Source organism: Mustela nigripes, chromosome 1 (genome assembly GCF_022355385.1).
Source record: "Mustela nigripes isolate SB6536 chromosome 1, MUSNIG.SB6536, whole genome shotgun sequence".
Classification (NCBI taxonomy): Eukaryota; Metazoa; Chordata; class Mammalia; order Carnivora; family Mustelidae; genus Mustela; species Mustela nigripes.
In genome coordinates, this window is record NC_081557.1 from 241,539,055 (window position 1) to 241,679,874 (window position 140,820).

Here is a 140,820-nt window from a genome sequence, read left to right on the forward strand (position 1 = left end):
TCCTGGGTATTTACCCCAAAGATACAGATGTCGTGAAAAGAAGGGCCATCTGTACCCCAATGTTTATAGCAGCAATGGCCACGGTCACCAAACTGTGGAAGGAGCCAAGATGTCCTTCAACGGACGAATGGATAAGGAAAATGTGGTTCATATACACTATGGAATATCATGCCTCCATCAGAAAGAATAAATACCCAACTTTTGTAGCAACATGGAAGGGACTGGAAGAGATTATGCTAAGTGAAACAAGTCAAGCAGAGAGAGTCAATTATCATATGGTTTCACTTATTTGTGGAGCATAACAAATATCATGGAGGACAAAGGGTGTTAGAGAGGAGAAGGGAGTTGGGGTAAATTGAAAGGGGAGGTGAACCACGAGAGACTATGGACTCTGAAAAACAATCTGAGGGGTTTGAAGTGGCGGGGGGGTGGGAGGTTGGGGTACCAGGTGGTGGGTATTATAGAGGGCATGGATTGCATGGAGCACTGGGTGTGGTGAAAAATTAATGAATACTGTTATGCTGAAAATAAATTAATTAATTTTTTTAAAAAGGAAAAAAAAAAAAAAAAAAAGAAGAACCACAAGGGCCAGTGAAGCCAAAACCCTGGTTATTGCTAGGCTGTAACTGGCATACATCACCACTTAATTCGACACTGCTATTTCTTCAGCTTCCCTAACTATACTGGCTATGTTTTCTGTTCTCATCTCTCTGTTTTCCTAACTCTCTTTGAGCTATTTCTCTAAAATCTACTCTTTAGACTTATAACCCAGAAGGTTTACTCACTCTAGTAACAGCTATCATCTTTAGACTGATGAATTCTAAACCTTTATCTCGTAACTAGAATTCCAGTAATACATGTTCAATGTCTATATAGAGATTTTCTTCTTCTGGATATAGTCACTGGCCAACACCCAAATATGCATAAAAAATAATTTGTTGCCTTCCTTTCCAAATTTATATTCTTTTTTTTTTCCAAATCCCGAAGCTACCTCTAAATTACCTATTTCTTCCATTCATAAATTAAGTCTAGAAAAACTGTTGATCCTTCTTTCTAATTCTCTGTTTCAAAGGCCAAAATTAAATTATATGTTCTCATCATTAATTGCTTAGGTTATTCCTGTATTTCCCTAATTGGTCTTCCTGACACAAATCTCTTTCCATTCAATTTACCAATGACCAAATTTTCCTAAAATACTGTTGCTCATTCTTCTGCTTTCCTGTTTAAAAACTGTCATGATTCTACATTGCCCATAGCATATTATCTTAAACTCTTTGTTCTAACCTGATAGGTTCATTGCTGGTGGCATATCTCCTGTTCCCTAATTACAGACATAACTAATGAATCACAGTGTACTTTAAAATTATCCTATAGAATCATGAAGAAGGGTTGTTCCATTGCTTCTTGTTGATTGATGTATGGCACTAGAAGAAAAAAGTTAACATGTATTCAAGAAACAACCTTAATTCATGTTAGTCTCCATACCTGATACATTATCTTCTTTACTTCATATAAAAAGGTCCAACTCATGTACCGTATCCTCCACTAAATATTATCAATACTTCAACCTATACTGATCCTTCTTTTTCAACTACTACAGAGCCACAACATTCTACATTGTATTTTATCTGAAGTAGCTTTGTCTTTCCAGATATTATAGTACCATATTTGAAAAACCATCATAGTTTTAAACAGAAATTTAAAGGAATCTGAATCCTTACAAATAGAATCTAAAAGATGAGTTACAAAAGGCAGCAAATAAGTTATCTCCCAACTACTAGGTTTAGCTATTAGTAGAGAATGAAGTCTATATGCCAAGATGTAGAGGAAGTCTAAGAGACTTCCTCTAAGAGGAAGAGACTTAGAGGAAATCCATTTTTATAAAGCTCTGGAGATTTAGAGGAAATCCATTTTTATAAAGCTCTGGAGAAAACAGAAACCCAAAGCATATACGTATATGTAATATATGTACATATACGTATGCGTGTTGGGGAGTACTCTTTTACCAAGGAAGGTAAATAATTTGTGAGCTAAATAGCCTTCCATGAGGAAAATGCAGACTCCTCTCTGCAGATTTCAAGACTCATGACAGACACCATCCAACCTAAATCTTAGAAACAGATTCATTTCAAAAGTGAAATAAATAAATATAAAAGTAATTTCCATTTTATTCTTTCTGTAACATGGATACAGGCATTTTTAATATCTTAAAATAATAAGCATGATTATTATTACAATAAGGATCATTTGTGGAGTATTTTCTATTCCCCAGATATAGTATTAATGTTTTATTCAGCAGAAATTATAAAAATTATATCTCAGTGGGTTAAAGCCTCTGCCTTCGGCTCAGGTCATGATCTCGGGGTCCTGGGGATCGAGCCCCACATCGGACGCTCTGCTCAGCAGGGAGCCTGCTTCCCCCTCTATCTCTGCCTGTGTCTCTGCCTACTTGGGATCTCTGTCTGTCAAATAAATAAATAAAACCTTTAAAAAAATAAAAAAAAAATTATATCATCTATGTGTAGGAAAATGTAACATTCCTGGATTTTGTATTGTTCCTATCAAAAGTCCAAGCCTCCTGCAACATGAAAATGTATTTAAAGTTACCTAGAAAATATTTTCATACATTACAGGAATAAATCTGTAGCCATTTCTTCCCCAAACTAGAGTGCTAGCTGCTCTAATCCAAAAGGATAATAAAACTTAACTTCCCCAAAGACAAAAGGCTACCTTTGGGGATAGGTACCTTGGTTCTGGGTTAAAGTACTGGGTAGACTATTTCTAGGTATTTACATTTCAGGAAGGAATGAGACCCAGAACTTAAGAGACATCTCTAGATGTAAGACATACAGAGCTATCAGACTTCTGGGGAGATACAACTTACAGACCAAAGTGTTATAGTTAGGAATCAGGCCCATAATGTTCCAAAGAGACTTTTTCAGGAAGGGAGAAAGACAGCTGCCTCACTAACCATAATAAGCAGAGAAAAATTATTTTTTCACATTCTTCACCTAGTGAGTAGAACAACTGATCTAGCTCTCATTGTGTCACCACAAAGGTAAGGCCAGAGGTAAGGGAGGTGGTGCTTCTATTATTAAAGAAAATCTGTCAGTGATACAAAGCACCTCATGTGTGCATTCAAAATAAAATAAATATGAAGATATCTAACAGAAATAAAACACTAAAAGCTCCCTAGAAAATGGGCAAAGAACATGAAAGCCAATTCACATAAAAAGACATTCAAATAGCCCTTCAACAAATAAAAAGATATTCAACTAATAAGATGAATATCTTATTAGTAAATAATAAACAAAAATTAAAACAACACTAAAAAAACATTTTTCATCTATCAGACTAGCAAAAACCTAAACATTTCTGTTTTTGAGGCTATGATGAAGAAGAATGAGAAATGGGAAGACTTATGGAATTTGGCAATATAGAAACAATACTACATATGCATTCATATCTTTGATTCAGCAGTTCAACTTCTAAGAATTTATACTACAGATACACCTGCCAAGAATGACAAGTATATATATGTTTATTACCACAATATTTCTAACTGCAGAAAAATGGAAGTCACCCAAGTGTCCACCAACAGGAGACTGTTTAAGTTAACTGTGACACATTCACATAACACTATTAATACCATGCAGCTGTCAAAAAGAATGAGAAGCTCTCTATATACTGGTATGAAAATATGTCCAGAATATGCAGTTAGATAAAAAAAACACAACACAACAAAACAGACTAACCAAGGTGCAGACAGTGTATAAAGTTTGCTTTCTTTTGTAGAGAAATGGAAAAAATTAAGAAAATATATTCATATTTGCATTCATTTGCATTTTATTTTTTTTTAATTTTTTATTTTTTATAAACATATATAAAAAATGGCACAAGAGGCATATATAGTATAGGACCTACTAAATCATTTATGTAACTAGTCTAACTTGAGCCAGACTGCCTGGGTCTGGTCTCTGCCACTTACAAATCAATTAACCTCTTTGGGCCTGTCTATAAAATGGGTATTATAGGAATTATTACATAATAGGTCTGATACTGAAAATAAATGAGTTATCATTTGCATAATACATAGGACAGTACTGGGCGATTATTAAGTACTACAAAATAAGTAAAATTTGTTAAACGTGAAGTAGACAGAAGATTTGTCAATGTACAGTTTTTTTTAATATCACTTCAGTTTTTGAACTATTAGTTCTTGAGTTTTGGATCTATGGTTCAAAAACAATAGTAAATGAATATACAAACTTAACAAAATTGGCCCCACACCCACAAAGTTTAAATAAAAGCCATTCTCAGATCTTAGATTAGTTATTCCCCAAAACCCTGTTCTTAGAAACCAGAATTGAATGGTATCTAAAAGAATAAAGGACCTCGAAATACTGTTAGTTTCAGCTTCACTAGGATGCTTGTCAGTTTGAGTAGCAGACTCCAGAAAATTTCTATTAAAACATTAATTCTGACACTATAGATTCATCATATCTAGGAACGAAATGCACTTAGCATACTGCTGCTTCTCTCACAGAATGACATTTGAAACATCCCTGCCTTCCAGAAAAGTTTAAAAACATACAACCAGAATCACCAAATTTTATGTGGAGTACAATATTTTCCTCTGCAACATATTTTAAAAACCTCTGCATCTCCATTCCCTCCTTTAACCCCCCGTTTCTGGCACTCTGGTGCTGCTGAAGAAGACTCTATCTTGTGATATAGAGGCTACTGTCTTCTGGAAGCAGATATTCTCAATCCTATATCACGAGTGGCTCTTTCCACCACCTCTTGTTATGGAATTGCAAAGCTAGTGAAGCCTGCATCTTAAGAGAGGGTTTCTCTCTTATCCCATTTGTCTCGGCTGGAAAATCACTCTCAGTTCAGATTCCTGAACTGAAGCTGCAATTGATGTTTCTTGAAGCCCGAGCCCCTAGAGGCCTAATAAGAACTAATACCTCTTCCATGTGCTCCTCCAGGCACTGTCTTTCATCACTGAATTGTTCAGACCTTGAATAGCATTTTTTTCTGCTATCTATTTTTCTGTAGCAATGAACCCTGCCTCTAGTTTTTATTTTCTTCTCTTCTACACTTTTCAGCAAGTTCTAATTTTTTAACGATTTAATCTGGTTAGAAAGTTAAATAGGTTAAGTCTAACTGATTAACTTATTATTAATTTGGTCTCTTCTCCAAAACACAGAGGATTATTGTTGATTGCTAGAACTGAGTACTTGCCTTCCTTTTTTATCTCTTTTGGACATTAGGGGTTTTTTTTTCCTAAAATATTCCTCTATTTCTTAAATTCCAGAATCATCTCTATCAATAATAATGAAATCACTTGATTATGAGTTTACTTAAAGCATCTACTACTTAAAAAAAAAAAAAAAATTGTTTTTCTCCTCTATTCCCCTGGGATGCATAATTCCACACAGGAAATTTTCTCCCATCAGACAAGCATCAAGCCCATCCAAGCTTGACCCAAGTTATCCTTTTGCCTGGCTCCTTTCCGTATGCCCAATTTTGCTGAGTCTTGACTTGAGTCCAAATTCTAGGGCATGTTCCTTCTAAGCACAAACTATACTTCTATATACAAACCTACAGTTACTGTATTACCTCAAAAGTCAACTAGTGAGGGCCTCAGGGATGGCTGACTCAGGTAAGCACCCAACTCCTCTAATTTCAGGTCAGGTCATGATCTCAGGGTCATGGAATCAAGCCCCTGGGTTCGGCTCCATGCTCTGCCAGGAGTCTGCTTGAGGATTCTATCCCTCTCCCTTGGCCCCCACCCCAACACACTGGCATGCAAGCACCCTCTCTCTCTAAAATAAATAAATGAACATTTTTTTAAAAAATCACCTAATAATACTTTGTGTATTCTACAGATCTTTAGTCTTTCCCAATTTCTAAGATGCTCTTCTAATGCCTTTTATATCACCCCTTATCTGTGACCTCTCATTAGTTTCTGAAGGAATCATTCCATTTGAGATCTTACCTCCTCTTTTTAATTAATTTTAGACCTAGGCCCTTCTGTCAATGTAATAACTGAACACCTATCCCTTTTCCAATACTCTGTTAAAGAGAATTTAGATCCCCTTGAATTCTCATTTCTCTCTCACAGATGTCTACCTGAACTTCGAATTATTTTCTGTCACCTTTGTCAAGTTCGTCCCCTAGTTTCTCTAGCTCTTTTCTAAAACAGTTTTATTGCCTCCAGCAATTTTTTTTTCCTTTTGTTTCCAGGCTTCCGTAACTCTGTATGAACCTGAAGCACAAGTTTTAAACTACCCTAACACCTTAAACTTCAAAGCAAGATCAATGATTAGAGCCAGAGCATTCCAAGAACAAGCCTTTTTTGTTTGTTTGTTTGTTTTCTAAGCCACTGGTTTTGCAATATTTTATTAACTTGTTTTCATTCTCAATTTATGAAGGTATATGCTCTTTACAGAAAGGGCCCCAATCCTTCTTTAATTTAATATCCATCAACCTCCTACTATGAGTTTGAATCTCAGCAATCAAAAATCACTGGCAGACCATACAGAATTATCAAATTCAGAGCCACCTGACATCAAAAATTAAGAGCAACTTTTAAACCTATAGACAAGTCATATGACCCCTAGATCTGTCCTTCCCACACTCCTTCCCTTGACTCTGAAGGGGAAAGGGGGGAAAACCAACAACGTAACAGTGGATCGACAAAGAAATTTCTAGGCCACCAGCCTAGGCCTGGCACTCAATATTTCCAGCAGGCAGGGCTGGATATAGTAGAAACGATGATGCCTCAAAAAAGGTAAACCTGGTGATTCACAGACCTGTACCCCTGGGGATAAAAATATATGTTTATAAGAAATAAAAAATTAAAAAAAAAAAAAAGGCTGGTACTTGAAAACACTTGCTTTATAACCGAAACTTTGTCTCGGACAAGGCTACTTAGAAAAAAACTGTGTGTTCAGAATTGAACGTCAAGCAGTAGCAACTGTTTGACGAGGACTCTTTCATAAGGATGTCTCAGCACTGCTAGTCTGAGTCCCCCAAAGGCTGCGTGTCTTTGCTTACTGCCGAAATCATGCGCACTTGCCTCCGTACAAAAGGCTTCTAAAGGTTATAAAACCGGCCACCCTCCCGTGGAAAAACGGCCGTAGGCTGTAACAATCCACCACTACCGAAAATAACGTGGTTAGTGCCTCGCCCAACATCATCCAACTCAACATCTCCCACTAAAGCCATGCCAGGAGCATGCCCACATGGAGCCTTCTCCACACTCCACAACACAGAATTCCTCTTTCTCACTTTTTCTTTACTCCCACCCTATCCCCCGGGTGTTGGGATGTGAGGAGAGTCCGACTCATAACATCTTTTACCCTGAGAGAAATAAGAGCGAAGCGGCACGCAAACCAAAACATCCCTATATCACTGCTAAAGAAAATACTGAAGATCGTGGCTTACCTCAGCCTTAGACTGACCGACGACGCCACAGATGGCACCCAACGGACGACCGCGCACAGGAGAATCCGTCCCAGCAACGTACAGCTTGGAGGGGCGGAGCTAAGTGGGCACGTCCTCTGGGCAACTCTTCCCTAAGAGAAAAGGAAGGGGCGGGTCACAAAGCCAACGCTCGCTTTCCAAATCAACCAATCACATCACTGATTGCCACCACCACCGGAAGAAGAGACAGAATCATTAGGAGCGTTCTTCTTGTCTATGTCACTCCATAGTGGAGGAAACGGTTTGGGGAGTTAGGTGTTCCCACCCCTCAATGTAATGTGATCTCTCATGTAGAGATCTTTAACTTCCAGGTCACAGCAATCTTTTGGCAAGCTCACTGGCTAGTCGCATCTTCATCACAGTTGGTCACAACGGGACTTGAGTTGCATGTAAACCCAAAGCAATCTACAATTCTATTGTGTATCTCACCTCCTCAAGATGCCAACCGTATGTGTGGACAATACATTACATGGTAACCATAGAATACATTGTCCAAACTAGGCAACTAGGAGAAAATAAAATGAATTAAAGTTATAAATTTTGTATTGGTGGACTTAGAGCACAATTCAAAAATCATTTCGTAAAATTAGATTACTTCTAAAAATTAAAAAATAAGTACATTGAAGCAAAAACTTTAAAAATGCCTTTGTATTAATATGAAAATAATGGAATGATAATTCTTGGCACATATTAATGTACTTTAGAGTTTCAACTTTAATTATCTATAATACTGGGTCACTAATATTTTTCTGAAGACTACATTTTTAATATGGCATTGTTGTTTTTCATTTTTTATTGTTTTTTCAAATAAGTACTTTATGTTTGATACATGGGAAATTTTGACACCTTCAATTTGCTCTTCTCTGTAGATTCTATTTTATATTAATAAAATAAGCTAAGAAATTAAACAGAAAATATCACTTCTACTTTTTCATACTGATGTATAAATTTCTCAGCCCAAATATTTTCACAAGTACTGTCATTTTTGCCTCTATTCAGAGCACCAGTCTTCAGCAAATATTTGACACAAGCTTCATCAAATAAGTTTTCTGTTATTTATGATTCTTTTGATGGTTTTGTCAAATTTAGGTGATGCAAATTAGGAGTTTTTAAATTTAATTTTATTTCTCTATAAATGTAAATTTATTCAATTACATTGGGAGATACATCAAAAAATTTTTGTATGGGTTAAAATAGTATAAGGTATAATTTCAGAATTTCAAGGTTAAATCTTACATTAATTATCTAAAGTCCAACTGAATTTGTTAAGGTTGTTCCTTGATTTTGTAGGGGTAAATTTAAGTGTCTTTCTGTGTTGCACATTTTTTAAAATAACTATTTAATCTGCAAAAGCCTTGAAATCTGAATTTTATCAGCATAAAATTTTTTGAATTGTTTGATTAAAAATTTCTGAATGATTTTTAACACAATGAAACATTTTCTAAATTTTGTTTATAAAAAGTTCAGTACCTTTGTAGACCATTTAAATTTATTTACAAAGTGTATTTTTTTAAAAAATGCATACTTTCCCAATTCTACTTAGGAGCAATGAAGAGAGAAAACGCATGCTGTTATGTTTGAGAAGATTGTTTTGTTATTGTTGGTACTCAATCCTGGTTATATCACTAAAAAGTTGCATTTTGGGGGGCACCTGGGTGGCTCAGTGGGTTAAAGCCTCTGCCTTCAGCTTGGGTCATGATCCCAGGGTCCTCGGATCGAGCTCCACATCAGGCTCTCTGCTCTGCAGAGGGCCTGCTTCCTCCTCTCTCTCTCTGCCTGACTCTCTGCCTACCTGTGATCTCTGTCTGTCAAAGGAATAAATAAAATCTTTAAAAAAAAAAAGATTTTGATTTAGCAAACTGTTATATATAACAATATTTTTTATCAAACTGTTATATAGAACAATTTTATGAATTTTCATTATTTTTTAAATTTTGTTATAACATATAATGTATTATTAGCCCCAGGGGTACAGATCTGTGAATCACCAGGTTTACACACTTCACAACACTCACCATAGCACATACCCTCCCCAATGTCCATAACCCCACCACCCTCTCCCGACCCTTCTCCCCCCAGCAACCCTGTTTGTTTTGTGAGATTAAGAGTCTCTTATGGTTTGTCTCCCTCCTGATCCCATCTTGTTTCATTTTGAATTTTCATTACTATAGATTCTACATCAATTGCAGTTGGTTGCATTTATGAATTATATATACAACACAGCCAATTTCAAGGATATAGTTATTCCATAGTTTCTTAATTAAATAAGAATTTTTTTTTATTTTTTACTATGACCTTAGACTCTATCCAATTTAAATTCCTGTTAAACTGTGAATAGTTTTATTTTAAATATAATCCTTTAAGTGCTAATGAATAATATTCACAGTAATAGCAGATATTTTACTTTTGAAAAATGAATTTCCAAATCTCACAAAACAAACTGAGGGTTGCTGGGGGGAGGGGGGGTTGGGAGAAGGGGGTGAGATTATGGACATTGGGGAGGGTATGTGCTTTGGTGAATGCTGTGAAGTCTGTAAACCTGGTGATTTGCAGACCTGTACCCCTGGGGATAAAAATATATGTTTATAAAAAATAAAAAATTAAAAAAAAATGAATTTCCAAGCTTCAATTTGATTCCATGAATTGAACACAAAAACATAAAAACATTGTAAGTTATTTAATTGATTTACTATGTGAAGTTTTAGATAACAATGATAGAAAGCTGGCCTTATGTAACAGCCATCATAACAGAATATACATGCACTGAAAAACTTGGGATTGAAATCAAGAAAAACTAATGAGATAAATATTAATTTATTCTAAAAGAAAACTTTCTGTTTCACAGTGTTATATATACATGCACTCTCTGCAGCCATGGATTAATTTCTTATCTCTCCACACAGTCCTCTTAAAATAACTAGTAATCTTTGCAATAGATGCTGATTATTCTTCTGCAGGTCTATGTCTTCTGGTTTTCATAGCTATATCACTAATGTTCTCATGGTGATAATAAATACTGACACTTTTTTATATATTATTTATCAATTTTCTTGAAAACAGAGATTTTGTACATAAAATCTCATTAACATTTTCCTTTTGGCATCTTAGGTCTATAGGCCCCTTGTATCTGAAAGGCCTGTATATGGACCAGACCACAATTGGATAGTACCCGAAGTCAACAGCAGGGGGACAGTAGCAGTGTTATGCCTATGGCCCTTCTAAGATCAAAAGTTATCTTTCCAAGCTATCCTGAGTTGCTAGTGATCCAGATCATCTTTGCCTTATTAGTAATTGCCTTGTGTAATATCCATAATAGAAAAACGCTGGTTAAGTTGGATCTGGAAATATCAGGACCAGAGATAACTACCATTAGTTGTCTTTCAGATAACATCAAAATTTTGTTTACTACACACTATTCCTGCATTTCTAAATGAGATCATGGCAGACGCCAGAAATAGGTGGTCAAGATCTTAGAAACTCATCCTGACATATTTTAATATAAACATAAAAACTAGTTTTTCAACAAAAATTAAATATCTGAGCTACTGCATTGGGCAAAATGCCAGGAAAGGGATATACATTATGTTGTCCGGCATGCTTCCATGAGCCTGACACCATCAGAACTCTCTAGATGATTGGAAGCAAGTTCCTTCTGAGACAATCTTCTGTAACCCAACTGCATTTGTTTTGGTTACTTCCCTCCCATTGTCGCTACATCTAACTACACATATCTTGTTTTGTTCATTCACAGAGCTTCATCTTAAAAGTGAGAAGGGGCACAGTGTGCTAAACTCTCTTCTTCTCTCATAATTCTTTCTTCTCTATCTCTGTATAGTGACCACTCCCCACAACTTCTTAGTTTAGATCTCACTCAGAAATCCAAGTTGGGGAGAAGGTAATATTGGAACCCTCTTAAGAAGACCTTGTCAGTTGTCAGATTAGTTCTTTTCTTAATAATGGAATATGATGAAAAATTGAACTTGAGAAAAAGAAAAGCAGTAAAAGTAAAAAATATGAGAGGTACATGGTACAGGGTTCAGAAAGACATTTATGAAGACTTTTGGAAGCAGGGATATGGAAGAAACAGTAGAACAGGGATATGGATATGGAAGAAACAGAACAGGGATATGGAAGTAACAGTGGAACATGGGTAAGGGGACAGGACATAGAAGGAAGAAGTGTTAAGAAGTGTTTGTATTATGGGGCATCTGGGTAGCTCAGTCAGTTAAGTGTCTGCATTCAGCTCAGATCATGATCCCAGGGTCTTGGGATCAAGTCCCACTTTGGGATCCCTGCTCAGTGGAGAGTTGCTTCTCCTTCTACCTTTCCCCCTGCTTGTGATCTCTCTCTCTCACACTCTCTCTCAAATAAATAAATAAAATCTTTTGAAAAAGAAGTGTTTATAGTACATGAATATATTTCATAGTTTTTAAATTAATTTTTCTACTTGGAGGTTGATTTTTCATTGCTTTTAGATGCTGACCACCATACTGTAACCCTATGATTTCAATAGGGTTAAAACAATCACCAGTGGAATTTAGGACAAAATTTCATAAAATTATATGCCCTGATCAAGAAATGGTTCAACTCTAAAATAATTATCTGACTGTATTAGCACTTATACAACATGTTCACTCTATGATACCAGACTCACACATCCCTACAACTTGACCAACTTCATGATTTTCTGAGAGGTTCTACTTTATGCTTCCTTGCAAATTTTTGGTTTTGTTTCCTTTTTAAACTAATGGTTTTGAGGGTATTTGACAGAACTGTCATCTCCATTTATTTCTAAGAACTTGTTCATATTGAATGTCTGAATTTGTGAAATTGTACCCCCCAAATTAAAATTTTTCTTGTTTCAATTTCCACTTAATTGGCTCAATGGCCAGCTTACTCTCAGGCCTGAAGTAAGTTAGCTAAATGAAGGGACAAAAAATGGGAGGGTGTAATATTAGCAGAAGACTACAATATCTTCATTGTCATAATCCCAAAGCTCAGAGTCCCATTACTTAATTGTGTTGCTATTTTTAGCTAAGCTTTAGGAAGAAGCTGGTCTATGCTGGCAATTCTTTTCCCTGGAACCTGAATGACCTCTAATTCTTACACCTTGCTGACAGAAACATACGTGACCCAGTTCTCTCAGAGTCTTGTTTTATGTGTTATAAATGTAAAGATATATATTCTCTAAGATTTTATTGAAGGATAAATGACTCTTCTCCTATACCATCTCTTCTGGATTGATGTTTGACTATTAGGTAGTAACAGTACACACAGCAACACACCAAATAGGTGAAAAGGACTAATAACTTGAACTATCTTTCATTAACTGAAAGCCTTTATTGATTATAATGCAAATTATGACAAGACCTTTTTTAATATCTCACTGTGGATAATCTAGGGCTGAAATAGCTAAATTCCATGGAGTTCAACTATTAAGAAGGCAAGAAATATTGACACTGACTAAATAGGGTCACTAGTAATGTTAATACAGGTGCAGATTAAAGATGGCTACAGTTCTTTGACATTCCTCCTATTGAGATGTTAAGTCTGTGCTACCTCTACCTGAATCTGAGAGACTCTGCAACTATTGTGACCCGTAGAATTTGGCCCAAGTGCCATAATTGTGCCCATTTGTAGGATGGGCATTGAAAGACTTTCTATTTTCCCTTCCTATCTCTTGAAACGTTTGCCCTGGGGAAAACCAGCTGCCCTGTAAGAAATCTGACTGATGAGACTTCATGCCATGAGAAATCCCAGGATAGCCGCATAAAGAAAACACATCCTGAGGTAGCCACCATGATTGCAGCTCTCTCAGTCCAGGCATCAGGCTCGTGAGTGAAAGCAATTCCTATGACTCCTCCTCACCTGCTATTTGACTGCAACTACATAAGAGACTCCAAGAAAGAGTCACTCAGATGAGCCAACAGAACAATGAAGTAAACAAAAAATTGTTGTTTTAATCCACCAAAACTTGAAGTTTATTAAACCCTATCAGACACATTTCCTCCCTCAAAAGAGAAAAATGAAGAAATATTAACTCTTAAATAAGATTCACCTTGTCAGAATCTCCTATCTATACAATATTACCGGCATACATCATGTAGTTTTAAGAGTAACATGGAAACATTAAAGATAAAAGAAAATACTAGATTACATGTAATCTGTTCCTGAAGTGTTTATTACCAGGAAAAGTTAGGAATTCCCAAAGAGAAGGCATGTTAATACAAGAGATACAAATTGGAAGTATTCATTTTGCTTTTATATGTTTTATATCTTCAGAGAATTTCTACCCTTCTTCTATTTTTACTTCCACAGTTTCTTTTCCATCTTTCAATTATTCTTACATAATAATATAAAGATCAATTGGTATTCAAAGGAAGTCATTTCTTGTCAATCAGTCATAAGGTAAGAGAAATTGTTTTAGTTTTGTATTTATATCCAGAAAACCAACAACCCTCCACAGAGGTAGCTATTTATGTACACAACACAATTTATATACATAATAGTATCTATGTTTCTGTGCAAACCATTCAGAAATAAGAACAACAAGCTTAAATATATATCACATATATTAATTGAAAAAGACTCACCATTCTGTCCTCTCCATTTTTTTCTGTGTTCCAAAGTTAACTTGGGGTTGTACAAATTTGAAAATTGATCTAGAAATAGTGGAATGGCATCCCTGTTTTGTAAAGTATTTCATTTCATAGTACTCCTTGCCAATTGTAAAAATCACTGTGGAACTTTGTTGGAAATACTTTTTACCTTTGTTTCATTTTTTTTCTCACCCTTTTATTTCCTTGATATCGTGTTTTTCTTCCTACTCTTACTATTGGTGGGAGTTTGGTCCAGCGTGCCATTAGCAGTGCACTACTATACTATTACTAAAAATAAGATTTTCACAGAACAACAATGTAATGTCAATTCTGAAACTAGTGGAATCAATTCTATCCCACAATTACTTATCTGAGCATTTATTTCAAAACAATCCATATGGTCTGAATAAGGCACATTTTGTAATTCAAAGCGTGATTATTGTCAAAGAATGACAAATTTATTTGAAGGCGTAATGACATTGGGCGTAAATGACAATAAATTTCTCAGGGGTATAAACAGGAGTTTTCAACCATACTATGCTGTGAAGCTGAACCTTTTTATTTTCTCTCTATATATTCTCTTATCAAGGGTATGTGAGGAAAAGAGTCGAGATCGGTAAAGTCATATTTATTATTTAATTAAATATATACAATCTTACAACAAATTTGAAATATATACATCTGAATCCCCTCCATTTCTATCAAGTAAATGACAAAAGTACAAGTTAGAGCCATAATAATACCTTCAGTTAAAAGCATTAAAAATGGTTGTTTTGGCCATAGTACACAATCTTAAATTCGAATTGTACAATGTTATTTGTTTTGCTACTCCTTTTAAACAATTAAATATCATTTTACCAAATGCAGAAATAAACTGCACATTATTGTTGGCATATCTGTCCTCTTTGGCACTCAAGTAAATTCAAATTACCCAATACACTTAACCTATATGTGATCTCAGTGTCATGATAACAAGCCCTGCATCAGGCTCTGTGCTGGGCATGGAGCCTGCTTAAGATTCTCTCTCCCCCTCTCTTTTTATCCCTCCCCTTCTCCCCTCTGTCCCTCTCTAAAATAAATAAATAAATAATAAAAGAAAATAAACCTGCAAATTGACAAGCATTACATTAGGAACTTCAGTTTGTTGTCAGACAATGCGCTTATTTATTTTAATTTTCTCAAATGTATAAGATGAAACTGTGAATTTTTTTAAAAGATAGATTTATTTATTTATTTATTTCTCAGAAAGAATGCAAGCAAGAGGAGTGGCAGGCAGAGGGACAAAGAAGCAGGCTCCCCACTGAGCAAGGAGCCTGACAGGGGATTCCATCCCAGGACCCTGAGATTATGACGTGAGCCGAAGACAGATATTTAACAGACTGAGATCCCAGGTGTCACAAAACTGTGAACTTGTGATCAAAGAGGATAGTCTATTCATTTTTGCCCAAATATATTCAACACATATTTTTATTTTTTTTACAAATAATAAAACAGATCTTTTACCGTAATTTCATATAAAAGATGCTACAGAAGAGTGATAGGAGAAATGGGAAATTGCCATGTATTAATTTTGTTAAGGGGGAGGGGGTTTGGGAGAAGGGGGTGGGATTATGGACATTGGGGAGGGTATGTGCTTGGGTGAGTGCTGTGAAGTGTGTAAACCTGGTGATTCACAGACCTGTACCCCTGGGGATAAAAATATATGTGAATAAAAAATAAAAAATTAATTTTGTTAAGGAATATCAGAGACGGCCTCAGTTAGTGGAAATATCAGTGCAATAATTTATAAGAAATCACAAAACAAGAATAGGAAAAAGGTAAGCGAGGCAAAGGATTTAGCTTGAAAAAGCACAAAGAGAATTTCAGAGAATATTCAGAGAATTTCATGTTCTTCTGGATGGCCAAATCATAAAATAGAAGGAAGGAGAGGATGAAGGTGACATTATAGTTGGGTTGTGTTAGGACCTGAATGTCATGGTAAGGAATTCCTTTTTTATCCCAGAAGTGTTGGAGAGCCAATAGAGATGCTAAGGCAAGTGTGAAATGCACAGAAATATTATGACATCCCCGTGTAGAATGGATGGGGCTGGAGAGATGAGACCAAGGAACTGGAAATAAGGCCACCACTTGAACAGAAATGAAAGGAGTAATTGTGTAATGGAAAATGAATTACATATCACTCCACTTTTATGAGTAATGCCAGCATTTTACATCTGTTCTTTGAGGAATGTATTTGAATAATTCAGTTAGCACAATCTCTACAGGGCATTTTCAATTATGTGTATGGTTTATTCTTAGAGTGGCCAGAGCTATTATTCTATTCACAATGCAACCTTTTCCAAAATAAAGAGTAATAGCTTTTTACCTAATATTTGCTTTTCTGCTAAAGGAAACACTAGACCTAGTCTTACGAGTAAAAAAAATATTGTTCTCATTTATGGAAAACTATCATATATTACATGATGTATTTGTTAGAAAATTATGTATGTGAAAATGTAAAAAATAAGAAATATATACAAAAATAGAATGATGCCTTTACCTTTTCCATTTTGCAGACAAGAGAGAAAGGGATTTGTGTTCTCTCTGTGGCACTGGTAAGGATACCATAAACTGTGAGGAAAGGAGTTTTGATACCATACAAGGACTAGTAGGCAAAATACAAGTAACTGAAGCCAAGGAAGAAATAAAAATGTATCAAAATTTTGGAGTAATGTGTCAGTTGAGATATCTTCCTCCAGTGCATGTATCAGCCTGTTTAGTTTTCAAATGATAAACCCACATAGGGCAACTTGACAATATTATTCCACAGAAGACATATGGTCCTTACTTAATAAATGATGCCACTAATTAGCATTTATCTTAACACTAATGATACAGATTCATGAATCCATTTGAGTAGAATACCAAGCTGAGGAATGTTACCCTGAAGAGTGTTCAAATGAGAACATTATCCAAATCAATGTTAACTAATGACATTATTTTACATTTTCCAGAATAAAAAGAGAGGGATACCGTTTAAGTACTCAAAGGATTGATGTATATTTGACTTTAAGAAAACATAGTCGAATATAATGGTAAGACTTACATGCAATTTTCCTTGTGAGAGAAATTAATTTTCAGAATGCACAGGGCATGATGATATAGGTTAGGTAACATTATAAATAAGTTCATGATTATTGAACCACCTCAGTGTTTTTCATAATCATTCAGCCAGCAGTGATCTCTGGCTTCCAATTAGTCAGAAAGAAAATTAACTTCTAACTATTCTACTTCAAAAATGAGCCATGCAGAAATTCTTCACCAGTGATTAAAACAAATGAAATTAGCATCATATAAAAAATTAAAGTAACCTAGTTTGGAAAGTCATATACCTCTACGTGTTCCAGTACCTTATTTTTCCTACTTTTTTATTGATACTTTTATTGGAAAATAGTTTTTTTTTTAAATTTTGACTTCCTCTTTCTCCTACATTATTCTAATTCTCTATTATCAATATTGAAAATAAAAGGCAGACACTTTCTATCTAGTATTCAGGAAACAGGATCTGGTCATTAGTGAGACCTATGGAACTTTAAAAAAAAAAAAAAAAAAAGGTGAGGGGGTTCCTGGGTGGCTCAGTCAGTTAAGCATCTTCCTTCAGCTTGGGTCATGATCTCAGAGTCCTGGGATCAGGCACTGAATCAGGATCCCTGTTTAATGTAGAGCCTGCTTCTCCCTTTACTTGCTGCTCCCCCTGCTTGTGCTCTCTCTCTCGCTCGCTCGCTCTCACTCTCGCTCTATCTCAAGTAAATAAATAAAATATTTTTAAAAGAAATTAAAAAAGCAGAAATCACTACACAACAAAGGTGCTATGCATTTTAAATATTAATATTTTAATAGAAATGCTCTCACAGGAGTAAGGAATTGGCTTTAGTTTGCCCTGCTATAACAGAATAGCATAGAGTAGGTGGTTTAAATGACAGAAATGCATTTATCACACTTCTGGAGACTTGGACGTCTTAGAGTGGAGTGCCAAGGTGGTCAGCTTCTCCCAGGTTGCAGACCATTAATTTCTCAGTGTATCTTCACTTGGCACAGAGCAGAGAGAGGAAGCAAGCTCTAGTGACTCTTAAAAGGGCACTAGTCCTCTTCACGAAGACTCCATCCTCATGACCTCATCGAATCCTAATTATCTCCCAAAGGCTCCATTTCTTCATACCATGATATGGGGGTAGGATTTCAACATACGCATGTTGGGGAAACACAAACATTGTCTATAAATGACCAAATACAGTTAAATATGGAAGGACTTAATTAATATGTCATAAAAGTGAACAACAACAAAAAGAATACTGCATGTACTATGTATTTTGTTAGTATGTATTTATACAAGAATGTCTGTGTCTATATGTGTGTGTTATGGAGAATCTGTGATCAACATTTTTTTTTTTTTTCTCTCAGGTACGTTCTCTTTTTTAAAAGGTACAAATCGCAAGCCTGAATTTTTCTTCAGAAAACAGTTGTTTCAGAACAAGAAGGGTTACATTCAAAACATTTTATGATACATTATAAAATATAAAAACAAAAACAAAACTTTAATTAAAGGTGTCAGAGTGTTCAAAACCCTTCATCTCAACAAAATAAATACAGCTACTATGCTGAACTGGATATTGAAAAGCATAAGATCACATATTTTTATAAGTTAACCTTATTGACTTTCTAAGACATTTACTTTGGTCTCACAAGTTAGAATTAAGTCATAGGTTGCTCTACTTTATCCATTTTGATGCATCAGAATAAAAAAAACATGTATATACATTTGATACCCCTTTGATCAAGCAAAATCACATATGTAACATTTTCATTGTACCACATCCAATATGATGGGTCCTATCACTCTTCTTCATCCATATCACCCACAGAGAATTTTCCCAGCCATGAAAACTTGGCAAAACTATAATCTAGATGAAGGTATTGGTCATGTGGGGAATGAGAGTAAGGAAAAACTATGAATACTAATGAATGAGGCAAGGCTTCAAAAGTGAAATACCACCGATGCCTGGGTGGCTCAGTAGGTTAAGCCTCTGATTCTTGGCTTCGGCTTGGGTCATGATCTCAAGACCATGAGATTGAGCCCCTTGTCTGGCTTCATGCTCAGTGGGGAATTGGCTTGAAATTCTCTCTCTACCCCCCATAAATAAATAAGTAAAACAGGTTTTTTTTAAATAAGTGAAATATCATGTCCAAACAATACTGTGATCAATTTGTTCTTTTATTTTATTTTATTTTTTAGTATTCCAAGCTTCATTGTGTATGAACCACACCCAGTGTGCCATTCAATATGTGCCCTCCTTAATACCCACCACCAGGTTCACCCATCCCCCACTCCCCTCCCCTCTAAAACCCTCAGTTTGTTTCTCAAAGTCCACAGTCAATAAGTAAGATTTTTTTTTTTTAAAGTGAAATATCATGTCCAAAACAATACTGTGACGAATTTAAAGGAACTATATTTACAAACAAAAAAGTTCTTCAACTAAAAAATTCCAAAGATATTTATGTTTATTGTTTTAAATTTAAATAGAAAAATATTCATTAAATACAATAGTTATATTTTAATAATTCTAGAGTTTAGCTACAACACATTAATCTTAAAATATAAGTATCTATGATAAAATTTTATAGAAATTTAAGTCCTTTTTATTTTAAATACTCATCCACAGAGGTGTCTGGGTGGCTCAGTTGTTAAGTATCTGCCTTTGGCTCAGATCATGATCCCAGAGTCCTGGGATTGAGCCCCACATCAGACTCCCTGCTCAGGGGGAAGCCTGGTTTTTCCTTCTCTCATTCCCCTACTGGTAATCCCTCTCTCGCTGTCTCTCTCTCTTTTTCTGTCAAATAAATAAAATATTTTTATAAATAAATAAATAATCATCCATTAATGAAGAACTGAAGCTTGAATACTCCAGAATGTTATGCTCATACACATACACACACATACGTAATTTTTTAAGAAGCAAAGGAAGTTTATTATCATAAATAGGTTTAGCTTTGAAAGCAAGAGAAGTTTGCTTTAAGGGCATTAAAAATCATTTTATGATAAATTATTTTAAAATACTAAACCAGTATTGGGATACCTGGGTGGCTCAGTGGGTTAAAGCCTCTGCCTTCGGCTCAGGTCATGATCCCAGGGTCCTGGAATCGAGGCCCGACATCCAGCTCTGCATCGGGCTCTCTGCTCAGTGAGGAGCCTGCTTCCCTTCCTCTCTCTCTGCCTGCCTGTCTGCCCACTTGTGATCTCTGTCAAACAAATAAATAAAATCGTTAAAAAAAAAATAAAATCAACTCCTAAACTTGTATTTCCCTCTTTTTTTTAAACAAATTGCAAAAACATGGGGATTAAAGAGTATACTGATCATGATGGAAAAGTAAATAAAATGAAAGTAAATAAAATGAAAAAACAAATTTGCAAAAAGAAAAGCATGACAGTGTTTTCTTTACTATAATATATTGTGACAATTATATTAAATAAAAAAATCATCATTCTCAGGGAATCAGATATGATTTGTATAAGCTCAGGAAGTGTCTACTTTGTAGGAAAACTGTCTTCCCATGAAATCAAAACACTTGTGTCTCCTCCAAATTTTATACTGTTTAAAATAAAGTGCTTTATTATTTGCTATTCTGATGGAGCAAGAATAATAAAGCTCAAAGGATAACAAATTTAATTTTCATGATATGATGAAATACGTATTAATATTTTTCTTTACTCCCATAATGAGGAATAGTTTTAATTGTGCAATTAAACAAAGAATTTAAAATTATTCAAAGAGCAGGCAGGTAAGTTTTTATTCCTCAGTTCGTGCAACATTACAATTGAAAAACCTAACAGAATACTTTATTCCTTCTTCAATTCTCAACATTTCTAGCATAAAATTGTTAAGGAGTTTTCATCATTAAAAAAGAAACCAGTGGAAAATTTAAGTTCTTATTTACTATGACCATTCAATGTCTTATAGCATAAAATATGGCTTTAGCTGAAAACTGGATTTTGATTCATTTTTGAATAAAACTCCCTTAGAATTATAAAACTCTACTTCATCAAAACCACAATCATTTTACATACCTAGAAAAATGAAAGTTCTGATTTATTGTGTATCTGAAGTAGGAAACGATATACATAATCAGTAAAATGATTACAAACATGCCCCACTCTATCAGCAAACATCTCCAAGGATGGAATAAACCATACCATTCACAAATACAAGAGTGAAAAAGGATATGTCAGTCAAAGGTTAATTGTAATAATATTTATTTCCTACTATTGTAATTTCTTTTTCTCCCCTTAAAGGGAAGTATATTCTATCAACTGTGTTGTCACAGATTTAATCCAGTTTTCTTCCCTGATTCCAGTAACACCTGATATACAAAAGGGAAAAACCACAGAGCTCTGCTGTTGGAAAAGATACTCTGGTCAACCCCCCAGCCAAACAGAAATACAAATGATAGATGGTGATTCAGTTTAAGATGGTGAAATAAAAACACTTACAATTCACTGTTTTTCTAGGAAATCCTTCCAAAAATAAATAATGAAGAATTGGGAAAAAAACAAAACAAAACAAAACAAAAAAACCACATCTGCAATTATAAGGAATTGGCAACAAACAGTGATAAATAGCTTTGAAACAGGGTCACATTTTGCCCTGATGGAAGAAAGGACATTCACTGGCACATATCTTGGATAAGATATAGATTTCACTCAGGGTCATGGTCCTCTGACATTCTTCAAAGACTGTTCGAAGCCACCATGAGATGGACAATGGACAGGCAAGAGAACAACAAAATCTGTCTTTATAGAATTCTAGTTACATAAACGCAAATGGTGGAATATGGGTATAAGGAAAAAGTTTGCTGATAGATTGTATTTGATAGCTGTAAAATAGCGTGCTGGGTAAAGCAGGTGACTAGCGTGAATGCAAGAGACAGGAAGAAGGGGAGAAAATCACTACAGTGCTAACAACACTGAGAAAGGAAAACTGGGAGTTTTACACCGTGAGCCACATGGAACACCAAATGTCAAAAATAGAGAAAAGTGTGGTCCCTGGGCAGAAGTTAAAATGGATTTGGGGAGGTGGGCTTGAAATCTGAAATTTAAATAGCTTCTGTGGGCTGCTCTGATTCATTCCCCGCCACTTCCCACATAGTGTTCAGTAAATAGCTAGCTTCATTCAGGGCTTAATAGAAAGAAATCAGCCTGAAACACAGGGAGAGGAAGCAGAAACACAATAAAAATGCAGGGGAAGTTCATACCAGAGAAAAAAATTTTTTTTCAGGAAACAGAGGAAAACTTTATATAAAGAGTTATTTGTAGTCTCAAATTATAGACATGATCTCATTAATCGGAGAATAGGAAGCTCAAAGAAAAGATAATGTTTTAATAGATCCTAAAAATAGTAGCAAGAAATGAAAATATGACATGGCACAGGCCAAGAAAGCAATGGAAAAGAATAAAACCATTATGTAGTTAAAAATTACATTAGAGGTTACAAACTAGAATGAACACAACTGAAAACTCACTTGGGTTATGGTTGACAAAAGTTGACAATGAATTTATAAATACAAAAGTGATTGTAAGAAATATAAATAGTTACAGAGGCAAAAGAGATTGAACATAATTAGCACTTACAAAGAAAAATTATTTAGACACACTATAGGAAAAAAGCTTTCCTGAAATAAAAACTGAAATGTGGAATAAAAACACACAGAGTCCCCAGAATCTCTTGCTTTATTCGACACTATCTAAATTTCAACAATCTCTCCAGCTTTACCCCAGTATTTTTAATCTTAACTTTAGATAAAGGTAGAGTCAATGTTCAAAAATTATTTAGCAACATTTATTTATGAACTATTTGGCTCCTAACTTTATAAAACTGTCTTTTAACCACTCACTCTACTCTTCTATATAACTATATTTATACAGAAGTATCTGGCCTGATATTCATGAAATATTAACCCTTTCTTGGAGGTAGGATTTTGAGATCGTTTTAAATTTCTGCAATGCCTATCTTCACTTTTAACAATTATGTATCATTTTCACAAATGACAATGAAGTCATTGGGACTCAAACAAAGAAATGAAATGCCAAGATTAACTGGAAGAGAAAAGAAAAATGAGACATCTCCATTCTTGAATGATCTCCAGATTCATGGCCCTCTGTTCCATAGCTCATACAGCAATCAAGTGAATTCTCTAAAACAGAAGCATAGCATATTCATTTTCATTTTATTATCTTGCAAGATTTTCAATAAATTGCCACTAGTCCAGAATCAAATCCAATTTCTTTCGTAATTTACACAAAACTCTCTAATCCAGCTCCAGCAGGTCTTTCCAACATCACCATCTTTCACTTCCCTGAATTCATCTTACCTCCTACCACTTCATATAATTTGTAGTAAGAGTTCTTCATGCTTCAGGAGGTGGTAAAAAATGTGCTCTTGTTGTTTGTTTTTTTCTCCGTTTGTTTGTTTGCAGAAGTCAGCAGAGGAGCTGGACCTCCAAATTATTTCACACAATTCCATTCAAAATCATCTCCGCGAAGCCTTCCCTGCCATGACTCTTTTCTCCTCCCCGTAAACAAAGTTATAAAATTACATGCATCCTTTTCCACCCTCTGGGTCAGGGCCAGGTTAAACAATAGTAAAGCTTGATGGAAAAGAAAAAAATATTAATACTAATCCAATATTTATTTCAAATTTGGGTATTTTGTTAATCATAAGTTTTTTTAATGAATTTTGATTTTTTTTGGAATATAAAACTATTTATTGACCACTGTTTACCAGTATTTACAATAAAGTAAACAATATACAGTTGGATAACATTGACTACAAAGTTACTGTTTTTCCTGGTTTCTGCTGAACCAGTAACTCAAATACTGAAAAGACTGAGCCTACATGTCAGGAATGAACTGGGGTAAAGAAAAAACATGCAGGTGAAGAATTTGGATTATGAATTTTGATTTTTAAAAGATATTATTTCAAAATATTATTTATCTTGATTATTAAGGTTTTTGATACCCCTCTATATTTTTTTTGTGTTTTAGGTGAGGGTTCACTTATACCACTCTAGTCTTAGCCTACTCAATACTACTGAAGTACTTATTTTACCCTATAGTTATTGCCTACACACCTATTATCACTACCAGACTGGGACCACATAAAAGGAAAGAAACCAGTTTTATTTCTCTGTATATACCTAAAAATGAGCATAATATATAATATGAAGCAGGAGTCTAATTAGTAAGGATGAATAAATACCCAGTAAAGAGAAACCCAAATTCTTTAAAGAATAAAATATTCCACAGGAAAGAAAATATCTAATCTAAATGGAGATGGATGTTTTGTTTGTTTGTTTGTTTTGGTTTTGTTTTCTTAGTTGGTCTGAGGGTCATGGGTTATTTTTAAGCTGGTTTTATTTTCTTAAGGTTAGGGAACATTAGTTTGAGTCAAGCCATGAGCTTATAAGTAATTAGGCAGTAAAACTAAAATCGGGATTTTTTCCCCAGAAACATCTGTTTGTGGCACAAAGTTTTGAGTGTATCTATTCTAAGAAATGCTTGTATTTAGTCTACTATGAGAATCAGAAAATATTAAAATTAAAAGAAAGCTTAGATAATATTTAATCCTCCCCTCCTCTTACAAATAAGGAATCAAGCCTAGCAAGGTTAAGCAACTCCTTTATTACATTTTTAAAGATTTTATTTGTTTATTTGACAGAAAGAGAGACAGCGAGAGAAGGAATACAAGCAGGGGGTCTGAGAGAGGGAGAAGCAGGCTTCCCACTGAGCAGGGAACCCGGCGTAGGATTTGATTCCAGGACCCTGGGTTCAAACCTGAACTGAAGGCAGATGCTTAGAGACTGAGCCACCCAGTGCCCCTAAGTGACTCCTTTAAAATCAAAATACAGTCAGAACCTGAAATGAGGTCATCCATGTCTTCACTTGGTGTTTTTCACTGCAGGTTATTCACAAATCTTGAAGAGGGGACAATTGGAAAACGGAGTGGGGATTTTTTTCTAGGTCAGGCAGAATTGACCAGTTCATGGGTAAAATAAACCACAAACAAATATTTTACTTATTGCTTGAAACATGGTTACTGTTAAGGTGAAGTGACTGAATAATGACCTTTCAAAGTTAATTCCAGTCCCTTGCTTTTGTCTTTGTCATCAGCCTCTCTATGATTCATTTCCATCAGTAGGTAAGAGAGTGGCTCTACTTTCTGCCAACTCTGATTCAAGATTTGTGGGGTCTGACTTAAAACATACATTGTCCAAATACTCTGTATATGAACAAATACAAGTCATGTTTAACTGCAGATTAACCATTTAAGTATGCTATTATACCTAGTCATGCCTGGAGTAAATTGGAAGTAATTATGTATAAGGTTCAACTTGGAGTGGAAAGCTAGGATATAGATACTGGTACTGAGTAAGACAGTTCTGAATTTCATCTTTAAAAGATAAGATATACAGAATTACCATTCTCAGCCAGACTTCTTCACAAATTGTCAAGACTTTGAGCTCTCCTAATGATTACTGTAAGATTTGCTATTGGTAAAAAGTGACTGGTTCTTCACAGAAGTGTTTTGTTTAACATAGCTCTGAGTTATTGGGAAGATAGGAATGATGACCCCCCCCCCCCAAAAAAAAAAAAAGTAGCCATGACTCGATATAATGAAATTCAATTAGAGAAAATAAACTATGCATTATTATTGCTATTATTATAAACATCATGTGCAAGTGAAATAATTCCTTTTTATTCTAATGATTAGACTTTCTGGTCAATTTACTCTTCACATTAACAATTAAGAATCCTTAATTAATTTTGCCCTTTCTCCTTATTTGGCTACCTGATTTATTTTAAAATCTTCTTCACATACAAAGAAGAAAAATTAGGTTCACCTGGATCCCTGGGCTGCAATTCTAACATCATTAATTTTTACCCATTTAAAATCTGTGGTATTTATAGGAGAAGAATTAAAAAAAAAATAAAGGAAGCCATAAGATATTTCTTAAGAATAGACCAATGGATAAGCAAGGAGTATATTCCTCACTAAAGAAATAAGGTCATTTCTTGGAATAATAAATAATCATAGCTTCCAATAATAATTTCAAGCATTGTCCTCAAGGCTAGAAATCTACTCACATTCATAAAATCACTTATGATAAGCTTTTGTACAAGTATTCTTTATTAAATATATACACATATACAAATTTTATTTGGCCTCATATTACTGGCATCAATTTATAAGTGAGGACTTGTATTGGATGATTTTTTAAAGCATCTTTCAGCCTTAAAATTGTTAGTGGTTCTAGGATATACCTAGAGTGATAACCAAAGAGGAATTCTCAGATTTGACTCACAATTAATATTTGGCATTTTCACAATTTACAGTTCTCATATACAACCATTCCAAGGCAATGCAACAACTTAAAAACCAATGGCAAATACTTAATATGATTTCTTTTCTAAAAACCAAGAGATTCTGTTTGGAAGGTAGCCATTTTTATCAAAGTGTTCCCCCAAGCATCCAGAACACATTCATTCACACAATCCTGATCAGGAAGAAAGAAATATAGAAGAAAAATCTGGAAGCAACACAACAAAATCTAGACATAGATTTAGTGTCATAAGACAGCTGCAAGAAATTCAATTAAGTTGTTAAGCCTACACAATTAAAAAGAAAAGTTAGTACGTGAAAATACTGATAAATTGCTTACCAGAGTCAGCAGAATCCTACCCCTTGGCTATGATTTTTATTCTCTACTCCATGCCTTTGCTTCTCTTTTAGTTTTAAAATACTCACCTTTGTTGTGAAACCATACAAAAACTGCCCTTCCCCAAAACATTCAACTTCCAGAGAAGTAGAAATACAAAACTACTGACACAAAAACTATCCTGACGATTAGCATTTCACCAGCCATATAGATCTATGTTGGGAAAAGCATCTAAAAGGCCTTGTATTGAGTTCCTAATTCTGATGAGTTTATGGTTCTGATCAAATTCTATCCTACTATTCTGATCAAATTTGAAACAAATAATTTATATGATCTTATAGTGCCCAGATTTCTACTCTTAGGTACACAGTGCTTCTCATTTAGAGAACAACCTGTACACATTTTCATTATATTTTGAAGTCAATTAGTGAAGCAGTTCTAATGTGTTACCCTCTGTAATATAGGAGAAACAAATATTTTCAATTTGCTCTCAGACTTTAAATAAATTTCTTCCATTAAAGAATGCAACATCTTCTGCTAATTTATGGTTCGTGAGCATGCACTGACTGTTCTACTATTCAAGTAATATTGTAGGTAAAGGTGAAAGAGCTTTCCTAGAGAGACAGTGTCTAGCATAGTGCCTGGAACACAGTAGGCTCTGAATAACTATATGTTTAAGAATACATAACTGAATAAACTACTGTAAAAAAGAATTCATACAATGAGTTAAACTTTGGCTCAAAGCACAGATTTTCAAGTCAAGGGTTAAGTCCTGTTTGGCCAACGTAAGACAGGGAACACATCTTCCCTGGTCTCTGTTTTTGTTTTAGATGCAGCAGAGGTTTCACTCATTGGTCAGTATTTGCTTTGCTCCATTTCCTTTTCAAAATGTTTCATTTAACAAGGAAAGTCCTTTTCTTGCAGGTACTAGCAGGATCTCCAAAGGTCACCTCATATGATATCCAATAAACAATTCTGATTAAGGGCAGTGCCACTGGGAAATTTAGGGTGGTTGATTGATATTCATAGTGTATATGAAAAGATGTCATAGTCTGTTTTCAAATTTCAATGCATAAGTATGTGCCATGTATCTCTAATAGCCCTATTTCTCTTGTCCCAAATTTCCAAGATGGTCTGCAATTCATGTAATTTGAATGCTGAATTGATTCTATTCAAATCATTTTTCTGCAACGAAAGATGGCTCACTCTCTCTTCACTGAGGAATGAATTAACTCTCCCAATAACTGGCTTGAATTTTTTAAATGTAAAAACTACATAGACTTTTTATTTTAATAAAGAACAATGGTTTATCTTTAAAAACATTTAAAAAGGCATTCTGCATTAAGTTCATCATCTTTTAGGAAACCATTCTAGCAACAAAATTACATTAGACTTTCTGATTTCTCCATAGTGTCCTTAGATAAATAAACAACCCAGTAGACCATGTTAAATGCCCCGAATGTTACTGGAAAGAGAATGCGGGCATATTTGTCTATTTTGCTTGTGCCAGATCCAGGTGGTGGTGGAGCAGGGGGAGGAGGAGTGGTGGCTGACAACTTCCCAGGAGCCCCTGTGGTATTAACGGTGGTCTTAATTCGCTCCAGTCTTGATCCAAACACACGGTGGGTGGAAGCCTTTTGGGACACATACCCAGTTCTGCCAGGAGTAGAAGGAGGAGCAGATAGAGGTGCTCTTGCTGCAGAAATCGTTTCAGCTGCATTTGGATGGCTGAAAGGGTTCGGGCTGGAAGCTAAGTAAGACTGCGATGTGGCTTCAGAAGATCCTTGAGTAACTGAGGAGGATTTGCTCGAATGGTTTCCCACCTCAGTTCTGTGGCCAGCATCCGATTCAGAGTGAACCGAGGCATTTGTTCTTTTTCTCATGTTCAGATTGGCATTTGTGTTCTGAAAAAGTATAATAAACATTATATTGATTATGTCATTTTAGGTAGATTTATACAAAATGTAAAGGGATCAAATAATTAAAATCAGTTGTTTCTATAAAAGAAACTGTTATTAACATGCTATAGCCACTCAGCTTCATGTAAATTTTAAAATGCCTAACTAAATAAGAACGTGAATGTATTGGAAACTCTCAATCAAAAATCTTCTATTTCAAAATATTGTCCACTTTCAGAAGTAATCAGAATTTAAATCTATAGAAAGATTTGGCTTTTAGAACTATGAACTACACTTAGGCTTGACTTTCGTTTAAGAGCTCATGATGATAGCTGTACAACTTCCCTGTTCAGTTTTTTTGTAAATGATATTTTGTGATGGGCTGTATACCCTTCAATGAGTTTTGTATGTTTGTATGTTTGTTTTATAAACAAGAAGAACTGTACTTACTCTTGTGCACAGAATAACACTAATAACCATATCCATACGTACAAGACATTCCTTAAAAAAAGGAAACTCCAAGGGCTCTGGGACATATAAATTGAAGTAGAATTGCTGGGCTGTAGAATATTTGCACCCTTGAAACTTATTCAACATTACATATGTTAAATAAATGTTTTAAATAAGCAGGAAAACTACTTAAACTTTACACCATGAGTGTATGCAAATGGTTTCTCGCCATCTCTCCATCACCCCTTGGTATCACCAGGCTATCTACACTGAGATAATGAAGTTATACTTATTCACATTTAGACCCTTAATTTATTTTTAAAAACATTTTATTTATTTATTTGACAGAGAGATAGATAAAGAATGAATGAGCATAGGAAGGAGCAGAGGCAGAGGGAGAAGCAGACTCCTTGCTGAGCAGGGAGCCTGATGTGGGACTTGATCCCAGGACCCAGGGAACATGATCTGGGCTGAAGGCAGACACTTAACTGACTCAGCCACCCAGGTGGCCCCCACCACTTTTAATTCATTTGACATTTGACATTTATTTCTTTTTGTATGGTGTGAATTAGGCTTCTGATTTTCACCTCCTGTGGACAGAGCTAATTTTCATAGCACCATTAACTGACTTGTGCAGTAGTTCTCAAATTATGACCAGAGGATCTCTGGGGAAGAGAAGTTCCTGAGGTTCTTTTATAGGGTCCGCAAGGTTAAAGCTATTCATAATATGAAGATGTTATTTGTCTTTTTCACTTTTACACTCATGAGTGAACAGTAGTTTCCCAAAGACTACAGTAACATGTGATGACATCATTGCTTTAACAGCTAATAAATTGTGTACTGTGGGGGGCGCCTGGGTGGCTCAGTGGGTTAAAGCCTCTGACTTTGGCTCAGGTCATGATCCTGTGGTTCTGGGATCGAGCCCCGCATCGGGCTCTCTGCTCAGCAGGGAGCCTGCTTCCCTCTCTCTCACTAACTACCTCTCTGCCTACTTGTGGTCTCTCTCTGTCAAATGAATAAATAAAATCTTTTAATTAATTAATTAATTAATTACATTCTGTGTATTGTACTTTCTAGGATTTTCTAAGGCAGTGAGTTTAGAGTATAAATACATACATTTAAAAAAATTTTTTAAAAAAGCTTAAATTTCCAAAACCCTGAAATTTATTTTCATAATCTTACATAGGCAATCATACACATTATTATAAAATCTGGAGACCTTAATGCACTTTACATTGTCACCACAATAATAAAAATACAAAGGCGCATTAATTTTAAATTACATTATATTATATTAGACCTATAAACAGCATCATCATACCATTGTGCAAATATCTGAACTCAAACTGTTTACCTGGAGAGGATGTTTAAATTAAAATGGAACTCTCTATTTTCCATCCAATTATTTTTGTAAGGTTTTTTATTTATTTGTTTATTTGATACACAGAGAGAGACAGAGCTCTAGCAGGGGAATGGCAGGCAGGCAGAGGGAGAGGGAGAAGCAGGCTCCCCACTGAGCAAGGAGCCCGATGTGGGTCTCCATCCTAGGACCCTGGGATCATGACTTGAGCTGAAGGCAGATGCTTAAATGACTGAACCACCCAGCCCCACCCCCCCAATCAAATTATTTTATGTGTAGGACAAGATTATACTTGAATACAGTTGCATGATAAAGATTAAAATTAATTCTCTTTATATTCTGGCAGGCACGATAAGTATAGCCAACTACAGATTGCCTATGCTAATGAAGGAAAACAATGCTCAAATGATTCTCAAACTAGTCACGTCTGTCTTTAGAACATACCATGATTTTTTTGTAAAAAATTTCTTCCTAATTATGTTTATTCTAAGATACATTAAGCGTATATTGCAATTGCCTTCTATACCCTCTCCCCTTACCATTCCATGAAATAGAAGGTAAATGAGGAGGTGAGGAAGGAGAGGAAGAAGACCAACTCACAAGTGGGTGGTTAGAAGCAGCCAGCCTACAGGAATATCGCAGATAAAATCATATACAATGAACTGACGGCTCATTTTACAGAGACATGTCTAATCTACAAATATAATCCTTTTTCAAAACCAGGCCCATCAAGTTGGCTGAAAGTATTTAATCCATATCTAATGTATTTGTAGATTATGACTTCAAATTTGTTAAGTAGAGAAAGAATAAAAGCCTCACAAAATATAGAGCCAAAGTAAGATCTGAGATGTTTAGAAAGTATTCTTCACATCAGTCTGGAGTAGTCTTCTAAGCAGGCTCAGCTGAACACATGAGAAATTGTAGTCTAACATATGGCACCGAATTCTGGTGGAGACAATTGAAAACAAAACTGACACCAACATAAAAGCTGAAGATACCATTATTTACCCTGAACTTTTCCTCTACAAAACACATTGTAAATGTCAATTAATCCTCAGATTTTGAGTCTCTTTTTACAGAATGGAATAATAGTTAATCAATTAACATTAATCTTGAAATGTCATATAACAGCGAATATAAAGAATATGGTAAATCCACATTTAGAGAGCTTACACTGTCATTGACAAGATGCATACCCATACACATGATGCAGCCAAAAATATAACAAAAGGTAAAATATAGTGAAGGTCAAACTGTAGCAAAATGCTGAATATATTAAGAGAAGGGAAGAGAGGAATGGCAGACCAATTAAACAAGCAGGAAAGAAACACATTTTCAAATATAATCTGAAATTTGCGTATTGCTTTCTTCCTCAGAAATTTACATTGCCCATAATCTTTAGAAACCTATATTTTTCCTAAAACTAAATTCTAAGAATCAAAGGCTTCCACTTCTGACCAGACTGGAGTAAAAGGGATTGAATTATTCTCCTGTATGAAATGACAAGAAAAATTAAAGCTGGACAACATATGTGAAGCAATTGTTTTTTGATGACACTGAGCATCTGACAATATAGAACTATAATCCTTGAGAAAGAAGAAACAAACTTGAAAGGGGTTCCACGCAGCAGAACAGGAAAGGAGAATCCAGGAGAAATATGCCAGATTCTCTGAATTGAGGACATGAGCTGAGAATCTGGGGAAGTCAAGGTAGCTAGAGTTCATAGGAAAAAGTAACAGAGAAGTATATGCTAAAAAAATTTAAAAAATAAACAAGTGAGTGAGAACTCCAAAACTCTGAGAGAGTCCCCACTGATTGACTATTCTGCTAAGCACAGATCAGTTTATGAGTAGGAAGTATTACCCAAGGCTGCAAAAAGAACCCCATCGGGGCACCTGGGTGGCTCAGTGGGTTAAGCCGCTGCCTTTGGCTCGGGTCATGATCTCGGGGTCCTGGGATCGAGTCCCGCATCGGGCTCTCTGCTCGGCAGGGAGCCTGCTTCCCTCTCTCTCTCTCTGCCTGCCTCTCTGCCTACTTGTGATCTCTGTCTGTCGAATAAATAAATTAAAATCTTTAAAAAAAAAAAAAAAAGAACCCCATAAAAGGATTTGAAGAAAGAGTACCTGAAACACACAAAACCAGGAATAATGCATGTTTGCACCAGCCAGACTGTAAAATCTCACCATTCGTGTAATGTTTGGTAGAGTACAAAGAATGACTTCGCTTCAGTAATATGAGATAACTAGCCCTAAACACAGCTCTAGTCCTACTGAACGAATTTTAACAATAAGACCTGAAAGGATGAAAATTAACTCTAAGTGACTTAGGTGGGCTCCAGAAGAACGCACAAGAATATTTACAGGAGTCTGTCTTCTTTCCCTCTAGGTCCACAACTTTTCACAACTTCCTGAAATCCCAACTGTGAATCATGAACTATATATCATTGATTAAATACAAAAATTGCAACAAATTTTCCTCCTTCTCCATATTCATGCCCCCCTTGTTATATGAATGTCCCACTCCTCCCCCATCAAGAGATGGAGTTTATTTCCCCACAAGCTTCCTTATAACTTCCTCAGGCCCACATGTGGTGAAAGTCATGGGTATGTCATTTTTCTTGGCCTTAAGAGTTCTTCCTCACTTCCACTCTCCTTCAAAACACTGCCATCAACACTACTAGAACAAGGTAGGTCTAAACTGGTAAAAAGATCTTTTGGAGCAGAGCCGGTCACCCCATTGAGGCTCTCCTACTAGGTCACCCAACAGCTAGCTGATCACTAGACACATGAATTTGTCCCAGCTAAGAGAGGATGACCTGCCCAGCCAATCTTAATCAAGATCAACAGAACTTCCCAATTAACCCATAGACTTGAAAGCAGAAGTAAATGTTTATTGTATGCCACTGAAACATTGTACTTGTTTGTTATGCAGTATTACTTTGACAGTAGATAACACTGGCCTGTAGAAGTCCAATTAAATCAAGGGTGTTAAGAAGGTGTTGCCAAACTTTTTGTGGGCAGGAAGTTCTCAAACTTTCCGGGAGAAGTAGAAGGCTGACCTGCCCAGAATTCATCAAAGACCATTAGGGGGCCCTGTTGCCTAACGCCACATACTAGTTAAAGGACTAAGATAGTTTGCCCTTTATAATTCCATTCTTAAAGAATAACAGTATTTTAAAACGGAGAGAAATTCTAAAATTCTAGTTCCTCATTTTAGGTGTAGAAGAAAGGAAGAACAGAGAGGTTATGACTGGCTTTAAGTCATACAGAGAGCTACTTACAGAGTGCTTTGCCACATTTTACAGCCTCTTGATAGACAAATGTGGAGGAGACATTAAAGAACTTAATAAACAACACCTATTATTTGAGAGAGTTAAGTATTTGTAACAGTCAGGTACATTGTTAGAAACTGACTAAAGACATGGAAATCAGAAAAGAATACAGAATGTCCTTTTAATGTCACAGTGGAGCATTGTTTAACAAGTCCACCAAGGATCATTAAGCTTGTAGGGGAACTTACTTGAATTTGATTCTACTGTTTAATATTGGATTTGAGTGCAAACACTTTGAAGTTATGTGTTAACTTGTATATTCCTGTCCAGCAGAAAAGACCACCAAAGGTTATGTTATGGTTTTGTTGCCCTGTAGGATAGTAATCACTTCTATACCAACCTAGTATTTACTGTAGTACTCCATTTCTTTAAATGGCTAATTATAATCATTAAAAAGATTTTGAACCAGTTTTACCATTTATGTGTTTCCCTCATTAATTAATAAGTCAGACAATACTTTGATATCCATTTTATATTTATATTAATTCTCTTTTTGATGGTTTGAAAATTATATTCAGACTGGATATACTATTACATTCTCACAACATCTACTATTAGACAAGCTATAAATAGCAAAGAAATTGAGTATAGACTTGAAGAATACACCTGGAGAAAGAAAGTGACCCCAAGCCAAAGAGGTAGGATCCATCCAAGGTGATTGGAAAAAAAGAGTCAAAGAAGCAAGAGACTTTATGGAAATGGAGGGAGGGATATGAAGTGTGCCACTAGGATTATCACTCTGAAGCAAAGATCAAATCTTCTTATTCTTGGTTAAAACTATTAGTAAGCTTCTAGAGTATAAAGACTATCTTCTTAATCACTGTAGGAGAATGCACACAACAGGTACTTACTTCATTTTTAATATATTTTCTTGAAACGGATGTATTTTGGAATCAAGATTCTTTTCAAATAAAAAAAAATTGAGGGGCACCTGGGTGGCTCAGTGGGTTAAAGCCCCTGCCTTCAGCTCGGGTCATGATCCAGGGTCCTGGGATCGAGCCCCACATCGGGCTCTCTGCTCGGCAGGGAGTCTGCTTCCTCTTCTCTCTCTGCCTGCCTCTCTGCCTACTTGTGATCTCTGTCTGTCAAATAAATAGGTAAAATCTTAAAAAAAAAAAAAATCCCCTTCTTCCTAGTTAAAAAAAAAAAAATTGAAAAGAAAGTGTCACAAATGTTCTATCTGGCCTCCAGATTACCCAACTTTTGTTGATGGGGCAGAGTTCTAGAATATTACAGGTAGCGCCCATGGTGTATGTTACCTTGATGCAATACCAAGTCTAAGAATGCTTTAGGAGTCTCAGTGCTCTATATATCAGCCCCCACACAAAGGAAAGCAGAATTAGAATGATTTGGGGCTTAAAACTTTACTTACTGTGAAGCAGCCAAATGATACTCAAGTTATTTGTACTGATGTCCAAGGACTACTATATAAAAAGTAGTTGTCATTTTCCATGGTGACATACCACAAATGGATTGAAAAATCTGCTGACTTAGCTCACACAAAATTGACTAGGAAAACTACTCACGAGGCCCCTGAATTTTGGAAATTTGGAATTTTGTGTCAGAGTGAGGCAATGTTGAGATTTGAGTGGCAACATCAGCATTCAGCAGACACTCAGTGATTACAGACAAGGAAAGCACCTAAGCTTCATTTGAATTCCGAAAAATGACTTAGTTTGAAATCATTTTGTCATTAGTCACAATAGCCCAAAGCAAGGAAACTGGTGGGGTAGAGGTGCGAGGAGGCAGACTCAAACATCCACAACAAATTAAAGCAACAACGGGCAAACAGGAGCACATCCAAGCAATTCGTCAATCAAGACTGTGATCTGACACAATTTCCAAAGAAGTGTTATTAACTGCAAAAAGAATATTCATCTCCACTTATTACTCTAGCAGCACTGAGATAAAGTGACTAAGACGAGCTTTGCAGAATACATGCCTCATTCATATTGCTTGCTTGAGAAGCTAATGAAGTTTAATAAAATGTAATTTAACCCTTCCAAATTAAAAACAAACAAGGCTAGTAATGAACAGGTTTATCTTCTAGAATATCAGTGAGTCACATATTTAAAAAATCCAATAACGTAAAGACATTTATTCCAGGCCATTCTGGCAGGACTTCAGACACATCTTATTTAATAAGGAAATAAACAAGTACGGTAGAGCAGCTGAAACTAAACTCCAAGGTAATGATTTACTGAGGACTATCAGTAGTGTTTTTAGAAAATGCTACCACATAGAAATGAAAAACATCCCCTCCAAATAAATATGCTAAATATTTCATAAATAGTTACCAGGGGACTCAATCACACATTGAACAATAAAATGTAGAAATGAAAATGCTCAGTTCTCTATTTATTGTATTTCATTTTCTCCCAATGTTAGCACTTAATTCGATGTTTGTATTTCCATAAGCTATGAAAACACTACTTTCGATATCAGGCACTGGGATAAAAAATTTATGTCTTCAATTTGAAATTACCACAGAACAAGGCCTTACAGAATTTATTCATTTTGTATTTACAGGTTTAGAAGCTGAAAGTTTAAAATATTAGGATTTCTTGAAGATATGCAATGTGGTGGTTAATTTTGTTTCATAGTGATTCCTAGTGCCTCTTTTTATTTGCCAATGCTTTGTATATTGAATCTATGGCTCTAGCAGAGGAAATCTCTTTGCCAGAACTTCCACTAGTCAGAGCAGAAGCTCTCAGTATGATCAAGTGGACTTGACCAGAATGTTACCTACAGTTGTTCCAGGAGTTGCACTCGCCAGTGCTCCCAACGTAACCCAGGAGAGAGTAGAGGGCAAAGGACACTCCACTCATTTTATCCAAATGCAAACACTAACTTGGATGAATCTCTTTTTGCTTACTTAATGAAAAGCAGAATTATAGTCATTCTAAGTGTTTATGAGAATGACCTGGGGTCGGGGGGGTTGCCTAGGTAAGCTCAGTTGGTTAAGAATCTGACTCTTGGTTTTGGCTCAGGTCATGATCACAGGGTCCTGAGACTGAGCCCCATGATAGGCTCTGTGCTCAGCAGGGAATCTGCTTGAGATTCTCTTCCTCTCCCTCTCTTTCTGTCCTTCGCCTGCTCATATGTGCACATGCTTTCTTGTTCTCTCTCAAATAAATCGATAAATCGTAACAATAAATAAATAAATAAATAAATAAATAAATAAAAATTACCTGGGAATTAGTTAAAAACTGCTTCAGTCCTATTTGCAGGAAGCCTTATTTATTGGCTATATTATTGCCAATCATCAGAGATCAGAAATTGGGAAACACTGGCTAATTAATTAGGATTACATGCCTCCAAATCAGAGAGACCATGACACGAGTACTGAATTTGTCTTTTACCAGCTATAGATATCTAGCAAGTTCTTGAACCTCTTAAAACCTCAAAATCCTTGCCAAAACAGGAATAATAATGGTACCTTCCTCATAATGAATCAATAAAATAATGCATGTAAGATACTTACATTGTCTAGCACACAGTAGGCATCAAACCAGCATTATATAGAAATAACCCAGCAGAAGGCAGATAATGAGATTCTGTCCCCAAAAGAAAGAGGTATATCACTCAAAAATAAATCCCACTATGGTAAATAAACTTTTACTTATTTTTTTTTAAAGATTTTATTTATTTGATAGAGAGAGAGAGATCACAAGTAGGCAGAGAGGCAGGCAGAGAGAGAGGGGAAACAGGCTTCCTGCAGAGCGGAGAGCCCAATGTGGGCCTTGCTCCTAGGACCCTGAGCTCATGACCTGAGCTGAAGGCAGAGACTTAACCCACTGAGCCACTCAGGCTCCCCAGTAAATAAACTTTTAGAAGATATTTTCTGGATTTCTATAAAAATATGGTCTTCATTTCTAATAACCAGAAAGGTGGAGGAACACTGAAGCAAGGGACAGTCTGTAGTATAAAAGGAAGCCAGCCATGAAAAACATGTTTTTGGCTGAAATGAGAAATAAATATGAGGAAATACAACATTAAAATGCATATTGAACACAGTAATGGGAGAATTAGCACTATAGTAAATCCTATAACTTGTGATATAAGAGAAACATAAAAATCACTTTTAGGAAAAAACAATAGTTAACTTTTGCTAAGTGGCTCTTCTGCAACTGTCACTCTGCTAACATGCTTTTAACTAATTAGCTGCCACAACCCTATGTCATGCTTCATGTAGGAAAAACTATAGCCACGAGTATTTCAATGTCCAAAAATGATATGGGTTACATGAAAAAGGAATCTCTTGTATTATATCAGATCACTGGTCTCTTTCAGGAACTTTCCAACTGTTAGTTAAGTCTAGAAACTAGTCATCAGGGAAAGAGCAAAGACTGGAGGAACTGATGCAATCCAATCTCGAGAACATTGACAGCACACTATGCCACGAAAAGACAGACGTAGAACATCGGCTCAGAATGAGAACATTGGCAACCTAGTTTGGCTGGCCCACTTTCTAAATATAATGGAATATTAAAAAGAATTGTATCTGTAGATATATTGTTCTGGCACTATAGTATCACTCTCTTTTACCTCATTTCAATTACAGAAGTCAAAAGGACTTTTTTCACACTTAAGTTGGATGCAGGAAATGGAGCAGTGAAAGCACTAGACTTGGGAATAGTAGAAGGCAACAAATGTCAAAGAAGGTAAAGTAATAAAAACATGAAGAGGTTTTAATCATTACTATAGATTGAACTGTGTCGTGCTTCAAATTCATGTATAAAAGCTCTAACCACCCACCGTCTGGTGTGAGGGTATTGGAGATAGGATCTTTAAGGAAGCGATTAAGGCTAAATTAGGTCATAATAATGGAGGCCTGATCAGATAAAACTGGTAACCTTATAAAGGAAGAAGAAACACCACAGAGCTCTTTCTCAGTGTTGAAAGTGGATAGCACCACAAGAAGGCAGCCATCTGCAAGCCAGAAAGAGAACTCTCACCATAAACCAACCCTGCAGAATCTTGATCTTGGATTTTCTAGCCTTAGAACCATGAGAGAACATATTTCTGTTGTGTAAGTCATCCAGTCCACGTTATTTTTGTTACAGCAGCCTGAGGTGACCAAAACAATTCTCTAACATCAATAAAATTAAATTGAAGGCACATTTAGTTTAAGACTTTTAAAATAGTGAATATTAACTAGGCTCAGAGGAAAAAAAATAAACAAAATCTAAACAAACTTGCAGCTCTCTCGTTTCAGATTTTGTTTGTTTGTTTGTTTCTAGTCTGTCCTCTTCTCTCTTCTCTACCGAGTAGGTATACCTTTCTGATACCCCCAAATCCTAGACAGAGTTAAGATACAAGACATGCAAAGAAATAGAGATGCCTTTGACAGGAATTAAGCACTGATCTCTTTGTTATTATTAGTTGTTCTCAATGAATAAAAATACTTTCTTATATACCAAGGAGCATCTACATTCTTTTTCCAAACTGTCCGGATTGTCTAGATAGAAGACTCCTTCAGGAGTCTTTTGAGCTCCTTTCATCTTTTCTTCACTCAAATCAGAGAAATTTGATTAACTGGGGCTTTTGTTTGCCCTTCTAGTTTGGACTTAGCTCCAGATCCTTCTTAACAACTGCATACTTTTCCCTAAATATTTTTGCCCCCTTTCCTCTAATGACTCTAATGTCTGACTCTTTCTCTCTCTTTCTGTGTGTGTGTGTGTGTGTGTGTGTGTGTGTGTGTGTGTGTGTGTTGTGAATTTCAGGGCATTTATTTATTTATATATTGGGAAAATGTCATTAATAACATAATTTATAACTTTTCTTTTCCACATTTTATATTAAGATTTTTTTTCATCCTTAAAAGTAGAGTTAATATATGTAGATATCTGATTCAACATTGCAAGGGAAATCTTACCAAGTTTTTAAATCCCTAACTTGGGTGTCCAAATGAATTTATTTTCAAGTCATGTACATCATCTTATGGAAATGATTTGCTTCAGCTTTAAAATATTCAGAAAATTACATTTGAACTTAGAAAACATTTATACTTTTTTTCTTACTTTAAGAAACTTTTAGGCTTTTTTTCTTATTATAGACTTGATACAATTTGATCATAATAAAATTGTGCTATGATAAATACCCACCCAGAAGGACTCAGGTTCCTGCCAAAAACACAGGAGGCTGGTATATCGAGTAGTCTGAGTAATAATTTTATCTGCATCAGCAAAGGCAACAGGAACACTAACCAAAAAGCAATAATTCATCAAGACCAGATTTGCAGTATACTTTTTCTGAAAGGAAACATTTCAAAGCTCAAACATTATCAGTCACATCCCTTTGTAAAATCATAGCTATGCAGTGTAAGAAAGACTTTGATGAGCCAAGAACCTTACCTAAAACAGGCTGAGTTTCTTTACAATATCAGACAATGTTTGCCTACTGAATCTAAACATTTATAATAGCTCCAATAGATTTATTTTTAGGAAAAAGAACTCAAGTGCCATGCTTCATCTCTTGTTGGAAGATCCACAATTAAGCTCATAAGCAATAAAAGACTTATTAAAGACACTGAGTCACCATATTATTAATTTATCCAACATACATGTATTGAGTGCCTAATTTTTCAAATTATTTTGCTGAATATTGAGAGTACAGAAGTGAAAAAAATACAGTCTTGGCAAATTCTCTCAGGAATTATAAAACATTATAATAACCAATAAATGCTATAAAGGAAAATGGAAGAAGTTAGGGAGTACATTATTTAGCCTGATTGCTGAGAAAGCCCCTTTGAGAAAGTGAGTGAAACCAGGGAGGAGTAAGGCTTAAACAAGGTAAAGGAGAGACTGTGGAAGAAAGGAAGTGCCTTATGGTAGTGGAGACAAATTCTCAAGATTTCTCTCAGTAGCATAAGGATAAGGAAGGCTGAGAACCTTCCTTGTTAGTTAAAATTTGAGATCCCTTGAAGATGCTCTAAAATCTTCCTTTTCTTTTCTTCCTCTTAAATCGTTTTGAAATGGGCAATTAAGGCAAGGCTTTATATTCAGGGCTACTCTCACATAATTAAAGTACTATACTAGCACTTGTCAGACAGAGACCATGAATCTCTACCAACATCTCTACAGTGTATTAAGTACTTACTACTACTACTACTACTAATAATAATAATAATAACAAGCACTACACTAAAAGGTTTTCACAAATAACCTCACATATCTCCTGCAACCACCTGGGAGCTAGTATTAACATTCCAATGAGGACACTAAAACCCAGTGCCAGAGGCCAAGGTCAGACAATTAAAATGGGTCCAGGTATGATTTGAATCCCAAACCCACACTGTTAACCACTTTAGGATTCTGCCTACAATAGCAAATACATATGTTAATGAGACTGAAAGAAAGCAGAAAAGAATTTACCTGAAATATGTCCCCCAAATCCAAACCAGTTGAGTAACAACTATAAATGGCTCAGCCCTTCAGAATTGATTTTATTTACATTTATTTGGTTTCTAGCATAAGCTAAACATATGTTTTGCCTCACAAAAAATCTTTCTCTGATTAATCCTTTCCAGTATATGCGAAAATTCTTCTCGAGTTTTAACATATTCCTCTTTCTCCCATTCTTCTTTATATTCTTACTACTCCTTTGGTACTCGGTTGTCATAACATGCTTATAGACATTACTTTATCTCAGCTATCCTGTACATTTTAAACTGTTCTAAAAATGAATCAACACTACCACTCAAAATCTGTATCTTCTATATGATGAAAATATTTTTATGATGATCTTCTGCGAGAGGGAAGCTGTGCCCCAACTTTCTTCCACAAACTTTCTCTTAAGTTAGAATATAGCACTTTCAAAAGATGTTCAAAAATTTACCATTCAAGTATAAGATATGGTAAAGCTGAAACATTTCTCACCCTGGTGCATAAAACACTGTAATTTCAACTTTAGTTGTAACCCAGAGAAGGTATCAATATAAGCAGTAGCTCTAGTTTCTGACTTGAGAATGATTCTTCAAACATGTAATTATCTACAAGTAATGAAAGTTAATGAAGTTCAGCAATCCATGTGCCAAATTATGTATAAAGTTAATGCATATACATATGTGTGTCTAGTAGAAGAGGACTCATTAAGCCACCTATTGTGTATGCTCTTGTATTTCCAAAACCAATCCCTTTCCCTAGTCTTTACGAATGGAAGCACAGCCAACTGGTCATAAAGCATATGTTGAATTATTCTTCTAACACAATTCATTACAAATCTACTCCATCTACAGTAAAACAGCGTATTAAGTCAGAACAAATTGATGGTCTACCATGACACCACTTCGTAGTTCTTACATTGTCAAACAGACAACCCTTCAAATGCTGAAGCCATTTCAATTTTCTCTAGGAAATAATTTGACTTGTCCTGAAGAGTAAGTACCATGCTATCAGCTATAGTTTTCAATGGGGCATTATCAAAACCATTCAACATTTAACAAGGCTCTCACGCTGAAACAGCTGTTCATCGAAAGTGAAAATTTTAAAACTGAGCCTAGATCATCTTACTTGAGCTAGAAAATAAGGTATTAGACTATTTTGCATGTTCTACCACTTTATGACAAGAAAGACAATTTTGCACTTCAGTAAAGGCAGATTGCAAATTTAGCATGAATTGAACCAGTAGCTGAGTTGCAATTTATGGTAAATGGCTCATCAGCACATTAATGAATACCACTAAGACAACCACTTTAGCCAAGCAGGCCAGAAACTAGATGGCCCCAAAATCTGGTAGGAAGCAAGAAAAATGTGCCCTCTACAAACATCTATAAAATGAATCTTAAAGCCAAAAGTTACCAAATATCTATCTTTATTATCATTCTTATTGGCAGGATATTAGGAGTTAAAAATCAAAATCAGAACCAGAGGTTCTGAAATCAGGTAGATTCAAGTTTCAAATTCTGCTAAATACTAGCTATATGACTTTGGGAGAAGTAATTTAGCCTCTCTGTTCCTTAGTCTTCTCTTGGGTAAAATAAGGACAATAACAATAGCACTTAGAGTTACTGATGGGGTAGTATCCATAAGACGCTTAACACCCTACTTAGAACACAGTAAGCCATCGGTACTTGTTAAATATTAATATTATATTGTTATCATTTCATATTATAAGGCAAAAATGTGGATAGTCCCTATGAGGTAAAATATTACAATATAAATTTCCATTATTTCTATCCTTAGATATTCACCGTATTTTTCAATAGAACTAAATGTTAAATGAATACTGTACACCCCAGAAAATGTTGGAAAGATATGAGAACTACATTCTGTGCTCTGCTCAAAATTCATCTTATTTCCTATTTCTAGATAGAGATAATCAGCTCCCTTCCTTGGAGCAATGCTAAGAACTAGCTAAAACCCAACTTGCCCAGATCTGTCAATTGCAGGAAGAGATAATTAAAGGCTCCTCTTTAAAAGGTTTCTTTCTGGGCTGATGGATGTTTGAAGGGAGACATAAAATCAGGAATCCTGTGATTTTGTTCTACTTAATTATATTAGCAATTTAAAAAAATAGTCACACTTTCTCAACATAAAACATGCTAAAATTTCTCTTAGATTTTAAAGAAGTAAATGAAAATATCAACTCCCTCAACTCCTAAAGCTTTTTACCACTTCCAGTCACTGTTCTTTCTATCATGGCAGGTTTAGGGAAAAATGTCTACATTTACTCTTCCTGATTCTTCACCTGTCATTTATTCTTCAACCCATTATTATTTTATATCTTCTCCTAGCTTTCTCTTAAAACTCTTTGTGTATTATTTCAAAAGGCATTTTTTTTAACAGAGAAAATGAATTTTATTATTTTTTTTATTTTTTTTTAATTTTTTTATTTTTTATAAACATATATTTTTATCCCCAGGGGTACAGGTCTGTGAATCACCAGGTTTACACACTTCACAGCACTCACCAAAGCACATACCCTCCCCAGTGTCCATAATCCCACCCCCTTTTCCCAAACCCCTCCCCCCACCAACCCTCAGTTTGTTTTGTGAGATTAAGAGTCACTCATGGTTTGTCTCCCTCCCAATCCCATCTTGTTTCTTTTATTCTTCTCCTACCCACTTAAGCCATGGGGGCTCAAAAGGCATTTTTTAAAATCTGTGTCTTACCTATTATCTTGGCAGCATCTAAAACTGTTGATCACTTCTTCCTTCTTTAAATTTTTCCCATAAACTCCACAGTTTAGTCCTGTTCCCCTTACCCTTCTCAGTCTCCGATGTGGAATGCTCTTCTTCTGCCGTATTCTAAAGTGCTATCTTTCCATAGGGTTCAACTCTCAGATAACTCAATTTTCTCAATCTTTGGGTAAATAAACCTGTCCAAATACTTGGATTACCATCTTTATATCAATATTATAAAATCAATGTCTACCTCCCAAATTTTTCTCCAACCTGAAGACCCATATATCCAGAAGGATATCATTCAAATACACTAGAAGGATACTAAAAATTTAATTCATTCATTCATACATCCACTCACTTATTCATCTAATTGTTCAACACATTATTGAGTGTTTATTTATATGTCAGGCACTATTCTTGGCTCTGGTGACACAAAAGTGGAGGGAAGGCCCCCAATTTCTTACCTTTGCAGAAATAACATTTTTGTCTAAAGTCAAATCTACATACAAATATATTATCTAATAAATCCAAGGTATTTATCCTTACAAATATATCCCCTCTGCTATATTCTAGATCTTAAAGACTGGTCCACCACTCAGCTAGCTATACAAGCCACAAATTCAACTATTCTTACCCACTTCTGCCTTACTCTTTTCTGTCTAACTTTCTCAATATTTTTCCAATATATCTATTCTTCTTCACAGCCTTCATAGAGGCTGTGAAGAAGAAATCAATATTTAACACTTGGCTACTGCACAGGCTATTAACATTCTTAGACCTAACATGATTATGAATCTTCCCTCTCTCTACTCTCCACTAAAATAATATTTATGCATTGTAAATCTGATCACATTACTTCCTTGCTTATATTCTTTCAGTTAGTTCTCTGTTCTTTTCAAGAAAAAAACTTAAAATACTTACATAACTTAACACTCTACAGGATCTGCACCCTGCGTCCCAGTCCAGTCTCATCTTCCGTATTATTCTCAAACCCTCCTCTTAACTACCCCAGCTTACCCTAGTGTAGCATATGCTATTAGTGCCTCATCTGTTTTTATTTGGTTTACCCAGGACATTACTCCAGACAAGATGATGGCTTACTGCCTTTCTCTGACTAAAGTGTACCCTGTCTATAGGAGTTTGATCTGGGGGAGAGTATTTGACCAAAAGTTCAAGAAGGTTAACCTCCCTTGAGTAATCCTAATTAATAAGAGACAAGAGTTGGTAAGTAAGTATCTCACTTCTTTGTCAACCAGTGGGTTGTGAGGTGTGTTCCATACATACTCTGAGAGAATCCCTAGATGATGGGTACACAGTAGGAAATTTGCTCATTAAACATACTTTACTGCATTTTCTTCCTTTCCATCTAATTCCCTCACAGAGCTTCTTGGGATCACCTCAAAAAACAAAGTGCTTACACATAAATCCTTGCAGCAGAGTTCTGCTTTTGGGGAAACCTCATTAAAACACCTGGATTATAGCAGAATGCCTTCAGTTAGTTCTACAAATATCAGTTGTATTGTCTTGCCTCTGGATCTTTGCACATACCACTCAACTGCCTTCTTTCCTCCATCTTCTTTGCCTCCCTTTGATCTTTTCAGAGGTAGTACTTAGCTATGGATTCCTTTGAGAAATTCAATGTGACATATCCACCACCACCATCAGAATACGCCACCGCAGAGATGCTAATCTGAACTGTTGTATCTTCACACAGCATTCTAGATTTTTTCCTGGCCTAGCATGTGGCATACTGGGTGAGTGCCCCTTCCAACTGTGGATTCCTTGAGGCGCCAGGGTTCTTGTGTTTTCCTTTTCCCACTAACTAGCACAGTACCAAGCACAAAGAGATAGTCAGTAAAAACAAGTCAAATGAATAATAAATAAATGATGAGCAAAGTGTATTGAAATAAATCAGCAACAAAATCATTCCCTCCTGTGCCCTCGGAAGAGCAAAAATGAGTCTCACACAATGTGTCTCAGGAGATAAGTAGTTGGCAAAGCTATATAGCCAAAAGCAGTGCATTTAAATCCACTTGGAAACCAGATGACAGTCATTTATTCTATCCAGATTATACTTCCTGGGCCACTACAGTAGTTAATGAACTGTTTAATGAGTCAATCCTGGAATATTAACTGATAACCAGAATTAAACGTCTTTCCTTTCCCATTTTATACATCTGCTTGTTTAAAAGTATGACTGGATGATTGCTATTGAGCAGAAGAGCATCCCCTCCTGGATCTACGTTCCCCTTCCCCTCCCCCTCTGCTGCTACACAGGAAAGGCATGAGGCACACAGGCACCAACTTGCTTCTGCAGGAGCAAAGCGATGGGAAACGTGAGTCTCTCCTTGAAACCAGTTGAAACATGTAGCCAAGGGCTGAAATAGCTTGTTTAACAAGGACTGGATTTTTCCTCTCAATCATAGTTCTAAAGCTATCAGTTATTGAAAAGCTGATTTTCAAAGCACACACTAGAACAGCTTTTCTGTACAGCTGCAATGCTATTTAAATCTTCCATGAATATATCCACAAACCCAAGAAAATTCTAAGCTGAAATACTGCTCTTAGAAAGGACATAGTAAAATAAGACCCTATGGGAGAAAAATCCAGGAAGTGAAATCTGGTCATTAATTTTAATATTCAAAAGATAAAATCAGGCATATGGCTTCTACTCTTCCAAGCTGGAAGAACACTTGAAATGACTATTTGGAAGGTCAGCTTAGAAGGTTCTTTTGTGAGACTCTTCAGTGGACAGTAGCATTCTGCCTCGCACTCATGCTTTAATACGCCTCACAATGTAGATAAATGTCCCACCTTCTGCTGTAGTGGGACTGGAAGAAGATGTAGAATAAGCAGTAAAGGCAATGGTTTGGAGACACTAAACCAGTCAATGGGAGGCAAGATCATGCTTGGAAATTACTGACTCCTAAACCCAAGTTCGTGTTCCACAGTAAATCTCAAGCCCTTCTCTGCCATGCCATTGTGAAAGAATTCTCAGTGCCCCACTGGTGAGCCTGGCAACACTGATACCACACTTTAATTTCACATTACCAACCATACCATTCTTCTGCTGTGGTCAATAAGCCCCACTGCAAGCATTCTGACTGCCTTTATAGCATTTTATAATGTTGATACCTCTTTGAATTTCATCATTAGTGGAAACTTGCAGACCACAGCCAGCTATGTTGCAATCTGAGGTTCCCTCACCGAAGACATTCAATTTCATCAAATTACCTACCAAAGGAAATTATATCGAGCACGAGTCACTATTAGAAATATTTTAGAGCCATTCGTTTGGAGGTTCTTGATGAAAACCAGCTGACACTATACATAAGAAAATTCACTGAAATCACCCACCAAAGAAAAGCCATGATGAGAATTGTTCTGTGTCCCAAAGAGTGTTGTGTGGCCCTGTGGCTCACATCTGCTATCTCTTAAATCCCAATATAATAGGATCTTCGGACCATGGCCAAAGGAATGCTTGCTAAATTATGGATTCACTTCAAGTAAGGAAATGCCATCCTATCCTCTGAATATGCCAGCATGATTATAAGACATAAGGCAAAGGGTGCAAGCCTCAACACCTAGCACGATTCCTGCACAAGCTAACACTTGACAATGATCCGTTGAATAAACAGATGAATGTATATGCATAAGCTGAGATCCTGATGTTTAAGAAAGACTTACGAAACACCAGTATATTGAAAGTTCCATACAAATGTCTTGAGTCATCATTTGGAAATAAAGCATGAATAAAAAGCTCAGCAGGGCCAAAGGAAATTTGGATCTAGTCCATATTCTAAAGCATTGTGGAATTAATAGATGAAAATTTATATTCATCAGGGATATTGGTCTGAAATTCTCCTTTTTGGTGGGGTCTTTGTCTGGTTCTCTTATACCATACACAAAGATAAACTCGAAATAGATAAAAGACCTCAATGTGAGGCAGGAATCTATCAAAATCACAGAGGAGAACATAGGCAGTAACCTCTTTGACTTTGGCCACAGCAACTTCTTTCAAGATATGTCCCCAAAGACAAAGGAAACAAAAGTGAAAATGAACTTTTGGGACTTCATCAAGATCAAAAGTTTCTGCGCAGCAAAGGAAATAGTCAACAAAACAAAGAGGCAATCCATGGAATGGGAGAAGATATTCGCAAATGACACTACAGACAGAGGGCTCATATCCAAGATCTATAAAGAACTCCTCAAATTCAACATACACAAAATAGATAATCCCATCAAAAAATAGGCAGAAAACATGAACAGACACTTCTCCAAAGTAGACATACAAATGGCTAACAAACACATGAAAATACGTTCATCATCACTAGCCATCAGGGAGATTCAAATCAAAATCACATTGACCACCTTATACCAGTTAGAATGGCCAAAATCAACACGACAGTAAACAAGTGTTGGAGAGGATGTGAAGAAAGGGGAACCCTCTTACACTGTTGGTGGGTATGCAAGTTGGTGCAACCACTGTTTGGAAAACAGTGTGGAGATTCCTTAAAAATTAAAAATAGAGCTTCCCTATGACTCTGCAATTACACTACAGGGTATTTACCCCAAAGATATAGATGTAGTGGAAAGAAGGGCCACCTGTATCCCAATGTTCATAGCAGCAATGGCCACAGTCGCCACACTGTGGAAAGAGCCAAGATGCCCTTCAATGGGACAAATGGGTGAAGAAGATGTGGTCCATATATACAATGGAATATTATGCCTCCATCAGAAAGGATGAATACCAAACTTTTGTATCAACATGGATGGAACTGGAAGAGATTATGCTGAGTGAAATAAGTCAAGCAAAGAGAATCAATTATCATGTGGTTTCACTTACTTGTGGAGCATAAGGAACAACATGAAGGACATTGGGAGATGGAGAGGAGAAGTGAGTTGGGGGAAATCAGAGGGGGAGAAAAACCATGAGAGACTATTGAATTTGAGAAACAAACTGAGGGTTTTGAAGGGGAAGGGGGTAGGGGGTTGGGTGAGCCTGGTTGTGGGTATTAAGGAGAGCATGTATTGCATGGAACACTGGGTGCGGTGCATAAAAAATGAATTCTGGAACACACACACACAAAATTAAATTAAATTTTTTAAAAGACCAAAAAAAAAGAAAATTTAAAGCCATTTTGAGTTTTTGTTATGCCATGGAAACCTGCTGGTCCCTTGGTTTTAAAATAATTTTCCAGCGTACTAAAATCAGAACTTTTTTCTCATGTTGTTCTTTCCTTTGTTTCCATAGGAAACAGTGACTTCCAGGCATCTGAGATGACACAACATAGATTGCCAAATTGCATGCCACCCTGCAGTTGCCAAGGAGATAATGTATGTCATTCCTACAAATAACATGTTGCTCACGCCTTCATTTCCTTTATCTAGCTTTTAAAGATATTCTTTGCCTGAACGAATTCAGATAACGTTCACTGTGAACTGATGCAAACATTCCTTTTTTAAAAATGTGTTTACCCCATTCCCCCAAGACACTTGATAACATCACACATGCTGTCTGTGAAAGGTCTGAGTATATTCTATGCCGATTTTGGAACCAGTGATTCAGCAGTTTTTGCTGGGGGAGAAAAAAAATGCATCCTGAATTCTGTCTGCTTGCATTCTAAGTAAAAGTTCAATTAAATCCCCACCTGGCGCTAACATATTCCAGTTTGAAATGGTCTACCACAAAAGCAGCTGCACTCAGTTGAATTTTCATGGGAAGGAAAAGAATGAAAAGTTACAGCAAGGGAGGGAAAGATGGATGGAAAGAAGGAAAGAAGGGGAAGGAGAGAAGGAAGGCAGAACAGTGGGAAGAAAGCAGGAAAACATATTTACTGAGCACCTACAGTATTTCAGATTAAACATCTGTAAGATAAACAGAATGAGAGAAATTAAAGATCTTGGCTGACATCATCTCACTAGCAAAAGGTTGACTCAGTATTTGAACGTGAATATATCTGATTTTTTAAAAAGTATATGCTTTCCAGTTATCTAGTGCATAATAAATCATCCCAAACAGTCCCATTCATGGCTTTGGAAGTTGATTGGACTCAGCTTGGCAACTCTCACTCAGTGTCTCTTACGTGGTTTTAGTCAAAGTGGCTGGGACTGGAGCCACCTTGAAGGCATCCTCATTCACATTTCTGGGAATTGATAATGGAGCTGTCAGCCGAAATATCTTCCCTGTGGTCTCTCCATGTGACCTGGTTCCTTGCCATATGAGGGCTGCGTCCCAGTAAGGGGTCTCAGGAAAGCCAGGCTCAATGTCACATAGCACCACTTCCACTGGGTTCACAGGCCCCCTGCTCCAACCAGTTTCTAGTGTGAGGGAACACAGACTCCACCTCACACTGTAAGAAATGCATGGCAGACAACCAGTGGGGAGGAGATCTTATCACAACCACCTCGAAAAATGTCTTCTATTACAATATATTTTTTACAGTACTCAAATACCTCAAGCCTGAGATCTGGGCTTTAAAGGCTTTCTTTATCTAGCTGGTGGAGTAATTGGGGAGGGAACAGTTAAAATGCTCAGTTTTAAAAGGAGTGGAGCAACTTTAATGTCAGCTTGATGAATTGTGAAAAAAAACTGAACATTGAAATTAAACTTTGGAATGAGTTTCTGATTAATTTTTTTGTATGCTTAGCAGAATCCCTTTTTACTCATCCGTTGTCAATTTTCAAAGCATTTGGTTATCAAAAAACTAACTCTACACTAAAATTACATTGCGGCATATTCATACATAAGTTAACACTATATAGAAATACCAAAAAGTGCTTTTATCTAATTTAGCTTTTTGTACTTTATCTAATTTTTTAATCTAATTATCTTTTTGTACTTAGATAAATGGGAATTTCTGACATGAATTATAGGTTTTACCTGCTCAACATGGAGCAGGCCTATGTGGAAATAGTAACACCATATGAACGGCTGTTATGAAGGATGACATAGTCTACATTGAGCTATGTCCTTGTCATCTTAATCTATCACCTACCATGAATTTATCAGAAGGCTTCTGGCATGTCTTATCATAAATAAAGAGGAAATACGATAGTAATGACATAAAGAAAGAATACCATGGAGTAAACATCATGATCAGATTGTGCAGCACACTCAACCTGGGGAAGAACAATATGGTGAGTTAGTGAAAAAGCAACAAATTCTGTTTCATTGCTTACACTGCTGAGAGTGTACAATTGTGCTTACTCTACTGTGCTAGGAAATTGGTCTGGAATAAACATATATAATGTACATATTTAATGCAGCTCTTTCTGAAATGATCAGCTCTATCATGAATCGGGCTGTACTACACAGTTTGAAACCAGGTCTACCAAGCAGAGTAGTGAGGTGGGGGAAATCGAAGGGGGAGACTAACCATGAGAGACTGCGGACTCTGAGAAACAAAGTGAGGGTTTTGGATGGGAGGGGGGTAGGGGTTGGGTGAGCCTGGTTGTAGGTATTAAGGAGGGCACGTATTGCATGGAACACTGGGTGTGGTGCATAAACAATGAATTTTGGAGCACTGAAAAAAAATTAAATTAAATTATATTAAATTGAAAAAAAATCCCAAGCAACAACAGAGTTCTTTCTTCCTTCCTAATATAAGTCTGACATATACTCTCATTCAGACCAACACATAAGATGAAATCTTAGGATATCCTCTATTAGGGCTTGACAGAAACAAAGCAACAAAAAAAAAATTGAACTGCTTAGGTAACACACAAGGCAATGACAGTAAGGGCATGGAAGAAAGAACATCTTATCCAGTATTTCTTTTATTTTCAGTCTTCTGATTTCACCCCACGTGTTTCAGCTCCAAATTTTACCTCTCCCTGTATCTTGGTTTTGTTTTGTTTTTCCACCATGAGGAAGACCATCTAATAACATAATTTCTAAGAATAAAGCAACAGTATTGATCTGTCTTACATTAAAGAAAAATTCACCTGTACCTTATAACAACACTGTCCCACAATATGTACTTGTGATTCTTTTTGCTTCAATTTTATGTGTCTTGGACTGTAGAAGCTTAATAATGCTATGAATACTAGTACTGTGAGTAGTTAGTTGCACTTACTGGCTGAAGAATGACTGGATAGTAACCAGGAGGCTAATTGTAACCAATAATTACCTTGAATTGTTTCATGAAATTCTGAAATCCCCTATTGATTTTAATTTTGACATGTAATCTTATTATAAGATGTCTATTAAAATCATATATATCTAGATTATAATTTGACATACTTCACTTAAACCCTTCAGCAAATTTTCATTGCTGGAAAACTGCTTTTTACATTTGCTCCATTGTTAGGGTGACTATCTAGTCTATTGGTCAAGGCAGGGCATTTTTGTCCCAAACAAATCTTAAATTAGGTAGACCACAAGGGAAACAGGCAACTAACGACAAAGTCAACCTACTCATTATATATTAATTAAAAAAAAAACAATAAAAGTTTCCAATTTGCTAGGATTTTGAAGATCACAGATGGAAAAAAATGTTTGCTTCATTCAATATAGATTTTAAGTCTTTCTATATTCTATCTCAATGGTGCTTCAAAACACTTCTTTAAAGTATTCTTTAATAATGAATTTGATATATTTGGCGATGGTGCAAAGGATATTATCCATTGAAAATGTGCAAAAATGAACAATTTCCATAATTTTGAAAGATGAGTGTATTTCATTAAAAAAACACCATGGGGAAAATAAGTCTCAGAGTTAAAGGACTTAAATATTGGAGTACTAAAAAGAGAGATTCACTTTTTTAATTAACCAAAAACAAACAGGACTCACCACATAAAATCTAATTCTATTTTTATGAATCACTCAGGGCTACTAATATAACTTTCTGTCAGCAGATCAAGTCCCCATTGACCATAATCTATTTCAGTCCCCAAATGTATTCTTGTTCTGTAGATAATAGGTAACCTCCTCATTGCCATTTTTAGATCAGCCCAAAGGCAAACATTAAGCAGAAAGCATGTTAACACTTTTCAGGATCAGCTAAGCCTTTAGCAAAGTGGGTTTCTTGCTTGCAGAAGCAACAATAGGGGAGCTAACAGCAAGGGAGAGTGCCTGTTGATGTTCTAGGTCTGTGCAAGCTTCAAGTGCTTCAAGTCAAAATAAAATAAATAAATAAACTAACAAAACAATCCTTCTGAGAGTATTAAGATGCTCATACAGGATATGTTCCCATCAGCCCCAGGCACACTGAGTACAGGCCCAAGGTTTTGACATTCTCAGCTCCAACCTTAATTTTTGTCTTGAAAACAAACCAATAAAATTTTAAAATGCGAACCAGTATAATCACTAGGACAATTTATTTCTAATTACCTGCTTTGCTGTAAAAAAGAAACAGATGATAAAGGAAATTGCAAGGCAGATCTAGGCCTCATCTTCATTTCAAAAAACTGTTTTTGACTTTTTTAAACCATTTTTCACCAGTATAAATGGTATTTTCATATAGTTCAAAATAATGAAAACTGGCTTTTGGAAGGGCCATCTGTACCCCAATGTTCATAGCAGCAATGGTCGCGGTCGCCAAACTGTGGAAAGAACCAAGATGCCCTTCAACGGAATAATAGATAAGGAAGATGTGGTCCATATACACTATGGAGTATTATGCCTCCATCAGAAAGGAGGAATACCCAACTTTTGTAGCAACATGGACGGGACTGAAAGAGATTATGCTGAGGGAAATAAGTCAAGCAGAGAGAGTCCATTATCATATGGTTTCACTTATTTGTGGAGCATAAAAAATAACACAGAGGACATGGGGAGATGGAGAGGAGAAGGGAGTTGAGGGAAATTGGAAGGGGAGATGAACCATGAGAGACTATGGACTCTGAAAAACAATCTGAGGGTTTTAAAGGGGCAGGAATAGGAAGTTGGGTGAGCCTGGTGGGTGGGTATTGTGGAGGGCACCTATTGCATGGAGCACTGGGTGTGGTGCCTAAATAATGAATTCTAGTACACTGAAAAATAATTTAAAAAATTAAAAATTTTAAAATAAATAAATAAATAAAAATACACACACACAGAAAACTGGCTTTTGTCAAGACAAATCCCAGGTTCATTTGGCCATGGAAGGGGGGACAGTGAAGGTCAAGTGCTCAGTCATGCTCTTCATTCATCACTGCAGTCCACCATTTTTTAGTGATGCATCTGCTCTCAGAATATAACTATATTCTATATGTTATAGAAATTACTATATGGTTGTCCAGTTCTTGCTTGCTTTCTGTGGAAGCAACTTTTAAGCTCCACATGGCTTCCTTTCCTCACTTTCCAGGCAGGATGCCCTTCTCAATGCTTCTCCATTCAAACCAGTTCTCCAAAGGGTATCAATTATATCCTTTTTTCACATACAATCAAACAACATTTCCTTGTGTTCCAGCCGTAGCCTAAACAGCACACACAGTTGAATATCACTGTCACTCCCATCTAGTAGCCTGTCTGCATCAGGAGCCAGAGTAACCCAAACAAGACCAAGTCACAGGAACAACCAATGAAAGGGCAAGGATCATAGCTGCTTCATATGAGATATTTCCAAAGAAAACAGGTGGTTTCAGCTCAAGAAAAAAATCATGCAGATTTCCTCCAGAAATCCCCAAACGCAATGTCGGCCTTCAAAAGTAAAAAAGCAACACTGGAATGGACATACGGGAGTTTTCTCCATTTTTGTTGTCACCTAGGACTTCTCTTTCCTGTCACCATTATTATTATTAATATTTTATGGAGATCACACTGCATTCATTCATTCTTTGATCCACTGACATAGTCAACAAATATTGAACAGACGTTTCCTAGGTACCATGTTCTGTGCTAAATATTCGTCCTGAAGTTCATATTCTTAGAGACTTAAAAAAAAAAAATCTAGGGGCGCCTGGGTGGCTCAGTGGGTTAAAAAGCCTCTGACTTCATCTCAATTCATGATCCCAGGGTCCTGGGATCGAGACCCACATCGGACTCTCTGCTCAGCAGAGAGCCTGCTTCCCCCCTCTCTCTATGCCTATCTCTCTGCCTACTTGTGATCTCCTTCTCTGTGTCAAATAAATAAATAAAAAGTAATAAAATAAAATAAGCCTATTCAGATGTTCACAAGTGTTCATAGTTAGTTAAGCTGAAACAACAGTATGCCCATTTTGTACGTGAAGAGTTGGCTTTCCACTGCTTGGATACAAAGTCCATACCCTCTTTTGCCGAATTCTCTTTGAAAATGTCAACCCTCGAGTACCAAAGATGTAATTGAGGAGAAAGTACAGAGGCACTAAGTGATGGGGATCCTTCTTCCTTCCTATCTCCTTTTATTTTAATAGTACAATTTTTCACTTTCAGGGGACCCCTGACTGTCCCCATTAAACTGATTTGGCTTAAATAAACCTTTTCAGGAGGTAAAGATAGGAAGTGCACACAGAAAAACTAAACCACACCCTCATCCTCACACCCCCATTTTTTTCTTTGAATCTCTGAAAGACAGCCTTTTCTCTGACTACGGAGCCCACAACTCTTTTCCATTAGTCAAACAAAAAGCAAGTAAAAGTAATTTTTTAAAAAGTTTGTTTCAGCCAGATTTCTCCCAAAAGAGAGCAAGTGCTTGAGAAAGATGCCAAATTCAGTGGACTACATGGTTGGGAGTCATGAGACTTAGAATAAGTAAGTCTTCATGCTAGTAGTCATCTCTATGACCATGTTGGAGTTATAAAAATTAAAGTCAAATTACAAGAGAGAGAAAAACTGGGGAGAAAAAATTAGCACCTTGCAGAGTAAATAAGAGGAATATGAAAACTCAGGATTGCTATAAAAGAGGCTTTGTGAGACAATAAGATGTGTTATCCAGGCAACAAAACTAGACGGTGTAAGAGTCTTGTGAAATCTGAAATTCTAGAACACAGAAAACCATACTATGCTATACAATCTGAGTGGAAAGTGCCCTCTCCTTGAATTGACCAAGACCCATAATAATCTTCTACCAGAGGTATTTTTATGCATAATATCATCTAATTCATTTAAGTGAAATGAAATAAGTAATATGCAAACTGATAATTCTTGAAACTTCTAAAACATCTGAGGCTGAGTGAAAAGCTAGAGATTTAGCTATGTATATTATGTTGTGAGAAATTAGACCCTCAAAATAGCAAAAGGGAAATTGGCAGCTTAGCCAAATAAACCAGAAGGAATGAATAATCTTACATAGTAGCTTAGGGAAGAGAATTTGCTGGAAAATGTAGCTAAACATTGAGGGAATTTGTTTCAAGCAGCTGTAATTTTTGAAGCTGATTTTTTTTTTCACTCTTAAAAGAAGGGCTGGTTCACTCACATTACTAACATAGATGGGAAAAGATCATGAAATTAATAAAAATTGGAAATACCATTTAAAAAAAAAACTTTCAATAATATTTCACTGTTGGAACTATGTGGTTCCTTCATATATTCCTATCCCTAGCAACTGAGCCTATATCTCAGTGGTATGAGGAATGAAATCAATATTAATTAGTTCTTGAGCACTTGCTAGGTTCTTAGCAAATTTGGGCCAGAAGTGCTGGAGAAATAATGGATAAATGGAGATATAATAAAAATTCCATTGATATAGTAATAGTTTACTAATCATATAGCAATGCTAGAATGATTCTCAGGCTGATTCATGAATATCACAAACCAAACTAATGGTATTTATGGTAATGAGCTACTTCACTTCCTTGCCATTCTCCTGCATCTGCTGCCCATCAGAAAAATACACCTCACTTCCAGGCTGAGTTCTCCTACCCCCTCTCAAAGTTCAGGATGTTTTTTCACAACTTTCCTTGGTCCCTACAGAATATTTGCTCCTCTTGATGACTTATAACCCTATACTCTGCTACCTGACAGTACAAACTCATTTAGGGCAAAAACTATCTCTTGAAGGTCATAAAAATTTTCCCTACAACCTTTAAAACAATTCTTCTGAACACATGTTCTAAGTAAGTATTGTTAATTAAACACATCAACACATGGAGGACAGGTTATTTCAAGTAAAAAAAATAGTAATACTCTTGAGTGATTTTTTTAAATGTTTAAAATGCCCAAAATGCCAAAAACTAGGGACTGCTGTATAGTCTGTTGAAATGAATGTGTTAAATCAATATCAATTTATAATTTTTAGCCTTGACAAAATGCCCATGTGTTTTATGCAAAGCTGGAGATTTGGAAAGTGTGACTAATTTTCTGTGATTTTGGCTTCTGTGTAAACTAAACTACTAACTAATGGACGGGGCTTATTTATAAACAGGACAGAGTTCCAAAATAGGTCTTACACTTTCTACAATGTGAACACTGATACAGCCTTCAGGAAACCTGAAATTGGGATGGGGAATGAGTCTGTGGTGATAAGGCACAGCAGAGGGTCAGCAGTGCTGGAAGCAGGTTATAACTGTGGGGCAGCGATTCCTTGCAGTTATAAGCCTAAACTTTGGATCCCGATTACCTGGGTTTAAATCTTGGCTCCGTTACTTAGCAGCCACATGATCCTGGACCAGTCAGTTGGGTCTCTCTGTGCTTCAATTTCCTCATCTGTCAGCGAGGTTGAAGATAGGACAGGACTGCTGTGGCACTTATATGTGTTAATATGTGAGCAATGCTTAGACTACTCTCTGGTATTTGGTAACATAGTATCAGTTGATGCTCTTATTGTTATTGGAACTGTATGATCTTTACTATGTAGGTGAGTATAAAATAACCTGAAGATTTATGTTGATCTGACTCTGTGAAGCCAAAAAGAACCACTCTCCTTCTAATCCGTTTTACTAAAGTAAGCACATGTTAAAGAATATAAAGCAATCTGGCATTATTCATAGAGAGTAAATGAGTTTGTAGTAATGCAGATTTTTTGATTAGAAGGAAATTTAGGGGTGCCTGGGTGGCTAAGTCAGTTAAGCGGCTGCCTTCGGCTCAGGTCATGATCTCAGGGCCCTGGCATTGAGTCCTGCACTGGGGGTCCTTACTCAGTGCAAATCTGCTTCTCTCTCTGCCCCTTCCCTTGCTCATTCTCTCTCTCTTTCTCAAATAAATAAATAAAATATTTTTTAAAAATTAGAAGGAAATTTAGATATAATCTTGCCTAACTTCATCATCTAACAGAGGAGTGCAAACCCAAATATTGGGTTATGTGATTAGAACTACAGTGGAGAACTGAGAGTAGAAACACAATCCCTTGATGCCTCCCTGTTTTCTCTAGAGAATGGCAGCACCTTGCATCTGAAAGTCTCCAAAACACTTCACCAAGTCTTATTTTCCTCAACCATAAAATTATGTGGGTAACAATACAATTCATTCTGAGACCATTGCAGAAATTAGAGAGATCGCATATAAAGCAACTAGCACTGTATATTATATACATGTACATGCATGTATATGGTAAATATACATACATGCATATATGTACATATGCATGTACATATATGCACATATATACACATATACATATATGTGTGTGTATACATATACATTCTTTAAATGACATGTATATATATGTATATAAACACACACAGCTATATGGTACATAGTAGACAGTAAAAACAATGATAATGATGGTAATGACATACTACGTACCCAAATTCCATGTACCACATAAATACATTTCACAGCTTCTCCCTTTGCCATGATATTTATAAACACAGAATACATGAAAATAAAAGAACGGATTTACTGTTAATCTATATCTATACCACACACACACATACACCCTACCCTTAGAAACCAAGGTTTATAAGATGCCTTACTCTTCCTTTAAGCACTGGCTAATCTATCTAGCCTTCCTAACGCAGCATCAAAATTACAGCATTTCCCATTTTAGAGGAAAAAATAGACTACATATTTCATTATGATGTTAATGCTGGCATTTTTCTTCCCATGCAATATTATTATCAATAATTACCCAAATATGCACAATATAGTTTTGATAAGCTATAAAACTTATTGCTTCTCCTCCTTTTGTCACTTTGAGTGATGTCCCCTAACTTGTCACTTTATGCATTTCAAAAAAATAACTTGAAGTCTCAGCATAAGCCTAATTCTCTGTCATATACTTATCATTACCTTCTCTGCTTCTCCACAGCATTTTGCACATTAATCATTACTTAATTATTTGAAATGAATCATTGAATGTTGGTCCTCCTACTATTCTAATATCTATGAAGGGAGTGAGCACAGTATTCCCAATAGTTATTTCATAAATATATAATAAATATAATAGATTCCCAATATGTAATTGAATATGGAGATTGATATTTCAGCAGGTAGGTCTGAGGTAGCCATGAAGATTTGAGAGTAATTTCCCACTAGTAAAAGTATGCTTGTGTTAATCTAAGACCAGGACTCAAGCCACACTTCTATATACTAAATATACTACTAACTCACAAGACTACTAGCCTCAATCCTTCACTAGACCATGCTCCTAAACTTCAGCTTTCAGTCAGTGCCCTGCGTGGTGACGGGTGCATAACAGTTGCTTGGTAAACACTTGTTAAATGACGAGATTTGCTCTCAAGGATTAGCAGCATGACAATTCCTCATGAATCTGCACAAGACACGTAACAAAACTAAAAGATAAAAAATATGGCTGAAAATGACACATAATTCTGTTATTCTTGTCATAAATGGTACTGTTTAATAATTGTGCGATTAAGCAATTACTCATTGCCTAAAGAGCATTACTAACTACAGAACATTCTGTACTGAACAAGGTATGGGCTTGGGGAGGTACAATTTATACAAGATTTAAAGAATGTCATTAAACTACTGTCACAAACACACGTAAATGTCAAGTGAACTGACAGCACTGCTCCAGGTCCTTTTTCAAACTGCCAAGGAAAGAGATTTTTAAACTAACTTAAGAAACGAAAGAAATATGGACAAATGGAAAATTGAAAGTTTCCTACATGTTAGCTTAAACTATTTAAAGAACAGCATTTCTAAGAGGAGTTGGAGAATGATTAAAATGAAAATCTGAAACTGACCTAGTTTGTACACCCTGTTGCAATGGAATGAAGCTTGCATATTACCAACCGCCCGGAAATCATCATATTTAATGATGTTATGTTAACTGATTGTAACTGATGTTATGAATAGTCATTGACATCTGTGTAAATGATGTGATTAAAAGGACCAAAGGACAACAAATGATGCTTTCCTCCTAATGCACAGTTGCACTTGTGATGTACTGAGATTTTTGTTTTGTTTTATTTTTTTCAAAGCATCCCTTTCTGCACTCTATTGCTGCCCACAAGCTAAGTCCACCTGGTGACAAGTGTGTCCCAGAATGCTAAGCCTGAATGTCTCTTGTTCTAGATACTCCCAGTGGCCCAGCTCTACCTCACTACTTAACATCTATTTGATGTTCACATTTACTTTGATAAAAAAGAATTTTACATGAAATACAAACATATTTAGACGTGTCGATATTTATATAATTTCAGAAGCACCACATTTCCATTGTCATGCTTCCTAGAGTTGACTCATTATACTCCATCAATAAACTGTAACTATTAAACACCATGCAATGTGCTGTGTGAGGAAAAAAATGAAACCATTATCAATGTTATTAAGAAGCTCACCACCTAAGCTAAGGTGGATATAGCAGCAATCATATCTGAAACAATTTACTTATGCAAAATACTTCAGTATTACAAATGATAAATTTTGTGATACATATGTTAAATGCATGTTAAATGTTGAAGATGCTTCAAGAAATAAAGGATAATCACACAATTATTTCCTGGGCATTATACTTGTACTATGTACTTGACATGTATGATGTTCTTTAACCCTTTCTATTATCACCCCCACTTTGTAGATGTGGATCCCTAAGACCATGTCCTGGAGATCCATAAACTCAGTCGGAACAAGGCACTTATGGGAAATAAGGCTTGAGTTTGACTTTGAAGAATGGATAGTAAAAAATGAGTTCTCATGTGTGCACTTAAATTATTGAATCCAGGAGCCACCTTGAATTATTTATTATTTTTATATCATCTTTGCCTGAAGACTCTAAGTAGAGCAAGTAGCTCATTATTTTTACAAATATCCTTGTGAGAATTTACAAACACTTTAAAATTTAGCAGTTCATGAAGAACAGTTACAGTGAAAAGGAAATAGAAATTAGGTAGATTGGAAAGAAATTGGGTAGAAAAGAAAGCTATGCTGTGGAGAAGTATGCATTTTCCATTAGAAAAAAGAAAATCATTCTTACTGTGGGAAGGGAGAAATGTCGTGCTATGGAAATTGCCATTATCTAAGCTTGAAGTAATTATCTTCTTCATTAAAGATAGTTCACTGCTCTTCTCTGTTCTAGTGAATGATGCCACCCCCAACTCATCCTCTATTTCCAACACTCAACATGTCTAATCTGTCATTAGGCTTGAATGTCTGTAAAAGTTCTTGTTACTGACATGTAAAGATCATTCAGAATGTTTCACTATTGTTATTTATATATAGAAATATGAACAAGACTGTTGGGATGATCATTTTATACATGTATAAAATATATATGTTCTACTGTCTATTCTTTACAGGTATATCATAAATTAAGTACTATAAAACAGAGTTCTAATAAAAGAGAACAAGTTGTGCATTCAGCTAGAGCTGTAGTAACTTGAATACGGAGTTTACCATTTCCTGAGCACATCACTTAACAACTGCAAGCCTCAGCTCCTTCATCTGTAAGAGAGTTATCATGACCTTGAAACTAAGTAATGCCTGTAAAGCATATCACATAGTACCTGATACAGTTTAAGACAACAACTTATTTTAGTCATTATATCATTGGATTTTTTCACAAGATACAACATACACTCATAAATGCATACTTTCTAACTGAACAAAAACTATAAGATATACTTTCAAATGATTTTTTTAAATAAGATTTTAAGAAATCTTCCCTTTTTTATAGTTATTTATTTTCTAAACTGTCCTATTAATCCAAATCTCCTGCATCAGTGAGAGAACAGATACTCACAAAAGTAGTAAGGATATGGAAAGATACAGCCAAAACAATGAAACACAGCTCAAATATTGGAAGAACAGGATCAAAGGCGAATTAAGATAATGCTGAACAGAGAAGCAAAACAGCTGCTCTGCCTCTTGAGATGCCCAAAGACATAGTGAGGCTGCCCACAGCTGCCCTTAGATTCTGCCAATCCGCCTTTTCTTCTTACTTCATGAATATTCCATAAACCATATACATTCCAATTCCCAAAGAATAGAAATGGTCACCATAAACCTCTGCCAGGCCATTAACAGTCCATAGGTCACATATGGTGACAATGAATCAAACCACTAGTGACATTACCCAAAGGACTATTGAATTACCAAATGTCATGTAGACTCTAAGGGAAATTCCAAATAAGGAGTGTAAGCACATTTTAAACAAGGCAGCATCATTCAAATAAGTCAACAACCATACAAGTTAGAATACATATTTGAATAAGCAAATTTCAACTGTCTGGTTAGAATTTCTACTGAAACTCAAACCTTATATATTCTTAGAATATTTCCTTCCAATAATATGTTTTAAAATTTTGCCTTTTTTTAAAAAAAAAAAGATTGTATTTATTTATTTGACAGAGAGAGAGAGAGAGACAGCTAGAGAGGTAATATAAGCAGAGGGAGTGGAAGAGGGAGAAGCAGGCTTCCCGCTCAGCAGGAAGCCTGACGCCGGCTTGATCCCAGAACCCTGGAATCAGAACCCAAACTGAAGGCAGATATTTAACAACTGAGCCACCCAGGCACCCCTACAATTTTGCTGTTAACACAATCTTTCTCCTTCTAAATTTCCTTCTCTCTCTTTTTCTCTCTCTCTCTGTCCCTCCCTCCACGTCCTCCCTCCCTCTCTCAATTTTAATGCGTTCTCAACCTTCAAAGTCGAACTTGATACTGCCATTCAATGATAACTGACGCTCCAAAGCCAGCTATGCTCTGGCAGGAATCTGGAGTTAGGAGGATGGGTGGTCTCACCTATTAATCACTGTCTTTAGAACACAGATATTCTTCAAGTAAACTGCTGTGGCAATCTGAGTTATTATACAGACATAGTCAAACACTGTAGAGGACATGAAGCCTATGACTTATACTTTGACTTGATTTCCTTCCCACCCTTAAATACTATGAATCTATGCCCTCACAAGCAAATTTAATCTTCTTGACATTGGTTATGTCATTTGCACACAGGCTGTGGCCCATTCTGCCAAGAGGAGTTACTGAGTCAGAGGGGACATAGCCCATTGCATTGGTTCAACTGAGGTGTACTGGCAATAGCAATGGCTCCAGCCAAGAGATATGTTTAAAGGAACGAATGGAAGATTATTGGTCTTCTTCCCACCTTTGGACATTAGGTTTATTCTGATTAAGTGGTACTTTTAAGTATTTATAGTAGTCTGTTACAGCACTAATGCAAGTTCACTTTGAAGACAATGAAAGAAAACTATACTGACTCATTATAAATAGAAAAAAATATGTATATAAAATATGTCTCCATGGGGTGCCCGTGTGACTCCATTAGTTAAGCAACTGCCTTTGGCTCAGGTTACGATCCCAGAGACCCAGAATCGAGCCCGATATCAGGCTCCCTGCTCAGCAGAGAGTCTGCTTCTCCCTCTGACCCTCCCTTCTCTTGTGCTCTCTCTCTTTCCCTCTCTCAAATAACTAAATAAAAACTTTTTTTAAAAAAGTCTCAGCACCTGGCTAGCTCAGTCGGTAGAGCATGAGACTCTTAAAAAAAAAAAAAAAAAAAAAAAAAAAAAATCTCCAAATCCAGAATCTCTGGACTTAAGCAATCCTGGTGTTCGGAAAAAGTTAATAGCTACATTAGAGAGTTGGTATGTTTTATTCTTTCAACATTTTTAAAAAATCATTCGTAGAGATATGTTGTCTTAAAATTTAAAAGTTAATCACTAGTGATATAAAGATACGATATATAGCTTCTAAAGTCCATGAGAAAATAAAGAATAAGGAATTTAGTAGTAAAAATATACTACAAAAGTTATTATTAAGAAAGAATATGAAAAATATTAAAATCAGACCAAATAGAATTTAAAGGAAAAGGTATTACATGGGACAAAAAAAGGTTATTTTATGATAAAATATATGGACTGATATGAAAATACAGCAGTTATGAATCTTTACATGTTGCATATCAGAGCATCAAAGTGTAGAAAACAGAAAAGTCAAAATGTTAAAAAAAATTAACACAAGTCTATCAGTGGGAGAACTGTTTGTATCTTTCTTGGTGTTTGAAAGATCAAGAAGACAAGAGGTGATTTATTAGATGGATGAAATAATAATGTTTTAAGTAAAATTGATTTAACAGCTACAAATCAACTTCTTTCAAATTTCATCAAACATTTACAAGTTTTTAACATAATTCAGAGCACAAGGGAAGTATGAATAAAATTTACATTTGTGTAAGTAACATTTTTGAATATAATGTGATAAAGCTAGAAATAAATAGTAGAGTTAAATTAACATATCCACTTTGGAAATTTTAATATTATCTTACAAATAATTCTTAGCTTATAGAGAAAAATAGCCATGTAATTGTAGAATATTGAGCAAATAATTATAATAGATATCAAAACTTATGACTTATGGCCAAAGCAGTATGTTATATAGCTCACTGCAATAAAGGAATCTATATTATTAAATAAGAAACAGTGAAAACAAATTAGAGGAACTAAACTCAAGAAAATAGAAAAAGAGTAACATAACTAATCTGCAGAAATATAGAAATAAAATAAACCACAAATCAATAATTAGAAAACAGAAGCCGTAAAATAAATACCCAAGACTTATTTATTTATTTAAATTTTTTTTGGGGGGGGGGAGGAATAGTAAGTAGAATATTTCTACCAAGTCTTCAACACAACAGAGCAAAGCAATTAAAACAACAATCAGAAATGTGTAAACCTGGTGATTCACAGACCTGTACCCCTGGGGATAAAAATACGTTATATGTTTATTTAAAAAAATAAATTAAAAAAAAAAAAAACAACAATCAGAGGCAGAGAGGGTATAAACTTATCCATAGGGAATGCATTGTCTGGCATTGGATGTGGATTTGTTGAATGAGTTAAAAAATAATAATAATGGAATTAATGAATGATTTAACAGAAAAGGGAATGAGTTATTATTTACAGAAAATGCAATTGATCATTTATATATACTTTTGATTTGGGAAAAAGGGTGTTAGACCACTCTTGTGGCAACTACAATAAGGCTGTGAGTAAGTGAATGCAGAAACTTGTCTGCTGATTGACGAGGAAGCTGAGTAGAGATTAAGAGAGAAATAGATCTTGAAGGGGGAGGGGGAGATGGAAGGAGAAGAGGAGGAAGAGGAAGAGGAGCTGCCTGTTTGCTTACCTGTCTCCATGAAGATCTAGCTATTTTTGTACAACTGGAGTCCTGAGGAAAACATTACTTTAAAACTTTTTTTTTTTTTAAATCACAGAATCACTGAAGTGCCTAATGTAAATTACAGTAGCTCTTAGATATTTACATCCTTTTAAGTCTGTCCCTTTAGGTCAATAATTCTTCATCTTTGGTGCACATCAGATACACCTATGGGTCATCTTGTTTATTGGCTTTATTTTCTTGTTTAATATAAGGGCACAGGTTGCCTGGGTTGCTCAGTGGTTTAAAGCCTCTGCCTTCAGCTCAGGTCATGGTCCCAGGATCCTGGGATCGAACCCCATATGGGGCTCTGCTCAGCGGGGAACCTGCTTCCTCCTCTCTCTCTGCCTGCCTCTCTGCCTACTTGTGACCTCTATCTCTCAAATAAATAAATAAAATCTTAAAAAAAAAAAAAATATATATATATATATATATATATATATATATATATTCGGGCACAGACACCACCAGACCCCATGGGATAGTTCTAATGTGGGATTATATCAAGAACGGCTGCTCTACTTTGTCCAATAAACTCTACTGAAATGACCAATCAACCCATTCAAAGATATCCACAGGTTCCTCTTAATAGTAGACATCAGATTTGGTCCCAGTCAAAAACTTTTAATTCTGACAGGAGTTTTCAAACAACTAACTCCAGATAAATCTAACTCATCCAGACCTGTTTAGTTTTTAAGCCATTAATCACAGTTTTAAAGTTTACATTTACAACTACCCTTTTCCGATTTCTTGGATTTTAAATGACTTCCAAATTGTTACTGGGATTTTCAAATTCTCGGTTTTTCCCCTGGATTCAATGTAAATCTGACAAAAAGCTGAAATCTTAAACTGAAGGAGATTAAGTCAAATACCTGCAGAGGTGCTTCGGGAGGCTTTTCTCTCTGCACTGGAGCAGCCGGTATTTCCTGGAGGGCTTTTGATGACTTCCTTTTGGCTTTTGCCATTTGAACATTGGTAAAGTAATTGACAGCAGCAAACTCAATAAGGGCAGAAAATACGAAAGCAAAGCAGACAGCTATGAACCAATCCATGGCGGTAGCGTAGGACACTTTGGGCAAAGAATGCCGTGCACTGATGCTCAGTGTGGTCATGGTGAGGACTGTGGTTATTCCTTCAGAAGCAAAAGAGCAAAAAGACAAAATATCATTACTACTATGCAAACAAACCAACAAACCTTGGGGACTTGGTGGGAGAGGGGTAATAAAGTTTACAATATCTCAAGCCATCTCTTTTGGGAGACTCAAACCCTAGTGGCTCAGTGAAATTAGCATAGGTTTTCAAGTAAGAGACAGGTATCATTAAAATCCTGGCTCTTCTACTTATTGGCTCAGTGTGACTCGGATTAAGTGAGGAAAACTCAATGGGCTTCATTTGATACTTAGCGATTGGGTTTGCTATAAAGATTACAACTATATATAGCACCTATTGTATATTGGGCTGGTATTAGTATCTGAGCCAACATACCTGAGCAAGTCAACACATACACCTAGCAGGAAGTTAGGTGTAACTTCCTGTTGAAGTAACTTCCTGTTGAAGCACTGCTTCTCAACCAGGAGTGAGAAGTTGATAGCATTGTAATTTGGGGCATCAGAATTTCTGGGATAGGCATGCCCATTGCTATGGAGAATCATGACCAGAAAAATCATGAATTATAGATACTTAAAACTGAGTATTACCTGCTAAATTAATATAATAATGAAATAATAATCTAGTTGCAAAAGAGCTTAATTTATAAAAAACAACAGAGGTATATTTCTGGAAAAATAGATTTCTAGAATAATTTAGTTTTAAAAATAGTGGACATCTACCATGCATCAGTTTGTGGTAAGCAGGAAAATCTTTGCAACAAGAATAGAGGTACTTCTCTTTCATTAATAGGTTTCTGAAGAATATCATCCTCAGGGAAGCCTTCTCCTCGGCCTGAAAAAAAAAGTCCCCATTCTCAGTGGAAAAAGTCCACTTGTCACTGGAGCTATCGAGAAATGTGTTATTTAAGTATGCTAATAGTTGTTTCTTTTTGTATCTTTGTCTATCTGCATATATCATCTATGTTATCTAGTCAAGCTTGGAGATTTCTGTGAGAATTTACTATACCCATTTAAACTCATCCAAAGGGTGTCTGGGAGGCTTAGTCGGTTAAACATCTGCCTTCAGCTCAGGTCTTGATCCTGGAGTCTTGTGATAGAACCCTGCACTGGACTCCCTGCTTAGTGAGGAGTATGCCTCTCCCTTTGCTGTTTCCCTTGCTTGTATGTACATTCTTTCTCTTTCTCAAATAAATAAATTTTTAAAAATACATAAATAAATAATAAACTCATTCTATCTAATGTTCAGAATAGTTCCTGAATTGGGGGGTGATGATGATGATGAAAAAGGCACCTAAACTATATATTCCAGTCTATGTCAATCCTTCACCAAAAGCCAAAAAATAACGTGCTAAACTAAAGAGATAGTGAGCCCCATGCAATAGTAATGGAATAATAATAATTGAAATTAGGGAGAATTTATATTGTCTCCTCAGTTCTGCCTTGTTCCCTAATTGTTCCATGAACATAGGCCTGTCTCCAACAACCTAATTTAGCGTAGCCTTCTTGAGGGCAGAAATACCTAATACTGCTTCAGTATTTGTCATACTTCATATAATGCCAGATACATAAGTGCGTAATGAATAAAAACGTTTTTTTCACCTCCTCACCAACCCAATTTTCTCCGGTCCAGTCTGAATTATCAACGTTTAGAACATCAAAATTAGAGCAACTGCGTAGTGTATAAGCTATAGATCTTTTAAAATATTCCATAAACTCTACAGAGAAAGAAACTTGAGGATTTGGTTGTATTCCCTCTTTGAAGAAAAAAGGTGTGATTTTTTTTTTAGAATTTTATTCATCTAAAACAGATTTTTAAATGTTTGCTGGGTCAAATATGGAGATATTGAAATAGCTATGAAAACGGAGTACTGTGAATTTTTTGTACTTCATTTCAGAAAGAAACCCTAGAACTTTTAGGCCTCCATTTGATCTCAGAAAAATGGCAACATTCCCATGCTGCCTGTGAGATGTAAATTAACCTTGAAAATTTTAGCTACAAAGTTTGAAGATAAATCAAAGTTTTTCTTCTTATTCATAAAAATTTAAGTTTAATGGCTTATTAAGAATTCAAAAATGTTATACAAATTCCTTGTGTATATTTCCTCTATCACAGCAATTATGCTGAAAGCACTTGGAAATAAAATATGAACAGTGCAGCCTAAATAAGAATACTACTCAGAACTCAGAAAATTCTAAAGAACATAATGTGATAACCAAAAAGGAAAACTAAAACTCAAATATAAGTGATTTAGGATTTCCCAGGAGGCTTTGAAAGTGTTCTGTTTTTTGTTGTTGTTTTGTTTTTGTTTTGTTTTGATACCAGAACAATTTCTCCTGCAGACCTGCAGTAATGGTCTTCATCTTCTCCTGCTGTCAGGGGAAGAAAATCCCTCATTAATGCTAAGTAGGCAGGATATTAATGAAATTATTGAGCCTTGAATTCCAAAATTACTTTCTGATCACCAGTTCCTGAAAATGTTAAACGATGCTGTGGACATAAATGCAAAACATATGTGCTTACTTTCCATTTCTCTTTCACTGGTTTGAGTCAATTTGATTGAAAGTTTGTAGAATATTATGGTTCATATCTTATGAGTGTTGGCAAATTTAGAGAAGTATAAACAATTTGCTAAGTTGCCTTCCTTTTAGACAAAAAGTTTCCTCCGTCTTGTGGTCAAACTTAAAGAAAGCACTAGCATATAAGGAATGTGTTTCTTACAGCTGTTTTTAGAGCATTTGGTTTAATAAACACCAAAAGAGTAGCAAACAGAAGCTAACCCTTCAGATAAGAAGACATGCTTCCTCTGCCTCTAGGAAGACAGTGCATCTGCTCTCAATGGCTTAGCTGGCATCTACCCTGAAAGCATTTCAACAACCATAGAATTTTTTTTGACACGTTCAACTATTGATGCCAGTACCTGCTTTTATAATGCTGAATATGTACCATATTGGCTGGTCCAGGAACTGGGAGAGGACGTGTAAGAGTAAGCTAAGACTGTGCACAAGAGTAAATTTTTGGCTGGCCACTCCAAGGAAATGAACTAGTAATGATTTAGACATGCCAGCTGGCATTTACTCTGGTTTAACATTTTACTATACTGGAATAATGAGAAGACTTAAAGGCAGACAACATTGCAGATAGAAGGTCTTTGGAGAGAATTCAGCACACTCTGCTTCCCATATTTACATTAATTAATTTTGGGGGGGGGGAGAGTCTAATTTTCCATGATCTCTGGTGACATGTCTGATCCAGCATATTCTTTCCCCAAGTGGAGAGGGAAATGAAAAATTAGGGAAAATATATACTTGCCCAGAATTAATGTTTTACTTCAGTCTCATATGAAATAGATTGCTAATGCTCCCCAAATACTTAAAACTTAACTTCCTTAGGAAAATGCCATCTCAGTGCCTCAATGAACAGTTTAATAATTACCATTCTGACACATCTTAGGTCTTTGAAGACTTAATTATTGTGCATGATTTCCCTGGTCAATCAAAACCAACATCTTGGCACACAAGCACAAGACAGGCAAATGTCACAGTTCAAATGGAAAAAGCTACCCACAAATTATCTTCAGCACACATCTATACAATCTCACTCAGAAGCTCTTGAATACTCCACAAACACCCACATCCTTATACTTCCTGTGAAGACAGAATGGCAGAATAGAAATGGCAAGGTTCTCGAAGTTAGACAGAAATTGTCCTGGGTCCATCACTTATAAGTATGTAACTTTATACAAGTTTCTTGATTTCTTTGAGTTATTCTCTTCATCTATGAAGAATTAATAAGACCTACCTTGCTGAGTTATTGTGAAGATTACATAAGATGGCAAATCTTATCATCATTGTTATTAGTATTACCAGTATTCTTACTGCATGCCACTTAATTTCCTTACAGTGTCTTATGTGTTGGAAATGTTGGTGGGTACCACTGTAATCAGTGTTATCCTTCTCCACATCACTGGAAATTTCTATTGTTTGGGGACAAGGGAGATAGGACAGTACAGTGGCTACCAATTTGTGTTCAACCAAAAAAAGCTTTCAAAGCTTATCGAACAATCACAGTAACTCTAAAATACAGAGGACATTCATATTAGAGTATCAAGTAGTGATTCCTAAATGAGGTAGATGGCAGTGTGGACTGTTATAATAATAAACACTTAAATAAAACGTATTCTATGATAGGCTTTGTTCCAAGTTCTTTATTCAAATTAATTCATTTAACCCTCATAACAACCCTATGGAGTAAGTACAACCCTTCATCCTGTTGTAACACGCGAGGAAATGAGCAGAAGTAACTCATTGGCAGTCTACAGCAAATCAGTGGTAGACCTTGTGGTTAGAACTGAGGTTGCCTGGAGGCAGAATCTGTGTTAAGACACTACTGCCTCTTCATCAGATATATAAAGGACAGGTCAGTATTTTCTGCTCTAGATGTTCTTTAAGATCACAGAAAAGAGATGATAATATGTGTTCAGGTGATTTTATTTTTATTTTCTGATAATAATTCCTAAAACATTGGTATGATTTATGCCAGGGAAAGTTAAGGGAGTTTGGTCTGTGCTCAGCCTCTGCAGGTACTTCCTGCCCAGTCAGGCTCACTCTGAACATGATATGCAAAGACCAAAGTCTACTCCGCACACTACATGACTTGAGGAGCATAAAGGACCTAACAGGGTGCCTGGTATTACACAAAATCAATAAGTATTTTCTGGAAAAGCAATTAAAAATTAAGAAAACCAAGTCCCCCCAAAATAAGTCTCCCCTATGTGAGAGAAGTACGAGGGAGAGTAACAAATACGTACTAGGTGTATCATGTGCCCTGGGAGGAGTACTGAACATCACTCTGAATCCTCACCAGTCCATGAAGGAGAGAGGCATTAGGATGGAGATGTATACGGATAAAGAAAATAAGTGCCAGATTCCAGTTTCAAGGCCCAATCTACTGTAGTCCAAAGCTTAGATTTGTTATTTTCTCTTTTATTCTTACACCTATTTTTTAAAATTTTTATTAACATATAATGTATTATTAGCCCCAGGGGTACAGATCTATGAATCGCCAGGTTTACACACTTCACAGCACTCACCATAGCACATACCTTCCCCAATGTCCATAACCCAACCACCTTCCCCCTATATTCCCCTCCCTGCGGCAACCCTCAGTTTGTTTAATGCGTAAAATATATTTCATACTTGCAATGTGCAGTTATTATTTAATTGAACCCTCACAACTCTGTGACGTAGGTAGTACTACAATACTAGCTCACTGGCTTCTTGAGGTCCTACCCTGCTCCCCACACTAACTGTTCTGTAATAGTTTCCCTAATAGGGTTCTTGTGTTAAACCTAAGGTTAAAGGGGGGCGCAGGTGTCTGTGAAAAATTTCCTCACATTCAGATGCGTTGAGGACACTAAGACACCTGATCAGTTCTCTGTAAGGATGGAGAAGTGGGATGAGAAGCTCCTACTTCCCCCAGTGTATTCTCACCAGCGTCCCTCCTGCTGTGGCGTGATAAGGGATAATATACCATGGTTTTGATCTTCCCAACTAGAAAATGCAAAAGAAGGATGACCTCTCCTGTGAGGATTGTACCTCCAGTCCAGAGAAACTGTGAGCATTTTCCCTCTTATCCTACTACTACCTACTTTTACCACTCACAATCAATAGAAAGAGAATAGAGAAATATGTTATATTAAATAGATATCATTATAACTAGTTGTATTATTTAAAAGCATAGCTGATATACAGAAAGCTTTATTTACAGCTATAAAAATTTAAACCCGGTGTGTTCTGGACCTCATAAAGTTAAGAATATGATATATAGGAAGCCACTATAAAAGCAAAAAGAAGAAAATATGCTTGTGTTCGAAGAGAAAAGATATAGATAGAACATAACAATGAGCTAATAAACTAAGCATATAATACCATCCAACTCAATGCATTGAAACCACATGCATTTTGCTCCTCTTCATTAAAAAGCAAATTATGCTAAGGCTTTCATATTCATTCAGCCATGACTTTTATTTGTTTTATTTTTAGTTCCCAGCGCATTCCATTTTAACACCTAGATATGATTTTAATTCAATTATACAGCTTTAAGGTAGGAGCCCAAGAATATCATGAAAAGTGAAATCATATTCAGAGTCACTCTTGGTCCCATCTGTCTGGTCTTAATAAGGCAAATATGATGAGGCCCCAAAGGAAAGGATGGCCTACCTATATCCCCCAAACCTTATTTGTATTGGCTGAGTAAAAATGAAAGCCTATGAAAAGGAAAAAAGAAAAAAGAAACAAAGCCATATGATTCTTTTCTCAATACAGCTTGATATATTACTGTTTAGTATATTCTTAGGGGGAAAAAATGATGTTTTAAGAACTATTCCCATGAATCATGATCAAAATATAACACGAACAAAAATACCCAAGAAATGAATGGCACTTACCGAATACAGTCCTAGCTGGAACTGATTCCTTGTTTATCCAGAACGAAACTTGAGAAAGAATCACTGTCATTATACACGGAATGTATGTTTGAATCATAAAGTAACCCATCTTCCGTCTGAGGTGGAAATAAACTGTCATAACAACATATTCACCTACAAATGAAACACGAGGAAAATGTATTATTGGTTACGCAGGCAATCAGTCAATGACTTCATAATCATATTTCAGACTAACAAATAGTATTTTAGACAAAGAATGATCTGTAGTGCAGAGCAAGCAAACTGAGAAATATATAGTTCCTAACTAGGGAGGAAATGATATTGAACATCCTTACACAGAAAAACACTTTTGTTCTATGTAATGGTTAAGCGATTTAATAAATTAAGCTACAACTATTAAAAAAAAACACTTGCAGCACTTTCTATTTTAAAGGCCTGGTACTGTGAAAGCAGTTAGCCTTCAATTTCAGCATTTTCTAAGAGCAGAATTTAGACCTCACTTTTATGGAAAATCACTACAAAAAATGGAAATACGCACTTGAAAATCTAAAGCTTAATTTTGGAAAGAATTGAAATACACAGATTTACGTTATATATACATACTTGCTTTGGAAGAGGCTGTCTTAATGTCTCAGTTTTAGGAAAGAGATGTGTTTCTGAATGTTACACATATGAAGAAAACTACAAAGAGAAACGTGTAACATCGAGCCATATATAACATCTCTGAGTTCAAGCATCTTTTATGGGCATTTAGACAAAAATCTAAAAAGCTAATTAGGGAAACAAATTATAAGATTTCTGGTAGCTGTTGGTAAGTATTTATAATGTGACAGCTGAAAGTGACATATTAAAGTGACGTAGGAAAGCCGTGGCCTTATTCTGACTGTGAGGCCCGATATTCAGAAGACTCAAATCCCAAAATGTGTTTTTCAATCCCTCTTGCAGACTGGAAAATTAATGCCAAGTAGCATACTGACTTTAATCGTTAAACATCTCACCCGTAATGGACTTGATAGTTTCACTTGATACAGTTTGCCCAACCAAGTCATATTGGACTAAGCTCGAAGACTCCTTTGGAACTTCCACTGATTTCTCAGGACCTTTTGTCCAGGTATAAATCATCTCACTCTTTGGATATGCATCTGAATGAGAGCCCAGAATGTGATTAGAGTCAGTGGTCCTTTTTCAGCAGGACTGATGGTCAACACTTAAGAATATTACACATGTTCAAGAAAGATGGAATAAAAGGAAACAATAATCATTGTGATTTATTCAAACATGCTTAAGATTTAGAAAACCGTAGAGATTAAATGAACACCCTTGCAACTCAGCATATTTCTTGTTTTTATATCAAGGAATTGGAGAAGGAGCGACTAAAACTAAGCAACTTCAACATTATATATGCATCAATGCACTTGGATGTGCTTCCATACTGCTAGGATAAGCAGTTGAAAAACAGAAATAATGCTCCTCCACCGAAAAAGTACTTCTTCCATTCCAACTCACTTCCAGTGCTCAACTGAGACTGACTCCTTCCATTCTAAGGCAGTTCTGCCAATTAGAAATGTACCAGATGCTGCCTATAATAATACAACAACAACAACAACAAAACAAAACCTACTGTTGGGAGAGCTCTCCAGGGGTCATCTATTCCAGACCGCCTCTGGGCAACACCCATGCTGTTTGGGAACCATCCCGCAGTGACAACCGGCTCTGCTGTTTGTAAAGCCCACCAGGGAAAATAATTACACAACTGGTTCCGCTACCTTTAAACTACAATCAGGACATTTTCCCTCCTGTCTTCAACAAATCCCTCCCAGCGGCAATTTAAGCCCATTTTCTATTATTCGGTGTTCAATGCGAATGGAAACCAGCTGCTAGCTTTACCAGTCTACCCACAACAGATAGCTTGGCTCACACACAAAGCTCACAAAGCTCAAAAGAACCATGATGAGTTGGTTCCCTCCACAAACCTTCCTAAAATGGCTAGAGCACAGTAGGTCTCTGTGAAATCGCTTAATTCTACAAAGGAGTTGATACCTAGGGAGACTATTTTTTACAAATGATTTTTTTGATTTCACAAAACAAATTCTGAGGCTTGTGTCGCCAGTTAGCAGTAGATAGCTAATGTGTCAACATTTCTCTCCTGAAGTACATTCATGCTACATCATACATTTAAAAGACACCAAATACTATATTCCTGCCCTTGATATTCTAAAGCAGGTATCCTTCTCTTGACTCTCTTACCTTGATGGAATAACCTTTCTCTTAATGATTCAACATTTCAGGCAGGACCTACGGATGTGGGCAAAATGGGTGCAGGCAATCAAAGGTTACTCTCTTTTTAATTGCTACTCAAAAAAAAACAACTTCCAAAGAGTGATTTCTTTATTTCGTACAAACCCTGATTGAATATCAACGATGTTTAAGTCACTCCAAAGAGTGCTGTGTATGGGTACTAGAGGGGGCTGCATGGGAAAGAACTTCCCATAGATAAGAACTATCTTGGGGGGAAATTTAAGATTTGGTAATACCAATGGGTTTTAATTCTGCTCCCAGGGAGATGGTGCCTTTCTTTTCTTCATCTTCTCTCATTAAGTCACTGGTCAGGGAGCAAATGACTCTAGCATTAACTTAGCTCACTGAATACTGGAATACTGTGGTTACTAGGGCTTGTAAAAGAAGGCTGACGGCCAGTTCTCATTATTAAGCAATGAGCATGGTAATAGTGGGCAACAGTTTCACAATCAGTGCACTAAGGATCTGAAGCAATAATAAAAGCCAGCGCCTATTTGTGGTAGATTCTGACTGAATCAAATATTTGTGGCAGACATTAGGAAAGGCAATCTCATTTTTCTGCCATCTCAGAGAAGGAAGCTTGGGGGAAAGAATTCCATATTCTTTTTTACCCACTCTTTTTACCTTCTTGCCTTCCCCTCCTCAAAGTATGCCCAAGCCATCTACCTCACAGATTCTCCTCTAGTGCCATCCTTGTCTAAGCCACCGCCATCTTTGATGGTACTAGAGCAATAGCCTCCAACTTATATCTGCTTCTACTCTAATCTCCCTACAATCCATTCTCCATAAAAAAGCTGAAATGAAATTGTAAAATGTCAAAGAATGCCAAATCCCCTAGTAAAATCTTCCAAGGGCTTTCCATAGCATTTCCAATAGAATTCAAACTCCTTAACGTGGTCTATAAAGGGGTATATTACCTGGTTCTGTCTATATATCAGACCACACCTCCTACTATGCTTTCATTATGCTTCAGCCTCTTTGATACTAACAGCATTGTTGATATTATTCTCACCCTTGTCGTTTCAAGAAACCCTGAATCTTCTCTGGCCCTTTTTCAAATCTGCCATAAAGAAGTCTGCTTATAACAGGCACTGTTCATTTTCTCCCCTCCCCACTAAAAACCCTTTGTACTTTCTTCGTTATACCACCAACACATAAATTTCAGAGGTCCCTAAATTTCACCACTGATTACCAAACTATTATTGTGAGTCAGTCTGCCTAGGCCATCTGTACAAACAGTTTTTGGTTTTTGGATATGAGGTTGAAATAGTCTCCTAAAAGTCAAATCTTAGAGAGTTATCATGAACAATGAGTGAAATGGATTATGGGAAATCATGCACATATATAAGTATCAGCTTGCATTCGATAAAAATGAATTCTAACAATATTTGTATTGTAACTTACAACTTCCAAATTTCAAAGGGCATGCATGACCATCCATGGGGAAATCCACCAATCTCATGGGACACTCTGCACTTATGGTGAGTCTATAGTGGAAAAATGCAATTAAAATTAACTCTCACTTTACAAATGATTTTATGACACCTAAAATGAGAAGGATGGAAAGAAGGAAGGAAGAACAGAAAAAGGGGGAAAGGGAAGGAGGAAAGAGTAGGAAAAAAGCATAAAAAAGGAAGAAGGAAGAAGAAAAAAAATGACTACCTCATTGTGTATAAAATAGTGCCATTTCTCATAATTCTAAAAAGCTTATTTGGAGCTGTCATATTATGTGAAACCGATTTCTTTCCATTCCTGAAGAAAGTATCAGGGGTCCATACTTTTGTTACCATCATATTGTTCAATCTCAAAATTTCAATGGGACCATCATATTTTAGTCTTTTGTCAATCCATGTCTGTCTGAAGAACACATCCATTGTGTATTCCTAGGGAAATTAGTTTTTGACATATTCAAATCACAGATGACTACACATAAATATGCATTAAATTCTAGCCTCCTTCCCACTCATTAAAAAAAAAAAAACTACCCAAATAAAAACTAAATTAATAGGAACAGAAATTTTCTTAAGTCAACGGAGCTAAAAGATCCTCAGCAATTAAAGCATGTTATGTCCATCTTGATAACTTAATCTTCTACTTTATTAGATAAGTAAATTACCATAAACATGAGTCATTCAAGATTAATTACCGTAATTTAATAGAACCACCAGCACCAAATAATTACAGTTGTACTTTAGACCAGGTAGCAAAATTAGTAAAAGTGTAACAAATATCATGGCATAATCCATCATAAAATTGTAGGCATCTCTAAGACAAAATAAAATTTTTAAAAAACCAATTATATATTAACAGAATTTTTTAAAGTTAACCTAAGAGCTTCAGGTCAAGGAAGAAAGGTCAAGCTGGCTCTCTGACCTTTAAACTGCATATATTTACTATTAGAGGCACAACTGAATGGATGAATTCATCCTGATCAGTGTTTGATGTTCTAACTTCTTGAAGCATGAGAGAGAGGCAGGAGGAGAAGGGGTTGGGGTGGGCACAGAGAGTGAGCAATTGGGCTAACATGTAATACTAAACATGATTAGGGGAACAGTATAGCTTCATACAAAAACTAATTACACTTTTCAATTGTCTCCTCCTCAATAATTTTCTAAAGGGAAAACATCACTACATAAAAGTTTGTGCCATGGAGACTAGTAATAGGGAAAGTTTTCTTTGTGAGAATAACTCTAAACCAAAAAATAGTTAAATGTTAGAGCCAAAATGCAAATTAAATGACTTACTCCTTTTAAACTTTTGAAACTAGGCGGTTCTTTGACTTGCTAGCTGTGTGTAATTAATGACAAAATAAATATTAAAATATAAATGGCCCTCTCCTCTGAATGTTTTCTTCAAACCTCAAGAGGTACATTGAATTTCCTAAGTACCTACCATTTCAACATCAGAGACGGGTCCAAAGCTGGTGACATATATATCAGTTTTTACTTCTGTAACAGGACCTAGTAGGTATAAAGTAAATGAGTGAAAAAAATTACCAATTTTATAGGCAAGGAGGATAAAGAATAAATATAGATATGATATATCATGTTTTTATAGGGATCTTAAATTTTCAGTGAGATGATGCATCTCTCCAAAAATGGAAAAAAAAAAAAAAAGTAGACAAAAGAACAACAGAACCAGAAAGCAGTGTTTATTTATAGGCAAAACAAACAAGCAAACAAACAAAAAAATACCACCCTAGTTACTTAGGGGAACCTTGCTTCTTCAAAAACACATTACCTCCGGGCACTGTTATGACAGGCAGTGCAGGGGAAAAAAAGCTTTCAGCCTTTGTAATTTTTTATAGTCCATCATCTGATCAGCCATTGAGCTGTTAAAAAGAGGAAATGTAGCTAGGAGAGTGAGGAGACAAACCCTAAGAGTTGTAAGGGATGCATCTTTGGAGAGCTGACAATTCTGGGAAATAACTTAAGCCCAGAAATGATTCAGGTCACCTTTAACAATCAGCAGACCATCCACTGGTGACTGAGATCAAAGATTAACTCTCCTACAAGTCAGACCTATTCACTTCTTGCCACCTACTAGCCATTTCATCTTGGGCAGGCTATTGAACCTCTCAGAAGCAGCAACCTCAGATATAGGCAAGACTGTTGATAGGGATCAAATGAAATTTTTCATACAAAACCCTGAACACAGTGACTCTCTTACAAGAGTTCGTATTAAGTAGTAGTTTCTCTTTGCTTCTGATAATGGCCACTACTGAGATTCTTTCCCAGGCCTAAATAAGACTGGTTCAGAAACAAACACATAGGTGTGTTTGGCAGAAGAAAAAGGTGGGGGCATCTTGACCATGGGGGTGACACAGGTTTTAGACAAAGGAAGATTTCCACAATCTGGGTTTAGCATGGTGCTTAAAATCCGGAACTATGGAATTTAAATTTGGCTCAAACACTTTTTAAATATAATCTTAGTCAAGCCATGAATCCTGAGAGGTAAAGGTTTTAATGAATATTAACTGAAATTATAAATGTAAATGACTTGTCCCAGTCTCTAGAATATAATGCACTCAGTAATGATAGTAGTTATTATATATACCTTTTTTATTACTAATAAAAATTAAAAAAAAATTGTTGCCCTCTTGGATACCATTTAAATGATAGTTTATAACATTGTTTGGCCAGAAGCTAGATAATCCATACTGGAAAGAATAACATCTGTTATCAAGATGGGTTATTTCCTTTGGATACTGGTTGGGCAATTGGATTTATGCCAAGGGGCGGGGGGCAGAGAAAGGAAGGGTAGTTGGTATAGCTTAATGCCCTTGGTTTAAAGTTGTCTTCATAAAAATGAATCAGAATATTTCTCACTGTATAGAACAAAGAATGAGCCTCAGGAAGAAAAATAATTTGAAGAAGAATGAGAGAATTCTTTCTTAAATAAGTATCCTAAGAAAAATATATCCTTTGTAAGTATACTGAAAGAAAAGTCATAGATTAAATTGATCCATCATGAGCTTTCATTAAAAAAAAAAAAAAAAAAAAAAAAAACCTTTGGAAAAAAAAAAAAAAAAAAAAAAAAAAATAAAATAATCCAACATTAGCTTTTAATAAAAAAAAAAAAAAAAAAAACCAACACCTTTGGAAAACAGAGAAAATAAGTTACTTAAAATAATTAAGGTTGCATATGTCCTGAAATGATTTGACAACTGAACCATTTGTTTGATAAGATTCTTGAGAATTCAAAAGTTACTTTACTTTTTCATATATATATATGTATATATATATATATTTAAATTTTTTGTTAACATACAATGTATTACTGTTTTCAGGGGTACAAGTCTGTGAATCATCAGTCTTACACAATTCTCAGCTTTCACCATAGCACATACCCTCCCCAATGTCTGTCACCCAGCCACCCTATCCCTCCTACCTCCCTCACCTCCAACAAGCCTCAGTTTGTTTTCTGAGATTAAGAGACTCTTATGGGGAGGGGGGTTGGCAGAATGGGGTGGGATTATGGACATTGGGGAGGGTATGTGCTTTGGTGAGTGCTGTGAAGTGTGTAAACCTGGTGATTCACAGACCTGTACCCCTGGGGATAAAAATATATGTTTATAAAAAATAAAAAATTTTAAAAATTTAAAACAAAAAAAGAGACTCTTACGGTTTGTCTCCTTCTCTGCTTTCCTCTTGTTTCAATTTTTCCTCTCCTCTTTCAAGATCTTCTGCTTTATTTGGAATTTGAGAATCAAAAATTACTTTAAAGATCAATTTAGGGCAGTAGTTTTCAAACTTTCATGGATCAGAATCACCCAAAGGTTTGTTAAAGCAGCAATGCTGGGCCCCCACACTAGCCCTGCTGATTGAGTAGGTCTAAGGTGGAGCCTGGCAATTTGCATTTCTAGCAACTCCTTAGGTGATGCAGTTCATTTTATTCTAGTTTACAGACTGTGTTCATCTGATTTCTAGAATAGTATTTACCCAACTATGTCCTGTAAAATATTATTACTGTGTATTAAGTGTTCAATGGGATTAAGGGAAGTATATAAGAGGAATTAGGCCAATGATATTTTTACTTACAAATTTACTTTAAGGTGTGTGGGGTTATGCTAAGTCTTGTAGTTACAGTGATTCCATGATAATAATGGGTATTTTCCAATTCTTATATAATACTTTCTTAATGATTCTTGGAAAAATATTTATGTCTGGAATTACAATCTTCGTATTGTTTAGTTTGTTTGTGACATTGTTCAGTATTTGTTTTTCATGATCGTCTTTGAGATTAAGTGAGATTCTAAAAATATGTGATTGGAAGAGAGATTTCATTTGGACACCCACTCAATAAACATTCACTGAGTGAGCACCTGCTGAGTATCAAGTTCTGTACTGTACTAGGCCCTGGAGCTAGAGTGGTAACCAAGACTTAGGAGTTCCCTGTCTCACTGGGTGTTATATGTAGGTAATGAATCACTAAATTCTACTCCTGAAACCAATATTACACTACACATTAACTAACTAGAATTTAAATAAAAATTTGAAAAATAAAATAAATTTAAACACAATAAATAAATAAATAAATTCCCTGCTTCAGGGAGTTAACATGCTATTAGAAGAGTTTGAGTGTAAATAATAAAGAAATAAATTGGATGGAAGAATCTTTTTATTCATAAGAGGTACAAATCAGGCTGGTAATGGAGTAAGAGGCTGGGAAAACCTAGATTTTTGAGCCACTCTTCAAAGTGGAAACTTTTAACTGAGACCTGGAGGGTAAACATGAGCCACTGGAATAACAGAGAGAATTGTCATTCCAAGAATAAAGTACTGCAGGATAAAAGCTCAGAGTCAGGAGAGACCTTACTGTGTTCAGGGAATAAAAAAGAGGCCAGTGAGGCTGGCACAAAGCAGGTAAGGAAGAGAATGATAAGAAATGAAAGTCACATAAACAGAATGAAAACCAGTCGGTGGGCAGAGACCTACTCCTGAGTCCATATTCTAAAAGGGCATTTTTTAAAAAAAGATTTTATTTATTTATTTGACTGAGAGAGAGAGAGATCACAAATAGGCAGAGAGGCAGGCAGAGAGAGGGGAGAAAGCAGGCTCTCTGCAAAGCAGAGAGCTGGATGTGGGACTCGATCCCAGGACCCTGAGATCATGGCCTGAGCCGAAGGCAGAGGCTTAACCCACCGAGCCACCCAGGTGTCCCCTAAAGGGGCATCTTTTAAGCAACATACTTAAAATACACGTTCTAGTGACAGTTGTTAAAACTACATGGAAAAAAAACTTATAGAAATCCTGGTGACAGATGGACCACACATGGAGAGGTTGTTATGTGCTGAATTATGTTCTTCCCAAATTCATATGTTGAAGTCCTAATGCCCAGTACCTCAGAATATGACTGTATTTAGAATTAGGGTCTTTAAAAAAAGAAATTAGGTTACAATGAGGTCTTTAGGATGGACTCAAATCCAATGTGACTGATGCCCTTAAAAGAAGAGGAGATTAGGACACAAAATCACACAGTAGAAAGACCATGTGAAGACAGAGAAGATAACCATCCACAACAAAGGAGAGGACTTAGAGGAAACCAAGCCTGCTGACACTTTGATATTGTTATTGTTTAAGCTACTCTGTCTGTGGCATTTTATAATGGCCTCCCAAGCAAAAGCATACAGAAATACAAAAGAAACAATTTTCTTCTGTTCTTTCCTAAAGTTTTCTCCCTCTGATACTCAGTTCAGCTCTGCCTTGGGCTATAAGGAAGTTTGATTTTTATCCCTTAATCATTGGAAGGCCATCAAGAGTTTGAAGTAAGGAAATTATATGATTTGAATTATATTCTTTATAAAATCACGCTGGCAGTTGTTAACAGTAAATTATAGAGGAGCAAGTGTAGAGGAAGGGCTCTTATAAAAGGCTGTCTTACCAGCCTAGTTGAGAAATGATGATGGCCTACACTAGGAATGCAGCAACAAGGATGGAGGTTAACAGATCACGGGGTGTGCTGGTGTGTCACTGCTCACAGGGAAAAAGATTTTTCCCCAAAGAGAAAAGAGCAGAGATATAATAACTCTATTTATTGAAGGCCTACCCATGTGCCAGGAGGGCTACTAGCCTCTTTCCATACACTATTTCATTTAATTCTCACAACACACTCCAAGGGTGATATTATCATGAGAATTTTTTGAATCTGGAAACTGAGCTCACAGAGTTTAAATATCATACGCCAGAGCCAGAATTATAACCCCTTGGATTGATTTCCAAGTACATTCTAGCTTTACTATGGTAATGATATAATTAAATAATAAATCAGTAGTTAATTACTTATGTAATGGCCTATTACATAATACGCCATATCCAAATTTCCTAAATTTTATTTATGCCTAATTTCTGAGCTATGTTCTTGCAGCTCTTTCTATGCCTTTGTTCTTATCTTAGTATAGCCTGTTTGGGTCTGTCTTTCTTCCCTTAACAGCAAAGACAAAATCTTAATCCTCTCTTGAACTTCTCAACTAGCATAATGCTTTGCACATACTAAGTGGTGAATATCTACATGTCTGTGTTCTTAATATCATCCCACCAGTGATTTAAAACTTCCCAAAAAGAAAAATTACTTGGATTCATTTGTTATACCAGTTAAGCTAAAAATATTTCCTGATTAAAGCAGAAAATGTGTCTTATTTATATTTGTATCCTTTCCCAGAACTAATCTCAGGCCACAATGTAATGGGTTTCCAATAAATCAGTTTTCTATGAATAATGGTCGCTATGTAATTAAGAATAATTCTTAGAGACGCTTCCCCTAACACTACTGTTTAGGATGTTCAAATCAACCTTACTAAGAGCATAATTACATAGAAACCAGATAATTTGGGGCTTGGAAGGACTTCTCATAAATGTATAACATCAAAGACATATTTTATTTTAAAAATCATACTTTTTTGGTAATGGGGGAATGCTTTTTTAATCCCCAAAATATAGTTGGCATTTTATAAGGCAAACACAGTGATCTTCAGTAGGGTCTGAAAGAAAGAGCCAAACTACCGAGATGAAATGCAGAGGAATATTCCCAGCTTATTAATGAGTTGAACTTAAGTGGACAGTAGAGAAACAATTCACAACATGTCAGATGATTTTCCACTGCTAACTTTACTTCAGTTGTATGGACTTGGTCAAAGGATATAACGATTTAATTTTTTCCACCAATAATAGTATCCAATTTGCTGTAACACCAGGAGAAAGACCTCAGATGTTTTGCTAATACTGAAACATGTCGATCCTTATTCCTAGTGTGTCCCCAGTTACCCAGTTGAGGACATATTTTTGGTTTTTCAGCCACCTAAGATCATGCATCCAGCTACGGCTTACAAAACACAGCTGATGTGTTTCTAAAAATCAAGTACTTAGGACATATAATAACAACAAGGAATCTTGAGTGATATATTTAAAGAAATATCTAATTTTGTTTGTCACTAAAAATACAGAAATGCTAGCCTTCTTACAGAATAGACAAAGAAGAGATATCCATTGATAACACAGGAAAAACAGAGCTATCAAGTTTTACTTAGATGATATTAATAGTGTTTCCTATGACCTATGATCCTTCTATCAATCCAGGTCAACTTTTTAAATGACTAAAGTACTTAAATACATAAGAAGAGCATTTTAAAAAATAATGAAATATGAGCAAAAGACAAAAATGCTCCTCACAGAAGGAAAATTCTTATAGGCAATAAAGGTTTGAAAGATGTTTGACCATATTCAAAATCAGAAAATTCTAATTATTTCACAATCCAATACCATTTCAAGTATATATATACATACATATGTATATATATGCACACACACATACATATATATGTATGTATATGTATGTATATGTATATGGTTGAAGGTTTTGTGGATCCTGAATCTCATATTCATTGTAAATGAGAGTTTGAATTTGTAAAACCACCACAGAAAACAGTTTGGCATTATCTCATCAAGTTGAACTCCCACTTACATGAAGATCCAGAAAAATCCATTCCTGGATATATATGCAAAAGAAACTTTTGCACATTTACAGCAGGAAATTTGGGCCAGAATATTCACAGCAACACAATCTTGGAAATAAGCAAAATGCCTACTGCCAACAGAGAAGATGAATAAACTGGTTCCTATGAAGTGGAAATATCACACAGCAGTCCAATGAATGATCTATAGCAATATGCAACAGCAAGAATGAATCTTAGCGATACACGATTAAGTGGGGGACAAAAAAAAACAAACACACACCTAAAGTTAATATAGAACATGTTCAAAACCACTAAATTTTTGTAATTGAAATTTAAATAAAAGTTGAGTTAAAGTAATATTCAAAGGAAAACTATGAAATAATTTAAAAAAGACTCAGAATGGTGGTAAGTGTGGTTGGGGCAGACAGGAGGAGAGCATGAGGGAGACTCCCTAGCAGACTAAAAGTTGTCACCGTTGTGCAGTTCAGTGACTTAACTGTTGTGGTTATGACAGTTCAATGGATGGGTGGGCAGATCAAAAGAAAATCACATATGGACCAATAATGAGAGTAATTGTTAAACAAGTATTCTTAATTCAGAACCCAGTTCTGTATACAAGAAGCTTTTAAAAAGAAACACAATAAAAAGGCCTAGAAAATAATATAATGAACGTTGATGTATTTTTCACCTAAAAGAAAACAAACAGCCCAGTGAAATATTATTTACGTCTCCATAAAGTTATGAATAGCCAATATCTAGATTTTACAGTGCCTTTTTGGGGAAACACCAAATATCCTTGCCCTAAAGAAAATGCAACGATACGACAGTGGTGGTACATCTTTTTTGCTATACCAAGTAAATAAAAAATAAATTTCTGTTCTGGATTCTGTAGTCTCTTATCATCTCAAGGGCATCTTTCAGTTATCCCTTCCCTCCACTGTGATATTACATTATCCCCTACTAGATTATTCCAGTAGTACACAGATGTATTCTGATATTTCTAATCTTAAAAGAAGGCAACCTTCCCTCTTTCTCTTCCCCTTCACATTTTGAATTTCCAGCGGGGGGAAAAAAAATCCATACACACTGCCTCGAGTTCCCTTTCTTTTCACTCTGTCATCTATTGTAACCTGGCTTTCATGCTCCGGAGTCACTTAACTTCCTTCCATCAGTATCTAGTTTTCCCTATCTACAGCATTGTTTCCATGGACTTTAAAAAATAATTTAATTTCTCCCATTTGTAAAGAAGCTCTCTTGATCCAACTTCTCCCTCCACGTAACCACCCATTTCTCTGCTCCCCTGTACAAAAATCCAGAGGCTCCTCCCATCCCCCCCAATCAGATTTTTACATTCACCACACCACCAAAGCTGCTCTGTCAAAATCAGCGAAGAGGTAGATACTGCTAAAAGTAGTGAACAATTTTATGCAATTTTATCTTCTGTTCTTTCTCAATCTATCAGGAGCATTAAGAAGTGAATGATCAAAAAAAAAAAAAAAAAAGAAGAAGAAGAAGAAGAAGTGAATGATCAATCACACCTCCTCTTTTTACTCACCATCCAGTGTGCATACTCTGAGATTTTTCCTCCTATGTCAAAGGCCCCCCTCCTCAGTCTTCTTGGGGCAGAGATTCTTGTGAACTCCCTACCTCTTAACACTGGAGACTTCAGAATTCTATACCTGTGCCTCTTCCATATCATCCTTAATCTCTCTTTTTTATTTTTTAAGATTTATTTGACAGACAGATCACAAGTAGGCAGAGAGGCAGGCAGAGAGCGAGCAAGGAAAGCAGGCTCCCAGCTGAGCAGAGAACCCAATGCAGGGCTTGATCTCAGGACCCTGGGATCATGACCTGAGTTGACAGCAGAGGCTTTAACCCACTGAGCCACCCAGGCACCCCTCATCCTTAATCTCTTATGGTCCCTGTAGTCTTATGGCTTTAAGTACCATATATATTGACATACCAATCATCCTGCTTTCCAGATTCATCTTCACTTAATGTCCAATAGGCATCTTGACTTAACATATCCACATACAAATTGTTCATTCACATCCCTCATCTGCTTCTGCCACAGAAGCAACTCTATTTTTTTAGGTGTTCAAGTCAAAAACTTTGGTGTCAGACACCTTTTTTTCTCACACTCCTCATTCTAGCTGTCATTAGTGGACCAACTCTTTGAAACCTAGCCAGAACCAGATCATTTCTTCCCACTTCACAAGCTCCATGCCTCTGGCTTGGTCAATACATCCATCATCTCTCACCTAGTTAATTATGAAAACATCTATGCATTTGCCCTTGACCCCTAAGCGGCTTTTGTCACTACAACAACCAACGTGAGTCTTTGAAAATTGGGCAGTTTAGGACTTGCCCCTGTTGGAATCCCTCTAATCACTTGTGATCTGACTCAAAGTAACACTAAAGTATTTATCAGCTTGCAAAGCTTTACACAACCTCATTTTTGTATCATACCAACCCCTTCTTACTCCTCAGTCCTGCTAAACTTGACTACAGCAACTCTAACTTGCATGCTTCGCAGTTTCACACATAGTGTTTCTTCTAACCCAAACGTGGCTTCTCCTTTTACCCACTTAAGATCATTGTTCAAAATATCACCTTCTCATTGAAGTTTTTCCTACTACTTTCATTAAAACTACAGCCCCTCCCCTGCTTTTTAATATTCCATAGCAGTTATCGACTTCGGACAGTATATTTTACTTATTTTCTGTTGCTCATTTTCTGTCTCTTTCACTAAATTGTCAGCTCATGAAGGCAGGGAACTGCATTTCTTTTGTTTACTAATGCATTTCTCGGTGCCATCCTAGAACAGTGCCTGACCCATATCACATGATTAATAAGGAGTTGATGAAAAGTGAATGAAATGAAACATCTCCATGTGTTTAGCCTTATCTTACTTAATCTTAAAAGAATTTGAGAGGCTTCTCATCCTTCCTTCCTAAGACATTCCATTCTCTTTACTTCTAGAATTTCACAGGCTCTGAGTGCCTATATCACATTCATCCTCCTCTGACAATTCTAGGTTTTCTGCCCTTCCTCAATTGTTAGTGTTCTTTGAGGCTTGGTGCTGGTCTCCTTGCCCTTTCTATACTCAATTTTAGGGATCTATTCTCATAGTGTTGTATGTTGGTGAGACTCTTGTGTATCTGCAGTTAAAACTCTTTTGTGATATCCAAATATGTACAACCACTAGGACCTCACATATTTATTCTAACATTCTTCACATATCCACACCTGATTTCTTGATTTCACCCCATCTCTCTTCTCCCTCCTTCCCTCCTTCCTAATTTAAAAAGCACCATCCTCTACCCACTTTCTCAAAATAAAAATCTAGAAGTCATTTTTTTACTTCTCCCTCTCCTTTACCACCCATATGAAATCCATCTCCAATTATCTGTTGAATTACACCTCCAAAATGTACCTCAGTTTTTCCACTTAAATCTATCTAACTTCTTTGCTGGTCTCCTTGTTCCAATATTGCCCAGCCTCTGTATCTAAGTTTTTCTTTTTATTATGCAGCAACCAAAGGGATCACATTATAATCTGAGTCATATCAGGTCATTCCCTCCACCGAAAAAACTCCAGTGGCTTCCAGGTTCACTAAAAAAGGATCAAAACTCTTTTACAAAGGGCCTTGCCTGCTCTGGCCTCTGCTTACCACAAGGAGCTGGACCTGTGAAATTCTTTTTCCTGTTTTGATACTACCTTCCCGGAATGCTTTTCACCAAACTCCCTTCACTGTCTGAATCACACTAACTTATCATCTACCTTAGAATCCTTACTCTTTCTTTCTTTCTTTCTTTCTTTCTTTCTTTCTTTCTTTCTTTCTTTCTTTCCTGCCTGAGAACAGCTTTTGCTTACCTTTTCCATATCCATCACCTTCAGGGCTCAACTTACAAGATATTCTTCACCATCTGAAAATTTATCTGAAATAGATCTCTTACCCAGTTAATTCTCTATCTTAGCATGCTTTTAGACTATTCCACAGCATTATTTTTAATATTTTGTTATTTGTTTCTTTTTTATTTTTATCTCTCTACACTGTTCAGCTCTAAAGTTCACAAGAGCCTGTGTCTGATTCAGAATAATATCTTCACAACCTCACATTGTTCCTGATACATAGTGATCTCAATATCTATTGGTTCAACAAATGGATGTTAAATGACAGTGACAAATCAAAAGAGAATGAAGCTTTATTTTTCTGTTGCCCTGGGGATTTGAGGTGTTCTTTTTGTCTACATATTTATTCTCTGTAGACATTCAATTAATAAGGCTAGCACACGGTTAGTGCATTTTGGCTAGGATATAGATCATTTGAAAACATTGCAAGAATATTTTTATTTGTGTGGGGAACTTATTCCAAATTTACCTAAGTATATATACTTCTCCATATTTGCTTTTCCATTTTAAAATGTTATTTGAGCTTTAGAATAAAAGTTCTCATTTCGCTCCTTTGGGGGAAATGCAGTTTTGCTTATTTTAATAACCTACTTAGGAACAAAAAGGTATGTTAATGAAAATTTCACTCTTGGTAAACAGAAGGATGTAAGAAAGCTTTAGAAGTGGATGTAGCAATAGACTAGCTGCCTGGTCTATTGGTGGTCTATTAGTAGTTTCAGGGTTCTAGAGCAATTCATTGGAACTTTTCCCAGCCTCCCCTCTAAAATAGGGATGATGCCCACCCTGCTTATCTCTTTGTGTTGTTATGAGAATCTTATTAAAATTGTACGCAAAAAGGTTTCCAAACTGTAGAGGACCTCACTAACGTGAAGTCCCACTAGGCTCGCAAAACTGACCTGATGGTCCGTTCCCATTTCAGGGAAGTTGTGGAAGATGATCCAAGGCAATTATCGTTAGTTGAAGTATCTATTACTCCAGATCATGTGCCTCAAAAGACTGAAATGTACAAGGGTTGTGTGATCCTTCAGTATATGTAAGGGGTTAAGGGCTGGCTTCCTAAGCTATCTCCTAGAGGTTAATACCTTAGCTATGCATTTTTAAGATGGCGTAGAACAGTGTTGAAAGCAGCTAAGAGCACAGGGGAATGATTTTCTAGCTCCTTTATGGAAGGGTACACTTGCATGCCACTTCTAAGCGGGTGCAAGCTACTTCAAGATGACAGCAGACTGATTCGTCAGAGGCCAAAAGAACGACACCCCTTCAAAAGTCCCAGTCTGGCTTCTCTCACCATGCCTCCTTCTCACCTTTTCCCCTTTTCTTCTCCAATGGGAGAACATGGGAGACAAGGGAGAGGAGACCCTGGAGGGATGAAAAGAAGAGGATGATTTCAGTTCCTTTTACTTCCCTGTTGCAAGCTGTGCCGCTGAGTTAAAAATATGTAATTTAGTTTCCAAATCTATTCCAACCCCTGCCGTCCTACTGAACAATCACAAACCATCCAATTTCAATTCAAATCTTTGCTTTTAGCTTTATTTTAAATGGAACACAGCTAAGTTGTATAAACAGATATAAAGTAAATGCTCTACAAAGAGCAAAGTAGGATTAAAGGGACCAGGAAGTAAATCTGTATTTATAGCAAACTGACCAAAGTCTGAATTGTTTTCATTTTATTTTTAAAGTGCCAAACTTTCCACAAAGCATTGAAATGTCAAAGAAGGGACCAAACTTGTGGTATCCAAGAGTCTGTGCTAAGAATGAGTATTTTTCTTATTATTTTCAGTGATGCTCATTTACAACATCCTGTAAACAGATTACATGGTTTGGGCAGGTGAAAATTACGATTCCCCTGCCACATTTGGGATGCTATGCCTTTACAGAGAATGACCCATTTCCAAAAAAATTAATCACGTTTACCCAAATATTTATGAGCACAGCCAAAAAAATTGTGTAAATTTTTAATGGTTAAGTAACTGCTAACACTTGAAGTAAGGTGAATCCAACCTCTTCCCATAAAGCTATGACAGTATCTCCAGGTAGGTAATACAGATCACTTGGCAGTGACAAGTAAGATGATTAATAATGCCCTTGAGACAGTTCAGCAATCCTGTAGCTAGCCAGAATCTAGCCATGGCTTACATAGATTAACTTCATTCATTTTATTGTCTACACAATATTATGGGACAAGGTAGTTGGTGTAAGGAACGTATCTACGATGGGTTCCTTCTTCTTTTTGAGTTATACTTGTATTATAACCAATTGGGCAGATATTATTTCAACTTCTGCCATTTGATAATAAAACCATATCACTTCAGTTATAATCTTTCACTTTATGTTCAGGCACATCAATTCTCTAATAAATACTTAAACTCATGTGATCTGGTATTTCTGTTATTTTTTTTCTGTACTTAAAATGTCATGTTTAATACCTTTATGGGAGGATAAAACTTCTTTTATTGATATAATATAGTTTTCAGTGATAAAACGTCATCTGAAATATTCTCCACAAAATTCTTTTTTTGAACATAAAGTGATAATTTCCCAGTCACTTGTGAAAGATTGTGCATTGATAAATGATTCACTTCTGCAAGGAAGGCTCTTTTCAGATTTGCATGATGGCAAATGCAGGGCTGAATATCCTACTCCTGGAGAGGCAATGTGAGAAGAACTAGGAGAATCTTTCATCCTTCTTATCCAGATTTATCACTGTCGACATGCAAAAACTCAATTAATACCCTCAACGACCCCCTATAACCTTCTCAATAAAATCCAGAAAAAGTTTGGGATCAGAAGATCTGATTCCAGCCAACCATTATGTTCTCTGTCCCTGTATAAATCACTTTCCATTTCTAATCTTCAGTGTCCTCATTTGTTTAATGAGAAGAACCAGACTCATCAGACTCCAAAAAATCATCCAGCTCTGCTCTCTCCAATTCTATTTTACTCCTGATAATTCTTTCAAACCTGAGACCATATCTAATTCTGTCCTCTATCATGGGAATGTCTTGCTCCCTTTCACTTTCTCCACATACTCAAGTCAGGAAGCTTAATGTGCTCTGCACTGCTAATATCATGTGATGCTTGCCACATGCCATCTGATATCCCCTCAGTCTTCATGGGTTTGTCTCTTAAATATACAACCTGTCCTGGCTTCACATCCTACCCATGCCACTTACCAGCTGTGAACTTGAACTGGTTACTTAACTTCCCAAGCCTCAATTTCTTCATCTGTAAAATGGGGATAGTAAGAACTTACTCTCAGTAATACCTATAAAATGCCTGGTATATATGAAAATTCAAATAAATAAATACAATATTAGTAGTTATTACTGTTATTACTGCTACTACTACTAAGAGGTTCCTTTAAGATAGAGCTTGTTTCTTCTTCAGCTCACTTCCCAGTGCACAACTAACTCCGTGTAATTGGAAAGAACAGGGACTTGGTGGTCAGAAGACCTGAGCTCACACTTGGAGTAAAGTCATATGTTCTCTCTGAACTGGACTGAGCGACTGAACGGGTGTTTGGGTGTCAGAATTGTATCTTGAGATTCTGCGAACACGGTGCCTAGCACAATGCTTGCCACATAGATTCTCATTATATAAGCGAACAGAATATGAACATGCAAGAGAGCAGCAGTACAGTTAATAGATGTGCCTCTGTTATAGTCATTATAAATACCTAAGGAAGAAATAAAGCTGAAACAGCTCTGACTCCAAAGTCTTAGAAGGGAAGTAAATGCCATCTCCCCAAATAAAGTAAAAATTCATCCCACTGTGGAGGAGAACAGCAAAGGACTGGGTTCTCTAGCAGAGCGGGCAGCTTCGTGCCCCAGATTCATGTCCTAGGTAGAACACGGTGGCGAGGTTTTGGCAGAGGGACAGATACCACGTGGGAGGACAAGGGACTTGGGATCAGTTGCCTCAAGTGCAACCTGCTCTGAGCAAATTGGCCAGGTGCAGGGGAAGTCCATTCTCAGGGTGCAGCGCAGCTGGGCAACCGAGCCCCAAGTTCCCATTTTTGACTCTTTCCCTCCAACCTCCCCCACCCAGCAGTTAGGTCCCGGAAGGTAATTAGTGTGGGGGAGAGGCAAAGCTTCTGAGGCGGCAGGGAGATGGGAAAGTACTGGTGGGGGCGGTCTTCTTGTCAGAGGTCTCATCAAGGGGAAGGGGGGTGGGGAGGGAGGGAGAGACAGAGAGACTGAGAGAGAGATTTTTCATTTTTCCACTCGAGGCATACCTAATGATACACAGACAGGCAGACCGAGAGAGGGACAGACAGGACACACGTGAGCGTTTGAAATCGTTCATACCCCCAAATCCAGGACGCAGCCTGTTGTCATAACCATCGAGTAAGCTGTCCAGGATGCGGGTAAAATTTTCCGGGCATAATTTCTCCTCCTTTTGGTTCTGTCCTGGGGATTCGTTTAAACTGCAAACGCAAGGGGGGGAAAAGGGAAGAAGAAGAAAAAAAAAAAAAAAAAGGCAGAAGGGGTTGTTTTAAGAATCGATCACAGAACAGGTGGAAACAGGTTTATCTTCTAGGGAAAGAGTCTCTTGCCCCAAGCTGAAGGAGGCAGATCTGAAGGATGGGGGACAGAGAAATGGTCAAGAAAGGCGCACCCAGTGCACACGCACCCCAAAACCCACACTCTTCTTGCATCCGGTGCCCCTTCTGCTTTCTGCGTCTACTTGGGCACAGAAAAGCCCAGCTGCGGCCCCTGACCTTACAGTCGAGACCCGAGGGTCTGCTCTGCCCTGGGAGGGGCGGCGGCCAGCGGGGGCCCGGAGCTGGCCACCTCTCCACCCCTGTGCCTCAGGACCCCAGGGAACTCACCAAGCCGCCAGGCACAGGAAGTGCAGGAGGGCGAAACTGACCCGGGAGGACGTAGCGATCGCGGGTACCTTCTTGGCAGAAACCATCTTTGCAACATGCCATACTTTAAGCCTGTTCACGTTTCCAGGCTCTCAAGATGCCCTGAGCAGGGTGCGAGGCGAGGGCAGAGGCTCTCCGCGGCGTGCGCACACTCGCGCTCACACTCGCCCGCGCTCACACTCGCCCGCGCTCAGCCAGCCCGAGCCGCGGTGGGCGCGTGTGTGCACGCGGGCCAGGGGGAGGCGGAACCTGCCTGCCATCGCCCCCTCCTTTTCTCGCTGAGCTCCCAATGTGTATGGAGAGCTATGTATACCGCTCAGCACCCTTTCGTGCCCGCACCGGGAAGCTTCGGAGGTTGACATTGGCGCGCTTGCACCGAAAGGCTGAGCAAGTTCTTTCCAACCTTTAACTCCGGTTTTCCGCCCCTCCTCACGACTGCCATCCCCATCCCCAAGTGGGTCCCTGCCCGCAACATTGCTTTGCCTCCACTTTTTCCCTCCTGACTGTCCCCCCTCCCTTCCTGCTGGGATTTGGATTTCACCAATGAAGCTTCTCTCTCCTTAGGCTGGTTGTTCCAGGCCCTGCTTTGTACCCATTTTCGAGGCTGGAGGTGGAGAAGGAGCTGGATGACTGGAATGGCTGGGCATGAGGATGGGAGACCATGGTGAGGACCAGGGATCAAGTAGGGACAGAAACAAACTTTGGGACTCTCCCTTTCAGGTAATTTGGGGAGGGGCAGGAAAACCAAGAGGATTCTTCCTAGTAAGAGGGGTTGCAATTCACTGGGCAGACGCTTCCCAAACTGAGAAAGTGGCCTTGAGCTTCATTCTGGGCTCAACACATCTGCCAAGCTGTTGCTGTAAAGATACCAAATTCCTGGGATGCCTGGGTGGCTCAGTGGGTTAAGCCGCTGCCTTTGGCTCAGGTCATGATCCCAGCGTCCTGGGATCTAGTCCCACATTGGGCTCCTTGCTCTGCAGGGAACCTGCTTCTCCCTCTGACTCTGCTTGCCTCTCTGTCTGCCTGTGCTCGCTCTCGCTCTCTCTCTAACAAATAAATAAATAAAATCTTAAAAAAAAAAAAAAAAGATACCAAATTCCTTTACTGTGGGTGCTCCTACCTGGCTTACACACTCACAGCTTTGCTGCTGCATCCATTGCTGGAGAAGAAAAAGAAAGGTGAAGACAAGGGACATCTGGTCAAAATCACTTTTTTTGTGCCACTTGATGCTCTTCTTTTATAATGGAGCGCACTGATTTCCAAAGATTGACCACTTTGGGAAGGAGGAAGGATAGCCGGGGAGAGACAGGAGAAAGACAAAATGTGAGGTGTGTTTGAGGTAGGGGAGGGTTGGGAAGATAAAACGGAGGGGAATACCTCTTAGTTCACTAATGACTTGAAAGGGGCACTAAGCGCTACATCTTTAGTGTTTTGTTGAACAGATAAAAGCACTTTCAACAGACCTTTTTAAAATGTTAATTATTGGTTCCCAGGGGGAAAGGTGTCTTTCACATGAATAGTGATGCACTTGGAAAGTTGCACACAATGGACTAATGACCTAAGTAATCAAGTTAGTTCCCTGGAAACTATCACCACCAATAACTATTTCTGTTTAGAACTTTCATGGTTTTTCAAATTTTGTTGACTGGTGTGCTGGTTTGATATGAGAACAATCAAACCAGGGGAATTTTAGGACTTTATTTATTTTTGTTTGTTTCAATATTCTGATTAAAATTTTCTTCACAAAAGGGAAGCTTTTCTGATTGTCAAAAGTATGTAATAGGAGAGGTATGCACTTCCATGATATTCTGTATGGTTTCCTTCATAGTGTCTGTTACACTTCTTCTTAATTCCATACGTATCATTCTTCTCTAAACGATCCTTTGAGGGTCTGGACTGGGTAATTATTATTTATCAATATTTATTTTTTCTCTTATTAAACTACATGGCACATAGTACAAAGATAATAAATATTTATTGAATGAGCAATTAAGCAAATTAATGAATTGCTTACTTCCAAATCCACCCTAATTAATTTGGATGAAATTCAAGCTTACTCTCTTGGGGAAAAAAAAAAGTGAAAAAATTAGTGTACTCCCATATATGCCAGGAGAGCATTTGGTTCCATAGAGTCTCTATGGAAAGGCTGATAATACATCGTATTATTATGATTATATCACATTATATTATTTCCCCATTATTAATGCTTTCCTATACTTTCTAAAACCCAAACCAGAATTTTCTATTTTTCTTACAATACCCATTTAAAATATTATATATGTATATGTAATATATACATCTAAATATATATGTATATATAATATATACATCCAAATATGTGTGTGTGTATCTATATCTGTATCTCAAAAAATTAATGGCTTTGGGAAAAGAGGTTTTATATTGTCAAAGATAAGTTATTTTTTAAATTCTAATTTTAAATATGTGAAACTAATACCTTCAAAGTTATAAAAAGAAGATTCCACCCTTCAATGTAGCTACTTCCAATTATATTTTTGCTAACTGGTGTATAGTACTTAAGGTCAACTGAAGATAATAGTAAAGCTATATCAATTTACTTTATTTCACAGCTTTTCAATGATGTTATCCTTCATATTACTTAAAGAAGTTACATGTTGGGTGTTACTGTCTGAAATCATTAACAAAAATGTATTTTTGTAACTATGAATGTAACATAACTCCAACTATAAAAAATTACAACTTACTGAGGTTACAAATGTTATTAAGTTATGCTATTATTTTTTGTATAAACTTCCATCCATTATGACTCAGATTGTCAGTTAATTCTTCTGATTGCCTATATATAACTTTACAGAAATATGAATGTATTAAATTATACCTATTGCTTCCTTAAAGTTAATAAAAGTCTTTTGTTGCTATGTTTAATAGACTTTGAACTGGTTCAAGTGCACATCCCCCAAACATCATTATGTTAAGCCAGCCACATATTCTAAATGCATCATGAAGCCTTATCTCTGTTATGGTGAGAAGCAAGTAACATAGATTTCCCTGCTCCTAAAGTCTTAGGGTGGGCACTTCAGAGTTCACATGCCTATGAAATGCCCTAAAAATTAATATAAAACTTTATATTCAGGGAACAATGCACACTTTTCTGTGAGGCTTTTCATAACTTTCATCAGATTTTCAAAGGCTATGGACAACTGTAATACACACTAATTGTTAATATAAAAGATGACATAGATAATAGCACAATCAATCAAACAGGTGAAAAACATTTGTAACTAAAGTGTAAAAAAACTCTATCTCGTTTGATAAACTTATTCATTGCCAGTTTCCATAGATGATTACATAGATCTTGAGTCTCCCATCAAGACACTTATCGAAGGCATTTATTGTCAATTTATCAAACATCCAGCTAGCTTGATACACAAAAGTTTGGGGTGGCAATAAAATGAATTTGAAATAATTCAACCTGTTTTTCTTTGTTTCTAGTAATTATTTCCCTTAATTGTATTTGTGTATATGTGTGTAATTTCTTTTTTTATACATTTATTTTATTTTATTTTATTTTATTTTTTCAGTGTTCCAAGATTCATTGTTTATGTACCACACCCAGTGCTCCATGCAATATGTGCCCTCCTTAATACCCACCACCAGGCTCACCCAACCCCCCACCCCGCCCCTCCAAAACCCTCAGTTTGTTGCTCAGAGTCCACAGTCTCTCATGGTTTGCCTCCCCCTCCAATTTACCCCAATTCACTTTTCCTCTCCTTCTCCTAATGTCCTCCATGTTATTCCCTAAGCTCCAGAAGTAAGTGAATACTACCATCGAGTGACAGATTTTTTTTTTTCAGCATCTAATAGTAATGCTTAGGAAGGGAAATTTATGGTTACCAATAGTGCTCCAAATTAAACTTGTTAAATTTGCTGCCAAGTGTTTATCTTATGATAAATATAAATATATATATATACACACATATATATTTTCTCCCTTAAATATAAATATAAATAAATATATGTGTGTGTATACACACACACACACACACACACACACACACACACACATATTTTTCCCCCTTAAATACCCTAAGTTAATTTTCTCACACTGGAGGCTTGAAGTCCAGGATCAAGGTGTCAGCTGGGTTGCTTTTTCTGAGGCCTGTCTCCTAGGCTAATTGATGGCCATCTTCTCACTCTGCCTTCTCATGGTCTTTTCTCTGTATGCATGCATGATTGTGTTCAAGTTTCCTCATAAGGACAGCGGTCATGTGGGTCAGGGTTCATCCTAAAAACCTCATTTTAACTTAATGACATTTTAAAAATCCCTTTTCCCAAATACAGTCACATTCTGAGTTTCTGGGAGTTATGACTTCAACTTAAGGTTTTGGTTGGGAGGGGAGGCACAATTTTGGTCATAACTGTGATGATCTTCCTTTAGCCATATTTAAAACAAAATTAAAGTAATATACATGCAATGAGTTTTAAAATTCCTTAAACCGTAAAGGCATTTTTGACATGCTTCTATCAATAGTAATGATGATGATGATGATGATAATCTTTAGTATAATATTAGCAATTATCCTTTATTAATATCTATTTTCATTTGAATCTTCAGAAAAAATATTTATGGTTAGATATTATTTTTCTCTTTTTATAAATAAACTGAAGATTAAATATGTTAAGTGATTTGTTCATGATGGACCAAAAATTAAGGAGGAAAAGATTTTATTCTATTTCCCTGGAGAATTATTTGAATAAAATGTAATTTTGTTGTTGTTGTTGTTTTATTTGACATATGCCTACATTCTGAAATGATCACCACAGTAATATTAGTTAATACACCAATCACCTCACATGGTTACCTTCTTTTGTATGTGTGGTGAAAACATTTAAGGGCTACTTTCTTGGGGCACCTAGATGGCTCAGTCTCCACATTAATCTTTTGTCTTTGGCTCAAGCCCTGATCGCAGGGTCCTGAGATCGAGCCCACACCCCTACCACGGGCTCCCTGCTCAGTGGGGAGCCTGCTTCTCTCTCTCCTGCTCCCCCTGCTTGTGTGCGCTCTCTCTCTCTGTGTGTGTGTGTCATATAAATAAATAAGAACAAATAACAACAAAAAAGATTTACTTTTTTTAGCAAAATTCAAGTACATAATACAGAATTGTTGATTATAGCCAACATGCTATACTTTAAATCCCTGGAACTTATTCATCTTACAAACAATTGACAGTTTATACCCTTTGGTCAACATCACCCCATTTCTCCCACCTTCAGCCCCTGGCTACAGCCTATCTATTCTGTTTCTATGAGTTCAACTTTTTTAGATTCCATGTATCAGTGAGTTCATTCAGTATTTATCTTTATCTATGTTGTTTTGTTTCAAGAGTTATACAGGACTTGTAAAACTAGCTTGGAAAGCCATTTGGCAATTATTAAAGTTGAACCTGATTATGCCCTATGATCAAGCCATCTCGTTCCTGTAATAGTGGAAAACAGCAACAAATTATATGTTCTTTAACAGGGAAATAGATATATTGTATTAGGGCATAAATGGGGTACTATGAAGTAATTAAAATTAAAGAAATCAAGTATATGTCAAGAATGTAAGACAAAATAAGCAAAGTGCAGAATAATAGTTCCAGTAAAATATTATCCATATAAAATTTAAAACGTGAAAAATATTGTACATTGTTTATGGGTATATATGCAGTGATACGTAACCCACATGAAAAAATAAACACCAAATTAAAGGTAATGGAATAGTATTGCTGGAGAGGAAGAAAGAGGAATGGAATAGGGAGAGGGAATTGGCTACTTCAATTATTTAAGTAATAAGTTAAAAGTTTTCTTGCCTTTCAAATGCCATTGAATTCTTCTGAAAAAAGTGGTATGAAAGTATAATAGAATCCTGAATCATATGTTACAACTTATTGTCATTATTGCTTTTAGGATGCTTTTTAGATTTTTGTGACACAAGTAAAGACTCATGACATGAGAGCATTTATAAATGTTGAACATAGATGAGCCATAATTTCAGTTCTAAATTAATCACTGTATTAAACCTTATTGTTTTGATTTTTTAACCAGCCAAATAAAGCATGCTTATTATAGAAATTTTGGAGACAGCAAAATATGGCAAAAAAAAACCACAACAAATTATATGCAGTATAATTATTAAAATAAAACACTTTTAAACTCTTTTTAAAAAGGCTAAGCCTTTGAAGAAATATCACCATTTGCCTTAAAAGTGTGGGAAAAAATAATAGTGAGTTAACATATATTTAGCAATTAAAGAAGCCCAAAAGGCAAAGATGTGAAACATATTGCATATTTCATGTAATTTTGTTGCATATATTTACATTGGACACTTTAATTTTATCAATTTTTTTTACTAGTGATATAAAGAGAGTCTTACTTCAAATATGTTAATAAACAGAAGAAAAAAGTAAACCTGAAAATATATTAATTTTCACTAATTGTAGACACAAATATTCCGGTCTTTCAAATTTTTTAAATAACAGAACCATTTAAAGGAAAGCATAAACTAAAACAAAAAGCTTTAAAGAAAAGTATATAATGTATCTACATGTCTTTTTTAGTACTTTAAAATCCTTAATACAGAACTTAACATACAAATAATGTTCTCACAAAGTAAATTGTCAAAATATCACAGATTTACAGTGGCCTGCTATCAGACCAACACAATGTTTGGAACTGAATTTTCCATACAAACCTGTGAAGCCTCAGGGGGCACAGTGGTGATATATTTGGTCCTCAGAAGACTGTGAAGCCAGACTGCTCTTCATTACCATCTGGTGGCTACTGTATGGAGTGGCATTAAATGTAACTTTAAAAGAAAGTCAAAGAAACCGAGTATCATCCTTAAAGAATAGAGAGAAGAACCTCAGTATCATTGATGAATATTAAAAATGCATGAGGATACGCTCTAGTTCCATCCATGTTGTATGGACATTGGGGAGGGTATGTGATTTGGTGAGTGCTGTGAAGTGTGTAAACCTGGTGATTCACAGACCTGTACCCCTGGGGATAAAAATATATGTTTATAAAAAAATAAAAAATTAAAAAAAAAATGCATGAGGATAAAGACCAAAGAAGGATCTGAGACTTCTCGTATAATAAAAAAGTATATCATAAAAAGTTGTTTTGTAAACAAGTTACAGTGGAGAAAAGTTGAATATCTGGTGAAAATGACTTATGAATAGCATGAGACTTTCAAATCACACCTATTTGCTGTATGACAGAAAATGCGGTATTTTCTTCTAGTGATATATTAGATGTAACCATTTTTTCTGTTCTTACTGAATCTTCAGTCATCCATGTAAATTCATAGGACACCTGTCAAAGAAATTCTCTTTTCCATTTTATCGACCTGACAAACATTTATATACCTTTAAAATTTTAGCTTAAATGGTGCCTCACTTGAGAAGTCTTGTCTGTGGTCTCCTGACTAAGGGTTCTTCTAACTATCTCTGAAGACTGTTAATGCCTGTCTGCTGATCATTTGTGGAATGGCTTCTTTTCATGCCTCTCTGAGTTTCTTAAGTGTAGAGGTGGTGCCTTACGTATTCTCGTAAGACCCAAGTTCTAAGCATTTAATTTATATTTATGTAAGGAATTAGCCTATGAAATTCATTGTTATTTAAGAAATTTAAACTAAAGGAAACCTCTGACATTTCAAGCTTAACAGACAGTAAAGCAAGGACAGAGTTAGACTTTAGAGAAAGTAAATGTCCATATTGACCTTTTAAATTTCCCACTTCCATCACAGAATTGCAAAGCCAAAATAGAACCGGGGAAATCATCTAGTTCTGCCACATAATTTTATGTATGAGACTGAGGTTCAAACAGAATACATGACTTTCCCAAGTTTCTGCAATTAATTGCTAGACTCAGGATTTGAATCCCTGTCTTCCGATTCTCCATCACTGAGATTTTTATTCTCCTGGCTAAGCCCCAACTACCCTTAGGAGAAAACTTAAGTGCAGGCAATGGACCTGAAGTCTAAAAATTAAAAGCCTTTTTATGACTCTTAATTCTATACTTGATCCTTGACCCAGCCTACGTATAGTTACAGGCAAGTTAGGAAATCACTAGTTATGTTATCAGCGATATATTTAAAAATTTTAAGTGCTTAAATTTTATGTCTATGGGTCTAGGAATTTACCTTAAAAAATAATAAGGCATACATGCCAAGATTATGAGCACAATGGGCAACAAGGCAGCATTATTAATATTTTTGACAAAAAAGATAGACTCCTGGATATAATTTCTGGAACGTTTTGCTATTATGAAATATACTCTAGGCCTGAGTAGAAGGTTTTTGAGATGCTCCAAACACACTTTGTTTTTTAACAGCCTACTCTAAGTTGAGGCCAAACCCATGTGATACCCCTGTAAGAACAGATGACACAGTATCTTAGAATGTCTTTTTAATAAGATATGCTGGCCAAAATCCAGAACCAGTTTTTTTCTGGGAATGTGTATTTGATCCCATATCATCCAGCTTTTTTAGCATTAGAAATTATACTTCTAGGAGAAAAAAGGCTTTTGGCATTTACAGTCTGAACATTTATAGATTTATCATTTTGGCAATTCCACAGGTCTCTGGCATGTCGTGTTTGTAATTTCTGCTAGGGCATAAATATACAGAGTACGTGCTGGGCAGTCACCAAACTAGAGGGTGTGTAAGCTAAGGGCGTGCCTGGTCTGAGGTCAAACCCAACCAGGCTTTGTGGGTCCCAGGGTTAATGTCCCACATGCAGAAACTCTCCTGAGAATGAATGAATGAATTAATGAATGAATGAATGTGGTTCTTGGTGAAGAAACCATCCAGTAAGATTTTAACTTTCAGGGAATGCTGAAAAATGCAGCAAATTTGTGGTTCAAATACAATATCTCAAAAGGAATCCTTTGATACTAAAAGAAATAGGAATTGAAGAGAAGGGAAGCCTGGTGGCTCAGTCAGTTAAGGGCTGCCTTCAGCTCAGGTTGTGATCTTAGGGTTCTGGGATTGAGCCCCAGGTCATGCTCTCTGCTCAGGGGTGAGCCTGCTTTTCTCTCTCCCTGTGCCCCTCTCCCTCTCTCTCAAACAAATAAATAAATTTTTTTTAAAAAAAGAAGGAATTCAAAAGATAATAGTGAAGCAGTGAAAACTTTTCTGTATTCAAAGAGACTGCCAGTAGTTTATCCTAGAGTCAAATTTGTAATAGCTTTCTGAAGCTATAGGCACCGAAGATGTCCTTTTTATTTATTTATTTGTTTCACTCACTGAGAACATTACTTTGCCCTCTGCAAGCTTTTCAAAGCTAGAAACCAATGGCTCCACAATAAACTACCAAACCTCTTTACCTAAGCAGGCTGTCTGCTACACATGGTGCTTAGTTACATGTCATTTATTAGCCCTCCCCTCTAAGGAATTGACAGCCAACTCTCCGCATTTTAACACCTTTCTACGAATGCAGAGGTTCTCTTCTTTCACTCTTGTTTTCTTTCATCCCACCCTTTTTAAAAAGTTTACTAGCAATCTGGATCACCTGATTTGGGGATACATTTGATGCGTTTCTTTCAGGCCATCTAATAAAGATGCAATGATTGCCTTTTGCTTTCCCCTCTGCTTGATATCGTCCAACTACTTTTCTGTCTCATTTTGATGTTCTTTGAGAATGGAATCTTCTTCAGTTGAATTCTTTACAACAAAATTACAATGATCAATGTGTTTTTCCTTTCTCCTTCCCTATCAAATTATGACCATAGACTCTGGCTTTAGGTTGGGGTTGGCTTTTAGAAATTTTATAAAACTGCCTACTATTCACAGACAGACCCCTCATTATGTTGTACTGAGAAAGTCTGGCTCTTGGGAAATAATGTTATTTCATTATTCCAAAGTGTATATTCCCACAAAGTTCTTAGTAACAAAAAAAAATGAAAGACGTAAAAAAACATACCCTATAATAATCATAAAGATAGAACTCTTTCCTTTTGTGAGTCTGGTATATCTATTATATCTATAATTTGTCTCATATCATGAATAGAAAATTACTCTAAAATCAAATTGCTTCACTTGCTTTTGATTACAATGACTTGAATTATGACAAAGTATCTATCTTCTAAGCAAACCATTTCTAAAATAAGGGATTATAGAAGCCAAGCATTGAAACACATTTTATGTGGGTTTGGCATAAGATTCAATAACTAACATGTTTTCAACATATTTTGCTTTGCTTGTAACACAAAATTCTGCCATATGTGAACCCAAGCAGGAACACAGAATAAGTGGGACAAATAGAAAATGTAGTAAGATGATAGATTTAAACCCAAATATTCCCATATTTACATTAAATATGAAAGCAAATATTGCAATTGAAAGATAATATTGCCAGACTGAATAACAAAATAAAGTTCCAGTTTATATCACTTAAAAGAGACTAACTTTAAATATAAGGACACAGATAATTTTAAGAAAAATTATACCCCATGTTATAAGATAAAGTAATTTTAGGTGCAAGAATCATTATTACAGATAAAGGTGACTGTTTCACATTGAAAAAGATGCAAACTTACCAGAATAATATAAAAATTCTGAGTTTGTTTGCATCTCAATACATAGCTTTAAAAAAACAGTACAGAGGGGCACCTGGTTTGGCTCAGGTCATGACCTCAGGGTCCTGGGATTGAGCCCCGCATCAGGCTCTTTGCTCAGCAGGGGAAAAAAAAAAAAAAAAAAAAAAAAAAAAAACACTGTAGGAAACATTGACAGAACTATAGAATATGTATTCTTTTCAAATGATATGAAACATTACTCCTAAGAACATTACTCCTAAGTGACCATGTGCTGGGGTTTTAAAGCAGATCCAAACAAATGTGAAGGGATTGAAATTATACCAGTCGATCATTGTAAAATTCATAGAAGTTAAAAACAAATAGATAACCAGAATACTCTTCTAGAGAATGGAGAGAAGTAGAGAGAGATGGAACAAGTGGCCGGATCTGTAGGTGGGGTTCAGGGCATGGAGAGGCTTAAGCTGTACTACTGAAGCATTTTTATCCTAACCAAGCAATGGAAGAACATTAAAAGATATATATTTCAGGACTGATAGGATCAAGTTTGCATTTTAAAAAGGTCATTCTGGCTGGAACTGTGGTGATGGGGTTGAAGGGAGTGAGACGGGGTAAAGAATGGTTTAGAGTGCTGTAAGAGACTCACTCATAGGAAACATACTGGCGGGGGTAACTGAGTGATGAACATTAAGGAGGTCACATGATGTAATGAGCACTGGGTGTTACATGCAACTGATGAATAAATGAACTCTACATTAGAGACTCATGATACACTATATGTTAACTAATGAAATTTAAATAAAATAAGTTAAAAAAAAAAAGGAATGGTTTGGAGTAAGGAAGAATCTAGAGGCAGGAAGGACAGTTCAGGAATGCTTACAATATTATAGGTGAGGATGGTTGCCTGAACTGGAATAGTAGCAGGGAAATGGGGGTTGGAAATAAATGGAAAGACTAGAGAGATATGCAGTTGAAAAGATAGGCATTGTTTGCATTTGATGACAAAAAAAAATGACATCCAGATTTTTGGGTGACAACCCAGCTCGATGCTGGGTTGTGGTATCATTCATTTACACACAGTTCCTCCATGGGGGCAAAGGGAATTGGAGATAGTGACCAGGAGATATTCAAGGGGATTATATAGTCACACTGGTTCTTAATAGTGTTCTGAACATGAAATGTACATTTGAACATTTGAGATTATAAGTTGTAAAACCATGAAATTGTACCAAAAAAAAGGGGGGGGGAGAAAGAAAGAAAGAAAAGAAAAGAAGAATGAGTAGAAAGCTTATGGTAGAATCTAAAAAATCACTTTTTAAACATCTGATATTGACTATCATTTGGGACAAAATAGAAATATTTTGTCTTTTTTTTAGGATTTTATTTATTCATTTGTCAGAGAAAGAGAGCACAAGCTGGGAGCAAAGCAAGCAGAGGGAGAAGGAGGCTTCCTGCTGAGCAAGGAGCCCGGTGTGGGACTGGATCCCAGGATCAGGGGATCATGACCTGAGCTGAAGGCAGATGCCTAACCAACGTAGTCACCCAGCCATACCAAAATATTTTTTCTTACACCTGGACTTTTAAAATACCACTATAATAAAATATTTTCTCAATAGGTTTATTCATATAATTTTAAGAAATAATAGCTAAAATTAATGCACTCGACACTATTAATCAACACCATTTACTAAGCCTAACGTGTTCAAAATAGTATCAATTTTGACTTTTTTAAGGAGAAGAAAAAAATAGAACCTGAAGAGTTGAAGAGTTAATGAGTCTGATTATACAAATCATGCTTAAGATAATTGACAAGAGACATACAACAGTACAAAAGGGGGGCCCCAGGGATCCTGATGGTTAGAGGTTAGAGGTTGTATTCCTGTAAGCATACCAACCCATGTAACTGAGGATTGTCATCAATAGTGCTCTAGAATTAAAATTTAGAAGTGAAGTTTCAGGGCTAGTCCAATAGACAAGAACAAATGAACCAAGACCCTCATATATTGGCCACAGAGTGGTTGATGTAGCATAGGATGGGTGGTCTCTAGACTGGACCAAAAAGAAAGTAAAACCAAGAGAGGGCGATGGCCCCCATTTAGAAAGCAACTGCAGATTTTATCCAAATTCAGTAGATTTCTAAAAATGGATGTGTATACTTTAAAAGCTTTCTTTTGAAAAACTCTGCCAAGCAGTTTTCAAAACAAGGCATTTAGATGGGCTGCCCAAGCCCTTGCAGATAAACTAAGAATTCCTTCCTGCCACAGTTGACATTTTAACCAGGCTTCTGCTCATCTCTGGATAAATGTGACTGTGCTGTTCCACATTCTCAGCCAAGCTAAGCTTTGGTACATATTCAAGGAAGCTTTCTCAATGAGTGGAACACACTGTCTTGACCCCCCCTTTGGTAATAACAAGGCAATGTAGCAGGAACCACATTGGCATTTCCCTTCCCGGAACCCCACAAGCATCGGGTTCATATCTCTGCCTCTGACATAATGGCTGTAACAAAAATCGGTTCTTGCCAGTGTCTCAAATGATGACCAGGAAGAAAGAGAAGTGTCAGGTCTGGAAGTATTGATGATGTCACGAATCTCTCATTTGGAAGCATCCGAGGCAAGACCATTTAAGCAGCATCATCAGAACACTCTGGGGCTAGACTTCAGCTTACTCTTGCAGTTTATATAGTTTGGTACATATATAGTTTTGAACGTCCTCTCCAGTTGGGACTTAACTCCCTGAAACACAGCCTCTCTCTCTGGTAACTTAGAGTCCTATTGTTCTTCTCTTTACCTAGGACTGGTGGAATCCTCCTATGCAAAACTTCCAGATTCCTGGGTTGCACCTTTTCCCTGTTTATGATCCCTGGGTTGCACTTTCCCATAGATTTCCATGGTAAAACCCTCCATATGTCATCTTGGGTGTCTAATTGCTGCCGATTCTTCAGCCTCACAGGGTCATGCCCTGATCAACTGCCTGAGCGTGCTGTTCTTGGTTGTTAGATTTCAGGAAGATGGCTGGTATCGGTCCTCACAGATATTCATTTGTTACACTTTCTGATTACAATGTAATTATAATCACTTCCTGATGTCCATCTCCTCCGCCCCATATCTGGGTTGATTCTCTTTTTGTTTTTGTTTTTTCTGTCCATGTCTGCCCCAAAGCCTGTTTCCACTACCAGTGTCTTCTAGGATTTGCCAACTCATTGTTGCCTACTACGCTGTTATTTTTCGCCCTTTCCACTTGACCCCAGCAGAGTACCATCTGAATAGCATACTATTGTTTCCAGAACTGAATTAGCAATGAAGTCTGAAATGGAATGACTATTTCAACGAGCGTCAGGACTCACAACTGAATTCACAATCAGTTGAAAGGGGCTCAAAATTAAGACCCTGAACAGTGGACCTTAGGAATTAAGTCTTTCTTTTCTTTCCTTTTTTTTCTTTTTCAAATGTTTAGGATGTGATTAGATGACCATGTTCCTGGAGCAACAAACTATAATAAGATGAAGCCAAAAAACTAACTAGATCCTTTTATAGAGTATTAGAGCAGAAAGAACTTTAAAATTACCTAGATCAATTCCTTGTTTCCTATTCTGGTGTTCCCTTAATGATTGCATCGCAATTATGGTGTTGCATACTAATGAAGGAAATATGGTAAGCAATGCTGAGAAAACTTTGTTAGTGCCAGTAACTATAATCAGTTGAAATATTGGCTCATTTACCTGACACCATTTATTGTGGTAAAATGACCATGCTATTATCATATTTTATTTTATTTTATTTTATTTTATTTTATAAAGAGAGCATATATGTATACACATGAGGCAGGGTGCAGAGCAAGAGAGAGATGCAGACTCCCTGTTTAGCAGAATCCCAGGACCCCAGGATCATGACCTGAGCTGAAAGCAGACGCTAAACCAACTGAGTCATCCAGGAGCCGCCATGTCATCCTCACATTATCCTTAATATGTAGCAAAGTTCTTCTATCTTCTTCCCCAAAGCTGGATATTATTGGCTCTGACCTCTTCCAAAACCTAGCCACCCCATTTCTTAGCTATTTGCCCTTGGAAACATCTTTTTATTACTCTGGACTTCATTGTCATCATTGCAAAATAAGGACAACGGTAGTGCCTATTTTATAGAATTGTTAATGAGGATTAAATGTGTTAATACATGTTAAAGCAATTCAAAGAGTCCCTGGAACACAGTGAACACTAATGAAGTGTTAGCTATATTAATAACTAACGCATTAAATTTTTGAACCTGACACTTTTTTAACTCATTGCCACTGGTGAGGAGAAAGTCTTTCCACAGCTGGAGGCAAAAAGCTTAAGAGTGTTACAACATTAGGAAGTTAACCCATTGGTGAGAATAAGTTTTAGTCAAAGTAAAAATGAGAGCATTATAGACAATTTGCAGTTCAAGGGTGGATGAAGTTCAAAGGTCAAGGTACCTAAAAAATGAAATGCAACCGAGTGGGGGCAGTTAGCAAAAGAGGATGTGGGAGGCCCAGAGACAAATTTGAAAGACTTTCCAATTTGTTGGGGCGGTCATCAAGAAGACATGGCCACCAACTGACCTATGAAATGGACCAAGGCCATCAGAGGTTCCTCACTCCACCCCTGTCTTTGGAATTACTTTCCATGCATCATGCTCACACGATGAGCCACTAACCTTAAGAGAGCAAGGCATTGTGGGGACCCTCTGTACTCAATACTGACTGAATCCAGGTAAGGCTTCTGTATAATCTTTTAAAATTCTGGCCAGTGGCTGGGGAGTTCTGTTTATCTTTCTGCTACCCAGGAAGGGAGCCAGCTTGTGAACCAACACAGTTTTGCCCAAGACCTCCCTTTATCATCGCTGCTGCAGGAATGTATTGAGAGATGCAATCAGGGTACTTCTTTGCTGCATGACTGTGCAGACGCACATGAGCCTGCAGCTAGACCGAGGGGGCTGCGATAGGCACGGAGCCCAGCTACGAACTGCCTAGGCAGCAAATACTGAGAAAACTGGCAAGAAGACAGAGGTGGGGACAAGCCAAGGAAGTCTGCATTGTGTTCTGCTTGCCTAGGGCTGAAAACTAGGTGCGGGAATCCTGAGAGCAAGGTCAGAGGTTGGGCCAACTGGCCATGCTTGCCTGGAAAGCAGAGACATTAACAGATGCAGGGACCAGACTGTTTCCAGGGAGATCTGTTTGTGGGCTCGCGTACCTGTGCTCCATGGTGAATACGTTCCAGCTTGTGGGGGTTTATGAATTTGACCAATCCCTGCTTCACTTTGTATTTTCCCAACCATTCTAACTCTGGGGCAGCCCATAAGTTTATACCCTCCAAGTAAAATGCATTTCTTGGCAAAGGAGAAAGACTTCTATTTTTCAGGTTTTATGATTTGTGCTTCATCTAATTCTAGGAGTTTGATGAATATACACAAATTTGATGAATATACATAAACTACTCACAATTTATTAACTTCTACCTAACCTCCTCCTAGTCATTCTAAGTTGACTTTAAAATTTTTAATTTCTTTTCAGTGTTCCAGAATTCATTGTTTATGCACCGCACCCTTTGCTCCCTGCAATTCGTGCCCTCCATAATACCCACAAACCAGGCTCACCCAGCCTCCCACCCCCAGCCCCTCCAAAACCCTCTAATTGTTTTTCAGAGTCCACAGTCTCTCGTGGTTCGCCTCCCTATCCAATTTCCCCCAACTCACTTTTCCTCTCCATCTCCCCATGTCCTCCATGTTATTCCTTATGCTCCACAAATAAGTGAGACCATGTGATAATTGACTCTCTGCTTGACTTAAGGGGGAAGAAAACCTAACAACCAAGAGTGACTTAACATCCAGGAGCTTCACACTCCACTCAATTTAATTCTAACATTTTGTCAAAATTGATTCAGAATTTAATAAAAACAGAGCATTACGGATACAATTGAAACTTCCAGAGTACTCCACCACAACGCAGAGTACTTTAAAAGTAGCCATCACATTGAATTTTGTAGCTCTCTTTTCCTGCACATTTATGTGTTTTTGTTACATAACTATACAAAGTAAATAACATTATTTATCATGCTTTTAGTATTTTCCTATATAGTATCATCATGCAATTTGCTTTTTTATATTATACATTGTTCTTAAGATTGTATTTTATTAATTTTTAAATTTTTAATTAATTAATTAATTAATTAATTGACAGAGAGAGAGGGAGAGAGAGATCACAAGTAAGCAGAGAGGCAGGCAGAGAGAGAGCGGGAAGCAGGCTGCCCGCCGAGCAGAGAGCCTGATGCGGGGCTCGATCCCAGGACCCTGAGACCATGACCTGAGCTAAAGGCAGAGGCTTTAACCCACTGAGCCACTGAGCCATGCAGATGCCTGGAGATTATTCGTTTTTATACACTGTCATGGTAATTAACTCTCACTCCCATAACAAACAACAAACAGCTTAGTGAGATAAAGGTTTATTCTCCCTCCTGTAAAGTCCAATGTTGTTTATTCATATAAAATCCTGAGTAGATTTCCTCCAACTGCTGACTCGGGGATCTGAGATTCTTCCATCACCTAGTTCTCTGTCTTAGCTTTCTGTCTGTCTTAGCCTCACTGAAGTAGGAAAAAGAGAAAAGGGAAAACACAGTAGATATTTAACCATCTTGGCCAAAAAATGACCCATAATATTTCTTTTGACATTTGTTTGCTTGGAACATGTCATACAGACACTCTAACTGCAAGGGAGTTACTGAGATGCAAAATTGACACCAATTGGTTTCAGAGCATTAATTAGAAGGTATTGCCATTAATTGCCTGCTTTCCTTTGTTGAGATTTATCCATATACCACTGTATATCCATATACCACTACATAAACAGTGAATAGGCACGAGCTAGTTTTGCAATATGTGTTCTCTTTCTATTAATAAGAATATATATTGAATTTTTTCTGTCCATTCATACAGCCCTTGTATATCTTAATTCATTCCATTCTTCATTTATTTAGGACATATGTTTGATCTACAGTGTACCAGGATTTTTGGTATTTTCTATTACAGATTATCATTCTTAACGGACACAGTCTAGCAGGGAAAATACACATCCAGCTAACTATAGAACTATGGAGAGAGTGTTTGAATAGAGTTTTTAACTAAATGCTGCAGCAGTAGGAGTATTAGGAAGAATTAGACTTTGAAATTCTTAGGGATGAAATGGGCAGAGAAGTACCGCGGAAACAGAATTCAGCATTTAAAAGGGTTGTTCCTGATTACACAGAAAATGGAAGTAGTTCAGCATTTTAAATATCAAGGACATGGTAATAGGGAAGGGGTTCAATGAAGAAAAAAATAACAGAAATAATCTAAGAGATAGGGTCATGGTTCCCTATGTCCCTAAGTATAGCATATTGCCTTCAAAAAAATATGAACCAGGCTATAAAACCAAAGATTCTTTAAAAATGCTTCATATTTTGCCTTATAAAAATTCATATTCTTGGTTGGTTAGTGAAAATCTAAGCTTGTTATTTCAATTATTTTTTCTTTCCCATCATTAAAAATGTTCAAGCTCTTTTAAAAATGATTTAATAGAAATTTCTGGAAAACCATAATCTTCGAGTTGATCACTTAAGTGACATACTGACACTTCAGTGAATTACAAAATTGCTTAATAATTTTCTGAAAAAAAGGAAAATCAAATCCAGAAATGTTCTTCATCTTCCCTAGATGACAAAATTTCTATTATGCAGACAATTTAATGAACAAAATGATGTTCATTGGTTGAAATGAGAGTAGAATCAATTTTTGAGCTGGGGGCTGAAATATCCAACCTATTATTATTATAAAATTAAGTTTTTAGTAAATTGCATGGACTGCTTTGAAAGCAGAATTTGAGAATGTGAGGATTAATACTGTTTTTTTGACTGGAGAAAGGGATAATGAGTTGTTTGGAAAGAATGATGTTTTGGTTAACTGACCTAGAAGTAATTCAAGGTCTGTAATTTTCTAGATGTGTAACTTTCTGCATATCATAAGGTTTCTATGTATCTCACTATTTCTCACTTTAAAAAGAGAGTGTTGGGCCAGATTGTTAAATTCCTTGCTAGTGGTAAGATTTAGTGAGTGTTTGGCATCATGCTTTTGATATGACATAACTATCTGAGAAAAGAATTATGACTGTGGCAACTATGTGACATTAAGCACACCTTCAGTGATACTTTCGTATAATACTTGGCTGATGGTCCCATTCTTCATGTATTTAATCAAACTCCTAAGCAAATTAAAAGTGGTTATTTTCTTTGAGTTTTAAAATAACATATAATATATTATTTGCTTCAGGGCCACAAGTCTGTGAATCATCAGTCTTACACAATTCACAGCACTCACCATAGCACACACCCTCTTCAACAAAATATTTTCTTTTCTTAAAAAAAAGATTTTATTTATTTATTTGACAGACTGAGATCACAAGTAGGCAGAGAGGCAGACAGAGAGAGAGGGAGAAGCAGGCTCTCCACTGAGCAGAGAGCCCGATGTGGGGCTCGATCCCAGGACCCTGGGATCATGACCTGAGCTGATGGCAGAGGCTTTAACCCACTGAGCCACCCAGGTGCCCCACAGAATATTTTCTTAACTGAGTACTGCATGCAGTATAACCAGAGAAATATTGAGAAAAGATGAAACAGACTTCCAGGTGAATTATGCTGTGACAAATACTGTAGGAAGACTGCTAAGGGCGAAGCCCAAAGAAACAGTAAGAAACAAGTGAAAACAAATAGGAATAAGTAAAATAGGAAAGAGTAGTTTTAAACAGCAAATAATAATAATCATTATCTTTACAATCTAACAATTTATTACACACACACACACATAGGCTTCTTTTTAACCACTTACTGTGGAATATTGACAAGATACTTTTCAAGGCTTAATATTTTCATCATGATTGTTTTTTGACTATCACATGACTAATCTCTCAATCAAAATTTTGCACACTGCTAATTAACACTGTTTTGGAGCCCTGTGTGTATTTATCTACAGATTGCTAAGGAAGTTCAACATTGGTTGAAATAACTGATTATTTTCTCCGACAACTCAAATAATTAATTTGTTGTTGAGCCCTGATTTCAATTATTGGCTTTTCCAAACTTGAGTCTCTTACCAATTTTTTAAATGTTTGCCCATATTTTTATTTAATTTTTCCTTTTTATAAATATTTGTTGCCTTTTCTTCTTTATTTTTTTATGTTATGTTAGTCACCATATAGTACTTCATTAGTTTTTGAAGTAGTATTTCATGATTCATTGTTTCTGTGTGACACCCAGTGCTCCATGCATTAAATGCCCTCATTAATACCCCTCACTGAGCTGAACCATCCCCCACACCCATCCCCTCTAAAACCCTAAGTTTGTTTCTCAGAGTCTGTAGTCTTGCATGGTTTTTCTCCCACTCGCATCCCCCCGCTTCATTTTCCCCTTCCTTCTCCTTATGTCCTCCATGCTATTCTTTATGTTCCACAAGTAAGTGAAACCATAGGATAATTGACTTTCTCAGCTTGACTTCTTACACTCAGCATAATCTCCTCCAATCCCATCCATGTTGATACAGAAGTTGGATATTCATCCTTTCTGATGACTGAGTAATATTCCATTGTATATATGGACCACATCTTCTTTATCCATTTGTCTGCTGAAGGGCATCTCGGCTCTTTCCAGAGTTCAGTTATTGTGGACATTGCTCTATGAACATCGGGGTACAGATGGCCTTTCTTTTCACTACATCTGTATTTTTGGGTAAATACCCAATTTACCCCTAGCAATTACTAGGCCATAGGGTAACTCTATTTTTAATTTTTTGAGGAACCTCCACACTCTTTTCCAGAGTGGTTATACCAACTTGTTTTCCCACCAATTGTGTAAGAGGGTTCCCCTTTCTCCACAGCCTCTCCAACATTTTTTGTTTCTCGCTTTGTCAATTTTTGCCATTCTAACTGGTATAAATGGTATGTCAATGTGGTTTTGATTTGAATTTCCCTGATGGTTAGTGATGATGAACATTTTTTTATGTGTCTGTTAGCCATTTGTATGTCTTTTCACCTACTTAATCAATGAATTTTAATGTTTGTGGCTCTTGACAATAAAATAAATGCCCCCCAAAATAATGTGATAATACTGAAATTTTACAATGTATTTGTTTTCATCTTTTGACTTATTCCTGATAATTTATGAAATATATATATATATATATCACTAACCATTAAAAAGGAAAACTGATTTTCTCTGAAAATAAGCTTTTAAGATCTTCCATTCTGTTATTAGTTTAACTTAAAAATCTTAATGAAATTGAATCACAGTCACTTAAAACTGAAACACCCAAAATTCATGAATTTGGGAAAAAATAATGCATTTCTCATCTGCCTAATGGAAGTTTCTCTGTGTCCTCATATTGGTTGACCTATCTGAGGTAACTGCTACCATAATTGTTCATTTCCTTTTCCTTGACATACTTTCTTCCCCTAGCTTTCAGGAAACTACCCTCTCCTGGTTTTCTTCCTATCTGCTATTTTTCTTAGCTTCATTTTCTAGTTCCTTTCTATCTACCCCAACCTCAAAAGACTGAAAAACCCCAGGGCACCTTGGATTTCTTCTTTTCTACCTATACCCACAATATTGGTGAAATTATGTAGTCCATAGCATTAAATACTGTTAGTAGCATGGGAGGGCTGCCATAACGAAATATCACAGATCAGGGGGCTTAAACAGAAATTGAGTTTCTCATGGTTCTGAAAGCTGAAAGCCCAAGATCCAGGTGGGGGCAGATTTGATTTCTCCTGTGGCCTCTCTCCTTGGCTTACAAGTGGCCTCATTCTTGCTCTGTCCTCACATGGCCATTCCTCTGTGTTCAGATACTCCTGGTGTCTCTTCTTCTTCTAGGATATCAGTCATATTGGAATTAGTTCCACATTCTTACAACCTCATTTAACTTTAATTATCTCTTTAAAGGGTCTATCTCCAAATGAAGTCATTGAGGGTAGGGCTTCAACATATTTGGGAGGACATGAAATTAAGGCTGATAGTTTTCAAATTTTTTAATCTCTAGTCAAGAATTCTCCTTTTACATGGGGTTGTCCATTATTGTTGACCTTTGAGGAACATGGATTTGGACTGCAGAGATCAATTTGTAAGCAGATTTATGTTGATAAATATGTTACAGTACTACAAATATATTTCCTTTCCCTTATGATTTTCTTAATAAAATATTCTTTTATCCAGCTTACCCTATTGTAAGAACATAGTATGTAATACACATACAAAATATGTATTAATCGGCTTTATGTTATCAATAAGATTTTGGTTAATAGTAGGCTATTAGTAATTAAGTTTTAAAGGAGTCAAAGTTACATGTGGATTTTGACCATATGGGAGTCTGAGCCCCTAATCTTTGTGCAAGGGGCAACTCTATATCCAATTTAGCTTATCCAGAACCGACTCCGGTCACAAACCCCCTTTCCCAAACTATTTCTCCACATCTTCCCCAACTCTGCCATCTGCTCAGCTCAAAGACTTTGGAGTCACTCTAAATTCCTCTTCCTTGACACACCACCTCCAGTCCATCAGAACCTGATGACTTTGGCTTCAAAAATATATACTGAATACGACCACTTCTCACCATTACTTCTACTCTAGTTTTTCCACCTGGATTAGTGACAGAACTCCCTCTACCCTTGCCCTCTAGCAGGCTATATTCTAGAACCTAGAGTGATTCTGTTAAAAAGCAAGTCTGATCAAATCCTGAATTGTCCACATCAAATCCTTCTGCTAGCTTTCCCTCTTACTCAGAGCAAATCTGTTAATTCTAACTCATCTCCTGTTGCTTTTTCTGCCTCTCCCTCTGCTCTAGCAGCACTGGCTTCCTTAAACACACCAACACCTTCCCACTTCAGTATCTTTACACTTGTTCTACCCTGTTGGCAATGTTCTTCCTCCCTCTATCTACATGGCTCACTCCGTCACCATCTCTAGCCTCTTACTCAAATGTCAACGAGGCCTTCCCTGATCATCATTTCTCAAGTTTCAACAAACACATCCCTCCCCAGATTCTTATTTCTATTCCCTGGTTTGCTTCCCCCCCCCTCTTATTACTGTCCAAATATACAGTACACTTTATATATTTACTTTGCTTATGATCCATCTCCCTCCCTGGAATATAAACTCCATGATGGCAAGGATAGATTTCCTTCTGGTTTGTTCACAGCTGTGTACTCAGTATTTAGAACAGTACCTGGCTCGTATTAAACAGTCAATAAATATTGCTAGATTTGTTTATTTATTATTTATTTATAAATAATTATTGTTTATTATTGTTTATTTATCATTTATTCATTCATTCATTCATTCATTCATTCATTCAACAAATGTTTATTGCATATCTGTTTTGAGCCAGACACAGTTCTGGATAAGTTCTGGGTGAGTTAAAGAAAATGCTTCTTTTCCTCACAGAGCTGCAATTTAGTAGTTTTATAAGAATACATGTGATAGTAGAGAACAAAGAAATCTTAGCCACAGTACTTGGCCATGTAAGAACACAGGAAATCCTTACCAGTAGGAACAGCCGTTATCACGATGGACTTGGAAATGGACATGGAAGGCATTCCTGGCAGCCCACAGGATGGCTGTAATTTTGACTTCTCTGAAAGTGTGTAGATCTTCAATCATGTGTGGTCTTTTCTCAAGAGTTTCACTTTTATTGTTACTCAACTCATCTCATGAATTGACTTCTTATTTTCTGAGAGGATTCTCCATAATCTGTTCATCAGCATTTGGGTATTTGACTCTCTGTACTCCACCTTTTCTCCAAGGAGCAGTATACATAGTAGTTGAAAATAGTGGCTTTAGATTTTGACTTTGTGAGCTTGAGTCCAGGCTCCGTCACATCTCAGCTATGTTACCAACAGCAGTTTCCTTCATTCATCTCTTTTTCCTTTAAAAAATTTTTGAAAAATGAAAAAAAAATTTTGAAAAATGAAGGCACTATTGCTAGAATCTTAGAAAAGTTAGATATACATAGCATAATGTATTTTAAAAGACTTAATATAGATAGTGCTTGGCATGTAGTAAGCATTAAAATAAACACTAGCTTTTGTTTTTAATTCATCACTTCTACTTAGGAAATATAGCTTATGCAAAATACCTGTTCCTTCCTATTTCATTACAACCCATCAACTTTACGGTACATTCTCTAACTCATAAGTGTATAACTTCTATACCTTTTGCCTATAGATTCAGAATAATTTCTCAACATTTGTTTTTGATCTCACTGCATTTAACTTAAAAATTAAATAACTTTTTACCCATTTATTTGCTTCACACTTCCATTTTATGTCTTAATTTTCTCTTTCTTGTATTAATGTTTTGTTTTCCTATAGCTACCCCTAAGAAATTCTTGCTGAAAGAATTTGTGAGGCAAAACTCTCAGTCATTTTATGCCTAAAAATGACTTTAAATTACCAACACAACTCAATGCTAATTTGTAACAGTAAAGAATTAGCACTTCAAAGTCATATTCACTCAGAATTTTTAAAACATTGCTTCCTTGATTTCTGGTACTAAATTTGTTGATAGGAATTTCTGATGCATGTGTTTATAAATTTCTTTTTGCTTTTCTCTTGTTTATAAGAAAGAATTTCTGGTACTAAATTTACTGATAAGAATAACAAATTAGGGCACCTGGGTGGCTCAGTGGGTTAGAGCCTCTGCCTTCGGCTGACCCATGATCCCAGGGAGCCTGCTTCCTCTTCTCTCTCTCTCTGCCTGCCTCTCTGCCTGCTTGTGATCTCTGTCTGTCAAATAAATAAATAAAATATTAAAAAAAAGAATGACAAATTATTCTCTTTTCTATGTAGGTAATACGATCTTTCGCCCCTCAGGAGAATTCTAGATTTTTTTTTTATTCAAGTTGTTCTGAAAATTCACCAGAATATGACTAATTAATGCTGTTTAACAATTCAGTGAACTTGTTCAATCATAGAACGAATAACTTTTGTCATTTCTGGGACATAGCTATTTCTTTTCTTACTTGCGCCTTTTTCTTCCATTCTTTCCTTATGTAACTTCTGCATCTCTTTTCAATGACATTTTATTTGTCATTTGCAATGTAATCTTGATAATTATTTGATTCTATTATTTGGCTCACTAACAAAATCATCAACTGTGTCATTCAATTCATCTGTTGAATTTTTTTTTTAAGATTTATTGATTTATTTATTTAAAAGAGAAAGAGAGTGCGTGTGAGTGGGGGTGGGGGTAAGGGGCACAGGTGGGAGGGAGGAAAGGCCAAGGAAGAGAGAATCTCCAGCAGACTTCTCCAGGCAGAGCCTGAGGTGCAACTCAATCCCAGGATCCTAAGATCTCAACCTGAATGGGAATCAAGAATTGGCTGGTTAACCAACTGAGCCACACAGGTGCCCTTGAATTTCCTTTTAAAATTTGTAATTAGATTTTAATTTCCTAGAACCCCAGTTTTGTTTCATTTTGTCTTTTTAAGATTTTATTTATCTATTTGACAGAGAGAGAGCACAAGCAGGGGGAGCTGTAGGCAGAGGGAGAGGGAGAAGCAGGCTCTCCTTACAGCCGGGAGTGGGATGTGGAGCTCCATCCCAAGACCCTGGGATCATGACCTGAGCCAAAGGCAGATTATTAACAGACTGAGCCACCCAGGTGCCCTAGAATCCCAGTTTTTAATTTGTGTCCTTGTCAACATTTGTTTTTGCCCAACAGTTTGTTCTTTTTGTTGGACATTATGCCCCTACTTAACTCTTTCTCAAACTATTATACTTGCTCCAAAATAGTTCTGTTTCCCAAAAGGACTTTTTTTTCTCCTTGTGGAATTCAGTCCTCTTCTTCAAGAGGTTGATTTTCTTTAAGATTTGCTGAGTTTTGATTATCTGTCTATATTTATGTATGAGGGTTCGTATTATAGTATTTCATTTTTAATACCAAATTAGAACCTTTCCATGCCTATGGTTAATTCATTTCTGATTCCATGAAGTAAAGGAGGCCTGCAACTTTCAAATATTTTTACCCCATATTTATTCAGCATTAGTGTATAATAGAAGCTACTTGTGACCGAAGAATGTTTTTTGTTTTTTGTTTTTTTAACTTAAAATGTGAGATGAGGGGCGCCTGGGTGGCACAGTTGTTAAGTGTCTGCCTTCAGCTCAAGTCATGATCCCAGGGTCCTGGGATCAAGCCCCACATTGGACTCTCTGCTGGGCAGGAAGCCTGCTTCTTCCTTTCCCAGTCCCACTTCTTGTGTTCGCTTTCTTGCTGTCTGTCTGTCTGTCTGCCTCTCTCTCTCTCTCTCTCTCTCTGTCAAATAAATAAATCTTTAGAAAAATGTGAGATGATTTAGGTTTTAACTTTAAGAGGGAGGATGGCTTTATAAGTTTGATTGCTTTACTCAGAAAATGATTACAGTAATTTTGAAATTAATGAATTACTTTGTCACCATACCATTTCAGTGCAAATCTCTAGGTTTTTCAAATTTTCTTTAGAAACCCTCTTAAAAAAATCGGAAGATTTTGAAATGACCATGAAATAAAAATGATAAGTTAGTCATGTTTTGATCTCCATTAAGTATTAGTCAGTATGTATTTAATATATGGCAGAGAAAGAAAAAATAGCTTTATTTGCAACCAGATCTTCTATTTTCTTCTTCTAGTCTGGTTCTGGGTTAGCTGAAAGTTGGAACATCTCCCTCTCCTTGTCCTGCTCCCTTCCTTTCCTCCGCATGTCCCTCTCATGTCCCATCGCCAAAGGAAGCTGAGGTAATCTACCTCATAAGACCCCCTCTCTGTCCCCAAGGGAAGGTGACCTTTCCTGAAGCAATCTTTACTTTTTCTTTGCTAATAGAAGTCTCACACATCTCCTTCCTATAAAAAAATCATTTTGTACAACTTCTGGAGCTCCTCTCTCCTTGCTAGATTAGATGTTCCCTGATTTATGGATGGCTTAATGAGATCAATTAAATCTTCAAATTTATTCAGTTAAATTTAATTTTTAACAATAAGATGGAATATTCTTTTCTCACCTCTAGTATTTTTTTTTTGCATCATACAATGGTTATTTGGATATATTTACCCTGATAAATAAAAGCTGAACAATATTTTATTGTTGCAAAGCTCTAAAAATATTTTTGAGTAAATAAATAAATAAACCCCAGGGCTATATGTTTGGAGAGAAAAGTGTTCACCTGGATAATCACTTGAGTGTTTGTAACACTTTTGTTATTTAGCTAATTTCAGATACTGAAAATTCAGCCCATGAAACAAATAAAATGAAAAGTAGAAATAGTTTCTACTAAAAGAATAACAGTGATATCTCTACACATTAACAGAGTGATGAGTGACACTACTTTTAAACAATGGTTTATAGCAATAGTTCACTGGTAAGCTTAATAGACATTCTTTTTGATTTTGTGTGTGCCCAGAGCATACACTGGTGAGCCATGGCTCAAAACCCCATGCACTTCCAGTTTTCAGTTACCCTTTATAAGATTCCACTTAGGGAGCATAGGTCTGCTGTGTTTCAAGAAAAAAATTCTAATCCTGGCTTGTTCTAAAAATGCAAGTCATTCATAACATAGGATAAACTCTAAATGCATGTAATTACATAGGAGAAATTGCAAAAATCATATAATTATCTCAATAGAGCTTTAACAAGTGTTTTATGGTGGCAACATTTTTTCACAATTAATAGTATACTGGTAAAGAGTATAGACTGTCATTAGACCACCCAAATTTAAATTCTGTCTCTATCATTTCATTGTGTAACCTTGGATAAATGAATAAACTTTCTGTGTCTCAGTTACTTCATTTGTAAAACAGAACTAATTATATTACCACCACCCCAGAAAGTATTGTCAAGCATTTAAAATTGTCAAGCATTTAAATTTGTATTGGTATGTCAAGCATTTAAAATTGTATTGGTAGGGGCGCCTGGGTGTCTGTGTGGCTCAGTGGGTTAAAGCTTCTGCCTTTGGCTCAGGTCATAATCTCAGGGTCCTGGGATGGAACCCAGCATTGGGATCTCTGCTCTGCAGGGAGCCTGCTTCCTCCCTTTCTCTCTGCCTGCCTCTCTGCCTACTTGTGATCTCTGTCTGTCAAATAAATAAATAAAAAATCTTAAAAAAAATTGTATTGGTAAATAATAAGCTTATAGAAAATATTAACTATTCTTACTAATATAAATTACTTTTTTAAAAGATTTTTATTTATTTATTTGACAGAGATCAGAAGTAGGCAGAGAGGCAGGCAGAGAGAGTAGAGGAAGCAGACTCCCTGCTGAGCGGAGAGCCCTATGCTGGGCTCAATTCCAGGACCCTGGGATCCTGACCTGAGCCAAAGGCAGAAGCTTTAACCCACTGAGCCACCCAGGCACCCCAAATTACTATTTTTAATATAATCAACAATTTGGAATGTCTTTATTAATAAGATAGAGTATAAATTGTTGTATGTAAGTGTTGAATCAGTAAATTGTTTACCTGAAACGAACATCACACTGTATATTAACTAATTGGAATTTAAATAAGACAAAAAACATGAAATCATTTATTTGTATAGAATTCTTAAAACAAAAAAGAGTATTCTTATAATCACTCTAAACACTGTAAATAGTAAAAATACTGGAAATAGTAATTTCAGGAGAAACTCAAAACAAGTAAAAGTACAGGGAAAGAATAAAATGTGAATTTATTTAGTTATTTATATAAGATAATTTGTAAAATTGTTATAGCATGAAGTTTAATTATATAAGAGTAAAAAGAGGTAGAAATGTACTTGGATCTGTTACATGACTTAATTTTTGTCCTCAAAAGTCCATGCTATAATATTTGAATAAGAAAAACTGAAAAATACAAAATAAAATAACATTTTTTTAGAGGCGACTAGGTGGCTCAGTGGGTTAAGCATCCAATTCCTGGTTTTGGCTCAGGTCATGATCTCATGGTCTTGGGACCAAGCCCACACCTGCTTAGGACTCTGTTCTCAGTGCAGAGTCAGCTTCAGATTCTCATTCCCTTCCCCTCTGCTCCCCACCCCAGCCACTTGCTCACACATGTGTTCTTTTCCTCTCTAAAATAAACAAATAAACTATTTATTAAAAAAAGAAAAACGGGACGCCTGGGTGGCTCAGTGGGTTAAGCCGCTGCCTTCGGCTCAGGTCATGATCCCAACGTCCTGGGATCGAGTCCCACATCGGGCTCCTTGCTCCGCAGGGAGCCTGCTTCTCCCTCTGACTCTGCCTTCCACTGTGTCTGCCTTTGCTCGCTCTCGCTCGCTCTCTCTCTGACAAATAAATAAATCTTAAAAAAAAATAAAAAATAAAAAAAAAATAAAAAAAGAAAAAGACATTTTTTCATATTAGCAACTGAAAATCAGTTAAAAAACTGGATGTCAATATTGCCTGAAGCATAAGACATTTCTTTTCTAAGAAAATAATAAACCTTTAGGGAATAAATTCATATGCAGAAAATAGAATAAGGCTATTTCCATAAGTACAGATAAAAGTGCTACTTAAGTTACTGGTAGATTTACTATAATATCAAAGTTATATAAGAGTTTATAATTTTAATAAATAAATACAGAGCTTAAGCTATTAAAAAAGGGGTGAGAGCATAACAAAGACTGTATAAATATTTTAAAAGTAGTAATAGTGAGCTACTTTACTGAAATTCAAGGTGAGTTGATTTGAAGTGATTTAATAAAGATAAAAATATCATACTACAAATGAAAGTTTGTACTCTTTGACCAGTTATGAGATGAGTAAATTCTGGGGAATTTTAATGTACAGCATAGTGATTATAGTTAATCATATTACTGTATACTTGAGATTTGCTGAAAGAGTAGATCTTAAGTATTCTCATCACACACCAAAAATGGGAACTCTGCGATAGTGGATGTGTTACTTAATTTGGTTGTTGTAAGCATGCGACAGTGTAGAACTATATTAAATCTTAAGTCATCATCAAATATATATATATATAGAATATATGTTAATTAAAATCAGAAAACCTGATCAATTAAAAAGAATGCCAATCTACAGATAGATTCAGAAAATAACATATTGTATGGCTATTAGTACTATAAATTTCTTTAAGATAGGTTGTGGTAACTTATACTGCCCCAAAAGTATATAAAGTTATATTTATTTATAGCACTCATGATATTTGACATTAAACCTTTTTAAAATAGCCAACTAAGTTAAAATGGTACTTCATATTTTATTCATTTTGTTACGTTGAAGATTGAAAAATTTTAATAAATTTATCAGTCACTTTCTTTCATGAAATGCCTAATATAGTCACTTTCTTATTTATTTCTTAGGTTTATTTATTTCTCTTATTGATATGTATCAACATTTTAAAAATCTAAATTTGAAATATATATTCCCAGTTTGTCAATTATTAGTTTTAATTAGTTTTTGCAAAATATTTTAAACACTGAAAATACATAAAGAGTAGAATAATGAACACCCACATATCATGTTTTGATTAATTTGCTTGAGATTTTTTTCTTGGATAAAGTATTATAGATTCAGTTGAAGTATGTTTTATATCTTAAAATTTAGTATCCTTCTTATCTTTGCTTATTTTTATAATAGATAGCTATCCATCTAAAATCTATTTATCTCTCTCTATAATAATATATATTCTGAGTTTTGTGCTTAAATGTGTTTTTTTAAGATTTACTTATTTATTTGAGAGAGAGAGAGAGAGAAAGAGCAGGGGGGAGGGGCAGAGGGAAAAAGAGAGAAAGAATCCTCAACAGATTCTGTTGGAGCCTGTTGGGAGTCTTGATCCCAGGACCCTGAGATCATGACCTGAGCTGTAACCAAGAGTTGGATGCCCAACTGACTGAGCCACCCAAGCACCCTGTACTTAACTGTTTTTAACTTTACTAAATGTTATCACACTCCTATAATTTTGCACCTAGCTCTTTTTATTTTGTTTTGTTTGTTTTTGCTTAGTATTTTGTGATTTATCTATGTAAAGCATGTAGATACTTATATATTTTTACTGTTGGATTCCATTGTGTATATATTCCCAATACATTAGCATTTAGATTGTTGTCAATTTTGCACCATTAAAAGCAACACTGCAATGAATATTTTTAGACTGTGTGAGTGTCCTCAAAGGCATATTCCAAGCGGTGGAGATTCTGGGCAAAAGGGCACATGTTTCTTCAGCTTTCCCAGATATGCCCAAATTGCTTTACAAAGTATTCAGATCAATTCGTATGCCTACTGAAAGTATATCAGGCTTTCTAACCAATATTTGGCATTCTTAAGTTCTGCCTATCTAATAGGTCTGAAATGGTCTATCATTGTTTAAATTTGCGATTCTTCATTTCGAGTGTTTCTTTGTCTTTTTTCTTCCTTATTTACTTGTGGGAAATTTTTCCTTTTTGGTAAATACTTCATACTAATCTGTTCACAGATTCACAGTTAAATTTGCTGAATGGATGATCATTTTTGAATCCCCTAGGAGTTATCAGTAGAAGATAATAAGAGTAGGGATGATTAAGTATACATTGGTTTTCAAGAGCAGCTTAAATTAAAAAAAAGAAAGAAAGAAAGAAAATTGAGTTGAATCTTGAAGTGGAAGGTCTTAAGTAAGAGGATTAGTTTGAAAAAGAAACAAACAACTTCACAGAAGAACTGTTGATGTTTTTAAGCCATGGGATGGGGGGTACTCACAGTGCATCTAGGTTTGATGACTTTTAGCATGTTTCAATTATTTACTTTTTTTTATTATTTTGAATTTATTTCCCAGTTAGTTCTAAAAATTATTCAAGACAGCTTACACGCTATATTTATTCAGTGCAACATATCTGTTTTTAAGTTAGTAAAGTGTGACAAAGGAAAATTAAATTTAGGATTCGAGGGCATCAGGGAGAAATGTAACAACAAAATGCAGGTCATGAAGACCTTACATAATGATTAAAGCTGAACTATACCTATAACTCCGAGATTCCCAGTGGCCAAAGCAAATAAAGAAATTAATGAATCTGAAGATTCCAACCGCCTTTCCCAGACTAGGGTCTGGGAAAAAATTTCTCCCACAGGTCCTCATAAGTAAGACGGTGATTGATACAGTGGGCTCCATCCGCAATATCATCCCAGTATTAGATGACATTATAAATATCTAATTAGACTCTTTGTAGTGTTCTTCCATATAAATGGAGGCATAATTTAAAAGCCAAATTTGGTGAAATTTATCCAAATTGCAGAGTACTAAACATTAGGATTCAAGAATTTGAAATCACTCACAGTTTTCCTCACTTCTAGGATTAAAATCTTGACTCTTGGGGCACCTGGGTGGCTCAGAGGGTTAAGCCTCTGCCTTCAGCTCAGGTCATGATCTCAGGGTCCTGGGATCGAGCCCCACATTGGGCTCTCTGCTCAGCGGGGAGCCTGCTTCCTCCTCTCTCTCTCTCAGCCTGCCTCTCTACCTGCTTGTGATCTCTGTCTGTCAAATAAATAAATAAAATCTTTAAAAAAAAAATCTTGACTCTTTTATAGACACAAACATAATCCTGGTTGTAATTCAAAAAGAATTTGTAGGGGTTTATGACAAACTGGAAAACATATATCCCAATGAAAGCTATGTAAGTTGAACAGACAGTGACCTCCTAACTAAATATTTCTTTTATGAATTGAATTTGGCTAGCAAAGCTATAATTTGAAACCTCCAAAAGATGGCTCAATTGACAAATTTCATATGGAAAGGGGTTCTGTATGCTGTCTTTTTCAATGTTGGGCCACCAGGTCTTAGCATAGTGGCTGTCACCTACCAAATGTTCGATAAATATTTGAGAAATAAATGAACAAATGAAGGAAGGAAACCTCTGCAAGTTTTGTTCTTTACAATGCAGAGTTGTGCCACGTAGAGAGGTTCTATGCTTCAGCAAGGACTTGAAGAATAAATAAAACTTTTCATTTACCCATTAAAAGCAGATCCATATGAATTAAAAAGAGGTAGATTTGACACACTTTTCAGAAAATTAAGAAACCTGATTAAGCGTTATCATCGTCCCCAGAAGAAATGACCTCAGTGTTTAAGGTTGTTATGAGGCTCAGATGAGAAAATAAAGTTAATATATGTAGAATGTCAAGATCTACACATGTGTAAATGTTTGTACAATTCTTTGGTTACCTTCCAAAAGTCCTCACAGGCTGACCTTTCCAGCTATCTGATGTCTCCATTATTCTTCTGAGAACCTGTACTGCTCTATCACCTCCTCTCCATGCTAAACATTATCTGATTTTAGTTCCTGTTTCCTGGGGCACTGTAATAACCCTTCTCCCTTCTCATTGTTTTCCCTGTCTCCGGTTTCTCCCTTTGGGTTCCACAATTCATAGCGTAGAGTACTCAGGTCCATGGATTCTGGGTTGACATGCCTGTTCCATGACTTATTAGCTATTTGATATTGAACCAGTTACACTGCCCTGATTTGTTCCCAGTACCATTATCTATAATTTGAGAATAATAGTAATATCTACCACATTTGGATTATTATGAAGGCTTAAATAAGATTATCTACATAATGTGCGTGATGACCCGCAAATAGTCAGCAAGTGATAAATTCTAATTATTCCGATCATGATTATTTTACCAGAACGTTGTGTCTGAAACTGACATCTGACCACTATCCCTACTTAAAACTCTGACCACTATCCCTACTTAAAACTCTCAGTGATTTCTAGAAACCTAAACTGGCATAGTAAAGGAGGTAACTTTCCTTATGGTCTGGCTTCAGCTTCTCTTTGCACCTTCAACACCACTATCCCTTCCTCTCCTCTTTTACATTTTGATCAGTTATTTCTGGTTTCAGCCATCCAAATAGACCATAGTCTTTCAAGTGTCCAAGACTTGGCACAGGCTGTTCCCTTCTTCTGTAATACTTTTCCGTCCCTGCTCTGATAAAAAGCTTTCTCCTTGTCTGGACGCCCTTATCTACCTCTCTTCTTCTTCTTCTCTATCTCTCTTTTATGAATTAGCAAGCCTCTCATCACTATATAAACTATCTAGAGACAAAATGAATTTCCTTATATTTGTGTCCATCTTCCTGACAGGGAGCTTGTGAATTTCTCTAGGTCAGTAACCCTCTTTAAGTCGTCTCTAAGTTCCAGAATGCCTAGACCATAGTAAACATTTAATATATACCGTTAAACAAATGAACATATTCCTAGCCCAGGGCCTCCCGCCTGCCATGTGCTCAATGACATTTACTGAATTGTATTGACTAACTTTAATGTAATTCAAACACCTCTTGCATCCACGGAGCCCCAGTCTATTTGCGAAAACAGAGATTAGACCCTCTGGGTGCTTCACGGTTGTGTTCGGGGCTGCTAGTGCCGGTTAACACACCGGCAATTTTAAGGAAGAGGTTTTCCTTACCAAAACCTAGAAAAAAGTGGGACTTGCTGCAGATGGCACTAGAAAAAGGGTTGCCTGCCCAGAGATGCTACCTCATCGCTTGTTTCCCTTAAATCTCGTGCCTGGAGAGACAAGAGAGGGGGAAGGAAGAAAAGTGGGGGGGGGGGGGAGTGATAAAAGTTGGCTCCTTTCTCCTCCTTCCCCTCCCACAGAGAAGGATTACACTAAGGCAGATGTCCTAGGATGCTTCCTAAGGGGACCTGATTCTTGGAGTCCTCAAATACTTGCTGAGTTACCTCTGTCCCTCCCTTCTTCTCTGGCTCTCCTCCATTCACGCCCGCCACCCCCGCCGTGCTCCCATCAGGAATACAGGCACACCCCGGAGCTCAGAGAACCGCCCCGCCGCCACACTCCCGGTTCTAGGACCACCGTGGCTGCCAACGAAGGATGCCAATCACCGGCAGCCTTAGCCAGATCCCCGGGAGTTGAGTAAAAAAATCAGGTTGAGGACAGAAAGGAAATGAACATAGCAACCTCTAAAGCTCGAAGAAATCCCAGTATGCAAATGAATACAGGATCCGGAGCAAGGAAAGAGCAGGATATCTCCGGCTACTCAGAGGACGTGGAACACCACAAACAGGAACTTTAAAGGGATTGAAATCTGTTGCCTGTTCCACTAGGAATATTGTTTGCAAGGCACAAGGTGTCTTTTGGTAGTGAGCACCCTCTGCGCATGCGCAGGTCCTTTCGGGAATTACTGCCCTGCCGCCGACTAAGTTGCATTCCTTGAATCTTCGCAGGAAAGACAATTCTTTAATCAGAGTTAGTAATGTGGACAGTACAAAATCGAGAGAGTTTGGGGCTTCTCTCTTTCCCTGTGATGATTGCCATGGTCTGTTGTGCACACAGGTGAGCTGCCGTTGTTGAACGTCTCTCTCTCTCTCTTTTATTTTCTTTTGATTTTTTTTTTTCTTTTTACATGCCTGCTGGATCATGTAGCTTGTTATTTGGGGGTAAGGTGTGCTTGTCTGTATTTATGTCTGCTCGCAGTTTGTGTTCATTTTGAATTCGGTCCCTACTTCTTCCCTTCAGCGCCAATGAGCCCAGCAACATGTCATACGTGAAAGAGACAGTGGACAGATTGCTCAAAGGATATGACATTCGCTTGCGGCCGGACTTTGGAGGTAATGCTTCATCTTTTTTCAACCTGTAACCCATACATATCTAGTTCTCCTTTCCTGTCAAAGATAAATGTCAAAAAAAAAAAAAAAAAAAAAAAAGCATGTCATTTCCGCAAGTGTGCGCTACGCCCTACGCCCTGGACACACACACACACACACACACACACACACCCCGGACCGTCATCGCAGGTGGATGACACCCCAGGCAGAGCCGACCTTCCCCCCGCCCGACACACCCTCTGCATAGTCACTGCATCACGCGTGTGCCCACACCTGTTTTCCCAGGCTGTCCCCTGCAAGCGGGGTGGGGGATGGAGGAAGCCCATTCAAAATGTAGTAAGCGCAGGGAAGCCCCCTGGCTCTCCCCATCCTGTCCCCGCTCTAAGAATATGTCCATAATGTGTCCCACCTCCCCGCAGGGCCCCCTGTGGACGTAGGGATGCGGATCGATGTCGCCAGCATAGACATGGTCTCCGAAGTGAACATGGTGAGTGGCCTCCCGACGGGCCCGCGGCCGGGCTTACGCAGATGGGAAATGGACGGGTCCCCTCGCCCTCTGCGTTTCATTGGCAGTCACTTCGCCCCGGCCCGGGAGTCCCACTCCGCGTGCTCCCCACACTGACACACACCCTCTGTTCCCCCCGGTTTGTATTTTCAACACACACACACACACGCACTCACACACACGCTACTGCAGTGTTCCAGAGGAAACGTGCTCGGCACTGTTTGGGGAAGGACGGAGACAGCGGCGCGGGAGGATCGGGTGGGGCGGAGTCTGACGGTACTTGAGCCGGGTTCCCTCCGCTGTTCGGAGGAGGAGGGCACCATCTGCCGGCGGCCGCGCGGCCTGCATCGGGGTCCCCGGACTGTGGTCCGTAGTCGCCTAACCCGAGTGGTCGCTGAACCCGAGACCCAGCACAGGTCCCGCCGCCAGGCGCCCAAGCACGCAGACACGTTTCAGAGTGCGCGCTCCTTCTCTCCGGGCTCGAACACGCCGTGCGGCCGGAGCAACAGGCTGAGACTACAGTCCGTGCTGACTAATGCGAAAGGGTTCGAGTCAGCATCTGGGGAGGCTTGTACTGGTCCCGTGTGGGGGTTGAGGACTTTGTCTTCTAGCATCTTGCACATTTACGTTGAAATAGAATGGGTCGGAGTTATTGCTTTGCTTTACCCTAGAAACCTAAGCTTGCCAGGAAAGCCTGATGATTAAAGGGACGGCGGAGGGGGTAGGGTGCGGTAGTAACATAAAGCAGCCCCTTCTAAAGGTTAACATTCTTTTATTTCCCTTTCTGAAGCGGTTGCACAGTAGATGGAAATCATAGCTATCATCTTCTCTGTTGGCTGTTTCCAACCACTGTGGGGTAGCAGTTTTCTAGTTGTTAGAGTTTCTAACTGTTGCTTCTTGTAAGGCAGGGGGAAAAGCCTGTTGCTTTTCTAGAACCAACCTCCCAGGCAACAGCTAGATCTACGGGAGCAAAATGCCATTTTTATTCCATTTGCGAAAAAAAAAAAAATACTGTGGCAGCAGAGATTTAGACAGCCTGAATAATTTAAAAACTAAAACCTTCTGGGATTTTGTCACTCTATAGCTGTAAAGTCTAAAGTCTACTGAATTGTCATTTCGTTTCATTACTAGTGTGCTGTTTTAACATGCTAAGGTTTAAGAATTCTTCCCTTTTTTAGGTAATGTCAAGGAAAAAATAAATATGTTTATAGTTATTGAATACGATTAGAAGAATACGATTAAATTTCTATATTTTATAGTTGTAACTTCCCCTGCTTTAATACCTTATTTAATTATTTAATTATTTAATGTCACTGATGGTTGTATTGGAAAAAGAAAAATAATTTTTTAAAATGAATGCACAGTGAATATTTTCTGACTCAAGAAAGATTTTTTTAACAAACTGACTTATTTATAGTATTCTGTTCATATATATCTCACTACTACAAAGCAACCCAAAACTTACTTACAAACACTGGAGAATGTAATAACATGTGCACATTTACAAATCATACCTACTCCATGCCATTCCAACTGGATAAATTAGATAATGAATTAAAAAATAGTCTGTATCATGTAGTTAAATGATGATAATATTTTCCTTTTCAGTCACTTATTTTGGCACCTTGTAAGTACCCACGTAGATAATTTATAAAATGGGAGAGGATTCAGACAGCTCAAAAGACAAGCAGTGCTTTTGCCAGTGGTTCATTTTCTATATAGGTTAGTATGCTTTTCAGAATTTTTAAAAATGTATAATTCTGTTGACTGCATTTACAGACAACTTTTGAGTTACAATGAGAAACTGAATTGAATAGGGAAGTTGCTATTAACCAAAATAACCACCACCACAGCAAAAAATCTCTGTATAACCTGTTGTTCAACTGAATTCATACACAGCCCAGACAAAAAGGATTGTATTTAATTTCAGTACCACTAGAAAGTGTTCCCAGTGATGGAATAATACAGACTATTTACGTAATTTACTGCACCATGCGTATATGTGCCTGATTTTTAAAAAATATTTCCCCAACAGATAAGCCTTTGAAAAATACATTGTACTGAAATACCAAATGCCTTTCCACAGTGGTATTAGAAACATTATGGGAAAATAGAAACCACTAAACAGTGGTTTAATAAATAATAATAAATAATAAACCTTGATTTACTTACTGTTCCTTGTTTTAATAAGAGTTACCAATAGGATCCAAGGTCTGTTTTATCTTTCTCATCTATGACAAAGCATTGAGATAAAGAGATTAGAAATAAATCCAAGAAAAATGGAAACAAAAAGGAATTTCAAGATCAGGGACTATCAACACAATCTCAATAGTTAGCCCTAGTTAAGAACATTACAAAATGTTTTGAATTTTAGATAATATTAGTAGGGCTGAAATATCAATGGGAAATAAGATTCATTTATTTTTATATTAAGCATGTTACAGTATCCTGATAGGCAGTAACTTTTGAGGTTATTTAAAAGGAAATTTTAAAGTTACTGATAGGCAGTAACTTTTGAGGTTATTTAAAAGGAAATTTTTACCAAAATTGACGAAAAGGAAGAATGGACAATGAATATAATAAAAACATAGTTCTAAAGAAAATCTTGACTAAAATCCACTACTAAAACACTGTTAATTTTTATATTTTCATTCATTACCATTATTATCCACCCATTCCATGGCTGGAAAAAATGACATGATAATTGTACATTACATTAATGGGTTTGAGAACTAGGCTCTGTTATTTTTTGTTCTTTTCTTATGCTACCCTAAGTGCAATATAATTCCACACTGGTTTATTGAATTATCTGTTTTAAAGACTAACCTAACATCGAATATTTTCTGATTCATGTTCTTCAGAATATAGAATGTTTTTCCCAAACTAAGAAAATAAAAGAGAGCTTTTGTATTCAGGAACCTGTACAATAAGCAATTGTTGGTTCTGAGCAGTGAATTCTGAGTGATATTCCTCTGATGAATAATTCTGATGGAGAAAAAAATTATACTTAAGAGCAAGACTTTTCTTTTCAAGAATTCATTTTATTGATTAAATTAAGAAGGATTTCTTTCCTCTAACATTATAGGATATACTATGCAGGTGAGGGTGATTATATACTGTTATTTTTCTGAACAATTATCTTTAAAAAGCTACTATGATTTCCATTTATTGTTATATTAAACCCTTCAAACCTTCCCTTAGTTCCTGCCAAGCCATGTACCTACTGTCTCTCTCTCTCTATCTAGACTAAAGCTGAACAGAAGGCAGTTGGGGCAAAAAAAACACAGTAGCCCCCATAAATTGCCTTAAAGCAACCACTAACATCTGTCATAGTAACATCTGTTACTATAAACCCAGTAAAACACAGGTATTACTAAGCAGGTCTTCTCTTTGAGCAGAAGATTAGAGAAGCATAGAATTAACTCCCTGCAAACAAGTGGTTGAATTCTTGCATTTCAGATGCCAATAACTAGCCGTGTCTTCTTATTTAGGAGGCGCCTTCTGATGATCAATTAAGAGTTCCGAGTATAAAACTCTCTGTCCCTGACCTAAAGACCAATGAATGGTCCAAGTGGTCACTCCCAGAAGACTTTGTATCTATTGAGTCCAAATCCAAGTAGCCACTCTCAGTAATGGATAACTACCATGCATTCATTGTTTCCTTTCTTCCTTCATGCATGGGTGGATGCAATAGTGAACAGTCTTCTATGCATTGCAATTAACAATGAAAACAGTAAAAACAAAAACAAAACAACAACAACAAAAAAACCCCACAAAAGCCTAAAATGAGCCAATTGTGTAAACCATACCTAAAAGAAAAACAAATATAATTTATCGAATATCCACTGTTGTTCGGTTGTTATTTTAATATTTGATTCCAGAGGATTCTGGTACATACTATAGTTATGTCTAATTACTTGATCTTGGTGACACAGAACAGTAACCACTTTCAGAATCCACCCTACCCATTTCTTTAAGTCAGTGTTTCTCAGTCTGCTGTGTGTCCTTGAATCACTCTGAGATCTTCAAATGTCAAAATGCAAATTCTGAATCAGAGATCAGGATGGGGTTCACATTCTGCCTGTTGCTGATGGGTGGACGGCACTCTGAGCACCAAGGTTGTAATACATTATTCTAAGATCATGCTTTATTAAGAAATGAACTTGTTTCCTCTTGAATTTCTCTAAGAATGTTATTACTTCACGGCTCCAAATTAAATTTGAAATTAATTTCTAGATAAACAGGTAGCTGTGTTCAAAGGGGCCATTGGTTTAGTAATTGATGATAAGGAACAGGACAAAGGCAAGAGGCAGGATAAGGAGGCTTGAGTTCACTAATCAGCAGTCCTCCTCACTGTGTCAATACTTATGAGTCAGCCAACCTGAAACGATGGCTATGAAAATATTTCCAGGCACAGTAATTCCGACAATACTATCCTGCTGCTTTACAGAACACCAATGACTTTTCTTCTTTAGAAAAGAGAACACTGCAAACCGTTTTTGTCCCCACTGAGGAGCTTGCAATAGCTTTGTAAAATAGTCTAAACATACTCTTGTTGATGTCAGGAAATTCTCTGAGGTTATGATAAAATTCCTTTGCAAATAGAGCAAATAGGTCAGTATCATTTAAAGGCAAGAACGGACATCTGCAGTTAAAAAATGTATAAGTACATTTTTCCTTATGTGAGTAATCAACGAGGTCTCACTTTTAGGTGCTGGGTTACAATACTGTACTGTCTTGAGAAACTGAGAGAGGAAAAATTTCCCTTTGCCATTCTGTTTGGAGATAGCAACAACAACAACAAAAAATCTCTTTGTACCCTAAGCCACAACAAAGCAAGCCTACCCAGAGTTTTTCAAGTTTGAATTCACATTTGAAAGCCCATGATCATGAGATTACAAGGCCAGACTGGATATTGATGTGTATAATACATTGAAAATAAATAGTAACATTTATTGAACAAATCCTATGTATGAGGTGTATTTATCAAGTCCTTTATATTACTAGCTCATTTAATCCTAGATTTAAGGAAACCAGATTATTATCCTGTATTATAGATGGAGAAATTTAGGTTAGATTAAATAACATGCTCAGAAGTTACAGAGCTCATAAATGGCTCAGCCAGAATTTGAAGCCAGACAACCTGCCTCAAGGGTCTGGCTCCTATCTGCCAGGCAAGTGAAAACACATTCCCAGTATTTAGCATTGGGACCTTGAGTGAGTCATTTGACTTCTGGGCCTCAAGTTTCTCCTCTGTAAAATGAGGGTGGGTAAAAGGCACTATTGGCTAAACCTCTTTTTAGTTCAAATATTCTATGACATGAACTCAGATCTTTAAAGATTTTGGACTCTGCCAAAATCGAGATTCTTCCACTCCATCTTACCCCCTGCTGGTGTCCATCTTCATTCTGTTTTAGTCCCCTGTTAGATATGTCATTCAGCAAGCATTTCTTAAATTCCTACTGAGTGCAAACTATGGTGGTCTCCTGGGAACAATGCAGCAATGATTGTGTGTGATCCGAGCCTCTTGAATCACCATTTTAATGGGTCATGGTATCACCATCCATTTTTTAAAAACATATTCCCAAACAGCAATAAGATACGTTGGATCAACAGTTTTCAAAATGAGACTTGACTCATCCCTCATTTATATCGCACTGAACATTGGAACCAATATCGAACTGGAAATACTTCTATCTGATTCTGTTCACTGTATTCAAACTAGGAACATTTCTCTACAACTGTCAAACGGATAAATTTTTCAACATTTAATGTGAGACAGTAGAAAACCATTACTTTCCAGGATCTGGATATCCCAAAGGAATTTACCCAACCCATTTAAAATCTTTCCATCAGGTGGTATGGGAGAACCTTAAAGCTAAAGGGTTCATTTCAGCTGGACATTACTTGGTATCAAACTTGGTGTTTGGTGTTTTTGTTTTGGCAGACCCCCAAAGTCTTGACAGCACCCTAAAAACACACTTGAATGAAATCTTGTGATTATCAAGGAAGGTAAAACATTTCAAAAGAAAAACAATGGTAGTAAGTGTTTCCAGCTGACTTGAGTTTTAATAATGCCAATGACATTACCATACTTGAGGATACTTGAGGATAATAGGAAGATAAATGGATATATTTATAGTTGATTAAATGTTAGTGTGGAGTTTCTCCGTGACCTTTTCCAGAGTACTGAATTTTATGTTTTTAATAACACTAGGATCAGGTTTCTGCATTTTAGAATATTGTTTTCAGCAGATTGTACATTTCATGAAATCCCTTGACTATCCATTGAAGAAAGTTAATAGTCTGTGGCATATAACAACCTATTACCCAGCACTTAACAGAAACGTTTGAGAAAGGGTTTATAATTAATTCCTGTCACTGGTTATAACTTAGAGAAAAGGCTGACCACAAGAATGAAAGATGTGTGGGTTTTCTTTTATGAGCCCAGTTACCCCACTTTAGAATCTTTATTAGTGCTCATTGCTTTTCTGCTAACAGTTGTTCTTTCTGTTACCCTTCTATTAAGTACTTAACATATTTCCCCTCTTTCAATCCTAGGAAAACTTGTCAACATATTATATATTTAAGATCAAAAGGCATTTCCCAAGAACATTCATTCAATTATTCTGCTGGTCTCTGTCTTGTAGAGTTTACAGTCCTTAAAAAAAAAGTACTTAAAATCTTAATTGCCCAAATGAAGATTTTTTCCCCTTTGGAAGATTTGGAAACATTTATATTTATCCTATTTTGGGGGTGTTTTGGTTCAACGCATATACACAGAAAAATTCTAATTTTTAATCATGTTTTGAAATGGGCACTAGGGAAGGAAATATAAGTTATGCTACATACCTTCAGATATTTTATAGTATACAAGTATACTTATACAAGACAATGTACATATATATGTATACAGTATACAAGACAATGTACATATAAATCTACTTTTATTTTTTATTTTTATTTTTTATATTTTTTTAATTAAATCTACTTTCAAATGATGTGCTAGGTGCTATGACATGTATGTCCAAGATTCTATGAGAACATGGAGGAGTGGTTCTAAGGCACGGTGAAGGGTTAATCCTTGAGATGAATCTTAAGGAGGAATAGTAGTAAGTACCATGTATAGGGTACAAATGAAAAGAAGATCCAAGCAAAAAGAAGGGCGTAAGCATTGGCAAGTGTGCCTGAAAAAGAGCGCAGAGTGTTCCAGGAACCACAGGTAATTCACTCTTGTGAAAACTTAAAGGACACGGGGCAGATTGTCAAGACATAAAGACAAAACTGAAAGCAAGGCGTAAGGCAGTGTTATTGAATGTTTTCACTTGTATAAAAAGAAGACTGTCTATAAACACATATATGTATGTATATATATTTGTATATGCACTGACCATTTCTGGAAGAATACGGGAGAAATGAATGGTTGTCTCTTGGAAGTGGAATTAGAACTAGGGGTATGACCGGAAGGGATACCGACTGTATTTCACATGTCCTTTTGAGTTGCTTGATTTATTAAAAATCTTATACATGTTTTATACTTTTGCTTTAAAAAGACAGAGAGAGAGAGAGAAAGAGAGAGAGAGAGGGAAAATATGATGCTGGAATATGTATGCTTAGGAAATGAATACTAATCTTGAAATACAGAAAACCTGCTAAAGGTTTTAACAAGTGCTATGTTTTGCATTTCAAATAGATCATTCTGGAAGTTATGGGAAAGATGAAGCAGAGAAGGCTGAAATTGGGGGCAGTATTCCTATTTAAGAAGCCAGGAAGGTGTTTCAAACTCCAGATGAGAGACAATAAACACCTAAAGTAGAAAAAGCATGGACTTAGGAGTGGAAAGTAAAAAAAGAAGAATAGATAATCAAACAGAGGCAAATCAGATGAATTTTGTAACTGGTTAGATGATGGATGTTGGAGAGGAAATGATCCTAGGATGCCCTACAGGATTGCATGTTGAGTGATAGCTTCATGTGACACCATCTGCCCAGGGTGGAACACAGGAAAAGAAGTCCCAACCACCTTGCTCATCACTGAAGTGGATATGTTTTCAGAATTAAAAAAATAAATGCCAAAGCATGATGTTATAATGTACTTATAGGGACATTGGGGGAGAATACTGGAGATTGGAACTATCTTGAAAAAGACTAGTTCTTTGGTGAGTCTTCTAATTCTGTTCATATAGAAAGCAAGTTCTGTAGGGAGAAATCCTGGGACACATAAATATGGTGGCTGAAATGAGCTGGGTAGAGATGCAGAGAAAGGGTGCCGGCCAAAGACAGAGTAGAGTGCAGTCAACTTTAATCTCTAGAAATATTATTCTTTCTCTAGAAGAACCTGGACCCTGATAGGGTGTAGAACATACTTTTCAAATTTCCCCAGGGAAGCGATCTTTGTACTGTTTTCGTTGCCTTTATAAAACCAACTAGGTGGGGGAAAAAGATGTGTGGAGAGCTCACTTACACAGCATCTGCTCTCTCTCTACCACGTCCCTAAAATGATTCAGAGTCCTTCTGGAACACTGTGTTTTCATGTGAAGTCATGTGAAAGCACTGTGAGTTCTTGCAAAAAGTGTATTTGGTGATGACATGAGACTCGGTATAACAGAGCACAAGCGAGGCCAACAGCATGCCCTGAGAAATGAAGCTTAGCTGCCAGGAAATTAAAAAGTGACTCCCGGGAACTTTGCTGAAGAACTGAAACATTTGAATGGCTCGGTGGGGATGATTTTAAAAAAGAACTCAACAGAGCTCTGTCCCTCGCAAATGTTCTCTTGGAAAGAGGATAACTATTTAAGCAAAATTATATTCATAGATCGGATTATTTAGTGTAGAGAAAGAAAGCAGAGACACAGCTAGAGGAATAGACTCAAATAGAAGAAGGTTCTTAGGTAGCCAACAGCGATCCGCTATTCCATCCCTCCCTCCACTGAAAAAGATTATGGGCGAAGGTGTTTCGGATAGAACAGGAAAGTTAGAGGCTAGATGCCTTGCTCTTGCTGCTGAATGGATTAATCAGGGAAGTTGCTGGAAATGAATCCTGCTTGAATGAGAGAGTTATTTGGGATCCTTCCTGAAAGCGGGGGAATAGATTTGTTGAAAGCTCAGGTTCCCTGCCTACTCTAACCCTCTGTGACTCATGGGAAGATTTTTTTTCTTTTTCTTTTCTTCTGATCTATTATTTTCAAGGGAAGATATACAATTCTCTAGTCAAGAGGAACAGCTTTGTAGTTTCCATAGAGACATTTCAATGACATTTAGTTGAAATCCTACCTGTGCCTAGAATATTTCTCATGTCCGAGGCCACCATTTCTCCCTCCCACCACTTGCAATCCCTCTCCCACCCAAATGCATATAGATCCCCTTTAAAACCCACAGGAAGTCATCTTTCTCCTTTTCTGTAGCCACAATAGAGAAAACTATGCTGGAGAAAGAGTATATAGGGCATGTAAACAAATCAAGGCTCCAAAAAGTCAAAAGACCTACTATAACATAATGATCATCTTTTAGTCCATATAAGATCTTTATTGACCTTGTCTTTTCTGCCTGTACTATGTAAGCTCCAGGAGGATTATATTCTTTATGACAAATATGAGCTCCTAGTATCTTATAGGAACTTAATAACATTATTAGGATAATAAAATAATTTTTATGGTCATAAAGAAGTGTTAGTAATAATGGTATTTAAATTTATTAATTCAGAAATGAATAGTTTCTCTGTCAGTTCTACCTTATGCCTTCAACTGTAATTTTCTTTTATGTTGATCATGAATCAGGAGCCGTTTCTATAGAAACAAGTTTATCGCATGGCACAGCCAGTTTCATGGACACAAAATTACTTTATGACAAATATAAATGCATAAACATGTATGCACCCCCATAACTTTTCACTGGCTTTAAAAAAAATAATAACTGATTTTCATTTTTCAAAATGTCATTTCCATACTGGCACCTGGACTATCAATATTTCTGGAAACACTTAAGAAATTGTTAAAGAACAACTTGATTGATGACTATAAAGGAAATGGCATTTAAAAAGAAGGAAAAGGGTTTCCTCAACCAATGTGGTGAGATCTTGAATGAGATAAATTAAGTTTCAAAAGATAACCAAAAAACTTTATTAGATTTGAAGATATAGTGTCTAATCCAAGAAATATATATATATATGAATATATATATGTTTAATATGTTTCTAATCTACCCAGCTACCTATCCAGTCGTTATTGCTATAATTGTGTCCTTGCTACTACATAAATGTCAAATTTTGTCTGAAACTTCTAGATCCACATGGTAATTTGTCATAAACAGTAAATGTGTTAAATCAACTACCATATTAAATCGTGGTAAAAGATTCTTTCCAATGACATCACCACCTCTCTGCCCACCCCTCAAACACACACACACACACACACACACACATTTCTGCACATCCCAAAGAAACACTGAGAGAACACAGTCCCATTTCAAACTGACTGCTGAGCTGAGACAGAGATTGACTAGAAAGCTTAACTGAAACATAATTGAATATATTCAATTTGTAAATTCAGTATAATTGAAAACTTTTGGCTTAATGTGATGAGGACTGATTTTTAGAAGTTTTGAAGTTAGACATTGGAGGAGGAAGACAGGTTGAAAGATTTGGAGAGTAGAAAGTACTGACAAAACTGAAAACTCATATTCAGTCCTTGGTGGGTTATCAGCGCATCTCTCCTACACCTATGCTAACACTAGCTTGGGAGATGCCCCTATGAACTGTGTTGTCAACAAATTAGAAGGGGAATCCATAACCAGGGTCTCTGCAATTGTGGAAGGATAGACATCACAGATGACACTTGCCCTACTGTGTTCAAAATCACTGTAATAAAACATAGGTATCTTGATGAACAGCTTTTCCACATTTTTTTAAGATTTTTATCTATTTATTTGACAGACAGAGAGAGATCACAAGTAGGCAGGCAGCGAGAGGGGGAAGCAGGCTCTCCGCTGAGCAGAGAGCCCGATGTGGGGCTCGATCCCAGGATCCTGAGATCATGACCCGAGCCGAAGGCAGAGACCTAAACCACTGAGCCACCCAGGCGCCCCACTTTCCACATTCTAAAGGATTCACACCTTTGGTTCTGCAAAATAGACAGAGATAGCTGAACCTAAACTCAGACAAAGCAACTGCTATTATTCTTTTCCAATAGTGCTCGATCTCACTAAGCAGAGGTTTGTTTTTGAGTCAAAATATGGGATTCTGTTGGTATGTCAGTAGGGAGCACCAGCTTAAAATGCTCTCATTAGATCCAGATACCCTCAGTTTTAATTCTGCTGAATTGCAAATAATCCCAAGAGAAACAACAATAATACTAGTTTTTACTTCCTGTACATACACCAGAGTGTGAAAGAATGGTTGAGTGAGAAATCAAGTTTGCTTAAGAGACAAAGATTAGAAAAGGATACAAAGAGAGAGGAAACAGGAGTTATTTCATACTTTTCTCCAGAATCAGCAATTTCCTGACTTAGGGAGCCAATATGAAACAGCTAGATTGAGGTGTGCTGAGACAGCATTTGTGTTGTCCACACTGATCCTCTGCGCTCAGAATGCATGTTGCGTGATGTGACAGTGTGTTGTCCACACTGATCCTCTGCGCTCAGAATGCATGTTGCGTGATCTGACAG

At 36.6% G+C, this 140,820-nt stretch overlaps 2 protein-coding genes across 2 annotated transcripts in view; one reads left to right on the plus strand and one right to left on the minus strand.

Moving 5' to 3' along the window:
• Positions 1-26,349: 26,349 nt before the first annotated feature.
• GABRA4 (gamma-aminobutyric acid type A receptor subunit alpha4) lies at positions 26,350-93,767 on the minus strand. Its single transcript, XM_059396122.1, has 9 exons — positions 93,471-93,767; positions 92,947-93,065; positions 78,166-78,233; positions 76,936-77,156; positions 76,678-76,760; positions 73,974-74,117; positions 72,976-73,128; positions 66,293-66,552; positions 26,350-28,744 (listed from the first exon to the last, which is right to left on the minus strand). Exons 1-9 carry the CDS (start codon positions 93,554-93,556, stop codon positions 28,223-28,225), a joined length of 1,656 nt encoding a protein of 551 aa, XP_059252105.1. The 5' UTR covers positions 93,557-93,767; the 3' UTR covers positions 26,350-28,222.
• Positions 93,768-128,255: 34,488 nt separating this feature from the next.
• The window catches only part of GABRB1 (gamma-aminobutyric acid type A receptor subunit beta1), a 400,080-nt gene continuing 387,515 nt past the window's right edge, over positions 128,256-140,820 (plus strand). Inside the window, exons 1-3 of the mRNA XM_059396136.1 lie at positions 128,256-128,383; positions 128,567-128,658; positions 129,075-129,142. Of these exons, the coding sequence (XP_059252119.1) occupies positions 128,304-128,383; positions 128,567-128,658; positions 129,075-129,142 (240 nt within the window). The 5' untranslated portion in view covers positions 128,256-128,303. The remainder of the gene's footprint in view (positions 128,384-128,566; positions 128,659-129,074; positions 129,143-140,820) is intronic.

Coding starts and splice junctions, on each gene's coding strand:
- GABRA4 (XM_059396122.1), bottom strand. CDS start 93,556: ATGGTTTCTGCCAAGAAGGTACCCGCGATCGCTACGTCCTCCCGGGTC. Junction 77,157..78,165: donor CCGTCTCTGATGTTGAAATG/GTAGGTACTTAG, acceptor TAATTTCCCTAG/GAATACACAATGGATGTGTT. Junction 76,761..76,935: donor ACTATTTTATACACAATGAG/GTAGTCATTTTT, acceptor TTTCCACTATAG/ACTCACCATAAGTGCAGAGT.